Genomic DNA, 144,179 nt, shown 5'->3' on the forward strand with positions numbered 1-144,179 from the left:
AAATCTCCTAAGGGAGAAGAGACATTGACTGCCCAGTGTGGGTATGGACAGGGAGTGAATATCCTGGCTGCTGTACCCATAATGGAAAGGTGCTGCTCCCTCTCTTCAGGCCAGCCCACCCAGCCAGTTCAATTTCCTTCCTTCCTAGCCAATGCACCACACACACTTGCTAACTCTGTCTACTCTTTTTGGTCACAATGACAGAATCTCTGTCATTTCACTGTTAGTATCATGTCATGGGTCAGGCCTCTGGCTGGACCTTTGACAGCCTTGGGTACCTCATTTGACTCAACTCTCTTCCTGTTTTATAGAGCAGTGAGGTCATAATTTAATGACCTTAGACATACCATATATGGAGTAAAATGTTAAATTTGATTACTTAATAACACTTAGAAAATTAACAACTTGTAGATCTATATTTGCATGAATGAAATATGGATGTATATATACATAAGTAGATTATACGGACATAGAGATATACACACATATCAGAGTGTTTGCATGGAAAAGAGATCAATAATGCCTATGTGTCTATTGGATACAAAGTAGCTATAGCCTATGAGGAAGAGACCAAGGGAACAGGAAGGGAAGAGTAAAGTAACCAGAGCCTACAAAGAGTAGAAGCAAAGATGCCCACATACCTTCTACTTTTAATTCAAATACATCACTGTCAGATCCCGCCACTAGAATCCCCATGGTTCTGCCCCTAAAGATGCTGTTCTCTTCTCTAACCCCAAGCCAGGAAGGGCTCCATTCAATCCTCTTTCCTTTGTCAGGTTTGATATTCTTAAGAGGTCTCACTTTGGGGCACCTGGGTGGCTCATTCAGTTAACTGTCTGCCTTCAGCTCAGGTCCTGATCCTGGGGTCCTGGCATGGATCCCCGTGGCCGGGCTCCCTGCTTAGTGGGGATTCTGCTTCTCCCTCTGCCCCTCATCTTGCTCATGCTCTCTCTCTCTCTCTCTCTTTCTCTCTCAAATAAATTTAAAAACCTTGAAAAAAAAAAAAAGAGGCCTCACTTTGACTAACAGGCTGAAGAACTCACATTGGCTTCTCTAAGGATATATACATATATATCTCCTGATCATTTTGGGAGTGTTTAGTTGAAGATAGATGCCCATTATTACAAACATGAGGAGGAGCAATAGTAAGTAGAAGAACTTGGAGCTAGACTATGGGAGTTCACTCAGTTCTCCCGTTTACTCAATATATGACCTCCAGCAAATAGTCTACCCTATACATGCCTCAGCTTCCCTATTTATAAATGAGACTAATGAGAGTACCTATCTTATAGGGGTCTTGGGAGAGATAATTGAGTTCATACACATAAAGCACTTGGAACTGCCCTGACAGTATTTAGACCTCTGTGAATATTAGCCTATATTACTGTTTCCCCTTCAGGAGGAATTACTACAGGTAGTAGCTGCTTATTCCATTCATTCTGTCTAATCCTCCCCCACACCAAACCAGTGTGATGGAATGTTCCACCATACCCGATGTGGTCAGGAAAGGGGGCTGGAGTGAAATTAGTGGAGTGGCTGGCCTCTGGTTTAGGGTGAAGGACCAGGTGTTTCTTCGCTTTCCTCCACCTGTAAGAAGAGCTAGTGTGAACTGACCAAGTCTAGATGTGGTCCAGCCTGTGTCGCTTTCCTTCCCATACTTGACTCATCTTTTATTAGTCTCTGGACAGTAGAAGGTGCTGAGTCATATGGCCACCACTCATGTCTCTTGCTGCACGTCCCAGCTTTATTTGCTAAGGAAAATGCTCAGGTTATTGGCCAGTTGATGAGGAACGTTAGGAAAAATCTTCCCCCAAACATGATTGGAGTAAAATACCATTGGACATTATACCCTCAGAAAGTTCCTCAAAAGTTAAGTGACGTTTTCAACCAAATGAACTTCCCTATCTGATTTCCTGGAAAAGCCAGATATTCAAAGAAATTGCATGGCCATGGTAGCCCAACGAGATCAGTAAATTCTCCCACTGAGTTCCTTCTCAGGTCTGAAAAATTACCTGCTGGTATAGGAACATGTTTGAAACTTGTGGGCAGGGATGCCTCTAAATATTTGCCTCCTGCAAACTGACCTCTTGCCCACTTGCCCTCCCACAACTAGGTCTTGAGTTGCTGCAAAAAATACAAGTTGGTGGCTTTGTAAGTGCCGTTAAGCCAGATGACTTGCCCGTCTCTTTTTCCACAGTATGTGTTATTCTAGTGGGACTTGTGTCTTCAGGTGTATATCCTTTGATCCAGAGATAACCCTTATAGCAAATTTTCCCAAGGAAATAGTCAAACAAGGGCCCAGAGCTCACTGGGTGGGGTCTTTCATGGCACCATTGTTTTGTAATATCAACAATGTGAGAAATAACCTAAGTGGCCATCAATAATGACAGCTCAGATACTAATGTACCTTACAACGAAATACTCATCAGTCTTTACAAAAAATCATGAGATCTATAATTACTGATATGGAAAGATACTTACAATATCTTTGATGAGTGATAAAAGCACTTCAATGAAAAACATCCTAATATAATTACATGTGTTAAAATTACATTCATATATATATATATATATCCAGAGAGCTATAGAAAATTATGTTCACCAAAATATTAGTGGTTATCTCAGGTATGGTTTTTTGATCTTTACTATTTTTAATTAATTAATTAATTAATTTTAAAGATTTTATTTATTTATTTGACAGAGAGAGAGATCACAAGTAAGCAGAGAGGCAGGCAGAGAGAGATGGGTGGAAGCAGGCTCCCCGCCAAGCAGAGAGCCCGATGCGGGGCTCGATCCCAGGACCCCGAGTTCATGACCCGAGCCAAAGGCAGAGGCCTTAACCCACTGAGCCACCCATTGCCCCAATCTTTACTAATTGTTTTTTAAAGATTTATTTATTTATTTGACAGACAGAGATCACAAGTAGGCAGAAAGGCAGGCAGAGAGAGAGGAAGGAAAGCAGGCTCTCCGCTGAGCAAAGCCTGACGTGGGGCTGGATTCCAGGACCCTGAGATCACGACCCTCTGAGCCACCCAGGCGCCCCTCTTTACTAATTTTTAATTTAAAACATATTTTATAATAATACGGGGTGTCATTTTGGAATTAAAAAACAAAGCTTTCTATATTTTAATTCTGAGGGGGAAACATGAGCTAGGTTTTAATCATATTTTTACAAATATGATTTTGGGTTTACCATACCAATCAGGTAATAGCATAAGAATAAATAACATTTATTGAGCACTTACTGTGTGCTAACAGGCCCTGTTCTAAGCACTCTTCATGTATCAAACCATTTAATCTATACAGTATTCGACATTTTAGGTTTATCCTTATTTTATAGATAACGAAACAGGTACCAAGAGAGAAAAATCATTTGTCCAAACCCCCATGGCTGGCACAAGATGAAACCTATTTGGACAGGGTCTCTGATCGTGATTCCTGTGCTGCTCCAAGCCCAGTTCACCTGCCCTTTATCTGCAGCGAGGAGCAGAAGGTGCAGAGATGTGAGAAGGAGAAGGACTCTGTTTTCTTCCCCTGTTGTTCGCAACCCTCTTCAGCCTCTCCCTGTTCACCTGTTCGCTTAACTCCTGTGGACTTCAGTTTCCTCTTTTGTAAAACAAGACTTCTTAGACCTCCCAGCTTAAAATGACTGAGGCCCCTGTATACTATACATGGACTAGTAGCTACTCCTATTGTAGCACTTACCCCCTGCCCCCACTGTTACCACCAACACCGTATCTCAGGATGAGAGACAGGCTCCCGTGTCCAGTACATATTGTAATGGCCACTGTTTCCGGTTCTCACCTTCCTTTCCTCCCTTTTACTCACTGTTCTTCATAAGGATGGCAGTGACCAAAGTAACCAACCCGTGATATTCTCTAGTGCTGAGCCATCAGTTCGAGTATGCTGGAGCCATCAAAATCACCTGATCAAAGTTTCCCCCAAAATGCCTATTTCTGCACCCCAACCATGGAGATTTTCAATCAGGAGGTCTGTGGTAGTACCCGTACCCAGGTACCTCTAGGCTTTTAAAGTTCCCCAGGGGATTCTGATGTGCAGCCACGTTTGGGAAAAACTGATCTGGGTCAGAGTCTTCAAACCATGAGTCAGCTGTCTTCTCCTGTCTCTGACTGCGTTTGAAAAGATGAATCATCATTTCACTTTCTTTTCTTTTCTAACGAGTTGAAACCAAGAGTCAATATGAAGACTTCTTATTTCCTTTATCTGGCGTTAACCCCCCTCCTCTTCATCCAAGCACTGCCTCTTCTTTTAAAAATCTTAAGGGCAAAGGACATCGGTCTAGGAATGTGGAGAAGAGCCCCTCCTCCATTCAGTCCTGGGACCGTGTTGTAGCCCTAATGAGCAATGGTTAGGGAGTCCTTGGATGAAAGGGCTATATGATTTCTGATTTCTAAAAGAAATAGATGTTTGGTCGTTGGTCTCTATTTCTGGCACAGGGCTCTGCAGTCCCTTGGAATTTCCTAAGTGACAAGAGCTATGTTTTTGTTACATCAGTGAGTGAATTTCGGATGCACGTAAGTTTGGGCTGGTTGCCAGGAGAGCCAACCATGTGACTGAGGCTTGAAATTTGGAGTCTTAACACCCAGACCTCCTGGCAGGAGAGAGGTGTCAGAAGTTAAATCAATCACCAATGGCCAATGATTTCAACAATCATGGCTATGGAATGAAGCCTCCATAAAAACCCAAAACGAGAGGGTTCAGAGTGCTTCCAGGTTGGGGAATCAGAAGACTTCCACATGCCACTGTGCTGGGCCCAAAGTCTACCAGGACAGGAGGGCCTTTGTTTGGGATCTTACCCTTTGTATCTCTTCATCTGACTGTTGATTAGTATTTTTTTTTTAATGTCCTTTGTAATAAGTCAGCAATCTAGTGAGTAAACAGGTTTCCTGAGCTCTGCAAGCCTCTTCGGGAAATTAACCAAACTCCAAGAGGGGTCATAGGAACCTCCAATCAGTAACTGCTCCATCGGAAGTCCAGGTAGCAGCGTGGACTTGGAACTGGCATATGAAGTGGGGTCAGTCTTGTAGGACTGAGCCCTCAACCTATGGAATCTGATATTTTCTCTGGGTAGTTGGGTCAGAACTGAGTTGAATTGTAAGATTCCCAGCTGGTGTCCAAGAGCTGCTTGATTGGTATAGGAAAAACCCACCCCAACCACTTCAGGTTGGCTTTGGGGAACCTTCCTTCCTGAGTTACTGGGATACTGAGATACTGCTGCATCTTAGAGCGGGCCTCAATGTCTGGGGCCAACAGTCTTGCCTCCCTCTCTCCTCTCAGAGACGAGTCAGGACCAGGAAACAGGAGAAACATTGGGATCCATGTAGATTATTTAGTTCCTTAGTTTTACCTTATCCTTCTCCCCCAAACCACCACAGCTGAGGCCAGGCCTAGGTCAGCATATAGCAGTGAGGGAATCTCAGCTTCCTCTGCCTCTCTGTGTAATTACAAGTGTCTGATATAACACTTGTGCAGAAATTCAAAATGTTTTGGAATTTCAAATTTCCAAAACTAATTCCAAACCTAATGGTTTTGAAATTCCAGCAAAATTCTAGCAAACCTAATGCTGAAACCACGGGCCAGACAGCAGAAGGAACTAGAACAAGGACCAGAATTCCAGTCAGGGCTATCTCTCTCTCTTCTCTGCTGCCTTCTTCCATTCCTCTCTGACGAGCTTCTGTGAGCTACGTGGCTGAAGCGGCCTCTACCTCCCGCCCATCCTCCCGCCCCCCTGCCTGTTGGGTGGAGAGTGAGCTTCATCGTATCTCAGTCCAGTTTCATAATTTGCAGCTCACTTATGACTCAGTTCAGTTCCAGTTCTCTTAACAAGTTTTTGAGATATAATTCACTTACCATACAATTCACCCATTTAAAGTGTACCATTCAGGGGCGCCTGGGTGGCTCAGTGGGTTAAGCCTCTGCCTTCGGCTCTGGTCATGATCTCGGTCCTGGGATCGAGCCCTGCATCGGGCTCTCTGCTCAGCGGGGCGCCTGCTTCCCTTCCTCTCTCTCTGCCTGCCTCTCTGCCTGCTTGTGATCTCTCTCTGTCAAATAAATAAATAAATAAATAAATAAATAAATAAATAAATAAATAAAATCTTTAAAAAATAAATAAATAAAGTGTACCATTCAGTAGCTTTTTTTATATGGACAGAGTTGTGCAGCAAACACTACAATCAATTTTAAAACATTCTTATCAACCCAAAATGAAGCCCCATACTCTTTAGTAGTCCTGCCTCCACATCCCCTCCTATTCCCAGTCCTAGGGCACCCCTAACTATATTCTGTCTCTAGAGATTGTCTATTATAGACATTTCATATCCGTGCAATTATACAGTATGTGATTTTTTTTTAAAAGATTTTTACTTATTTATTTGACAGAGAGAGACACAGCGAAAGAGGGAACACAAGCAGGGGGAGAGGAAGAGGGAGAAACAGAGTAGGGAGCTCAATGCGGGGCTCGATCCCAGGACTCTGGGATCATGAGCTGAGCCGAAGGCAGACGCTTTGCGCCTGAGCCACCCAGACGCCCCGGTATGTGATCTTTTGAGATTGCCTTCTTTCTCTGAGCATGACATTGTCGAGGTTCATCCACACTCTAGACTGAATCAGTACTTCATCCACTTTTGAGGCTGACTGCTATTCCCCTGGGTGGGTACACCAGCGTGGACTTATGCATTCACCGGCTGCTGGACAGTCGAGTTTGCTCTACTTGCGGCTGCTATGACTAATGCTGCTACAAACGTTGGGGCACACATGTTTATATGGACATGTATTTCATTTTCTCTTGGTTATATTCCTTTCTAGGAGGGAGTGCTTGGTCATATGGTAACTCTAGGTTTAACATTTAGGGAACTGCCAGAGCCCAGTCCCACTTGAAATTCCCATCTCATATCCCTTTCAGTCTTCCCCTTACTCCCAGGACAGGGTAAACATTGGTTCAGCTGTCTTGCTGGGGGAGAGACAAATACCCCAGGCTGGGTCTGGTTCAGGCCAGTAACTGTGGCCCCTGGTACGGGCCTAGGACCCCGATGCCTGTGGCTTAGTTCCCGTCTGTGCCCCCTGAGGACGCAGAAGCCATGGAGTCTTTGATGGTCACTGAGGGCTCCATGGAGTCTTTGATGGTCACTGAGGGCTCCATGGAGTCTTTGATGGTCACTGAGGGCTCCAGGGCCTGAGATGTGGGGTGTCCCTATTTTCTTCATCCCTGAAAATACCCCCACAGCCTTTCCCCTCCCCGGGCATGGTGTGCTTCAGGGAGACTTCCCCGCCCCTTCAGAAACTCCAAGCAAGAAGCAGGTGTCACATTTTCTTAAGAGCACTCTCAAACCTCAGGATATCCAGCATCCCTTTCTTTCCCCCAAAGATGAGAGGGGAAAAGTCCACCTCCCCTTCAGGTCCCCAGAATGTCCTCCATGTCTCTGGAATCCGTATCTTGTATTACACATCAGAGAGGCTAGTGGACCAGGTCCGCCTCCGCCACTCTTCCGCTCTCGGCCCTTGTTTCCTGGCCCTGGACCTCAGAGACTTCCCTTACTGAATCCAACCTTTGTGACTGCAGTAACTTCTCCACGAGAAGCTGTCTCTCAGGTGTTTCTCCCTGTGCAGTCGCCTGGGAGGAGGTGGGCAGGAAGCGTTCTTGGTCGGTAACTCTCGTCAACCGATTCAACCTAGAATAAACCTCCCTTTTCTCTGAGTTGCTTTCAGGAAGGAACCAAACCTTGACCTTCTTGCTTCTGAAAACAAACATCCATCTCTGGTGTTCTGGCCAGAACACCCTTCCCATCTGCAATCTCCCTTTCCTCAGGGAAAGGCTATGCCTTCCTTCACAGACAGGGGCCAAGTGGGATCCAAGCCCCGTGGGTGACGTCCGTAGGATCTCCAGAGGCTGAACTCCAGTCCCTGGGCTGAACATGGGTGGAGGAGGGGCGGTTTTCAGGATGGCCCCCAGGTGGTCTCCTCTCCCCTCTCCGCCTCCAGCTACCCATGACTTTCTCCATTTTCAAGAGAGGGGGCTAGCCATCATTGCTAGTCATCACCTTCCAGATAAACCTGTAGAATTTGGGTTCTCTGGGAGCAGAGAGGGAGCTGTCCTGCTGCTGTCCTTGGGGAGGGTGCTGAGACTGGTTCCAGATAAGCTGCTCCTTCCTTGAAGTTCTCACCCCCTCTTGATCTTGGCTCATTTCCCCAAAACCCTGGCTGCGCTTCTCTCTCACCCTTAGGCTGTGTTCTCTTATTTAATTTATTTATTTTTCTCTATAATGTGAAGCAGGGTGGGAAGGAGTGAACTTGTTTTTTGACTCTGTACTAGCTAACGCTGATTTAGCTCCTGCTGTTTGACAAGGACTCTTCCAGGGGCTTTCCATGAACACTTACATCACATCACATTACATTACATACACAGCATTTGGAGGAAAAATATCTGGGGAAGAAAGGATAGAAGTGACTTCTGCCCTGCATTCACAAGGTGACCCTGGTGAAGCTGTGCCATCTCTCTTTGCATCAGTTTTCCCTTCTACAGAACAGTTGGGTGGGGCCTTGTAGGCTGGTGGTATACCCTATGACGTTATTGCTGTGCTGCTCATACTGCATTATTTATGACCTGGATCCTGATATTCTATTACCAAGCATCAGTGCAACACGTAGTGGTCTGTATCCTACCCACCCCTGCACGTGCACATGCACCCACACACACAATTCAGCTATGCCTCCCCAGGATCTTTTATTATAAGGGGAACAACACTGAATTAAATAAATTGGGAACAGACATATGCTCTTGGCCAAATTCTTAAAATGTTTTCTTGTTGCTCTTGTTTAGGAGTTGAACTGTCCTGTCCGTTACTGATTCTAAAGGATTATTTTTCTTTGTCTTTACAGAAGTCCTTTGTGTCCATGGCAAGTTACTTGGGAAGTAAAGGTAAAAGAAGGCACCTTTAAAAAAAAAAAAATCACCTGCAAATACTGCACCCAGAAACACCACTCTTAACACTTTGGCGTCTATCCTGCTGGTGTTTTGTTGAAGCGTATGGATTTAGGAGGCAAGCAGATGTGCTGAGATTCCAGTTTGAGGTGCTTTGGGGAGCTGTTGTCAAAACACCCCAGGCTTCCCCCATCTGAGGTGAGTCTGTTTTCCTAAACCTCAGTTGTGCAGAGAAGAGCTGGGAGTGAAGAAGTAGGCAGAGAGGGAGGTGCTTAGACCAGACAGAGGAAGGCATACCCTGGGAGTGCGGCTCTCTCTTCAAGACAAGCAGGAGCGCCAGCGGGGGGTGTGGGGATCCCGAAGACACTAAACTTGAGAGCCACACAGGGGACACAGCCCACTCCTCAGACCATCAGGTAGCTGGGGAAGAAGGTCAGGGAAGAGCAGACCTCTGCCCTGCCACTGCCTACCTGGAGCTGAGGGTGGAGAAGCAGGTCCCCAGGGGGAGGCTGGCTTCCCGCAGACACAGCCCCATCCTTGGGGTCTAGGCAGCCAGTCCCATCTGTAGCCAATACAAGTTTCGGTCCCTCTTGTTTGAGGGATACATTTAAAAGAACAGGAGGAAAGGAGAACCCCACTTTTTCAGAAGAAAACCAATGAAGGGGAAGGCATGGAGAGAGGACGAGAAAACATTAAAGAAATATGGTTAAAAAAACAGGTCCTATCCGCGCTTCAGAGCCCTGTCCCTGCGCACCCCATCCTTATGAGCCCGAATGGACGGGGCGGAGACACGGGGTTGGTCATCCAGACTTGCGTCCGAGTTGGCCTTCTCTCGCACCTGCTTTGAGTCTTACTAGTGAAAAGCCTCACAATGTAGTGGGATCACAGCGGCCTAAGTTCAAATGCAACCATGCAACCTCGACTCTTGCTTCATGTGTAAAATGGGCTTAATGGTGTCTAGACCACACATCGCTCCGAGAAAGAAATGGAGTACTATAGTGGGTTAGTGTTCCCCAAATATTCATGAGGCCCTGGAGCCTCAGAATATGACCTTATTTGAAGTAGGGTATTTGCAGGTGTAATTAATTAAGAGGAGGTCATCCTGGATTAGGGTGGGCAATAATCCAATGGCTGGTGTCCTTCTAAGAAGAGGAAAGGGGGCCGCCTGGGTGGCTCAGTGGGTTAAAGCCTCTGCCTTTGGCTCGGGTCATGATCCCACGGGGTCCTGGGATCGAGCCCCGCATCGGGCTCTCTGCTCAGCGGGGAGCCTGCTTCCTCCTCTCTCTTTCTCTGCCTGCCTCTCTGCCTACCTGTGATCTCTGTCTGTCAAATAAATAAAATCTTAAAAAAAAAAAAAAAAGAGAAAAGGAAAGGACATTTGAAGAACTAAGGTCATGTGAAGATGGAGACAGAGATTAGAGTGGTCAGCTACAATCCCAGAATGCCAAGGCTTGCCAGAATCTGCCAGAAGCTAGGAAGAGGCTAAGGAGCATTCTTCCCTGAAGCCTTCACAGGGCGTGTGGCCTGTTTTCACATGTCTGTCGCCTCCAGAAATGTGAGAGCACTGGGAGCACAGTGTCTGTTGTTTGAAGCCACACCATCTTGTGGTAACTCCTGACGACATCCCTGGGAAGCTCACACTGGAACCTCAACCTGTTCACACAGGCGCAGAGTGAGAACATGCTGGCGTTCTTTCGCAACCCCTCCTGCCACGATGCTTGCGATGCTTGTGCCTGCTTCCCCAGGGACATGGTTCAAGGAGTACCTGAGGGCCAAGAAGCCATGCTTAAAAGCAAAACCAAAACTTCTCAGGAGGCTGGGCTTCGGTCAGTTCCTCACAGCCAGTTTTGGTTTGAATTACCCTCCTGTTACAAGGAAGCCTGAGCTGGATGGAGAGGATATCTTCTCCTCCCTTGCCTCAAGGACTTTAAGTGACGGTTTTTCTTGACCCATCCGTGTAGGTCCCTCTGCCAGCCAGAAGGAGTCCTGCCTTGGAGCTACTGCCTGTTGTAGTGCTCAAGGCATACCCTACATTTGTTTTGTTTTGTTTTGTTTGGGCTGTTTGTTGGCTTCCAGGAGGGGATCTGATGCAAGGGCAACTATTGTTGTATTTTCCTTTGCGTCTTTCCCTGAGGAGAGGTACCAAGTTCTGCTGCTGCGAGTAGCTAAGAGGCTGAGACTCTCTCCTATCTTGAGCCAGTGTTGCAGATGGTGATGAGGCCGCCACGGTTGGGTAAGTGCAGGCAGACTTTCACTCCACACCACTGGGGGCAGGAGGAAATCTGCCTTGGCAGTTGTGCTCACAGACACCAACAAGCTCATTTCTGGCTGTCTCCAAAAGAGTGGGATTTCTCCTCCTTGCTCGTCTACTTATTACTCGTGTTGGAAAGTTTTAGGAGATGAGGGTTTGTTTGTTTGTTTCTGCATGTAATAAATGCTCAGGGAAAAAGAAACGAACTGTCTTGAGATTGCCTCTCAGCTTACCATTTGGGGAGGATCATTGGAACTTAAAAATTTGTGTCTTTTTTTACAATAGACATCTTTTGTGGTTATCCCTTTGGCAGGCAATCACCAGTCCAGGTGAGCCAGTGTTTACAAGCTATGCTCTAAGGATAAGCTGTTGAAAACACAGAAGTGCAACAACAAAAATGGACCTACAATTAAATTAACTTCTAATACAGGCAACCGTTAGTTAAAAAAGCAACATGATTTGATTAGAGCAAGTTTAGCTAAATGAGAGAAACCTGCGGCCTCCGTTCTTATTGCTCTGCCGGGGTGTAGATAGTAGAAAAGAGGTGACTATGGGTTCTCATGGGAGAGGTCAAAAGGAGCGGCTTGAGTGAAATTCCCTACAGATAAGGCCTTCTAACGCTGAACTCTCATGGTTCTGTGGAATGGAATCACAGAGAGCCGTTGACAGAATGCACAGCAAGAATACTCAGTGTCAACAATAATCAGACACGGTCTCGGGAGTCAAATGCCAATTCCTTGGATATTCTCCAAGCTCCCTTCCAAGCCTGAGAGTCGAGGAGAGGATGAACCACATTGCTCCGAGAGCAGAAGCGGTCTGCGCATGTTCACCGCTTGAACTCTCACTACCAGCAGCTCTTCCTTACCTGCAGCTTCCAGGTGTCTTCTCCATATTTCGCTTGTGTGGGAGCCTTTCCCTTCAGCCAGAGCTCTTCCTGGACAAGGACTGCGCCTTTCAGGTTCTCTCAATCCCAAGTGCCTGGCACAGTGCATAGGTGACATGAGGGAATCTCAAAGTTTAGCCAGCCCCAGTCAGCTCAATGCCTTCCAGCCCTCTCTACCCTCTCTAAGGGCTTGTTCCACTTCTAATTTTCCAGACCTCTGTTATCAACCCCCTCTGCTTCTTAGAGTTTTCCTCCCTGGGCCCTGAGAAGCTATGGTGGGGAAGCTTCTCATACTCTTAGGACCATTTCTTCTTTGCCTTCTTCTCTTGTCTCCTATGCCCGCTCTCCTAATTTGGGGGCATTCGTCAGACTTCAGACCTTTTTCTCTAACCTGTGTTTTTAAGAAAGTTGATTCATTCCCCAATGTCAATTAATATTTGCATATTGGAATAACTTTTTAATCTTTATCTCTTTCACTGAATTGTGTCCCAAACTTTAGGCTTTCATTTTTCTTATATTGTTTCAATTCCTTCATGACTCAAACCCAATTCATTTCATAGAACTCAGCTCGAAAACCTGGCTCCTGGTCTAGTATTTCCTTCGTCTCACCGTTCTGCTGTGGCGTCAGTATGGTCTGAATTGTCAGGTCTCAAAACCACAGTCCACTTGTTGCCTCTCCTTCTTTCCTGAATGGATGATCACTTGTAAGTTGCTTTGTCAATTGTTTTGTGAATTGCCTTGTAGTCAGTTTCTCCTTCCTCTGCCTTTCTTCCCTTTTCTGACCCTGAATCGGGGACTTGACCAAATATTTGGATTAATACCATGACCCTCTAATTGAGTGACTAGCATTCCATTTCACTCCCTCAGTTCTATACGGATTAAAAAAAAAAAAAAATTAAAAAGAAAAGAACAAAAAATCCCAGCAGCTTTCATCTATTTTAAATACTCCTTTTAGTAACTGTCACTCTCTCTTCCTGGCAGCTCTACCTGGCATTAAGCCCTTGACATTTTTGGCTCAACCTGCATTTCCAGTGTAGATATGGTACTCCCAGTACCCCTCAACAAGCTCTGTGTGTGTGAACCTCTGAGATTATCTCTAACATTTCTTCAGGGCCTCAAGAGTAGCTCCAACTCTCCAAAGCCCACTCATCTTAGAAGTATCCTTCCACCCGTCAGCTTCCATGGTTTGGGCATTTCCATGCAACACCTTTCACATCACTTCTTGCCATTTTTCGTGTGTACAGAATTTTGGCTTTCTGACTATGATACCATGTCTTCAAGGGCAGGAACCCTTTCTTACTTGAACCTTTTTCTTGATTCCGCACTTTGATTTGAATTGATTCCCTAACTTGAAGACTTGCAAAACAGTGGCAGCATAGTGTTTGTTGGCTAAAGAGTTGAGATGCAATTTGAATTTAAGTTAAACTTGAACTGAGGTTAAATAGACTATTGTCTCCTAATGCCTAGCTCAAAGACCACACAGTCAAAAGAAACAGCTTCCCTAGTGACCTGGCGGAGAGCAAAGGCAGGGCAGCAATCTGAGCAGGACTTTTCACCAATCTAAAAAGAGTATCTTTTGCTTCCTCTCTCTCTCTCTCAAGCCTGAGAACTTGTGAGTGAGAGTCCCTTCATGACTCTTCGTAGAGGCGCCAGAAAATGTTCTTGAATCTTTTTTTCCTATGCTGTTCTGTTCTGTTTTATACCACGATGACATCTCAACTGCTAGGGTGTGTTCATGGGCTGCATTGTTAAGAATTACCCAGAAATTAATTAAGAATTATCTGGAAATAAAGAAATTCTGCTAAACTGATTAAATGATTGAAAACTGATTTTTTTCTGCTCATGCTCTTATGTACCCCTTTGAGGGTAGCTTGCCTGAGAACAGATAGCTACAATGAGCATCTGTCTGAGGAAAGCTCCAGCCCAAACAGCTCATACGTAAGGAATATACAATTAAGATAAAAATGAAAAGCCGTGCAGCCCTAGACAGTAAGATACTTAACATCCAGACCAAGGTGAATTTTAAAAGGCGAGACTGAAGAGGAGGTATGGTTGTTTGAACACGTTCATTTCATCTCATGGTGAAGAGTCATCTCTATGCTCTTTTGGCCAAAGGAGAGCCTTACATATGGATGCTTTATAAATTATCATTGAGTTATTTAATTTTGGTAATGTACTCTATAAGTTCTCCAAATAAACTCTTTCAGGCTTTGCCAGCATGAATAGAAAAGAATTCATACTTTCCTAATATTGAAGGTTTCCAGAATCTGCTCTTTCAGAAAATGTCATTTTCCTAAAGCACCCAGAGGGCAAAGATCTCATTGAGGTAGACTGGCCTTTTGAGAGAGTTTGGTGAGGGGCTTGGGGTACCTATGCAAATATTCTTTGGGGAGACAACCTTGTAAATAATCCTACTAAAGAGATATTCTTTTAATCTCCCATCTCTTGTGGAAGCACTTCCTTCCACATGCACCTTCGCTCAAGCAATTTTAAGGGGGCGGGTGATGTCCCCACCCCGTTAGCAGCCCATTCCACTGTCAGTGACTTAAACTGATGAAAATTTCTTTCTTATTTGGGGCCAAAATTATTAGCCAAATTAAGTTTTCTGTTTCTCCAATAGACAACGGAGTCAACTTGGGGGCCAGTACTCTCAGAGTATGATGCTAAATTGCCATGCATGCACTCATTCATCTGTCCATTCAGGGAACAGTCGTAATTGGTTATAAATAGTTATGAACACTCATGAAACACACACACACACACACATACACGCAAACACACACAAAGAAAAAGAAAATTATTATAAGGACCTAACACAGTTCAAAGAACTCTTGTTCTAGCACAGAAGACTGATGTGTATGTAACCAGTTACTATACCAGCGTGGAGGTAGGTGCTATTAACACTAGTTAATAGCAGATAACAATTAAGGCAAGAGGAACAGCTGAGAGCAGTTAGGAAAGGCTTATCTCCTTGTGTTGAAGGCAGAAGAACGTAAGGCCACTTAAGGAAATATTTTTGACCCAGGACAGTTTCTTTGAGCTCAAGTAGAAATTGAGATAGAGAGAAAATAAGATTAGACAAGATAAAGTAAGATCAGAAATGAGAGATTAGACTCTCAGAGCCCCTGTGAGGACCTAGTCATGGAGAGCACATGTATTATTTCTGTGACTGAGGCAGGAGGGACCAGATCACAAAGGGTTATATAGTCCACGCTAAGGCCTTATAAATGGTGGGAGCTTTGAAGTCTTTCCAGCAGGAGTGTCATGATCACATTTGGTAATTCCTTGTTCAAGAGATTCTTCTGTACAGGTGAAGGGCTCATTCCTTCAGCCAGTATTATCGGACTGCCAACGGCCCACCGGCCACGGCTCTAGAGACTGAAGGAAAGTAGTACGCGATGTCAGTCATTTTAGTGATATTCTTACGTACCATAGCAGCTGATGATCTAATATAAATGAATACATTATATGGTATGTTAGGTGGGATTGAGTGCCCTGGAAAAGAGGAAAGTTGGGCATGCTGGAGAGAGAGGCGCTGCTCCCGCAATCTGCACGAGGCAGTCTCACCAGAGAGCAAGGGAAGTCTCTGGATATGGGGAGGCGCACCCTGGCAGCAAGGTCAGTGCTTGGGCAGTGGATCTGAGAAAGAAGCCCACAGGCCTGGGAGCAGGCTTAGGGCCGTTTAAAGATTTCCAGAGTCCCAGGATCCCAGACTGCAATGGGTGGTGGGGTCAAGAGCTCCAGAGGACACTGTCAGCTTTGCAAATGCTTCAAACTGCAGGGAGAGGCATGGCCACTCTTGGGTCTTCTAAAGTATGGGGCGCAAGACAAATGTCTCTCTTGCCTGGGCTACTAGACAGCCTTAGGATTTTATTCTCAGTGAAATGTTGAGTCATCAAAGGATTTTGAGCAGGAAGCTCTGCTTCAGTATAAGGAGGAATGACAAGATTTAAGGTGATAGCAGTGGGGTTGTAAAAAGAAAAGGCATCATCCAGAAATATCCCAACACAGAATTAACAGGACTGGGGGATGGACTGGATTTTCAAGATGAGAGATGTGTGAGTTTAAGATGACACACGCAAGATTCTGGCTTGAGGTGGCTGTTATTATTATTATTGGCATTATAGGAAAAGGGGGCACAAAGAGTTTTAATAAAGCGTCCAGGGTCTTAAAGGCTCATAATTTCTAGACCCAGGATTTGAGCTCAAATGTGTCTGACTTTAGAGGTTGAGATCTTATCCATTGCACAGAAGATAGTACTCCTAGAAGGTTGGAAAGTACCTTCCTAACAGTGTCTATCTCTCTCTTGGCCAAAGAAGACATTGTACAAGGAAAGTCCCCGCAGATGGGCAAAGAGAGGGAAGTTACAGCCGGCGGGGGAGGGGGGGGGGGTGAGCCAGACATCCTTTCTGTTGCCAGAGCATGTTACATGCTCTTGTTTTGAGCTCCAGAAATGCTGATGCTGGGCAAGTGCAGCATTAGGATGATACCTTGTCTGGGTACATTTGCATTTCAATAAGGAGCAGGGTCTTCAAGTCCAGCTAAGGTCCAGCATTTCCCTATGGAAAGCACTTGATGGGGCTCCCAGTTGATACCACCTGATGTGTCCCTCCCTAAAATGAGAACAAGACTACAGCCCACTGTGGACCTCACAGTCTCTTCTAGCTACGGCCTCATTGCTCGCTCCCATTATAACACTCTTCTCTGAAATGCTGCCTGTATTCTCCTGTCTCTGCACCCTTACCCTTATTTTCTCTCCACTTTACACCGACTCTCATCTGCACAAATCCCCCCCCCCCGCCCCGATGTCCTGCTTGGCAGGCTCACTCATGACCTCCACGCTGCTAATGGCAGCTCTCAGCAGCATTTAGCTCAATGGAGCACTCCCTCCTTATAGCACTGCCTTTTAAGCTCTTTCATTATAATTGAGGTATGGGGAGGCCAACAGATCAGGAGATAACTGCTAGTGGAAAAAAAAAAGTTTGTTGTTCTCAGACCCAGAGAGAAGGAGGCATGCCACACTTTAGGGGCCACACAGGGAGGCATCAGGGTCAGACAGGAGGCAGAGCAGAAGGGGAAATGTGGCTAGAAGTCTTTATTGTGGTTTCCACAAGAAGGAGTGGGCAAGGCAGGGTAGGCAGGCTTCAATTGTCTAGTTTGAAATAGCTCATCAGGATTTGGAACAGAGGGGCTCTCCCTTGTTGTGTGGTACCTGGCCCTGGGGAGGTTAGGGCCATAAAGGAGAAGATTGAAGTTAGGGGTTCTCAGTTGTTTCATTTGCACTTGAAAGGCCTCCCCTGCGTGAGTTGTTTACTATCTCTAGGAACTGGCTAATCCTGGGAGGGACAACCTTGCAGGATCAGCAGGCATCAAAATACAGAAAATAAAAGACTTGATTAATTTCCATCTTTGCCCTTTCCCTGGATCTTCTTTGCTAGTGCCATCCCTCCCAGAGATCCCTGCATGTTGGAATCCCCCACATCTCAATCCTTGGATGCTTCTTTTCTCCTGTGTCTTTTGTGGTGATGTCATGCAGCTCCCTGGCATTAGGTAACAAGTAGCCATTGAGGACTCCCAAATTTCTCTCTACCCCAAACTCTAGACTGTTATCCAATTGCTTACTAAACATCTTCATGTGAATGACTAGAGTCTCAAACCCTGTACTGATTTCTGCTCCTTAATCTGTTTTTTTCCATCTTCTCCAGTTTAAAGTTAGCCCTTTGCTTTTCCTAGAGCTTCAGCCTGAAGGGTAACCCTACGGTCTTGCACACATTTAGTGGCCCACGGAGCTGCTCTCAAGGAACATAGGCTGTGGATGCCATCTTGGTGCTCTCCCTCTGCCCTGCTTCCACTCAGCAGTGGAAAGCAGTGATCCAGAAGAAAGATGATATGGTCATCTGGAGCCCAGATTTTTGTGACCAACTCTAGAGAACACCTCCAGATTGCCTGGCCTTGGTGGCCAATAGGACTTACAGTTCCAGCCCACAGGACTGTATTATTTGCATATATCACTAGTTGCTGCCTAAGGATCTGACTTTCAACCAACCTGAATCTAGGTGCTAAGATCCTCCTCTTTGGGCTACTGACAGGTCTTGGCATATCCTCCACTGCTGGAAGCTATTAAAAAGAAAATCGATGGCTTAGACAAGCACAAAGGTTTGCAGGACAACCAAGAACTGAGGCACGGTTAGAGATCAAGTTTCATTTCCTACATAAGATCAGTTTTTCAAGACTGGGAGAGGGAGTTGTTTCATCTACTGTGTAGAAACACAGAGAGTCAGGCAAAATGAAGTAACTAAGGAATATATTCCAAAGTCTTCAATAAATAACATCGGAAATATTGGACAGCCATACACAATAGAATTAAACTGGACCACTCTTCTACACCATGCACAGAAATTAATTCAAAATGGATTAAAGACTTGAATCTAAGACCTGAAACCAAAAACGTCCTAGAAGAAAACATAGGTGATGAGCTCCTTGACATTGGAGTTGGTGATAATTTTTTAATCTGACACCAACCAAAACCAAAAACAACAAAAGCAAAAATTAAACTTAAAAAGTATCAAACTAAAAAGCTTCTGCACAGCAAAGGAAACCATCAATAAATTTAAGTCAACCTGCTGAATGGGAGAAATATTTGCAAATCATGTATCTGATAAAGGGTTAATATTAGTCCAAAATACCTAAAGAACTCACACAACTCAGTAGTAACGCGCGCACACACACACAGAGTAAAAATAAAAATGGGTAGAGGATCTGATAAGATATTTTTCAAAAAAAGACAAATAACCAACAGGTTCATGAAAAGATGCTCAACATCAGTAATCACCAAGGAAATGCAAATCAAAACCACCATGAGTTATCACCTCACACTTGTTAGAATGGCTAGTATCAAAAAGATAAGAGATAACAAGTGTTGGTGAGGATGTGGAGAAATGGAAATCCCTATGCACACTGGATTCTAAGTTGGTACAGCCACTGTGGAAAACAGTGTGGAGGTTCCTAAAAAAATGATAAATAAAAAATAAAACTACCATATGATTCAACTACCATATGATTCCACTTCTGGGTGTTTATCTGAAGAAAATGAAAATGCTAACACAAAAAGATATATGTACTCCATGTTTGTTGCAGTATTATTTTCAATAGCCAAGACATGAATCAACCTGCTTTCCTGTGTGTACGTGTGTGCATGTAATGGAATATTACTCAGCCAAGAAAAGAATGAAACTTTGCTATTTGCATCAACATGGATGGACCTCAAGAGTATTATTACACTAAGTGAATTAAGTCAGAGAAAGATGAATGCTGTATGGTTTCACTTATGTGTGGAATCTAAAACAAATAAACAAACCAAGCTCATAGATACAGAGAACAGATTGGTGGTTGCCAGAGGTAGGGGTTAAGGGGGTGGGAGAAATGGGTAAACTGGTTTTTTTTTTCCTAGTTTTTTAAAAAATTGGAAGAAAAAATAGGACATAGTAGAGAAAGGTTAATTGCATGCTTGGGCAGCAGAGACATGAAATCAGCTTAAGGCAACTTGTGCAGAAAGCAAACAAGCTTCCCAAGATTAATAGGAATGTGTGAAAAGCAAACAGAGGCTACCTTGAAGGAACTTCTAGTGGCTAAAATTACAGTGATTAAGACTATAAAAGAACAATTATTGGGGCACCTGGGTGGCTCAGTTGATTAAATGGCTGCCTTCTGCTTAGGTCATGATCCCAGGGTGCTGGGGTTGAGCCCCGCTTCAGGTTTCTCACTCAGCAGGGAGCCTGTTTCTCCCCCTCTCTCTGCCTGGTACTCTGCTTGTGCTCTCTCTCTGTCTATGTCAAATAAATAAACAAACTCCTTTAAAAAAAAAAAGAACAATTATTATTATTTTTAAAAGCCCTCAAAATGGATCAGGGACCTAAATATAAGAACTAAAACTATAAAATACTCAGAAGAAAATATAGATGTAAGTCTTTGTAACCTTGGATTTGGTGATGGTTTCTTAGATATGCCACCTAAAGCATAACCAATAAAAGAAAAAATAGATAAATTGGGCTTCATCAGAATTAAATTAATTTGTGCTTTAAACTTAAATTAAAATATTTGTGCTTCAAAGAACGCTATCAAGGAACTGAAAAGACAATTTGCAGAATGAGAGAACGTATTGGCACATTATGTATTTGATACTTTGGCAGTTTCTCAAAAAGTTAAACAAAGAATTACCATTTAGCCAAGCAATTCCACTCCTACATATCCAAGAGAATTGAAAACATGTCTACACGGAAGTTTGTACGTGAATGTCCATAGCAGCATTATTCTAAAAGCCAACAACTAGAAACAGCCCAAATGTCCATCAACTGATGAATGGATAAACAAGATGTATATTCATACAATGAAATAGTATTCAATCATGAAAAGGAATGAGGTATCGATACATGCTACAACATAAATGAATCTTGAAAATATTAAGCTCAGTGAAAACAGCTAGATTCGAAAGGCCACATAGTATATGATTCCATTTTTATGAAATATCCAGAATGAGCAAAACAACAGAGACAGAAAGTATGTTGGTGGTTGCTAGAGATTGGAAGGACAGGAGAGGGGAATTGGGAAATTACCATCAATGGGTAGTGGGTTCCTTTTTAGGGTGATGAAAATAATCCAAAATTAGATAGTGGTGTGGATTTCACAATTCTGTGAATATACTGAAAACCACTGAATTGTACCACTAAATTGTCTGTATTTTAAGTATATATGAATATATGCATACACACACACTCTTTTATTGTATGTCAATTATACTTCAAGAAGGCTGTTGGAAAAAATAAGTTTAAAGAACAAATATATATTTGTATATAATATATTCCTCTCTACAGACCACTTCTCACCTCCACCAGCACCACCATTCAAACCAAACTATCATCTCTGTGAAAACATTCCTCACTGATCCTCCTGCTTCTAATCTTGTCCAACCCACTGTCCTTCCCAAGTCTCTATTGTCTATGCCAAAGCTGAGTCCTCTTTTGAAAATGTAATGAGATCATGTTGTTCACCTGATCCCAGATCCTCTGCTGGCTTTCCATCACACTCAGAGAAGCATCTGACTTAGACGTATGGCTCCAACCAATTTCCCTTGGAAAAATGGTTCCATGGCCAGTAAAATTTGGAAAGTCTCTTTGAAGACAGACTAGTTCACAGTGATATATCCTGTCCCTTTTGCCTCAACCACAAAAAGTCCTTGGATTTGAGAAAGCCTGAGAACAAAGGTAGAAGTGTAGGAGGGCTAGCAGGACCAAAGTCAGGCACCCACTCAGTGTAGCCAGTTCTGTGCTCTTCCTGTCTAAACTTCTTAGTAACATGTAGTTCAAATAATCGGCAAACTTGATCACAACACTCAAAAGAGCCTGACACTCTCCTGCTCAGGCAAATATCAAGTGTTTATTGAGAATCTCTCTCTGCTCTACTGAGCCCTGTCCTTGAGTATCTGACTCCCAGAGTTCAAGGCCACCTGAAGAAGTTGGTGTGCACTATTCATTTGACAGTCATTTGGTTTTCAAGGACCCACTACTGTAAAAACTATGGGAGGTTTTGTGGAGGAGACAAAGAGGCTCAGATAATTACCAGTGTGGGTGACTCATGAGAACAGGTTCGTAGTCAGGAAAGGAAGAAGAGCTTCTGATTTGGATTGATGAAGAACACCTTGCTTCCTCTTACCTCGTCTCCCATCTCCTCCAGGCAACAACTTTGAACTTCTCTTCCTGGGGGTCCACCATGATTCTGCTGCCTCCAAGATGACCAGAAGGCAGTAGGCTCCAGTACAACGGAGCCCCTGGGAGAGAAGCTAAAACTTCTCTTCTAGGGGCTTGTTTATGTGTCATTTTCCTGTTTTCAGGAATGAGCAAGTCACCCAATCACGAGACCCAGCAAAACTGTAGGAAGCGCTGAGACATTCAATTGTCTGTTTCAGATCGGATACAGACCATGTTCCTCCTTCCGCTAATTTTGAGCCTGGGAATGCAGCTTCATCAGACAGCAGGTAAGAACGGGCAAAAGGAGGGGGTCTGAGGAAGAGGAGTAAGCAGTTGCCCCCAGCTGAAGCCGATGATGAGAATGGGGTCCTCATGCTGAAGTCGTTCTCTGACAGGAAGTGGGATTACTCTGTTACGTGCACAGTAAAAAGAATGGTGCCTAGGTGGCCTGTGCTTGCCCATGTCCCTGTCTTACAGAAACAATAACCATTGGGCAGATGAGGAAACTGGAATTCAGAGAAGTTATTTAATTTACCCAAGATTATGTAGTTAATAGACGCCACAGACAAGCTTTCTACACAACTAATGTCCTTTCTGCAAGGACATCAGCTAGGTGATGTTGATAAACAAGCATGGCAGGCAGCTCCTAATCTTCCCCCTTTGGAAGGGGATTTTGGAATTAAGTTTGACTATAGACATATATTCAGTGTTGATACTTGGATATTCACAAAACCAAAAAGTATGATTGATGGATTATGTTGAAGAATTAACCAAAAGATGAGGTGCCCGAGCGGCTCAGTTGTTAAGTATCCGCCTTCAGCTCAGGTCATGATCCCAGGGTCCTGAGATCGAGCTGTCTCTCCCTCTCTGTCAAATAAATAAATGATATCTTTTTTAAAAGAGAGAATTAACCAAAAGGAAAGTATAAACAAGTTGTATCTTGCTTTCTCCTCAAGTTTAAAATTCTTCTCTGCTTTCCACTATACATTATGCAGATGATATCAGTTCAAACAAATATTAATTACCTGCCTAAATTGGACTGCTTTCTCCTCAGAGGTCTTTTTGTTTTTTGTTAAGTCTGATCATTTCCCATCTCCCTAATTAAGGAGTTTTAACTTCAAAGGTTTCTCATAGAGGCTACCTGAGCGGCAAAATGTAACAAAAGGGTCTGAGGATGGAAAAAAACGTTTATTTCTGGGGAGGGGAAGCAGTCCAGGATGAGGATTAAGAAGGACAATCTTTTTTTTTTTTTTTAAAGATTTTATTTATTTATTAGAGAGAGAGAGAGCGCAAGAGAGGAACACAAGCAGGGGGAGAGGGAGAAGCAGGCTTCCCACTGAGCAGGGAGCTCCACATGGGGCTCGATCCCAGGACCCTGGGATCATGACCTGAGCCGAAGGAGATGCTTAATGGCTGAGCCACTCAGGCGCCCCAGGAAGGACAATGTTAACTAGTATGTTTCCCAGGTGTTTTTTTTTTTTTAACAAGAAATATGCATTTATTTGTGTATTAAAAGAAGTATTATGCCCTTACTTGTCTATTAAAAGAAATATAAAAAAATTACACTTGTATGATAAAAATATAAATTTTAAGATATAAGAATTATTTTCAAAAGAATGCTTTCAAAAGCACTTGAAGGCATCAGATTATAGCATCAGGTGCCTGAGGACAGCCGCAGCTCTCAGGGCGGCCACCCTGCTGGCCTCCTCCCCCTCACTGTGCTTGTTCACCCCTAAACTTTCTCACCCCTAAACTTCCTCTCTTTGAGAAAGAAAAAAAGATAATGTGGACTGAATCAATATAATTCTTTATTACCTTCTCTATGTAAATTTATATTTTTAAATTTTAAAAAGAATGCTCATACCAGCATTGTTAATCCTTCCAGAAAAGAAGCCCAAAACAACCAAATCCACATTAATCAACAGGATAATGCATAAATTGTGGTATATGAACAGAATGGAAAAACATACAGCATTCAAATAAATTAATTGCAAAAATATGCAACTACATTTAAGAGTCTTAGTAACATAATATTGATTAAAAAATACAAAAAGATCAAACACGGAATACAACATATAGTACAATGGCCTTTTTATAAACAATATATACCTATAGCTATATATATTGCAATATACCTATATATGTATAATATATGCATATAATGCATGTGATATGCATATCATAATGATATGATATAAGCAGTATATATATGTGTATGTGTGTGTGTATATATGTATGTATGTGTGTGTGTGTGTGTGTGTCTGCTACATACCTAGAGATGTGTGTGTGTATATGATAGAGCTAGAAAATAAGCCAGAGATTAATAAACACAATATTCAGGATGCTGATTACCTTTGGTGGAGATGTATGTCATTAGTAATGTTCTGGTTCTTGGGGTAGGTAATGGATTCGCAGGAGTTCATTTTCTTTGATTTGATATCCTTTAAAAATTTTTTGTAATTTAAACTTCTTTGTTGTAAAAGATGCCACAGGCAGAGAAAACCACATGAAACAAGTGTAAACCATCATGTTGCTGTAAGATGAATGCTTGTAACCAGTCACCCATGTCAAGTGGTAGACCTGTACCAGCCTTCCCTGAAAACATTCCCCTGCCCCAGTCCTACATAACCTCCCCCCAATAACACTCTACTATCTACCCTTTTCTCCATTAAAAAATTTTCCTAAATATCATTAAAAGAAATATTAGTAAGCACTCAGCAAAATATGTTCTTTATAGTTTCTGAATCAGCAAATACAGATATCGCTCATTTTAAAGTGAATCTATATGTTTCATTGGATATGCTGTAATTTATTTAACCAGTCCTTTATTGAGAGAAATTACAGTTATTTAAAAAGCAATCGTTTCTTGCTAGATTAATGCTTGAAAAAATGTGTTTCCTAAAGACTGTGATGAAGGCTGACTCTGAGTATGACCCACATAAACCATTGACCATGAACCCTTTCCTTACTTGCCTGTCTGTGGGTGCTCTGTTCTGTAGTCTACCCAACAGCTTAATTGGCAGAATACATTTTCATTTCATTGTTTAAACATTTATTTATTTTAAAATTGACATAAGCAACATTTAGTCTTTTTAATAGAAACATCTACGAGTTTTTGGCAAACATGTGATCATACAAACAACGCCACAATCAAGATCCAGAACAGTTCCACCACTTGCCAAGCAAACAAACACAAGACACTCCCCAACTCTTAAAGCGAGGTACCCACTGATCTATTCTCTGTCCTATAGTTTTAAATTTTCCAGATAATCACATACATGGGATTATCTGCTACATACCTAGAGATGTGCTTTTTTCTGGCTTCTTTCGCTTAGCATAAAGCAGTTGATTTTGTTTATTCATTCATTCATTCATGAGAGAGAGAGAGAGAAAGCACAAGCAGGAAAAGCAGCAGGCAGAGGGTGAGGGAGGAGCTGCTGGCTCCCCAGTGAGCAAGGAACCTGATGTGGGACTCAATCCCAGGACCTGGGATCACGACCTGAGCTGAAGGCAGATACTCCAACTGAGCCACGCAGGCGCCCCATCATAACGCAACTGAGATTTACCCATGCTTTTATAGTATCAGGAACTCATTCCTTTCTGTTGCTGAGTAGTATTCCCTATAGAGACCAAATTTTGCTTATTCATTCCCCAGCTGAGGGACTTTTGGGTTGTTTCCTGTTTTGGGCAATTATGAATCAAGTTACTATAAGTGCTAATGTATAGATTTTTGTTAGAACATACGTTTTCATTTCACCTGGGTAAATACTTGGGAGTAGGATCGCTGGGTCATGTGGTAAGTATATACTTAATTTTATAAGAAACCAGCAAACCTCTCCATAGTAGCTGGATTTCTTTGCTTTCCCAGCAGCAAAGTATAAGCACTCCAGTTGTTGCATTCCTGGGAGCCCTTGGCATTGACATTTTTGTGTTTTATAAAGTCATTTTAATAGGTGTGTTGAAGTATCTCTTTGTGGCTTAATTTGCATTTTCCTAGTATGTCATGATGATAAGCGTATTTTCACATGGCAATTGGACATATCCATATGCCTTCTTTGGTAAAGTTTGTATTCAAACTATTTGACCATTTTTAATTGGTTTATTCATTTTCTTACTTAGTTTTAGAGTTCTTTGTATAATCCAAATGCAAGTCCTTTAACAGATGTGTGATATGCAAGTATTTTCTCTCAGTCTGCGGCTCATCTTTTCATTCTCTTAACAGTGTCTTTTTTACACAGCAAAGATTTTAAGTTTGGTGGAATCCAGCTTATCCTTGTTTCTCACACGGACTATGCTTCTGGCATCATGTCTGAGAACTCTGCCCAGGCCAAGCGCTCAAAGATTCTCTCCTATGTTTTCTTCTAAACACATGATAGTTGTACATTTTACATTTAGGTTTATGATCCATCCTGAGTTAATTGTCATATAAGATATAAAGAATAGGTTGAAGGTAATTCTTTTTCTTTTCCGTGTGTGGATGTCTAGTTTCTTCAGCCTCTTTTGTTGAAAAGACTGTCCTTTCTTTATTGAATTGCCTCTGCACATGTGTCAAACATCAATTGGTCATATTCGTGTGGGTCTATTTCTGGACTCCATTCTGCGTCTGTTCTCTGCGTGTACCCTTTCCCTCATAGCACACTCTTCTGATATCTGTAATATTGTAACTCTTTTTTTCTTGTGTTTTTATTTCAAAACCTAAGGTCGTCTTGTAACCGAGACACGGTTAAGGGGAAATATTCATTTCTGTATTTTCTCATGTCTTGGAGGAAAAGTAGTTCCAATTATTATTCCTTTTATTCATATTTTTCCTTCTTCCTTCATCCTCCAGGGAGGGATAAAAGCCAGGGGGTCACATGACCATGGTGACACTTGAGGTCACTCTGGGGTGGGGACCACACCTTGGGTCACTCCACTTAACCTATCTTCAGGCTCTGAAACTACTTCTTCAGATCCCTGAGGTATACAAAGCAGAACTATCAGGCTGCAGAAAGGATTTCTAAGAGCTGACATGTCCCCATGCAGTATTCCTACAAAGAGGAGTAGATGAGTCAGGAGCCCAGAGCAGGCTTCTATCCTAAACTAACAACTAGAGCTTTCTGAAGGCCGTGGTTGTGTCAAGCAGACCCCACCTTTCAAGTTCATTAAGTACAGAGTCTGAAAAAACTTCAACTTCTGTTATTAAATGGAAAAAAAATGTATAAAATTAGCTTGAAGGGGAAGCTATCTTGGGAGGTAATGCAAATGATTTGTTTTGTGTTTCTGGAGACGTGACAGGTGCTGACTCCTATAGATGCCTGATTGCAAATAAAAGACAGTTTTCCTACGAACTTTCAGAAAGGCTCCAGCATTACTGAAGCCAGCTGCTTTTATTTGCTTAAGGAAAATGCATGTATGAATTTTTCATGCCCTGGCCAAATGTGTTACCCTTTAATTTACTCAGGGAGCCAGAATGAATGGGAAAACCTGCTTTGTTTTGCTTTTGTCTGCTTAATTTTGTAGTTGCAGAAACTTTCCAATGTTCTCCTTTGTCTCATAACTTCAGGAGTTCAATGCTAGGTTGAAGCTTAATATAATAACCTCTAATTTCAAGCTGTATTACAAAAGTATAGTCATCCAAACAATATGGTATTGGCATAAAAACAGACATATAGGTCAATCAAATGGAATAAAGAACCCAGAAATACACACACACACATACGCACACACCCACACAAACCAAATTATATTTTCCTTACCATAAAGTTGAAAAGTATATCTATCTCCTTCATGGATATAATATATACACGCCAGTGGATACATTGTCGTATCTGTAGAGTTGTTAGTATAGGCTTTCGAGACACAGAGATACGAACTGGAATTCCAACTCCATGAGTTACCACTCTTGACCTTGGGCAAGTTGTATCACTTCTGTAAGCCTAAGTTTCACCATCCATGAGATAGGCATGATAACTCCTGCCTTGCAGGGTTTGGGGAATGCCAAAGGAGATGATGACGTAAAGATTAGCCCAGTGTCTGCCTCACTGTGTTGAATAAATGTTGAGGATTACTCTGCTTCCCAGTGAGAGCCCAAGTGCAGGCTCATGTTAAAAGAATGCTTCTCAGACAGTGACGTCCACATGAACTACCTCCGCTTTGTTAAAAGGTGGAGTCTGCTTCTCTAGGTCTGAGGCTGGGCCTGAGATTGGAAATCCCTTGCTTGCTTCCAGGTGAAGCTGAGGCGGGATCATAAAAGATATTTGCCTGTGCGGGTATTTTGTTTATCTAACCTATGCTTCCTAATACTCTGCCCATTAGAAGCTTCCAAGGAAATCTTTAAAAAAATAATGGATGCTGGCCTCACAAAAGGATTAGAATTTATATTTAAAGAATCCAAGGTGGGGTCTGGTATTTTTTTAAAAAGCCTCCCGAGTGATTCCAATAATGGCCACAGTTGAGGCACCCTGCTTAGTGACTGTGATGTGCATCCAGGCTTGAGAAACATGTCTTCATGCAGTTGTTTGCAACTGTAATTTTATTGCCTCTGTAATTTACATCAAGTAAGAATAATTTAGGATCTTAAAAGTATATTGCATTTCCTGAACTCCTCATTTTTATGGGGTAATCAAGCTCTCAGCTTTGCACATCTTAGAAGCTTTAATTGAGAAAAATTACACCAAATAACAATTAGTCCTCTAGTTTTCTGAGCTACTCAGATATTTGATTCGGGTTTGCTAATTACTCTTTCCTCTTACGAACATTAGCTGAAAAATATCACCTGCCTAAGAGGTAACATGCTTTATACCTACAACCCCTACACACACTCTGCACAAAGCAGAGGAGAAAAGAAGCAAGCAGAAAATGGACTTTTGTCAAAGGCCCAGAGTGTAAAGAGGGGAGTTCTGCTGTCTGCTATGGGGAGTTCCAGAGGAAGTTACTTCTCTCTCTCTCATGAGAAGAAAGCCTAAGTGCGGTAGATAAATTTGCTAAATAAATTCAATAGAGGCAACACCCAAGGTCCTCCGACACATATATCAGACTTAGCAACTGAACTTACTTGCAAATCCCATGCTTCCTGCTGTATCATGTGTGGAAAAAAATAAAAAATTCCTGAACCTGGCACACGGAAGACGGTTGCTGATGTACCAGATGGATGAGTAAATATTCCTCTGCAGGCCAGAGTGGATTGGGTAGCAGGTAGCTCTGTCTTGGTTAAAAGAGGACTTAGTAACTCAACGTTTGGCGATGACCCCCATCAGAAAGGGATCTACCCTTAAGAGGTCTCTACCCTTTAGAGACACCCAGAGTGAGAGTTACTACGAGTGGATGTCATGAAATGGAATCATGCAGGAAGTTCGGAAGCACAAATCTCTGTTCACGTGTGTCATCTCACAGTCTTCCCAACCTGTCCAGGCAAATGCGGGTGTGATCAGCAGTGTTTGACCGAGAAGCACTCATGTTCTAGATCTGCCTCAGCCCCGGCCTGCTGGCAGATGTGAATTCTTTCCCGTACTGCAAATCTGTCAGAAAGGCGTGTTAATGTTCTAGTCATGGTGAAAACAGGGCTTGCAAAATGTAAACTTGCCCAGTTGTTCTTGAGAAAGCTCAAGTTTGGGCGTCACTACCAAGTGTGCTGTGTGATGATTAAGAATGCCAGCCAGCTTGTGCCCCAGGGGCAAGTTGCAGTTTGATGAGAGGAAGACAGAAGTGGTCAGGCTCATCCTCTCTTACTTCTCCCTCTTGCTGCCATTTGCCAAACTCTTAAGTGGGAGGAACTATGTGCCAGGCGCTGAAGACACCAAAACAAACAGCCTGGTCACTACCTTCAAAGTCTTGCAGCATTGTAGGAGGAGAAACTCAGGTCAGAAGAGAATTGCAGTGTGAACCATTTAAGCAATAGGAAACCCAAAATTTACTAGTACCTTATTTATTTATTTTAAGGTTTTATTTATTCACTTGACAGACAGAGATCACAACTAGGCAGAGAGGCAGGCAGAGAGAGAAGAGAAAGCAGGCTCCCCGCTGAGCGGAGAACCCGATGTGGGACTCGATCCCAGGACCCTGGGATCATGACCTGAGCCAAAGGCAGAGGCTTTAACCCACTGAGCCACCCAGGAACCCTTTACTAGTACTTTAAAATCTATTGCCCAGTAGGTTCCTGGGTGGCTTAGTCAGTTAAGCATCTGCCTTTGGCTCAGGTCGTGATCCCAGGGTCCTGGGATGGAGCCCTGCAATGTGACGTCTCCCTCTCCTCTGCCCCTCCCCCCCAAACTGTGCTCTTTCAAATAAAATCTTTCAAGAAAAAAATCTATTGCCCAGGATGGTCAGGGAATGGGCTGTCCTGGTTAATAAAATATCACAGTTAATGAAGAATGGCCCTCGGAGCACCTGGATGACTCAGGGGGTTAAGCCTCTGCCTTCAGCTTAAGTCATGATCTCAAGGTCCTGGGATCAAGGCCCACATCAGACTCTCTGCTCAGCAGGGAGCCTGCTTCCCCCTCTCTCTGCCTGCCTCTCTGCCTACTTGCGATCTGTCTCTGTCAAATAAATAAATAAAATCCTTAAAAAAAAAGAATGGCCCTTGTTAGGTCTGTTATTAAACGAAATGAGACTGAGACAAAGTGAAAATTATTTAAAGCTTTATTTTATGATAAGTATTAGAAGTCAGACTGATTGGTCAGGGGAACGAGACTGAGACAAGGTGAAAGTTATACAAAGTTCTATTTTATGTCAAGCATTAGAAGTCAGACTGACCGGCCAGGGCCATCTCTGAAGAGAGCGACCACCCCCAGCTTACAGGCTCAAGAATTGACTAACTGACCGGTCAGGGCCGCCTCCGAAGAGGGTGACCCTCTCCATCTTACAGATTACCTTTTATAGAGCAAAAGTCTGGCCACACATAGGTGGCCAATGAGATTGTAGTCATGGTAGGTCACACTAGGTGGCCAATTGAATTACAGTTTACCCTATAGTAGCTGTTTGACCCAACCTATTACTCTGGTCAGAATGGGTGCTCAAGGTTGGCGCCCAAACTGTGGGGTTTACATTCTTTGGTGGTTAGGGAAAAAGCATGTGTGTTTTTTACTGATTGGATGTCTCCACCCGGCCCGACTCGTCCTTGTATTCTGGGCTCTGTTACCAAGAACTGGCCGACCTGGCCTTGTATTCTGGGCTCTGTTATTAGGACTGGATGACCATATTTTACTGGTTCCCCAGACTTGCTTCTAAGTAAGTTCCTCTGGGGGAAGGGAGCAGGGTTAGTTTAAGTTTTATTGCACAAACAAGAAAATGGCTTTTAACCAAGATGGAGTTGCTCTGGCTAAATAGGTCCTTGCAGCCCTGTGTTACATGTACAGATTACCACTTTCCCAAGAATTTTAACAGGGTACAAAAGACAGGAACCAGTGTTTGCTGACCACCTATCCCCTGCCAAAATAAGGCACTGCATACGTGCCATTTTGTCTAATATTCACCACAGTACTTAGATGCAGATATTAACCTTACACATTTATAGATAAGGAGAGACTCACAGAGCTAAATGACATATTCAAGATCAAAGAGCTCATAATCTCACCCCAGTCGCTCTGTCACTAGACCCCATGCTCTTACTGTACTGCTTTTTGTAATAGTAACATCTTGAATAGCATATGCTTAGAAGCCACAAATATTTGTTGAATGGACGTCTTGACTAATTAAATGAATGAATGAAGCAAGCTGTCCTGAATATAATTTGATCTAGTCTTTTGTCATCGTTCAGAAATTACGTTAAGATCTTGCCACACCTCTGTGTAATGAATATCCATTCACTAATGATGGAGGTGACATAACCTTGTGCAGTTTCCCACAGTGTCTTCATGCACACACTACCTTCATTAGTTTTACTTTGCTTTACCACTCTTCATGCCGTTGTTTTTATAGAATTCCTTTAAATCAACTCAGCTTTTATTCTTTGAGAACAACGGAAAACAAGGACCACTGTTACTGGTAAACAGAGGATATAAGCAAAAATAAATGTGATGAAAGCAGTGTTATTAAATTCTACCCCGATACCTACAGTATCTGCCTGGGAGCTTTCTCTTTTATTAAAGGGAGAAATAGCCGTTATTGGAGGTATGAGAATCTAGTTGCAAATTATATGTTACTTGAAGGGTTGAAACAGGATTAAAGAGGAAATAAATTCCTCTCTGAATAACTCAGTTCCCTTTAGGCCTTAATTCGACCTTAAATATAATTATTTTGCATGCTTCATATTTGCCTCCTATTTTGGGACATACTGTTGCAGTAACTATAGAATTTTAGCGAAACAACTAATTGGCTCCCAATTTTAACTTCACTAACTGTGTGTCCTGGCGTGAACCTCTTTGAGCCAGTTTCCTCAACTGTAAAGCAGTAATAGTAATACATATTTCATGGTTGTATTTTCAGGATTAAATGATGTAGTTATAGAAGCCTAGCACGGTGCCTGGTGCATAGTAGGTCTACACTAAATATTAGTTCTATTCTTCCTTTCTCCTTACTGACAGAAAAGAAGAACCTTGTCCAGTGGACTGATGTGACACGGTGGTTAAGGGCACACCTGGGTCTGATCCAGGCTACTTCCCTGTGCCTCAGTTTCATTTTCTAACAAGACGATGGCTCTACTTTGCTGGCTTTCTGGGAAAACTCAATGAGATTGTGTGTTGGCAGAGGACTAACCCCTAGTAAGAACTCAACAGATGATAACTATGATTACTCCCAGTCACGAGAGGAGGTCGTCTTTGGCAGGGTTGATATAATCTGATCCATACAGAGAAAATGAGCCCGGGTAAGAGGCAAGAAGACAATAATCAGCCACACAGGTGGGGCGTGTTGAGAGGCGAGAAGTAGCTCAAAACAGTGGGTCAAGAGCTCCACTCTTGCCCAGACAGGACAGGGCACTGGAGAGGAAGGAGCCTGAAGGACGGCCCAGTTCGTGACAGGTGTCTCCCGCACCAGGGGGTGGGATGGGCCCCTCAGCTCCCACTCTGTCCAGAACTGAGTTGTGAAGGCAAACAGTGGGAGAACGCCTTGTTTTTTGTTCAGCTTTATTTACAGTGACAGCCCCTAAGGAACTGTACACAGTGGACTATGGGAGCAATGTGACCCTGGAGTGTCACTTTGACACTGGAGGTCCTGTGGAACTCAGAAACTTAAAGGCCAGTTTGCAGAAGATGGAAAACTATACATCCTTGCAGAGTGAAAGAGCCAGCTTGCTGGAAGAGCAGCTGCCCCTGGGGAAGGCCTCCTTCCACATCCCTCGAGTGCAGCTGACGGACGCGGGCCAGTACCGCTGCCTCATCATCTACGGCCTCGCCTGGGACTACAAGTACCTGACTCTGAAAGTCAAAGGTGAGTCGTTTCTAGGGCGGGAATCTGTGGAGGCATCTGCACAAGCAAAAACCAGAAGGATGGTTGCAAAGAGACGGGGCTATCTTAGAGAAAACAGAAGCACCTGCCCAGAAATATTTTCTTAAAATATATCTGAGTATAAGGTAGCTGAGGTGAGGGTACGTCAGGGTAGGAGCTGCAGGAATGATGTGGGTCTAGAGGGAAGGCAGGAAATGGGTCCCTGAAAGCAGGGAGGGTGCCTAAGATAAGCTTTGCCTGCTCACACTTCCCCCAAGGAACAACACTGGCTTGATCATTAAGCTCCTCTTTAAGAGAAACTTACTCCTCTAGTCCAGAGCATTTCGAACGATGGTTTGCTGGCCATTCGTGGAATAAAGCATCGATTTAGTGAGTAGCAACCAGGTGGGTGTCTTTCTTCAAATAAAATGAATAGATCAGAAGGCATCACATAATAGGGCTGAATGTCATTTTGTGAAACTCTTGTTTCAGAGATAAGGGGTGTGTGTGTGTGTGTGTGTGTGTGTGTGTGTGTGTGTGCGTGCGCACATTGGATTGTGATGTGAAATATTTTTTCTCACTGTGGGACACGGTCCCAAAAGTTTGGAGAACGCTGTTCTAGTCCAAGCTTCACGTATTACAAATGAAGCAGCCGAAGTCCAAGAAGTGAAGGGTGGTGGGCTTGGGGAGCCCAGTCAGGTCCAACGCTGTCCCACTTCCTCTAGACTGAGGGCTCTCCTCACCACAACACAAGCCAAGAACCTAAGTCTGAAGAAATCTTCAAGGTCATGTTTGCTTTGGAAAAGGCCATTTTGAGAAAGCCTTCTAACAAAAGAACAGACTCGGCTCTGTTCCTAGCTTGTGTCTTTCAGCCCACACTGACTGATCTGGGTTTTCTCTGTCCTCTCCAGTCTCACCCAGTAAGCCTCAGAGGATCTGTACTGTCTTCTGGGAAGTCCATAGACTTCGGACCCTAAAGCCCATGGAGCTTGGTAGCAATGTTGTGACTTCATGATCTGGGACAAGAAGGATAAAGCGGGAGGATTAGCCATGAGGGTAAATGCTTTCACCTGTGATCCTGGGCAGGTTATTTCACCTTTACAATCACAGATTCTTCTTATTTGTAAAAGGATAGCCATAGTAGCATCTACCACAGAGGATTATTATACAAATTTAAAAAGATACTGAACCTAAGGAAGTAAGCATGGTTCTTGGCATGTGGGGAGTGTCTGGAGAGCTGGTCCAAAGACCTCCTCTGACCTCCGCTTTCAGTAAGTCATGAGGAGAGTCATTAGCCTGGATGTAACTGCCTTCTCTCTTAATTGCATTTCCCGCACCCACAACTGGGATGAACTCCAGAACTTTGAAGTTCGTCTGATCTCAATTAATGGGAGGAAAGCAGGCTCTACATTCTCACGATCCCCTAATGAATTCAGTGTCTGCCCCCCTAGCGCACTGCCTCCGTGTTTGTTAACCTCTGCTTGAATGCTATAATGCATCGTAGGGTCCCTGGGCAACCTGGGGCCAGTCCTTCCACTCCTCTCCAGCTGAGGGCTGCCCCTCCTTCCTGGGATGCCATGCTGCCAGCTTCATCACCTAGAGCAGAGAGGGTCAGCTGCAGACCAGTGTATTCCTTAAATCTTAATTATTTATTCTTTAAATCCTTGTTGCTCTTCGAACGATGGTATATGTGGATCACAGGATTTTCTGAGGGTTCGCAGGGGCCCGGGCAATTTTAGGAAATGAGTTTCTAATTCTTCCTCTTCCCCACGTATTCTTTCCCCAAATTGAGTGTGCCTGAGAATTAGGCTTCCAGGCAAGTCTCTTGGGGTTCCCCTAAAACACTTCCTCTTTTATCATTGGCTTCTTCCATTTCATAAGAAGTGTACCTCTCACCAATGTGGTGTGTTGCCTCTGGGTGTAGAAAAACTCTTCCTTGCTAAACAAAAGACTAATCGGAAATATTGATACCGTATCAAACTGATGACTAACAAATCCTTCTGCAAAACAGGTGATACCAAATTCTGTTTTCAGCAAAGCTGGAGGAGGGCCTAGTACAGTTAAGAGCTGATGCTAAAAAATGAAGTAGGGGTTGTTGTTGTTGTTGTTGTTGTTTTGCCAAATAAATCATAAGGCTATTGAGCATGAAATGATATCTCTATAACAAAACTCCTCCCACACCCACTACTTGTTTATATGAGTAAGTTTCCTTAGTATTTCTTGTCATAAAAATGGAAAAATTGAAATAGAGCTGAGGCTAGTCTTGCCTCATTCCAACAACCATATGCATCCTTGGATACATGAACAAATTGAAAAAGAGAGCCCCACCCGTCCCCTTAAGGGATACATTTCCAGAAAACTTTTTTTTTTTTTTTCAGTATTCCAAGATTCATTGTTTATGCACCACACCATGGAGGACATTAGGAGAAGGACAACTCTTATCTTTTAATCATTATCAATATTCATAATATTTTAAATTTTGATTTTAGGTGTTCTGATAATAGAAATTAGATTTCAGTGCAGAAGGAAACTGAATACTTGAAGCCTTGTGATCACAAGCAAAAAAATTAATCTCAATAGCTATACATATTTTGTTGTTGCACAGAAATATAAGGATCCCCAATACAACATGTTGAGATTGGATAGAATCCTGTAGAAAAAAGTGGAATCGGAGCTGAAGGTCATGGAATGAAACAGTATGAAAAAGATAGTTTAAAGCTCTGACCATTACAGGAGAATTTTTTAAAAGATTTTATTTCTTTATTTGAGAGAGGGAGAGAACACACAGCGAGAGAGAGGGAGAAACAGACTCCCTGCTGAGGGAGCCTAATGTGGGACTCAATCCCAGGTCCCTGAGATCATGACCTGAGCTGAAGCAGATGCCTAACCGACTGAGCCTCCCAGGTGCCCCTACAGGAGAATTTTTTTTATTTTATTTTTTAAATTTATTTGACAGACAGAGATCACAAGTAGGCAGAGAGGCAGGCAGAGAGAGAGGAGGAAGCAGGCTCCCCGCCGAGCAGAGAGCCCGATGTGGGGCTCGATTCCAGGACGCTGGGATCGAGACCTCAGCCAAAGGCAGAGGCCCCAGCCCACTGAACCACCCAGGCCACCTACAGGAGAATTTGTATATGTATTTTCCCAAGGACAGGGAAGTGTATAAAAGATACCTCCTATGATGTCTAGACAGCATTAGGTACATATCTAAGAGGGAAATCATTGTTTTACTTAAAATATATAATGTTTATAAAATGATAAACATTATATATTTTTCCAATACCCACACTTAGAAAAAATTTTAAGAACCTACCTAATAAATATGTGAGACGGTGCATACTGTGTCACAGCCTTTAAGAGGAATGTAAGCAAAAAACAGGGAAAGTTGAAGACCATCACCTGAGAGTATCCTATCGTGATCAGGGGAGACCCAGTGCCTCAGTTAGGATCTGCTTCAATAAAACAGGACAGGAAGAAGTCTGTACTTTTTCCTTAAAATGCCTGATCTATGGCATAAACTTGAAAACAGGTTTATAGCACCTACTTCGATATCTGGGCAGTAGTTGATATTAAATATAGTGAAAAGAGAACTACTTTTTTAAAAGCACAGGAAAAACAGTATTAGGTAGAAGGGCTGGAGAGTCTAAAAGACCCAGGATCACAGGGACCTGACAGGCAGCTGTAGCGAGGAACCTGTCTGAGGGAAGGTAGGGAGCGTGGCTGCAGAGAAGAGGCCGGAGAGCCCAGGGACTGAGCCCACAAGGATCCCAGACAGACCCCGAAGTCCTGGGAACAGAAAGGCCAAACCAGCCCCCAAAGGCCTAGTAGGAAATGAGGAGGGGGATGGGAGAGCGCCAACCCCCAGAGCGGACTGAGGCTCACAGAAGTCTTTCAAATCCACAAAAAGGCCCAGGCTAGATGGGAGTTCGACTTGAGCGAGCAGAGGAAGGAGGCAACAAGGCTTCCATCTTCTCTCCCCTTGGCCTCGACCGGGAGGACGGGAGGACAAAGGACCTGGAGAGGAAACGGCCCAAGGGAAGCAGGGCAGCCTTGAAAGGGTCTGGACCTAGAGAAAGCATTGGCTTAAAGCACTCACTGATGGGGCTAAGTCTCTCCCTTTCCTCCTTTGGGGAACCAGAAAGGCAATAAGGAAAGCTGGAGTTTGACAATGACCTTCTGAATTCCGCAGTGGGCAAAAGCTCCCGGGGAGTACAAGCTGTGTAACCCGAGGGTCCTCCCCAGTCGTCCGACAGAGGAATTGGGAGCAAGCCTAAAAGATTTCCCTCAGCGATTCCTAGAAACTGCCTACATTCTGTAAGACCAAGGCGTGTGCAACTACATTTTTTCACCTTCATTACCATCCTTACGATGATAGAGCAGATAATGCCGCCTGCTGCTTATCTCTATTTCAGAGATGCCAGAGTGTGGCCAGTCGCGTAGGGATCCTTTAGTCAGAGACGACCAGGGAGACAGAGACCATTCAAACCGGCAGAAATTTCAATTTGAAAACAGAAATTCTTTTACTAGAACAGACAGAGTGACTAATCAGGGAACAGGGAGGCAAATCAGCAATAACGAGAAGCTGCTGCCTGCACTGCACTGGAGGGAGAGGAAGAGCGCAGGGCTAATGGAGCTCAGCGACCCGAGTCACGGAGACACTAGAACCACAGCAGGCCCATCCAGCGGCAGCAGGAGGAAGGAAGAGCTGTGCGGGCTGCTGGAGAGGCTCTTGGAGCATAGGGTATTGGGGGGAAACACCGTAACTTCTCCCTCCTGTTTGCCCTCCAGACTTCCCACTGTGCCTCCTGTGGGCTGTCGGGAGCCTGAGAGACACGGCCTGCAGGAGTCAGCCTTCAGGCAGTGCAGAGCAGAGCAGAACACTTGCAGGATGGATTTGAGGACAGACAGGCCCAGGATCCACACAGCACAAATCTTGTGCGTAAATTGGTAAAATGTGAGATGAATGGTGGTGTAATTGACCACAACTGTAGCAGACTCAACAGCTGGGAGGTGTTGACTCAAAGCTGACAAAGGGTGATAGATGCTCTTGGATCAACCAGGAGACAGTCTGCAGGAGCCCACAGAGTTGTTATAGCCAACAAAGCTGTACCTGGATCATTCATTTAATAACATTTATGACTTTAGGCTGCATGAAAACCCCAATGTGGGCCTAAAATGTGCTCAACACATGGAAGTAGTCATCCTGTGCTTCATACTGCTTAGGTAAAATCTGGAATATAGATCATGTTACATTGGAAAACAAAGTGAATCCAAAGACTGGTATGTGGAACTGGGTCTAAAAACTGTCCTGTGAGATATGTTTGAAGAAAGTAGGCATGTTTTACCCAGAAGGGAAAGACTATATGGAATCTTGCCACTTACCTTCAAATACCCAAAGGATCATATTCAGCAGCTAATGATCATTGCTAATATTAATTGAATTTTTACTATGCTCTAGGCACTAGCTCATTCAATCACCCTAACACCTCTGTTAAGGATAGTTATTATCATACCTGGTTATAAAGGAGAAACTTGAGGGCTTTAAAGGTCACATAACCAGCCATTGGCTCAAGCCTAATCTAACCACGTTCTTAACTACTATGTAGCTCATACATTGACTTAGTAAACCAGACAGTTATCAAGGGGTTGAAGCTGCCAAGAGGCAAAGTTTGACTTGGGAGAAGAATGATCTTTCCAGTGAAAGTTTAACTTTCTTATTGTCCAATCATGGTAATGGCTGCTCCTAGCAAGAGGAGTTTCCATTTATAGATGCATTTAGCTAAAAGTTAGTTATCTAGCAGCTAACTGATATCAGAAAAGATAATCTTTTTTAAAAAAGGAAGAAAAAAGAAAAGATAATCTTTATTTTATTTATTGTTTTTTAATTATTTGTTTGTTTATTCCTTTTATCTGTATTAAAGATAAAAAGGGACATTTCATCAGGATAAAGAAGTCAATATGAGAGGGAGATGTAACAGTCCTCAATGTGTCTATGTCTAACAACATAACTTCAGAACATATAACACACACAAAAATTCTCTAAAAGCAGAATTAGATCCATAATCTTTTGGAGATTTCAACTCCTCTCTATTACAACAGGTGAAGTAAACAAAAAAGAAAATAGAAGAATTGTGTAAACATAGGCATCTTGGCCTATTGACACGTGTGAAACTTATACCCAACAAGAGCCGAGTAGGAAGTTGGACTCGTTTGAATTGTAAGATCACTTTTAGCTCTGAAATTCTAAAATTTACTCATCTTTTCCTAAGAGTAGCCCCCTTGATGCAGCTTCCCCATTGTGTGTGGCTGATAGTGATGCCTTTCCCCCACTTCCCGAACTGCACAAGGCTGTGGAGGCGTCTTTAATATTGTATGCATGCCGGTTGTGAGTGCCCATCCCTTTTCCCAACCTTGCTGGTTCTTCTAGTTGAACATCTCTCTCATCTTCTCCATCATTTGTATATCCCAGGTTACAGACTCAGCCTCCCTTCTGATTCTTGACCCTCCTACCGATGAAATCACCTCTCAACATGGCCCCCAAGAGCAACTTCTTGTTCTGAGCTCCCCTGCAGGAATGGGCCAGACCTTCATATGCAACACATTGCATCCATTTGTTCTCCTCCATCCCTCCCCCAAAGACCCCAGCACTTACAGAAATCACCTGCACTGTAATAGGATAAATGATCGTAAGAGGACATCAAGCCAAGTGGAAATAGTATAGATAAATAAAATGAAAGATAAGCGAGTCCTCAAAATTCATGCTTCAGATACTGTTAAATTGCCAGAGGTAGATAAAAATTGGCTTAAAGGAGACTGGTAAGTCTAACCAGTTCAAGTTCTCAGTAGGCTGCTTCAAACCTGATTCTCCTCATGTTCTACTAGTCCCGTGTGCCCCTAAGTCCCCGCCCTTCCTGTGTCTGTTGCTCCATCCCCAAACATTTTGCTATTACATAGACAGTCATCCTCTTATGATGATTCAGAATAATGTAGCCATGAAGGGCATGGGTTCAAGTCCCCCACCCCACCCCAGATTCCAGCTGTTTCCCTGTTTATAAAATAGGACAATGAATTTTACCTAACTCCTCGGGTCCTTACAGTTTAAATGAGGTAATGTATGTTAAAGAGATAGAATCAGATTTCAGAGCCACTCACCTCTGTTCCTCTCTAAGCTATACATACAAGAATCAATAACCAAATGGGAAATGAACTCCATTTTTTAAATTCATAACCGGATAAGCACATGATTTTCTCCTTTCCCCTCTCCCAACTTCAGGGCTTCTTTGGTGGTCTACACTGGAGAACAAAGTGAATCCAAATACTCTTTTTTCTTGCACCCTCATCTTAGCTTAGAGTTCAGGTTTGCAGAAGACCCTGAAGTTACTCATTTATCCAGCATCATGGGTGAGAAAGTTCACCTCACCCACCCAGTTACAAGCAGAAGGTGGAAAACCATGAGTAGGGAAGATACCAGAGGTTTTTGAGCTAGGCCAGCCAGTGCGCCCAGCTGAGTAGCTTTCCCACATGGAGGCAAGAACTTAAGAGAGGGCTGCGGGGGACGCCTGGGTGGCTCAGTTGGTTAAGCAGCTGCCTTCGGCTCAGGTCATGATCCCAGCGTCCTGGGATCGAGTCCCACATCAGGCTCCTTGCTCAGCAGAGAGCCTGCTTCTCCCTCTACCTCTGCCTGCCATTCTGTCTGCCTGTGCTCTCTCTCTTCCCCTCTCTCTCTCTCTGATAAATAAATTAAAAAAAAAAAAAAAAGTAAAAAAAAAAGAGAGAGAGGGCTGCGGGTTGTGAACTGCGCTTCAAGACTCAGTCACCCAGTCCAGAGAACTGTGACCCACTGAGCATCTTTGACCATAACTAATCAAGTTAGCAACTCCTAACACAGGGACACAAAGGGGCAAAAATTGTGAAGAGGGGCCTGAACATTCCTTTCCCCTCTGCAGGATGTAAAATCACAGGGCACAAAGTTGAGCACCTAGAAAACCCTTAGTACCTCACTGTTAACGTGATTTTAAGTTAAAATCACTTTTCACAAAGGGTGTGCTCATTTCTACTCCTCCCAACAATTTAAGAAAAAAAATAGTTTTGTCACCCTTGTGCCATATATGCGATAAAAATTTGCATCAAAATTCTGTTTCTTAAATATTTCCTACCTAATGAAAGCTAGTATGCATTTCTTCTTCCCTTCACTGAAAAATCAACAGGTTACTTCCCGTATTCCTTGGTATTTGCATGTGTTATTAATATTTGTTTTAGGCTATCATCTGAAATAATTGGACAATTTGTCCCTGTGCCTTCAATGTCACTTGTATTCATTTTAGATCTGTTTCCTAGAGGGCAGGGAGCAATGTTTGATTAATTCACTCAGCATGTACCACAAGTGTGTGCGGCTCACTGTGTGTGTGTGTGTGTGTGTGTGTGTGTGTGTGTGTGTGTTTTGGACAGGAGAAGCAAGTAACAGATATAGTCCATTCTTGACTACTTATAGACAGACTCTAGGTCTTTGTTTTTTCTCCTCCTAATCTCACAGAGAAGAAAGGAAAGAGGGAAGTGGGAAGAGAATTTTCTCCTATAGAAGCAGCAACAAATAAACCAAGAATATGGGGGTGATCAAGGGATTTTATTTATCCCCTCTCTTTTCTCCAGTCCTCAGCCGTGAGATAATTTGGAATAATACAGGAAGCCACAGAGTGTGGTGGGATAAAGTACTGTTGAGATGTGCAATCAGACTTCCGGTGTGCAAGCATCGACTCTCCCAGTTATTAGCCCCGTGACTCTGGGAAAAATACTCAATCTCACTTCAGTTACTTCCAGCAAAAATTGGGACTATCAACGATGCCATTTTTGTTATAAGAATTATATCATTCAGTGTAAATGGGGTGCTATTTGAGGCAAAGAAATGTGTAAAATAAGTATCGATACTTAGTATCGATAATGATAATTTTATTCATTTCGCATGTTACCAAGTCCAAAGCCGTCTCGGAACCAGAAAAGAAAGATTATTTCTTTTTCTTCTTTTATTATCCAGCTTCCTACAAGGAAATAAACACCTATTTACTTAGGATCCCGGGGGTAGATGAGGTAGAGCTCACCTGCCAGGCCGAAGGTTATCCGTTGGCAGAAGTATACTGGGAAAACGTCAGCGTTCCTGCCAACACCAGCCACATCAAGACCGCTGATGGCCTCTACCAGGTCACCAGCATTCTGCGCCTCAAGCTGCACCCCGGCAGGAACGTCAGCTGTGTGTTCTGGAACGCTAACATGGACGAACGTACCTCAGCCGTCATTGAATATGGTGAGAGTGATAAGAGTGGCTCCCCCCTTCCTAACTCCCTCGGTCAGGGCTTAGGCAGGAAAGAGATGGCACACTCAGAATGAGTCATTTGAGGACAGAGGGATGAAAGACCTATGTATGAAGGTGCGGCAGGATTTAGAGAAGCTAGTAAGCATATTGCAGGACCCTGGGGCCTCCCCAGTCAGAGAAGCAGTTACCACTGTTGGAGGGATTATCAGAGAAGCAGTTACCACTGTTGGAGGGATTACTGAATCCTGGGAAAGGGAGCTGCAGGGAAAGTGCCCCTTGACCGGAGCAGTGGCCTCCAGTAGAGGGAGGACTCCGCCACCTGTAACAACTCTGCATGGTGGAAGCTGGGCAAAGGAACTCCCCAGCCTCCCCCTCCTCCCACCCGCCAATCTCCTGCTGGCGCCTCCCATTGGCTGAAGCCACTAGAAGTCAGAAAACAAGGGAGTCCACTGATGGGTTCCATCAAGGTCAACCTCTCAGAGCTCAGAGCACAGTGTGGCAGTGTAGAGAATGGATCTGAAGAGGAAACAGAAAATATCCAGCACAAAAGCTAGTCGCTGTGACTCAGGCACAGTGCAAGGAATCAGCAGGATGGATATTACTTTGCTGGCTTTGCTGATAATCAAGTGGTTATGGGGTTTCCAAGGAAAACTGGTCTTTTGTAAAATCAGAGCCTTTGCTGAGTATGCTGAGTCCCACCCTTTAGATCTTCAGACACCAGGACAATTTCAAACGATTTGGGGAGTCAGGCTATTTTTTATTTGCTGAATAAGACCATTTATTTGCTGAGTAAGAGCAACTTATATCTAGTACCAAATTTCTTTCATAAGAGGTCACTTTATCACCAAGCACGTCATAATTTTCCTAGTGCTCCTGTAACAAATTACTGCAAACTTCATGGGCGTAAGACAACATTAATTAACTTACGCTTCTGAGAATCAGAAACCCAAAAGGGGCTGTGCTGGGTTCAAACCAAGGTGTTGATAGGGTGACAGAGCCTCTAAGGGAGAGTTCCTTTTCTCATCTTTCCCAGTTTCTAGAGATCACCGGCCTTCCTTAGCTCATGGTTCCTTCCTCCCCCTGCAGAGCCAAAAGCTACATCCCTGAGACCTCTGCTTCTGTGTCCTCCTCACATCTGTCTTTAATTCTCCTGCCTTGCTCTTCCACCTTATAAAAACCCTTCTGATTTCATTGGATGCCTTCCCGCAACCCAATAATTCAGGTTAACTTTCCCATTTCAGGGTCCTGAATATAATCACATCTGCAAAATCCCTTTTCCCATGTGGGATAACATGTTCACAGGTTTCAGGGATTCAAACATGGACCTCTTTGAGGGGACTCAGTATTCTCCTACCATACCAGCAAAGGACATAATCTCCGAATAAAGGACAGTCCCTAGCACTACTTAATATGACTTTATAGAAAATACACTGTGTTGTCATTGTATTTCACCTTTTGCCCTTCATGTTAGTTAGGCAAAACAGAGCGTGCGATAGGAGCTTGTGTAGCATCTAAGTATTTGGGTGGCGACCTCAGGGAGCAAAAAAGAGAGGTTGGGGAGATTCAGACAGAGCAGAAGGAAAACTAAACATAAGAGTACATTATCAAAGTTGTTGCTGTTGGGAAAACAGAGCCCAGATACCCAAGGACCACCTGAGAAGTGTTCAGATGGCCTCCTCAGATGCTCACTCAGAGCACATCAAGTGGAGGTCATCTGCTCTCACCCCTGCAGATTGACAGTGGTGTCCAGGATTGCACAGTCCATTCCCCCATGAGCTATGCATGCATGTGTGCTGAGTGAGCGCCCCACCCCTGCATCTGCACTGAAAGAAAAGTAGCCATTTGAGGTGGTTGAAATCCATTTAGACTTCTGCTGAGCCATGGCTGAAGTTAGAGGTGAAGTGAGAGGCAGTGGAGTAGGACTACAGCGGTCTGTCCCTTGCATGCTCAAGTTCACCTATGACCCTACATTAAGTCTGCTGTGACTAAGCCTTCAGGCTGGGAGGCAGCCATGATCTCTTCAAAAGATTTCATATGCAAGAATTCAGAGAACAGATTATAGTTCCTGCTGCTACAGTTGATCCCAACTGGTCATTGAGATCTCTCTCATCCACCGGACAGTCTAGGTTTCCCTCACTCAGCACTTCAGATGGCACAGTCTGCTTCTCTTGGGGTAGGAAGAGGACCGGAGACTCTGAGTTTCAGGCCTGAGAGAACTGAGCCTTTAGTTGCCTTGCCCTGAACAGTGGTCGCAATTACCTTTTCATTGTTACTATCGAGCATGCAGGTCACAAAAATCAGAGACTCACGTGGTGAGGAAGGGGAGCTGATGAGCCCAGGAGCCATGTCAGGGGGTGGTTGCATGGCTACAACTCTGGCAAGGATGGGTGAAAGATCTCTAGCTGCACAAAGGTCTCCTTATCTCTTCACCAGCTGCATGTATGAGTGATCTCCCAGAAGATCCTGAGCAGATGTAGACCCACAAGCTGTTGAGTCTGCGGTCAGCTATGCTGGCTTCCATGGAAAGAAGGGCCACCCTACTTCATCTGTAACTTTTCACTAGTTCAAGGTTTCCAAAGGAATGGTCAGTGTGCCCTTTCACTTCTCCACCACAAAGAAAAAAATACTGATGTAATCAGTGACGCAAAGGCTAGATTCTAGTTATTTCTAAATTCATCTTACCCAGGCCCCTATTTCCCTGACCCTTCTGGAAAACCACATTCCATCCAAAGTATTAGCTTGCACTTAACTAGGCAAGAGATTCCACACAGCAAAGGACAGTTAAGCTATTCCAAGAAAAATAAATCCCCCTGTGATTGTTAGCATTTAAATGCCTCTAAAGTTCTAGTATGAATTAGTTACAGCTCAGTTTTCATAAGGCGACAAGTCTGGGGATCGTCACTGTGATAAAAAGAGATAGAAAATTTTGAAAGACCAACTTGCCTAGTTTACCATTTTTACTTGAAGTTGACCCTAAAAATGAGGCTTTTCTTATGACTTCATTTCTACCAAGATACTTAGAGTTATATCCATGCTTCTACCCACTGACATTGTTCCTGGGTTCTAGTCAGCTCCCCTTCCTCACCATGTGCTCTCTGAACTTGTTTGCACATCTCCCACTTTCGTGATTTCTTTGCTCAGGCAGTTTCTCTCCACATAAAATATAATCACCCTCTTCACCAACTTGAAGCCCTCTCTCCAGAGCAGCTTAGATAACTCCGGCACACAAGAGGTTTTTACCGTATCTCTCCTCCTAAAACTGATTACATGTACCATGACTTTGTTTGCCTGTGACTATATATGTCTTTTATTGTTCATTGCTATTTTACTTTCCATGTATTTTAATTGTTCACATGGGTCTTCTTTATACCCAGATGAAAGCAAAAACAGAGCAGTCTCCCTATTCTAAGTATTCAATAAATGACAGATTAGTGGGTTGGAAGATGAGCCTTAATAATCCCAGTCCCATGGGGCGCCTGGGTGGCTCAGTGGGTTAAGCCGCTGCCTTCGGCTCAGGTCATGATCTCAGGGTCCTGGGATCGAGTCCCGCATCGGGCTCTCTGCTCAGCAGGGAGCCTGCTTCCCTTCCTCCCTCTCTGCCTGCCTCTCCATCTGCTTGTGATTTCTCTCTGTCAAATAAATAAATAAAATATTTAAAAAAATAAAAAATAAAAAAATAATCCCAGTCCCATTATCCCAGCTTCCAGACTGTGTGGGCTGCCAGATCTCAGCAGTCAAATGATCTCCTCGTTTGTGGTCCAAATACCAGCAACAAATGACCAAAGTCATACATCCTCCCACGGTTCCTCACATCTAATTCTCAAAGGGATTTTTAAGTTGCCTTATGACTGTCCCCTTTCTACTCATTCTCATCAGTTGTGCTGCTCATTGCTGACTTCTGTGACCTACCACATACTTCTTCAGAAGTCAATGAGAGTGTGGTGATGGGAGGTGCTCCAGTGACTCTAGGATATGACTGAACATCTTAATTTTTAACCAGAAATTTAAGGTCAATGAAACCATTTTCTTTTTGAAACAGGGGTTCTTCTGCTTGGCCAGTTGTTGCATTTTCATGAGGACATGTAACGAAATTGGAGACTGGAAATGACTCTAACAACATTCTTGTGGGGTGGGAAGTGAAGCCTTCCCAAGAGACCTGGAGGGGACTCTCTGACAGTCTTCAAGAGTCTTTAAATCCTCTTTCTGCTGCTGTTAGCTTTGAGAACATGAACATATAACCGAGACATCCTAGAACTTGGTCTCACATTTGTAGAATAAGGGTGAATAATGATAGATGCCTTAGAGCATGATTGTGGGGATTGAATGAAACATGCTTGCAAAGTCCTCAGCGCTCAATGTGGAAATGGGGAAAAAGATAGTGTCTCTAACAAGAGTGCATGGGATTGTGGCAAGGATAAAACATAGTTCTCCATTGCATCATCATATCATTGTTAAGTAACATGTAATTATTGTAAAATAATCTATAAGAATATATATTAGGGTATAGACTAGGCTTCCATAACAGAGAGACCTCAAAATAGGACTCCAACAAGACAGGAACATATTTCTCTCCTGTGTAATATTTAAAGACAGAAGGTGAGTCAGAGCAGGAAAGTATCTACATTCTGTTCCTTCTGGGTTCTTTCCATCTTATTGCTCCCCCATTCTGTAGAATATTGTCTCTTTGGAACTGTCAAAGCTGGATGACTACCACATCCATGTTTCCAAAAGGGAGAAGAATGGTGGAAGACGTATCCATTATCTGAAGGCCAAGACTCAGAAGACCCATGACCTGAACTGAGCTTTCATGGTTGGTCATGCCTAACTGCAGGGGAAGCTCCAAAATATAGTCTTGAGGAGCCGTGTGTCCAGCTAATGCCCTAATAGGGAAGACAGAGTGGATTTAAGGGATAAACATCAGTCTGCCACAAGATAACTAAGGACAGGAAGAATTGGGCCAGGCAGACTAAGTAGACAGATGATTAATTTATCACTCCAAATCCTTATCGACATCTTTCATGTAAATGGTATTTGGGTCTATAGGGGATTCAGAGGTGACTCAGGTGAAGTCTTTGCACTCCAAATCCTTACAGGTTGAGCACACCGATGTTCATTGTTAGAAAGTCTTCAGGGATGGATAGAGCTTATGTATGTGGAAGGGGCTTTGAAGGAACCTGCAAAGGACACAGGTTTGCAGGGTGGTGCTGTGGCAGGGATTTCTCCTGCTGTGAGGACTCTGAAGGTCCCAGGGCTCCTTGACTCATGTAGCCACTGCAGTGGTTCTTAGTAAGCATTTCCTAAAAAGTAAAGAAGCAGTTGTAGTCAGTGTGGGTTATCCAACGTGTAGATGAGCAGAGCTTCTGAATCCTTTCTTCCTTACTGTTTCCCACACTGTTTTCAGTAGAGACAAATACCTGTGGGGCCTGAGCTTTCGATCAAACAGGCTCACAACCCTGACTTTGCCACTTAGTTAGCAGTGATAACCTCAGATAGATTATTGAGTGTCTCTGGGCCTTACTTTCTGAGCTTTAAAATGAGAGGCTCAGATTAAATGATCTTCTCAGCTAAAACAATCAATGATTCTCAGAAGGTATTGAGATGGGAGAGAGGGAAGGCAGTTGGCAGGACCGAGCCCTTCCTCCTCAGCAGTTTTGCCAGGTTTTTCCTGGACTAGGCTCTTGTGTTTATTCTGTATAAATTACTCCACAGGGCAAAATTCAGGCTTTTGGAAAAAAGTACAGCTTACTTTGGGTAGTCTTCTACCTGCTATTATGAAGCCCCCTCCAGTCCTTCCCATTGTCAGTCTGGAGCCCTTATTCTAATCTATAGATACCCACAGCTCTCCTCCACAAGACCTTCCCTGGTCTCCAAAATTGTTCATCTCATCCACCTCTCTACTAAACTCACATTTTCCTCAGTGCCAGAACATTGATTAGCTGAGCCAAGGAAAGAGCTCATTGTAGTAATTCATACTGCGGTATGAATGATTGGATTTTGTATGTTAACACTATTTACAATATTATATTTTCCCAAAAGATCCTGTTAATTCTTGAAATTGAATGATTAATGGCATGGCTTCTGAGCACTGCAAGTGCTTGACAGTGGAGAGAGAAGACATGTTTGGGTTCAGGGACTATCCTACTGGAAACAAAATTGATAATGATAGGTAGATAGATAGATGGATGGAGGTATCAGAACGATGAAAAACACAGAATCTGGAACCAGACAGCCTAGATTATATCTCAGCTCTGTCTCTTACTGTGTAACTTTGGGAAAGTTTCCTAGACTCTCTGCACCTCACTGTCTTTATCAGGAAAATGAGGGTCATTGCAAATCCTGCCACGTAGGGGGTTGTGAGAAGGAAATGAGATAGTACACGCAGCACACACAGATTAGTACCTGGCATGGAATAAATGCTCGCTGCACATTGGCTGTGTTGGTTATAATCTACTCAGAGGGCCAACTTGTTGGTTTGCCTCTAAGCTACCATGTAATGTGATTCTGGTGCTTTTCTTTCATCCAGGTGGCAAAGAACCTGAAACCTCTTCAAACTGGCTGCTTCCTGTTTTCATCCCTTCCTTCATCATTGTTTTGATATTCGTAGCTACAATGATAGGCCTAAGAAAACAGCTCTTCCAAAAGCTTCCTTTTAGAAAAGGTAAGTACCTAAGTTTTATTCAAGGTAACTGAATGGACTGGTGTCTGCAGTGTGGAGCTCTCTCCAGTGGCCTACAGCTTCCCAGTTTCCCACGAATCTCCTCAAAGCCTCACTTTGGGCTCAGAGGGCCCATCCTGATGATTTTTCCCCAGAAGATAATGGCTCTAGTCCTCAGTGAGCTGAAATCCCCACACTGTTTTAAAAGGAATGTTTTGTTCCTGTGCTAAAATAGTTCGCTTTGTTCTTTGAGCTAAGAAGTGTCATTAGCCTCATGAGATCAGTGTTATTTTGGCAATGTGGATGGCTGTGTGTCAGAGGTCGTGGGTAGAAGGCTACCAAGATCGCTTCAGACGATTCCTTCAGTTCTCATCCCTCGATTCCCCCAACTGGGTATAAGGCTGACCTAAGCCTTCCCCCAAGCCCCCAGGAATCTGAATGCCCTGGTTCGTAAGGAAAGGAGAAAAGTGTGTGAGGCCATTTGGGGACAGGAAAAGCGCCTGTTTTGATGGTGCCCTGAAGTCTTTCAGCAGCTCCAGGAGTCCTTCCCTAGCCTGTCCTATTGTCACCCATCCACTCCTGTTGTGCAACATTTGAACCATGGCCACGATATCTGCAGACTGTCTGGTACTTTCCTAAGCTATTCCTTTGTCAGCACCCAGTGAGCTCCTCCCAAAGTCTCCACATGGCCTTGTCTATAGAAAAGAAATGACATGTGGAAATAATTCCTTAGGAATTCAGTGTGGCCACTCTTTGAGAATTGGGGGACTTTTAGGTTATTGTCATGCTACATCTATAGTCTAACTTCTGTGTTCTCTTCTGCCATAAGATATTCTCTCCTCCTGCTCTGATACTCTCTCTCGTGCTCTGTTTGTCCATTGCCCTATGTATGCATCAACTTGTGTGCTAACCACAAAACCGTCTACTATAAAATCTGAGGTATTATTGTCAACAGAAAGGGGGATGAGGGTTGAGGAGGAAGGAAGAAGTGAAGAAGGAAGGGAGGAAAAGAGGAAGGAGAAAAGAAAAAGAAAGAGAAATTATAGAAATGGAGAAGGGCATCTCACCATAAAGGAGGATTTCCAGCATCTGATAGAACTTTAACTAAACGAGATCACTTCTGCAAGTGACCCCAGAGAAGCATGGCAGATGCCCCTCATTAGAATCTTGTCTTCTGCCATCTTCTTTCTCCTCTCCCATGCACACCCCTCAGAAACAGATTTATACCTAGTTCCAGGCCTGGGGCCTGCGAACCCTTCAGTCACCTCAGGAATGAGCAAGAATTTTCTGTCCTGACTCTTTGGAAGAATGAAATGGGTCATACTCAAGATAGAGAAGAAAAACTTCTTCGCCTCATCCTTCATCCCAGTCTCAAGAAGGGGCAAGGATATCTGTAGCTCCAAGCTGGGTGTAAGACTCGGGCACCAACTGTGGTGGGAGACCCTTGTTGCTAACGAGAGTTAAGCGACTAAATCTGCAGATGGTTCCTTTTTTGTTTTGAATGAGCCAGAGTAAAATCATGGCTGCCTATATAATACCCACTCGTCACCCCCACCCCACAACTCGCGTGCACTGAGATCTGTTTTCTCTCATGGGAGACACATGCACATGCGGAAATACATCTGCCATGCGCACAGACTCATGTGTCATGGAAAAAGGTTGAGAATGGCTGGCACTGTTAGTCAAGCTTCAAGCCAGGGTCAGAAGGCTAGGTCTGCACCCAGTGCTGCCATGTATTAGCTCCATGATCTTGTATGAGTCACCTAACTTCTCTGAGATGGCTTTTCTACCTGTAAATGGGTGGTTACATGAGAATGAGCTCTTCGTGGCTTATCAACCCAACCTCACTGTCCCTCTCGGAGTTCACCTGAACTAGAACAGGACCTTCCAAGCTGTCTCCCTCCATCCACTCCTGTCACATCCGATATGGTCTATTTTCACTTTTAGCTGGAACAGGCTTTCAGGGCACTGAATTAGAAGAACATGCAGCCAAGAATACTTTATCCAGCAAGACTGACATTCAAAATGGATGGAGAGATAAAGAGTTTCCAAAACCGGCAAGGCTTAAAAGACTGTGCAACCACCAAGCTGACACTGGAACAGGCTTTTAAATGCCACAAGTCGACCATGTCTCCATGATTGGACCTCCTCCATGGCTTCCTTCAATTCCGAGTTTTCTCGGGCAACATTCTCTCTCCTCTTCCTCTTCCTTCTTCTTCTTCTTTTAAAATTCATCATTATCTTTCATTTTTAGTAATTTTGTTCAACATCAATTTTTATATTAACAACATACAATGTATTATTGGTTTCAGAGGTACAGGTCTGAAATTCATTTTATATAACACCCCGTGCTCATTACATCACGTACCCTCCTTAATGTCCATCCCCCAATTACCCCACCCCCCTTCCCTCGGGCAACCCTCAACATTTGTTCCTCTTAAAGTACTTCTTTCTCCTGTTCACCGAAGTTTGTCATCCTTCAAATCCCAGTGAAGCTGCCACTTCATCAAGCCTCCCCTGATTCTGCCCCCTAGTCACACCCATTACAGCAAATCCCCTTGTGAGATGCTTCCGTAGTACCTACGTCTTCTTTCAATACACTCAGCACACCCTTATATATCTAGGGCCCCTTTTAATACCCTGGGCCCCAAATGCAATTGCCTCCCTTTCAATTTTCCAATTAATTCCTTGAGCACCCACTTGCCTGTCTTAGCCAAAAGTCCAATGTCTCCCTCTTACAGCTTCTACTTCCCCACCTCCCACAGACTGTCAGGAGGCTAAATTCGCCAACAGTGCTCCTGCTTCCGAACAGGCTGGGAGGCTCCTGGGGAACCAGGTCAGTTCCCCAGCGGGCCCTGGTTTTGAGCTGCTGCTATTCCCACTCCTGCCATGTGCATCTCTATTCCCTCTGGGGAGGGAGGTTCTCCATCCCCCAGTCTTGCTCGTCTAGATCCCGACACAGACCAGAATGATCCAACATGACTACTTTCTGGCTCCCCTCACTTGTTCTGCCATTGCTCCCACAGCAAGACCCTCGGGAGCTGATGAGGCTGAAAGGGCTTCCTGCTTTAACTACCACTGCACCCAACCAGCCTCCTCGCCTCAAGGCCTTCACGTTAAGCCTGAGATGTCAGTCTTAACTTCCTTCTCTTGAGCTCCTCTTAGGGCCGGTGCTGTCCTGAACTTCTCAATCTATCTGAGAGAGTCAAGTAAAGGGGTGGAGATCTCAGCCCCGTTTGCCAAGAAGACCCCTTGGCTCCATTTAACCCACCGATGTCTCAGTGCCCAGCTCTGCACACCATGATGCCTGGGGAGGGCAGCCGGGGTTGGTCCATAAAAGGTTCTGCTTTCCGTCTCTACATAAGAGGAGCCCTCAAAGGTTCAGGGCTCCAGGTGACTCACTAGGTTCTGGAGAAGAATCTGGCAACTTCTGTTGTAAAAATTATATCAGGTTCTTCTTCATAAGCGTAAGAGCTGTGTTTCTCTGATTCACTAATACATGTCCACTGTCTGAGACATTTCTTGGCATATGTAGATATTCGATAACGTTTTACACATTGAGCCCACTATATGCAGGTGCCCATGCTAACCTGCTCTTTATAGTACAATAGCCATACATGGTCATTTAAGTTTAAATTAAATAAAAATTTAATTCCTTGGTCACATCTTAAGTGCTTATACCTTGTTAATATTCAATAGTGGCAGTGGGACTAGAGGCCACTGCTTTGGACAGAGAAAATATACAAAACTTTCATCTTTGCAGAAAGTTCTGTTGGACAGCACTGAGCTAGACCCTTTACAAATTCTTGTTACGTTAATTTTGCAAAAACCGTGAGGCAAGGAGTAGTGTGTATATTGCAGATGAAGAAACAGAAATTCAGAAAATATTCCCAACGTCATATAGCTTGTGTGTGAACACATGTCTGTCAGACACTAAAATGTGTGGGCTTTTTTGTTACCAAAGTGCTTAAGAAAAATTGGCTCAACCTGAAGAGTATTATTTTGAGCAATGGAAGGAGAGAGTTTCAACCCAAAAGAATCGAGGGGCTTGATTGTTGGCTGAGCCAATGGCAAAGCCAAGAACAGAATCCACAAAGTGTTGCCTAGATATCCAGAGACCAGATACCTAGGACATGCCTGTGGATCTTACGCACAGTATTTCTCAACCTCTCTAGGGTAAGGAACCATTTAGTCTTATTTTTCTAATGTGCTAGGGTCAATGCTTTTGTAATATATATACTAAAAATGGGATTACTAAAAAATAAAATAAAAAGACATACTAGCCCAGCTTTTACTGGATTCAATAAATATATGACATTTCAATGAACATCCAGGAAAAAACACAGTAAAAGAATTACTATAAAACTTTCTAAAGGTTTATGCTAGATCTCTGTAACTGTCTCATAGTGGGTTGGTAAGCAGTAGGTCACATACCACCACTAACCCATGAGTTCTACACTTTGAATGGCACTGCCCTAAAAGACTGAGCCAGAAGTTTACAGGGATTTAAACCAAAGACCAAATATATTGGCCAAAGGTTGTGTAAGAACCACAGAATGGCAGCGCTAACCCCAAGCCTTAGAGAGCAGTGCCCTGAAACTCCACCGTGTAAGGGCAATTTCTGTGGGTTAACTCCTAGACTCCTTTCAAATGTGAATCCTCTTAGAAGAGATGGCAATGCTGGATGGAGTCCCTCAAAGTCCAGGTCAAGGTCAGTATTGTCATGAGGGAGTTCCTAAAAAGCTGGTGTGCAGAGCAAAAGCAGAATTAGGGATTCCCTGAGTCAGGAACCTAGGCATCAAGCTCAAAGAAAATCAGAGTGAGGGGGGATGTGTGATGTCAGGGGTTGAAAAGAGAAGAAACCAGGGGAACAATGGTGAGCGGCATCCCATTATGTGAACTTGTGCTTCTGCCCCCGAGTTACTTTGGAATATTATCTGTCATGTATACCATAGTGTGAATTAATTGGTCCGACCTCTTGAAGTGAAGAGCAAAGCAGAAAATGGACAGAGAGTTCTGAAGCTGGAAGTTTCCTGGGCTGATTATTCAAATCAGCAGTGCCTCAGCCTCCCAGTGCCTCGGACCAGTGACTGAGAAAGGAACGGAAAGTAGAGGATTGCCTTGTTTGCAGTTTTCACCTAAGGGCACAATTCTCCCCTGTCTGTCCTTCAGCCTGAGGTCTAGAGCCACAGTGCACACTTGGACTTCTGCATGTGATTTATTTGGATTAAACTTTATTTTGCTGTGTTTTCATCTAGAAACAGAATACTTTTCTCGTTACTCGTATTCCATCACTGGGATTTCTCTTTTTCAGACACAACAAAAAAATCTGTTGCCGCCATGAGGAGGGAAGTGGACAGAGCTGTGAGTACTCATGGTTTTTCTTACCTTTTTGTCTCCCAACTTGAATTAAGCAATAGCCCCTGTACTGTGAATGCACGAAGAGCAACGGGAAGCTTTCAGCCTGTACAGAACCTTCCCATTGAATGGCACTCCCGCTAGTTGTAACAACACACCCTTCTTGGGAAGATAAGGGTGTTTGGGTACAGCTGTAGAAAGTTGTAGAGCCTTTAGTCTGTCTCTATTCCTAAGGGCGGCTGCACAGGACATCTGGGCTTAGATACTAAATAACACGGTTAACACTTAACAGCAAGGGAAGATATTCAACAGCAAAGCAATCAACAGGTCATGGTTTTGCAACGATCACTAAGTACACTATTGGCCGCTTGGGGTCAAGAATTTGATGGGGGAGGAGTAGAAGACTCTCTGTGAGGCTGACAAGGCTTAGAGCTGGAATTTGTAGATGTGACATGGAGGTCAGGAGAATTGGGGTTGCTAAAATCACTCAGGCTGGGGAGATGCTGTTTTGGGGACCCACAGGCCTGGGTCATATTGCACAGTGGGTATTTCTAACTTTCTTGGGAAAGCCACCCTTCCTTTTGTAATCTAGCAATCATGTGATGTGACACATGAATTCATGAGTTCACCAGAATTAGAGGCAATTCACAGAAATTTCTAAATAACCTTGTTGTCAGCTACTCAAAATATTCAGAGCTGGTCATTTGAGAATTCGGCTGAATGTATCTATAAAATTCCAGAGACTCCAACCGTAAAACAACTCTAGAAAACTTATAAAACCGGGATCTGTGTCTGGCTAATACAGGACACATGGCAACTCGTGAGCACAGAGTATGACTGGAAGGGATGAAGTTTGGCCAGCCCCCCGCCCCCCGCACCTGCCGCCACCTCCCTGAAAGCCACTCGTGAAATACACCCGTTACCGTAATACCTGTCCCAAGGAGCAAACGCCGCTCAGACCTGGACTCTACTTGAGGTCCGGTTGTGCTGTGTTTCTCTGAATCAGCAGCAAGATTTTCTTGACTCAAAAAAGCTTCAGATTAATGCTGGCCATCCTAATTGAAACACCTGTTTCTTGAGAAAGAACACTCCTGTGTTCCTGTAGATCGCTCCTCTTGATCTACAGGAGCGTTCCCTGGGAGCGGCTTCAGCATCTGAGTTTCATGAGCTCCAGGCTTTGTGTAAGTGTTTCCTTCAGTTGCTGAGTGTGAGGAGGGTAGAGTGAAAGTCCCGAGAGCAGAGGTGGTAAAGTCAGATGCCCACAGGGCCAGGCAGGTGCTGAAGTGAGGAAAAAGGACATTCTTTAACCAGATCGGGAATGGTGATAAAATGGAGGCCTCGTGCTGTCAATTTAGCACTAGCCTAACGCTGTCCGAGAAGATGGAAATCCAAAATTTTATATAAAATGTCCTGGTTATTAAATGCTGCCTGAAAGTGTTTCAAATCCCAAACAAAGCAAATAAAACATGTCCATAGGCTAATTGAGCCTATTAATGACCAGTTGAAGCCTCTGTCCTAGAAAGTATTGTATCTGAGTAACGAAGGCAGAACCATCTGAGGAATGAGGGGTGCTCAAAGGCTTGCAACCATTTCAAATGTCCCATCCTATGGCCCCCACATGGTGTGAATATTGTACTGCTTATAGAGTGATTTCTTTGGATTAACAGGGTACCACAACCATTTTTAACAATACATCTCCTTATAAACAGAGAAGTGTCATACCCTTTTTTAGTGGCATCTGAAATTAAAAATAAAGTGAATATCTTGGCCAAAAGTCAAAGTAAAGAAATTAGACTAATTCTCTTTTCCCCCAACTGATTACATATAGTCACCCTTTGTACCCTCCAACGGGGGGAAGGGAGGGTCAAGGAGGCGAGAGACTGGTGCTCGCCCTCTGTCTTCGTCACCCCTCCCTTGCTCTTGCCTGAGAATACGGGGTGTGCTGTGAAGAGGTCAGGACCACTTAGGTATACACCACAGAGGACTCATATAGGAATAGTCCTGGTACTGTTACTTACAAGAGTAACAAATTAGAAATAATCAGATGTGAATCAACAGGGAGAACAGATGAATAGAGTGTATACATAACTAGAGTGTGTATATATATATATATATAGAGAGAGAGAGAGAGAGAGAGAATATATAATATATAGAGTGTATATATAACTAGAGTGTGTGTGTGTATATATATATATATATATAGAGAGAGAGAGAGTATATATATATAATATAGAGAGTGTATATATAAAATGGAAGTACCAGCACTGGATGTATTTTGGGGATGGATAACTCTGAAAAGTATAATTTTGAGAGGAAAAATAGATTTCAGAAAGATATAGACAGTATACTGGCAATTACAGAGTTTTGAAAGCTGACAAAGAACTTTACATAGTGTTTATGGAAATAGTCATGTGAAGTGAAAGTACAAAAACAGCAAGGAAATCATAAACACCAATTTTAACCTCTTCAGCTGGGTGGTAGGCATACAGACGCAAACAGTATTCCGGGAGTGGGTGTGCAAATCTTGATATTATTCTGGGGGGGGGGGTGTGCAAATGTTGATATTATCCTGGGGGAGGGCATGCAAATCTTGATATCATTCAGGGGGTGGGTACACAAATGTTGATATCATTCTGGGTGCAGATGTTGATGATATTATTCTTATACTTTGTTCTGTGCCTGAAATATTTCTCTTTTGTAAAAAAGAGATCATGATTAAAAATCAAGAGAATTAGATTCAACTTTTTCTGTGAGCTAGCTATACAGTTTTAGGTAAGATCAACCCCCTTTCTGGGCTTCAGTTTTGTAAAACTGAAAACCTAGAAGATTGGACCAAAAGCGGAGGAGGGCAAACAGGCCCCTGTCAGGTTCAGGAGGTGCCTAGGGCAGAGATGAGGAAGGTTTGGGAGACCATTTCTAAGTGCGGAGTGTGGTGATTGATGAACGATGTCTGCTTTGGGTGAGGGGTGGTGGGGGGGAGTCATAGATCTTGGCCATATAATTTGCTAAACTTGGAATAGATGCTCTTATGCAAAAAACAGTTTTGTGTTTGTCTGTCTGTCAGATAAAACACAAAGATACATGATATTTATCTGTCATGTACCCACATATTTTAACACCTGGGTAGTCCTGACACATTATGTTGTGTTTGATGTGTTCCATTTGCATTCAAAGTTATTTGTGGGTTGGTTCAAATATAGAAATTGACAGTGATCAATGGCAGTGGAATATTAAAGGAAAAAATGGCTCATTTTTACTTAGCATAATGTTTTATGATTTTGTCAAGACAAATACCAATGTGTTAGGTTTCAGCAGATTTTTTTTTTTTAAGTTCCTTCCTATAAAGTCGCTCACCAGTTATTAACTCTTTATGGAGAACTAATTTAGCATTTTGGAGACTATCCCCCCAGGAAGAAGAGGGAACAGGACATGGAAATACTGATTTGGGGAATGGAAAGAGGATGGGTCTGGGGCCCCTGTTTGGGTTGCCAAGAAAACCTGATACCTGTTGCTGAGGGAGGGGTACTTGGGGCTTCTCCCGGGGAACAGAACCACAGAACCACTTGGAGACTGGCAAGTGTGAATGAAATCTGTAGGGCAGGCTCGCGGTCCACAAGTTCACTAAGACTTGAAATACGGAATCCAGAATTTGTTGAGTAGGCCAGCACGCTGGGAACTCAGGTGGGATATCTATATTACAGTCTGAGGCAGAATTCCTTCTCTGGGGAACCTTGGTTGCTCTTAAACTGACTCACTGAGACCCACCCACATTCTAGAAGGTAATCTGCTTTATGTAAGGTCACCTGATGGCAATAGTTGAGCTAAACTGACACAGAAAGTTAATCATCACAGCCACCAACACGTGAAGGGAGCAGTCTTGGCTGGAGTAAGTGGATTTGTCAGACTTCCCTGAACCTTAAAAAAATAGAAGCAAGTGACTCTCTGTTATCTGGTCACAGATTTGTCCAAGAGGCTAGGGCTCTGTCTAAAACCCCTTGAGGCATGAACCTGCCACCCCAGATATGCATGCAGACTCACAATTTAGGGTTTTCTGCTTAGCTCACTGCCTCTCTCAGCAACAAAAGGATGTGTGTGGCCTCGGCACCCTGCACCTGATGTGTTTTAGAATCATAAATAGCTGAGTAAATATGGAGGCAGAACAACATTGTCAGCAAAATTCTCTGACAGAACTTAACTGAAGGCTTTGGAAATGATTTGTCTGCCTGACTGTTCCTTTGTCTGTGTTTCTTGTGGTTTCTTCTGCAGTAAATGTAAAAGGTAACTGATTTTGACCAAATTTGTCTCCCTACTGAAAGATAAATCTTGCTTAATTTTAGTTGTTGGGCAGGTCAAAACTTTGAGAACATTTTTCAAATTAGATCATTTTTTTTCAGAACAAAAATGAAAAATAAAAAGGCATAAAGGAAACAAAAATAATTTATAATCCATTGCACACAGATTACCATGGTTAATACTTAATATTACTTTAATTTCTAATATCTTTCTGTATTTAAATTTCATAAAATTAAATTATAATGCATCTATAACTTGGTATAGTCTTTTTAACTTAATTTTATGTCATTAGTATTACCTATGTGCTAAAAGTATAATTAATAGTTTTCATATTTTATTGTATACATGGACTGGGATTTATCTTAACTAATTCCCTCTTGCTGGACATTTCATGTCGACCTCATGTCTTTTATGTTTTTGTCATTTAAGTATCATCACAATAGCCTTATACATAAATTTCTGCGTGCAGCTCTGATTATTACCATGGGTAAACTCTAAGATGCAAAATTACTACAGTAAAACCTATAGATATTTCTAAGACTCTCAAACTGTTTTGCTGAATTGTCCTCTAAAAAGTTGTACCAATTTGTACTAGCAATATATGAAAGAGCTAGTTTAATGATTATACCTGTCCCAATGCTGGATGTTATTATTTTTAAATTTTGCTAATTTAGAAATTAACCGAACATCTTTCTTGCTTACTCTCTCTCTCTCTCTCCTTCTCTCTCTCTCTCTCTTTCTTTCTTTAGAGAGAGTGTGAGCAGGGGTGGGGTAGAAGGGTGGAGGGCGAGAGAATCTAGAGCAGGCTCCATGACCAGCACAGAGCCCAATCTCACAACCCTGCGATCAAGATCTGAGCCAAAATGAAGAGATGGACGCTCAACCGACTGAGCCACCCAGGCAACCCCATCATTATTTTGCATTTTCAAGTTATTAGTGAGATAAAACATCTTCATAAATGTATAGGTTTTATCTTCTTTTGGGAACTGTCTATGCATCTTTTGTCCATCTTTTTACTTATGTCTTCACTTAGAGTTAACAGTAACCCATTTCCTGTGATATATTTTATATATTTCCCCCTGATCTGTCACTTACTATTAAGTTGGTTTTTTTCTTATCCTGAGAAAACAGGCATTGGGTATAGTAAAATTAGGTTCAGAGGACCACATTATAAACATTGATGTCCTATATGTGATATATTATTAAAAGAAAGTAAGTATAGGGGCACCTGGGTGGCTCAGTCGGTTAAGCATCTATCTTTGGCTCAGTCATGACCTCAGTGTCCTGGGATCAAATCCTGCACTGGGCTCCCTGCGGAGGGAGCCTGCTTCTCCCTCTTCCTCTGCTTGTGCTCTCTCTGTCTCTCTCAAATAAATAAAATCTCAAAAAAGGAAAATATATTAATTATAACATTTATGCTATGTAACAGCTTACAGCGAGTAGGATCTGCTGTCCCCAGAGGACTGAGTCACACATTTCTAGAAAGCAGGTGCAGTGTCTTCTTCTTCCTTTCAAAGCCTATCACATCCTAGGATGTGTTGTACTTTCAGTAGCTGCCTTTGAAATGATGGTCGACCAAAGTGAACATTCTGCTTTCCACTGATACGTGTCAGCTCAGAAGGAATGGTGAGCTACAGCCAGGGAGCCAAATCACTTCCTGTTTTTGTAAGCAAAATTTTGTTGAAGCACAGCCATGTTCAATGCTGTCCTCTAGCTTTCCCCCCACCCTTTCCCCTGCATCCGACAGCAGACTTGAGTGACTGTGGCAGAAACCATATAGCCCATAAAGTTGAAATATTTCACAATCAAACCCTACAGAAAGCATGTGCTGACCCCTGACCCACAAGTTCCCCATGGCTCTGTGCCTTCTCTCACACAAATGTACCCGGTCTTGCTCTCAGTGCTCTAACGCTACCCCCAGCTCCAATCTCAGCTCCGTAAAGTCTGCGGACAGAGCCCCACAGGCGTCCAGCCAACTCAGGGCCCTTAGGGCTCTCACCCTCCCACACACATCTCTGCCCTCCCAGCTCTGCCTCACCCCCAAGCCACCTATGTGGGGACAGTGTCAGGTGTTCAGGCGGCATCCTGGCCCCCCTGTTTTTAGTCACATTCACCTACTGCATGGAGTCTTGGGACACACCTGTCTGACGAGACGTCTGCTCAGATAAATAGTCTCCCTTCCCACTTAAGAAGGGAAGAGCTTGGTGGTTTTGCTTCATTGACCAGAGACTGACATAAAACCTGATTCATGTGGGAGTGCCCAGCAGTACTAGCTCAGGTGACAGCTGTGTAGAGCCGGGTTTTCTATTCCATGGTTCCGCCTAGAACTCTCTAGGCAGCTCTGGGAGAGGTGTTGCCTGTTCTTATTCTTGTGCAGATTCAGACTTCTCAGTCTCCCCTGATGAGACTTCAAGGCCTTCACTTTAATGTAATAAAATCAAAAGACTCAGATCTAACTCAGTGTGGCCAAAGAGATAGCTCATTGTCATTTTTCTCCATGGTGAATATGATGATGTTTAGTGCAATTTCACAGAGTTCCTGGATCTCTTGCTTTTCTGTATTTGATAGGATTGGACTTCTCTACAACTAGTCTGTGGTTAGGTGTGGTCATGTGATTTGCTTTGGTCAACCAAACCTAAGCATAAGTGACATGTGTTACTTCTGGGTAGAAGATATAAGGGCTAGCTTATGCTTTGCTTTATTTTCTTTTTCCATCTGGAGTGCTAACCAGCAACATGTGAGGTAGTAATTGCTTCCTCAGCCTGGGTCTCTGAATAACTTCAAATAACAGAGTCCCTTGCCGACCTCAGTGAACATGGAATAAATTTTTGTTTATTATACAGAGTTTTGGTGATTGTTTGTTACTGCAGCATAAACAAGTCTCATCCTGACTGATACAACAGGAGAAAACTGGAACCTCTACTCAATATGGCATATAATCCCATTTACAATTCTGTTTCTGAGGAATGAAAACATTGGGGAAATGCTTTCTAAATAACAAAAAGAAAAGAGGGGTAAGATACAAATACATACTTACCATATCATTAATGCTTTATTTTAAAAAATGTTTTTAATATACCACCACACCCTTTTCTCCCAAAGAAGTGAAGTAAAAATACTTGAATGCCCATAATCATTGTCTTTACATGAAGGAAGCTTGTATTGTTTTCTTCTTTTATAGTTCCTGAATTTTTTTGTACTTGAATACATTATTAAATGTCCCAGTGTATCATTTTTAAGTACTCAGCAGTGCGTGTTAGACAAAGAAGGATCTCTGTCCTCATCTGTCATTCTATGTATCACCTCTTTCATATCCCAGCATATCAAATGCATTGTATAGAACTCTCCACTGGGTCCTCATCAGCTTCAGGGAGTCCTCTTTCAAGGACACATACCAGTGTCTTAGTTGCCTTTCAGAGGTTCCTAACCCAGTGAAGCTAGAAGGACTAGATGCATACTCCAAGGATATAAGAGGTCAGGTCTGGTCCCATGGCTTCTTCTTCTCACACAGACAACCAAGCCGTCAAGCAGTATAACTTCAGCAGTATAACCATCGATACATATCATGGTCCTTTAAAAAAGTTATGCTCGTCATCACCACACGGTTCATTAGCAGTTACAAACCATGTAACCTGACTTCCTCATTTTACAGATGGCAGGATTTGAGCTAAGAGGTGTTAAGTGACTTTCTTGAATGAAATCACGATAGAAAAATGAAAGGTTTTGTGATTCCCAGTAGAGTGCTAGTCATTCTCTCATTCCCTCCGAAACACGTCATGTCTGCTATTTGCATGACTCTCAAGTAGGCTATGTGGGAAGTGTAAGGATGAATGAAGCCCAGAAATAGTACTCCAAGATTCTTACGATCAGGAATTGGAGATAAGGTGTTCAAAATCCTGTTCTCATTGGCGTAATTTGGGCTAGGATTAAAGAAGCCAGATTTCTATAGACCCTCTAGCAATTGATCAGATATCTGGGTTTTTGTTGTTTTCTTCTGTTGCATGAGACTCTTGTCTTCCCCCATAGGAACTTCCACCTGAGGACTGCCCACAACCTCCACACTCATTATGACACCGGTGCCTCGTTCCCCTTTTCTCTTCAGTGAGCGCCAACCTTTTCTTTCTTTTCCCATGATAACCTTTCATAAAGGAAATATTAGATGGAATACTTGTATGCCATGAGTGGGGGAAAGCTCAGTCCTCTTGTGTGTCTCCTTTACTCTCACTACTGCATACACACCTCGGACATGAATGCATGGGGTTTCTTCTCTACCAGGAAATTCTCTGCGACACCCGCTTGGTGTCCTGTGACTTAACTCAGCTCTGACACTATCTACCTGGAAATAGCATGAGATCCCACCCATGAAAGGCTCAGTCCCACAAGACTGCCCTCCCGGACTTCCACTCTCCACTTCAGATGCCAAGGGCGAGTCCAGGTGGTCAACTGTACGTCTGATCAATCAGCTAAAAATCTGAGGTTCCCGCTGTCCCTTCCTTGGGTTCGATGAATTTGCTAGAGTGGGTCACAGAGCTCAGGAAAACGGTTTACTTACTGTGGACCAGTCTATTATAAAAGGTTATGAAGTGATATGACGAACATCCAGATGGAAGAAACACACAGGGCAGGGTATGTGGGGTGCCCATGCTGTATGCACGCCTCACTCTCCTAGCACCAACATGTGCTCACCCGTGCAGAAGCTCTCGGAAGCCCTATTTTAGGGGTTGTTGTGGGGGCTTTATCAGATAGGCATAACCAATCATTAACTCCATCTTCTCTTTTCCTCTCCCTGGAGAGTGGGGATGAGAGTGGGAAATGGGGCTGAAAATCCCAACCTGCTAATCATAGCTTGGTCTTTCTGGTGACCAGCCCGCGTGTAGGAGTTCAGCAAGAGTCACCTCTTTACAACAAAAGACAGTGCTATCATCCAGGAAATTTCAAGGGATTTGGGAACTCCGTCAGGAAGTGAAGGTTGAACATTAGAACAAGAGATGTTCCTGGTGCTCTTATCTCATAGGAAATTACAAGGATTTTAGGAATTCTATGCAGGAACCTGGGGCAGAGACCAGTACATACATTTTCTATGACCTCACAAAAGTAGATTAAAACCATAGCGAGACTAGACTGAGGGATACAAACATCCTACTGTAGGTCCCTGCAAAGGCCTCTAAGGGGCACATGTGCTTTTTGGAACATACTCAGAAAATCACGTAGCTCTCAAACTACCACTTTATCCCAAAGCCCACCTTATTTACATATCCTCACAATCCCCAGAGACACCCACCCCATGTCCAGCTTCCTGCCACGCAGTGCCCAGCTGTTCCCTGGAGGAGGAGACACTAGCAGCCTCATCCACCTGGGCTCATGAGTTTCTAATTGTGCCAGAAGTCAGTGTAGTTTTTTATAGTTTTCTGTGGCTTTACAAGAAGTACAAACACAACATGAGAGTTCAGAGATGGGGAAAAAAAATAGCACTTTAGGGTGGGGATAATCAGGGAAGAGGGAAGTCTTCATGGAGGAGGTGACATTTGAACCAGGCAAGAATGGAAATAGCAGACTATTCTAGATGGAGGAGACCAGGGGGAGGAGACATGGGCATCCATGGGAAAAGGCGTGGGCTCCTAGCCTGGGAAGAGCCAGTGGGGAGATAAGAGGAAAGACCGTCGGGGCCATCGTGGGAGCCAGGAGTTCCAGGCATAGAGGTTAGATTGTACTCATCAGGCTTAGGTCAGGTCTCAGCCGGAAGCAGAGGGCACCCTCAGGAGGGGTGACTGAGGCACGCTTCTAAGTTTTTACTAGTTACAAAGACAGGAGGAAGGTTGAACACCCCGGAACTGGCAAGCACAAGGAAGAGTTGACTACCCCAGGCCTGAAGGGGAACAGGGAAGAAGGAGTTGCCACAAGGCTGGTGAGACACAGTGGGAGAGGGCCACCCACAAGGATAACACCAGTCGGCCACCGGTCTGGAGGCTGCGGAAGCACGCGCGCCCCAGCCTCACGGTGCTGCCCGTTGCCGTCTTCTCTACCTCCAGCCTGCGGGGGAAGCATGGAGTGGAAGCTAGGGAGAGAGCCCAGGGAGCAGTCCGGTGCCTTCCTCCTGGGACCTGAGCCCGGAGAGGAGAATGAGTCTGAAAGAAACGGTGGAAATGTCTGGTGCGATGGAGAACGAGCAAAGGTTTTGAACAGGTGAGCCCATGAACCGAGCTGACTACAAGCCAGAGAATGGGCGGAACAAGGCTCTTGCGTCAGGTCTGGAGAGAGAGGTTGGAGACACGGACCCAGGGCAGTGGTGGAGTGGTAGAGGCAGTGGTAGAGGCAGTGGTGCGGACAAAGGTCAGGAACTATGCTGCTTTCAGATACACGAGCTTTTCTGCTTTGGCAGTCTCTCATTCCAATCCGATTTTTGAGAGCTTATATATTTTCTAACCAGAAAACTGATTTTCCTATTTGTGGACTTCTCTCCCCAGATTTGAACCTGTGGTTTCAGGAGCTGGGGTGACCTGATGGGACATCCTTAAGAAGCTTCTGGACTCTGAACAAGAGAGAGGCAGCACCTAGCTACGTGTGCTCAGAGGAAGCCAGGCACCCACCCCTCCCAGATCCAGGCGCTCACCTCCACAGCCTGTGACTCTAAGCAAAGCACGATAGCACTTTAGGAAATGACCACCCTGGATCATAGACCCCAATGAGTGTTCTGAGGCTCCTTCTTGCTGCCAGGCTGAAAACAAAGGGAATTTCTGCCCCCTGCTTTTCCAGAGTGATTTCCAGAAACAGAGATGAGTGGAAATTTTCAGTTGCAGAAATGGACCCATTGCCAATAGTTATTTTTATCAGCAGTTTCTTCTTGATTCCAGAAAAGCCTATTGAGTCCATGAACTCACAGAACTTTAAACAAAGTCAAGCCATAATTGGCGTATCGTATGGCTTAGTGGAATCTGGAAAGAATCTGAGTCATTTTAATTAACAGAAAGCATTTAAGTACACAGTGGACAACTCTAATTGTGGAGAAAGGCCATTGAGTATTTCTGTGAGATCTAAATCACAGAGCATTTGTTTTAACCTGTAACGGCACCATACTAAATGATTTTTTTTTAAACTCCATCTTCCCTTTTAAAAATGCTGTTTTGTTTTATTTTTTAACCTCAGAAGCCAAGGGCATACATTAAAAAAAACCAAAACGCTAATATGCCGTACATGTAAAGATTTCAGATGGGTACCCATAATGGTCCAAGCCCCAATCGAAGGCTCCTTTCCTGGCCCTCTCTCTGACTCTGAACTCCACCTTTCAGTGTCTCTGTCCCTGTCTGTGACACAGTGACACTCACGAGTCAAGACCTTCGATGGCTGGCACTGTAGAAATGCTGTGGGAGCCCCTTGTATGTGTCGTCGAGGGGGATGACGGTAACCGCATGCTGCGACAACCGGTGAATCCTCTTAAATTTGGTCTGTGTGCTGCAGTCGGGAAGTTCGGAGCACTAGTTGTCCTATGACGTACCCAGATGTGTGCACTGTTGAGCTCAGCAGAGTCCTAGGTTCGCGGCCTATCTCTCTCTCAGTCTGGAGCCATGAGGATTGGGGCGCATGTGATCGCTTCCCCTTAGACAGCGAGCTCCTGCAGGGCAAGGAGGGAGCAGATTTGACTAACGCTGCAGTGAGCTGCCTCAGGCACGACTGACTCTAAGACGCCTCCTAATACGGAAGAGAACGGCTACATGTAACATTCTTACTTTCTGTGACCTTAATATCATTGGCTAAAAAGAAGGTAATGGCAATCCTTGAAAACAGAAGAACTGGAGGAGTTGTGTGTCTTTAAAAAAGAAAAAAGTACCTTTTACAAAAGAAGCAAAAATAACATTTGGGCGAGTTTGAGGAATTGAGAAAGGCCGAGCAAACAGAAATCACCGATGATCTCATCAGCTCAACACAAGTATTTTCGTTTTTGCTGTTGGCGTTTGGTCCTTGTCCAGACATGTATACGATTTCAGCCATAGTTGTGATCGTCTGTCCTTTTTTTTTTTTTTTTTTTCCAAATTTGTCATTGTACCACGGGTTCCCAGCCATGTGGCTGACTAGTCCTCCTAAGTATCATTTTTGATGAATGCGTGAGTCACAGATCATAATGAGTGGGGATTGGGCCACTCTCCTCATCCTCTGACCGCTATAAGCCCATATTTTGACTAGCGGCCTACAGTGACATTTAGGGTTCCTAAGGATTAGTATCATTTCAGAGTAGTGTTTAGGAATCCCTGAAAAGCCTGGGTATTTCCATTTCCCCCAGTGCACAGACACCTTCATAATGACCTCAAATCCCTTTGGGGATGGCTTTGAGGAAGATCTATAGTATGCAGCGTTGTTGCAGGGTCCTTTCTGAGAACTGGGGAAGAAGCTATGACTCTCAGTTGTGAAAACTCAAGTCAGATTTCTATTATATAAATCAAGTGATGCTTTGGTAGGCTGGCCGTCAACTTCATTCTTATTAGGGCCAACCACCACTGAAGATTCCCTGCAAGTAGAGAATTCTGATTACTATTCTGGGATCATATCCTCTCCACTGAAAGCAGGAAGCCCGTCTCAGGGGCAGCATCTCCTCCCAGCACCCTTGGCATGCAGAAAACAGCCACCTGGAAGTGTCCACGTGGCTGGGGCTCCCTCACTAATGCATTTCTCAATGCTTTGGTGAAGAGAATATTCCTTGGGCCCTTTGAAGGTGAGGAAAGATGCACAGGTTACATATGATAAATTACTCCATTATCCCTAACTCCTTAAGCCTTTAGGATCCTTCCTGTACATTATTCCACAGAAATTCTATTAACTCAATGTCACTGTTGAACACAGGTTTCAGCCAAACAACTAAATAAACAGACCACTCCCAGCTGCTGGAACTCCTACATTCATTTCAGCTTGCTTCCACTGTACAACAAACCTTACGACTTATGTTTCTCACTTATGCTTTTATGATTGTGTACATTAGCAATTCAAGCTGGGTTCCGCGGGGGCGACTCATTTCTGCATCAGCTGGGCCCACTCACACATTTGCAATCAGTTGACAGATTGCTTGGAGAATGCTGGTCTTAGGAGGCCTCACTCACTTGTCTTGAAGTTGGTGCTGGCTGTGGGCTGAGCCATTCACCTTCGGGAGGTCTATCCATGCTTTTTTTCAGTATGGAAGCTGATCCAAAACAGCAAAAAAGAGGGCCAATCCCAACGTGCAAGTAGTTTTCAGGTTTCTGTTTGCATCACAGTTGCTAATGTCTCAGTGGCCAAAGCAAGTCAGATAGCTAGGCCAAAATCAATGTGGGAGGGACTTATGTGAGGGCCTGATCTACAAAATGGTATGATCCCCTGGGGGCTATTGCTGGAACAATCTACCCAAGCATTAAGTCCAAAAACCTATGAAGAGCAGATTATATCAGGGTTACCTACATTTAGCCCCAGTCCAATGTTGTATTCTGTTTTCCTTGGTCCGGTACCCTTAGAGTCCATCTCAGTGTAGATTAGTTAGGTTTCTTCTAGTATAAATTTAACAAAATCATGTAATTCTTTTGGAGTAAAGCCTTCTCCTCCAGAACAAGACTCTGCCCTTCTCCCCCTGAATATGCTGGGATCTGACTCTAAATAAAAGCCCAAAGACCATGAGAGCTGAGAGCAGTGGGGTTTGAAAAGGATGGGGATCTCCATGCAAGGGGACTCTCTCATCTGTGCTAATTACAGGTTTCCAAGCAAAGGAAGTCTGGTTTCATCAAATAGAAAATGAGAGGCTTCTTCCAAGGGAAGCTCAGGGATATTGAGGCATTAGGGGCAGTCAAAATTTTCAGCTTCGTCCAAGTCCGCCCAACATTCCTGTTCTCAGTCGTCAGGGTCCCGTTCTTCTAAAGACCTGCCTCAGCTTTCCCATGCGAGACTTGGCCAGTCTGTGACTGTTGGACTTGGGTCTGATTGTTTAGATACATCTGTCCTATAGCTAAAAGGAATAAGAGCTAAAAGGGCAGGCTCAGAAGCCCTCTGATGCGCTGAAAACGATTTGAGCTTTTGAGCTGTAAGCTCTGGGCCATTAGTGTGTCTCCAAAACCCTGTGTCCTGCTGACACTCCACCTAGCTTGGACAGCCCCTAGTGTAATGAATCCCAGAGCCACTGTTTGCTGACTACCTGGTCCCATTTTCTGCTGGTCAAGAGTTCAGCTCTGAGTTTGAAGCAAATCCAGCCCAGCGTCCTGTTTTACAGAGTCTGTTTCCTAGGATTACTCCTGGTATCCAGTCCTGTACCAGCCAGGGTCTGGTCAGGAAAGTGGAGTGGATTTAATATTAGGAATTGGTTATAAAGATATTGGAAGGTAGAAAGAGCAAAACGTAGATAGCCAAGAAACCCAAATATTAGAGCTGCAGACAGCAGCTAACTTTCTGACCTGCTTACCAAAGTGACAAGTGCAGGAACTGGAAACAGGAAGGAATTCTCCGCCTCCCGCATTCCCATGCCCTTGGGCCTCCTATCTATTGAACTTCCCGGGAAGTCAGCTGGCAAGGGAATCTGGTAGATACAGTTTGCTGAATTCCAGCCCCTTCCTGGAAGGAAGGTAGGTTTAGAACTGAGAACAGGAGGTAAAGAACGAACCAGTTCCTGAGCCAAAAGCTATCTAGGTAAATGGAGATATATTCCCTGAGAGAGGAAAGCACAGAAGCAATGGATTCCAGTTACACTGCAGCACAAGGAACGTTCTTAAACTTTGTGGCATTTGCCCATATAACAAGAGCCTAACATATGTTTATTGATTAACTGGACAAGAAGATAGCAATAGGGAACTGCTTTGGCCAAGAACATAGAATAAAATAAATTAATTTTTAAATGCATTTTGTAGAAGAAGTTGTATCAGTTGCATCATTTGGTTGCAAGTGAAAGAAAACCTGATGCAAATGGGCTTATATTAAAAAACAAAAACAAAAACAAAAACAAAAACAGAATGCACTGGCTTATGTCACCAAACAGCCAAAGGTGTGGGCGGGCACCAGGGTCTAACATTAACATCAGGATCCAGTTTCTTTCAACCCTCTCTTCCCTCCGCTTACCTTTTGTCGATCTATTGTCAAACACGACTTTGTATTCTCAACAGCAGGCTCCTCTTAGGGGAAGTAAGCTCCAAATAGCATGTTTTCCTCTCAGTTCTGTTTGTCCTATAAAAATAGAATTCCATGTTAAAACAGAACAGCTACAAGAAGTACCAAGGAAGCAACTAATGCCCAGAATTCCGGGTTGTACAGATTGAACAATGATATAACCAGGCTTAAGAAAAGGTGGTGGGGGGGGGTGGTTAAAAAGAAAAAAGAGAAAAGAAATGTAATCAGACTGCTGGTCAAATCAGGCAACTCCCCAGTGTCTTGATCCCCTTTGCTTTAAAACTCAGCACATGAAATGCTCAACTTACAGGTAATTTAAAGTTTAAATCAAAACAAAATTTAAGGAAGCATTTTCAGTCATAACATTGGCAAATTCTTTTTTTTTTTTTAAGATTTTATTTATTTATCTGACAGAGAGAGACAGTGAGAGAGGGAACACAAGCAGGGGAACTGGGAGAGGGTAGGAGCAGGCCCCCTGCTGAGCAGAGAGCCTGCTTGGGGCTTGATCCCAGGACCCTGGGATCATGACCTGAGCTGAAGGCAGATCCTCAACTGACTGAGCCACCCAGGCAAATCCTTTTTATTGATAACATACACTGCTCCAGAATGTGTTGTTAAATTGGTGGACTCATAAATTGTTAGTGGTCATGTAGATCAGTACAAACCATGCAATTTGTCATACCATTTGTTTAAGTAATTATACTCTATAAATCTGAAATAATCCAAAAAGATATAGAAAGCTAAAGATATAGAGACTTTCATGGCAAATATAAATATGTGGGTTTTTTTTAAAGATTTCATTTATTTACTTGACAGAGAGAGAGAGCGTGCACAAGAAGAGGGAGAGACAGGCAGAGGGAGAGGGAGAAGCAGGTTCTCCACAGAGCAGGAAACCTGATGTGGGACTCCATCCCAGGATCCTGGGATCAAGACCTGAGCCAAAAGCAGATGCTTTACCCACTGGGTTACCCAGGCGCCCCAAAATGTGTGATTTTTTTAGAAAAAAAGCTTTGCCATAACACTGAGTAAGGAAAAAAAAAAAAGCAAAGTATATAACTATGCTCAGTTAAAGTTTTTTTTTAAAAATGAACTAAAAAAAAATATGCTTGGATATGTAGCAAGAACCATGTCTAGGTTTATACTTTTACCCCAAAATACCATTCTAATGATTTTTTGAAAGGAATCCACAGACTGAAGTAAAATGTGTCTTATATGAAAAAATGTACTAATTACTATCTTATCTGAGTGGCCCCAAACTGGAAATAACCCACCAAACAAAATACAAGTGAGTTACTCATAGTAATTTGTATTTGGAATGCATAAAATGACAGTTATAAAGATCATATGGAAATATGGAATAGTTGTTGTGATATAGTTTTCTCTATTTTACAAAAATTTTTGGTATTGTACAGCACTTTTGCAAAGTATTATTTTAAGTGTTCCCTTTGGCAACACCTATACTAAAACTGGAAAGATAGAATGTTAACATGGCCCTGTGCACACAATTCTGCAAAGCATTCCATGTTAAAATATAGATATATATCGTGATATGGAAACCAGAGCTCGCTCTGCTTATTGACCGTTGAAACACGGTGATACTTGGAAATAGCAGTGATACTTCCGGCAGTGTATTATTAGAAATATGAAATATCGGTCATTTCTATCAGAGATTTTGAGAACTACGAGTTTACTTATATGTGGATTCTAAACAAAACAAATGAGCAAACAATAAAAGAGAAAGAGTCTCATAGTTACAGAGAACAAACTGGTGGGGACAAGGGGAGGAGTGAGGGGTGGGCAAAATAGGGGCAGGGGTGGAAGGGGTGTAAGCTTCCGGTTATCAAATAAATAAGTCACAGCATAGGGAATATTGTCAATAGTAGGGTAATAATTCTGTACAGTGGCAGACGGTGACTAGACTTATTGTGATCCTTTCACAAAGTACGTACATGTCGAATCACTATGTTGTATACCTGAAACTAAGGAATTTTATATAGCAACAAAAAAATATGAAGTTCACTTCCACAAAGTCCTGCTTTTAGCACGTTTGGGAAGAAAATCCAAAATCCTATATTCCTTCCTTTTTTTCCTTCCTCCTCTCCTGTGCTGTCTCACCTGTGAAATGAGAATGAGAATGGGAATAACAGTCTCTGTCTCTGTCAGCGTGGTGAGATTATGGCCAATTTTTATTTTCTTTATATTCTTCCTATATTTGGAAGGTTTTAAGAAACACGTTTTACATTTTATTTATTTATTTGTTTGTTTTATGTGCCAGAGAGAGACAGAGAGAACACAAGCAGGGGGAGCAGCAAGCTGAGGGAGAAGCAGGCCCCCCCGCTGAGCAGGGAGCCTGATGTGGGGCTGGACCTCAGGACCCTGGGACCATGGCCTGAGCCAAAGGCAGATGCCTAACACACTGAGCCACCCAGACATCCCAACATTTTATATTTTAAATCTGAAAAAACAATAAAATTAATGTTTTAAATTAAATCATTTCATTTAAATTTAAAAGATTTTTTTTTTTAATATTTTGAAATTTTAGGAGCGCCTGGGTGGCTCAGTCAATTAAGCCTCTGCCTTCAGCTCAGGTCAGGATCCCAGAGTCCTGAGATCCAGCCCCACATCGGGCTCTCTGCTCAGTGAGGAGCCTGCTTCTCCCTCAGCCTCTGCCCTTCTTCCTGCTCGTGCTCTCTTTCTCTCAAATAAATAAATAATTTTAGAGTTTCAGTGTTTATCTCTCAAAAATTAAAAGGTCGCATGAATGGCAAATATTATAGTATTTTTGGCAACAATTTTATGAGCACAGCCCCTATTTTTTCCCTCATGTCAGGTGCACATTTTCACCCATATTTTTAAGAAACACTCAAAAGAAACTAAAAGAAAAGTTGACTAAGTGAAAGTGCGCAGAGGCGCGAAGGTTGCCAGCATCCTGCCCGCTCAGTCAGGTGTGGCGCCGGCCTCTGCACACAGCGCATGACGGGACTGTGACAGACCGTGTGACACACACATGTGATGGGTGAGCGCCTCCCTTCTGCTCCACGTTTCGTGCTCCCCGTTGCGCCCTGGGGACTTGACCTCAGAACACCCTCCTGGGGGCAGGCAGGTCAGAGGTGGGGAGTGAGAGGGGCCTTTCCAAAACACACACATCGTTTGAGTTCTTGTCTAAAAATGAAGAGAAGGGGAGAACCGTGTGTGTTAGGTGCTGGAATGTGACGTTTGGAAGATGTTCCGGGAAATGCCGGTCCCACCATCTCCAGCTCGGTCCCCCTGAGAGGTGAAATGAAAAGTTCGAGCCCGAGTCCAGAGTCTCTCATGATCTTATGTAACCCCAAACTGAGGGTTACAGAGGGAGGTGGGCGGGGGGATGGGGTGACCGAGTGACAGGCATTAAGGAGGGCACGTGTGGTGATGAGCATTGGGTGTTATATATAGGCCACTAATGAAATGCTGAACACTAAAAAAAGAAGAAAAGTTCAAGCCCAGGCTGCCAGACACTGCACTTTTCTGAGTGTTCATCAGTGAGATTAGGGGTTCATTGGACTCCCCAACAACATCTTCTCCCTTTCAGGGCCATCTTGGGGGGAAGGCTGCTGGTCTAGTCCCAGGGACCCATCAGAGTCCATGTTGGGGTCTTAGACCACCCCCCCTCTGCCAAGTCAGCACCATGTGAGATGTGAGGCGCACGTTCTCTAGGAGATAAACCGCGCTTCAGGGATTCTCAAGGGGCTGGAGAGATCCACACGGGAAAAGTTGTAGAAACAGCAAAGCCACCTATTGGCTGGGTGTTATACACAAACAACGAATCACAGAACGCTGCATCAAAAACTAATGATGTGGGGCGCCTGGGTGGCTCAGTGGGTTAAGCCACTGCCTTCGGCTCAGGTCATGATCTCAGGGTCCTGGGATCGAGTCCCGCATCGGGCTCTCTGCTCGGCAGGGAGCCTGCTTCCTTCTCTCTCTCTGCCTCTCAGTGTAGTTGTAATTTCTCTCTGTCAAATAAATAAATAAAAACTTAAAAAACAAAACAAAACTAATGATGTACTGTATAGTGACTAACAACATGATTAGAAAAAAAAAAAAGCAAGGCCACTCACAGTTAAGTGATGAGAGGAAACAGACCATAAGACTCAAGGAATTGGAGTGGGTGGGAGGGAAAAGCACAAGACTAGGGAGGGAATGAGAAATGTACGGGCCTAGAAGATTTTTAGTGACAAGTAAGGAATAGATCAGTAGTGGAGGCAAGGCTGATACTCGCAAACTTCGCGGACCCGCCCAGCAGTGGTGATGGACCACAGGCTGGGGAAGCCTCTGGAGGGTGGTTGTTGAGTGGTGGCCGGGGATATCTGGGGAACCTGGGGAAGCAGCAAGAGGGTCAGGATGGTGGGGGTCACTCAGGGTGCTTGGGACAGTGACTATTTTCTATCTAGATAGTTCTATCTAGTATCTGTATACTAGTTCTATCTAGTATCCAGTATCTGCTGAAAATCAGTCCTGAATGAGGGCAAAATGTATAAGAACGTGTAATATTTGCTTTTGTATCTGGCATTTCATTTGATCTACCTATCTGTGGATCTATTTATCTGTCTTTCTGTCTGTCCACAAGAAACCAAAAACACAGGTGAAGGGGCGGACATGGGTCTGAAGGCAGCCATCACTCATCTTTCATTCAGTCCCTTCACCATGCCTCTCACGAACTCGGGGCCCCAGGGTGTTGGCAGCTGGGCCCGGAGCTGAGGAGTCCATCCAGAGCTGGAATTGTCACCTGGGAACCGGAAGTCATGCCACAAGCCCTGACAGAATCTGAAAACGGCAACAGGAGGAAACAAGTGAATCATCATCTGAGTATGGATCCAAGTGAGGCGTCAGGGGAGGCGGGTCTGACAGGGAGGCAGGAACCCATCAGAAATCCGATCACGGTGTTTTGTCGGGAACTTATAGCTCTCCAGCATTGCAAACAGGTTTGAGAAGGAAACAAATAGAGCCTGAACCAACTGGACTCGAGAATAGTAATATTACCATCATTTCGATTTCCGTGGCTCATTAAGATTTGCAAAGCATTTTCAAATATCTAGTTGAGCCTTCCTGACAAGTGGTAAAGCAAATAGTGCAAAGATTCTCATCTACTGCTAGGGCAAACCAGGTTTGGAGAAGGAGAGTAACTTGCCCATTTCTTTTTAAGTAGGGTTACCAGTTGAATAGCTCAAGGAGAGGCCATAAACACAGAACATCTTCATTTTCATTCCAGCACATACAAAGAGTTGCATTGATATGCATACACATCAATGAATATGGCTGGGGAAAGAGCTCAGACTGACAAAGCATCTATTTTTAAAAATTGTCTTTTTTTCTGTTTACCTCTGTCTTAATTAGCAACCCACATAAGGACAAGAAGGTGAGCCTGTGCTGTCCGAAGACTAAAAAAGCAGAGAGAATAATCAGTCAGGTAAGCAAGAGTTTTCTAATTTGGGGCAACTGGGTGGCTCAGTGGGTTAAAGCCTCTGCCTTCGGCTCAGGTCATTATCCCAGGGTCCTGGGATCGAGTCCCGCATCTGGCTCTTTGCTCCACGGGGAGCCTGCTTCCTCCCCTCTCTCTCTGCCTGCCTCTCTGCCTGCTTGTGATCTTTGTCTGTCAAATAAATGATTAAAATCTTTAAAAAAAAAAAAAAAAAGAGTTTTCTAATTTAAGATCCCAGCCTAAGTCAAGACCAAGGAGATGGAGTATGAAGTCTTTCTTTCAGGTGTGTGGGCACCGAAGGTGGAAGAAGCTTGCTTTGATAGCAGTGAATGTGGAAAAAAATCTCAGGACATAATGAAAAATGATGAGTAACATCATATTCATAAAGTACAAATGTGCCATAACCACAAATGGGGGTTGAATTGAAATCCAACTGCTAAAAAGCTAAGAACTTGAACACATCTGATAGCAGGATACTGTTTAGGATTGTGAACAAATAGTTTTGATGCAACTTCTCAGTCTAGACCAACCTACATCTAGGGTGTTTTGTTCTATTCTCGGCCCTACTTAACTGGGACATTGATTGATGGGAATAGATCTGGAGTGGGACACCCAAAACAGTGACAGGGCTGGAAAACATTGTCGATTAGGAATACATAAGGGAGTTGGGTGTATTTCTCCCTTGATAAGAATTATCAAGGGAAAATATGAAAGCCGAGTTCAAGAGGTATGAGTTAAACTGAAGTAGAGTTTGACCTAGAACTGGCAAGAACTCACTAACAACTAGAGCTACTCACCAAAGTTCATCTCCCAGTTGTTAGAAATATTCACACATCCTGGAACTACGTTCCCGAAGGAGCTATACTCATAAGGTCTCCTTTTTATCCTAAGATCTGTAACTGTTCGAACTAGTCTCTCAACTTCCTTCAGGGTCAGGTGGGAGCTGGGGGAGTGATGGTAGACTGAGATGGATTCCAGCTCTCCCCTGTCTGATGCATTGGTTCTAGGGTAGAGTTTCACTTCTGTTTCACAGTGATACCACAGACTGGGATCTTGCATCAGCAGCATGACTCTCAAGATCTTATCCTCAAATGAACTTTCCTCTACCAAGATATTCTAACCAATCTATCATCAGATGAGCCCAGTTTCCGTACCTCATTGGCATGGTTCCTTGAGAACTAGGTCAACTTGCCACAGTCCTTTTTTTTCTTTTTCTTTTTCTTTTTTTTTTTTTTGGCACAGAAAGGGAGAGGTAGAGAGCACAAGCAGGGGGGAGCTGCAGACAGGGAGAAGGAAAAGCAGGCTTTCTACCAAGCAGGGAGCCCAACGCAGAACTTGACCCCAGGACCCTGGGATCATGACCTGAGCAGAAGGCAGACACTTAATTGACTGAGCCACCCAGGCGCCCAGCCATATTCCTTTCTCAGTATTCTTACCTTTTCCCTCTAAACTCTGTTTGTAAACTCAAACATCCTGTTTTCAACACTCCTTGTGTCTAGGAGCAGAGTGAGGCTAATGACACAATGAAAGACTAATTCAAGGGTGGGAAATACCTGCCTTTTACCTGGAGGATAACATCAGGATTGAGGAAGAGCCGAGGGCTTGGTTTTAAGGCGCTAGGCAGGTGTCCTAATACCTCAGAGACCTGCATTCAGATAGGATCAGTCACTGCAGGCAAAGGAAGTGGTTGTGTCTGGGCGCGTGAAGAAGGATCCCGGGAAGTCCTGGTCCTTCCCACTATACCTACACCACCTGCACGTCTCCATCTTTCTGTCTGAGCACTCACCTTCCGAGATTATTTCCCCTTTAGGCCTCAAAGCCTTTTTAGACTTCAAGAAGCTCCCTAGGAGCTACTGATTAACTCAACCAAGGCAACAAACAAACTAAGACTTGGGAGAAAGGGCCATTTTTAGAAATGTAGGGTCCAGGGCTCTCCTTGGAAGATGTCGTCATGGGAAAACCACACTGTTATCTTTTTCATGTATTTACCACAGATTTGGTGCTAAGCACTATATACTAGGCACAAGGGAGACAGAGATAGTAAGACATCGTTCTTGTCCTCAAGGGACTTGCAGATCATAGAAGTCGTCTTTCTGACCTTTTAAATAGTTGTTTACTATATACAAGGAAAGATGTCATAAGATGACTCAAATGGGGAAAGCAGTTGGGGTATGTGTTGTTGGTTAACCCACGACGGGGCCTTTATCCTGCAGTCATGAAGGCGGTGGAGAGGGGTTGGTTAGAAACCGCTGGTTTGGTCAATGGAGGACAGTACACCCAGGGAGGGAACAGGGATCCTGGAAGAACTGGAGGGATGTCCAACAAAACCTCTCAGTCAGGAGCTGGGGCCATAAATTTTTCTGTAGGGTTTTATGTTTTCAGGCAGTCCTTTAGGAATTAAGGAGCCACCACTGCCCACCCCCCCAACCCCAACCCCTGCTCCCCTGGCAACACCAGTAAGGCTGGGGAGCTAGAATTCCTCAGGACTTTCTTTTGGTGTCTCAGGCAGAGGAAGGCAGATGAGAGACATAGCATGCTGTAAAAGCAGACTTTTCACCGCAAAACACTGGGGGATAATGAAACTCGCCCTCACTAACAGCAGCTAACTTCAGCAGAGATACACCACCTTGGGGAGGCACTGGCAAAAGCTCATGGGGAAAGGGGGAAATGGAGACAGATTTCATAAAGTTTCCTAGTTGGGTTTATATGACCTTTACCAGCTTGCCTTGAGACCTATAGATAAAGGCCTGAGTGAAACTGCTCTGCCACTGATTAGGGACACACCCACAGGCTGGCTGTCTGAGCCTGTTTGAGCCTGTTTCCTCACAGGTCAGATAACCAATCTCCCGCCCCCCAGCATTGTTGAGAGGAGTAAGGATAACATACTTAGTACTCACCCCCATTAGTATGTAACCAAATAGCCAAAGCCATTCCAGTTAGGATCTTGGTTTTACATTTATGTGATTAAACTAATTATTAAGTCTCCCCTGCCCCGAAAGAATCAACCTCAAAGGTAAATTTAAAATGTTCTTTCTAGGGCGCCTGGGTGGCTCAGTGGGTTAAGCCGCTGCCTTCAACTCAGGTCATGATCTCAGGGTCCTGGGATCGAGTCCCTCATCGGGCTCTCTGCTCGGCAGGGAGTCTGCTTCTTCATCTCTCTCTCTGCCTGCCTCTCTGCCTACTTGTGATCTCTCTCTCTCTGTCAAATAAATAAATAAAATCTTTAATAAAAATAAAATGTTCTTTCTGGGGAAAAAAAAAATCTGGCAACTTAGAAATAGCAGCTTCAAAATAAATAAATAAAAGAAAAAGAAAGAAAGAAGAAATAGCAGCTTCTCTCTATTGCCACACCCCAACTTCCTATTTCCAGCAATTAAGATGTCATGAAATATTGGCCCCCAGTTTAAGCTGGGCTGCCTCATTACATAGGGTGGTATTCTGTTAAGAGCTTATTTCCTGATAACCCCAGGCTTTTCACTGCTAGTTGAGCAGACTCTGTTGTCTCACAATGTAGGTTTTGAGACAAATGAGCATCCTAGTGGGAATCATTCACTGAGCTTTGGTTAGTTGGTGCCCAAGTGAAAGTGAAGAAGGAAGGAACCCACAGGGAGGTCCTGCTGTGCTAAGCACTGTGTGGGCTGCTCTGCGTATACCACTAAATTTAACCCCTTCGAACAATTTGGAGAGATAAATAGGATTATCCTCATTTTTCTGTTGAGAAATGGAAGCTGAGGGCCCCATGTCCAAAGTAATGCAACTGTCAACTAGGCAGTAGTCCTGGGGCCCAAATACATTGCTCTCTAACTCCCAAATTTCTTACACAAACCGCAGAGGAAAATGTACTTTGGAGTTCATCTAAGCAAGACATAATTAAGAAGTACAATGAACTGGGAGATACGTTCACTACTTCTACGCACACATAAGTGATTTTCTCTCCATTGGACACTCACTTCCGGTTGTAACTGAAACCAAGCTGCCCGGGTTCAAGTTCAGACACTTCCTCTCCACTCAGCCAACTGCCACAAAGGAAAAAGAAGTGGCGAAAGGCAGTTTCAGGTCCATCATCAGCAAACTCGACTAACCTTCTCTGGTCGCGAGGAGTCAAGGGACCACCACATGTGTCCAGCCAGGACATCCAGCAGTTGCCTGGGAGAGCGACACCAATCCATTGTTTCCCAATACCCGTTGTTCTAGTCGTCTGGCCCCAACAGTCGAAGCTGAAAAACCATCCTGCTTCCCAAGCAAAACCGTGTTTATGTGTAAAGGCACATTTGTGTTCTGCCGTTTGATAATCACTGCCGTCCCTCTGGTCACACTCAGGAAGCACTGGCTACACAGGTCTTTGCAGACCAGGGATCCTTTGGGGGGGGGGGGGGGTCCACACTTGGAGACACAGACCACACTTGGCGAAGAACGGTTACCATCTCACTCTGAATTAGAACAGCTGACCTCAGTTCCTTCCAAGATAAATCCCACCACTTGACCCTCGAGGTGGTCTGCACCTATCAATTAATTGCAGATTACTTTCTTCCTCTTTTTGTCTTTTTTTTTCTTGTTTTATTTCAAGCAACCCAAAGGCCTGCCTAAAGCAATCTTCAATGGCTACAGATGTTCTGAAGGAAATAGAGAGATGAAGAGCTCTAGACCGTATTTTCTTTTCAGCGATTCCTGTATAACTGAGCCCAACTGTTATTTTTTATCTTGAAAATTAAAGCTGCCCCTGGAGGTTCTAGGGTAGGACTTTGCTATTTGCATGTTTCTTCCCCTGCCTTCCCCTTTGGCTACCCCGCACCCACGGGTTTAGAGGAACTGGCTACCTGTGGGAAGGAGGTAGAGAGATCACGTAAGCAAAGCTACCAGCCCAGGGTAAGCACCTGACTTGGCCTTTCTGCAGTCACATTGCACAATTCAATTTAAAAGCCAACGCAAATACCATCCTACCACCAACTACACCTTTCCTTTGTCAACTCTATTTTATGGTAACATGATTTTTCATCACTGAGTGATGAGACTGTGATGACCTTAAGGGATTTCTATGCTGAATTCCCAGAAACAGTTTGGGGGAAGAATATAACTTCTCTTTTGCTTCACCTCTCCAAAGTTCCCTCCTGTGCACCTCAAATTTACTCTTCAACCCACTCTTCTTTTGAGGGAAATGAGTCTATGTTTCCCCACACATCCCACTCTTACCCCTCAGTGGCCAAAACACAGAAAAACCAGAGCCAGTCCCTCAGCCAATTGCAGGAATAACCTCCCACAGGGGCTGAAACCTCATTTGAGCCTGGATTTCCACCCCTCACCCCACCCCCGCCTCAGGATTCCTCTTGGAGAAAAAGAATCAGGGCAGCCCCCATGGAGAGGACTGAGCATAGAACAAAAACCCCAGAGCCTTCCAGCTTCAAGCGGTTCTTTGGCTCCCATGAGCCACCTGCGGCTGGAAGGAGAAAAGTCTAGCACAGGAAAGACAGCAGAAGCTCTGGAGAGGGATTTCTCAGGAGACCTGAACAAGTGTGCAGAGAGCTCTGTAGTGACTAGGAATGCGAAGATATCAGTGCCTGACAAACAGCAGGTGCTCAATATCTACTTATACTAATTGAACGATTGCATGAATGAATGAATGAATGAATGGGGCAAAGAGAAAAGGTGGAAGAGATGAGAGCTGGGTACAGAGGACACTCGCCTGCCTTTCCTCCTAGGATCTTTCGTAGGGTTATTTCCATTTTTTCCACTGGCTCCAGGATGGTGCACAGACATCACCTCCAGGCCGAAGGCTTCTCCATCGGTCCATCCTTAGTGCTGGCAAGACTTAGGTGTCCACTTCCACACCTCCCAGGCAAAGGCTCAAGATAAAGCAACCTGGGTAGTTCGGGCAAAAGGAAAAGGAAAAGGTGAGCCAAGAAGCCTGCATTCTCTTCCTTCTGTTTCAATTTACTGGGGCTTCCGGGAGAGTTAAATTCTTCAGGCCCTGTTATCCATGACTGAACTGTAGCTAATATCACCGAAGCACCCGGATGGGAAATCCACTGACACTAGATTTGTGACATTGTAAAGGGATGGACCATAGACAATATCTAGAGAACATGCCTTCAAAACAAACCCTTAGTTCTTAGCAGCCCTTTCCTAAACCAGTGCTCCTCGAACTTTAATGCACCTTTGAACCTCTGGAGAGCTTTACCATATCATTAATGAAGTATACTGGACATACAATATTACATCACTTTCCGGTGCACAACATGGTGACTTGACATTTGTATATGCAGCAAAATGTTCACCTTCATAAACCAGTTACCATCTGTCACCATATGAAGTTAATAGTTATTTTTTAAATACAATGTTATTAACTACATGCCCCATGTTATACATTACATCCCTAGAACTTGCTTATTTTATAACTGGAAGCTTGTACTTTTTTTAAAAGATTTTATTTATTTATTTGACAGACAGAGATCACAAGTAGGCAGAGAGGGCGGAAGGAAGCAGGCTCCCCGCCAAGCAGAGAGCCCAATGCGGGCTCAATCCCAGAACCCTGGGATCATGACCTGAACCGAAGGCAGAGGTTTAACTCACTTAGCCACCCAAGTGCCCCTGGAATCTTATACCTTTTGATCCCCTTCTCCCATTTTGCCTCACCCTAACCCCCTCCCCTCCAGCAACACTCAACCTGCTCTCTGTATCTGAGTCTGGGTTTGGTTTGATTGGGTTTGTTTAGGTCCTAGCTCAGATTATTTGCCAAAAGTGTCTTGCAGCTTTAATTCTTGAGAAGCCCGCCCCATCCTCGTGCACCTGCTGGACACTCTGGACATCATCGGTGACTTGCAGAGTCCCAGACGTGCCAGGTTCTTCACATCTGGGTGGCTTTGTCCGTCCTCCCTCTGCTCTTCAGCCCCTTCCCTGGATGAGCTCCTTCATAGCTCAGCTCACGTGTAACTTCTCCTGGGGAAGGCTAGATGTGAAATATTCTTCCACTACTTGGTAGAATTCACCGGTGAAGCTGTCCTGTCCTGGACTTTTGTCCATTGGGAGATTTTTGATTACTGATTCAATCTCCTTTCTAGTAATCAGTCCAGATTTTTTTCTTTCTTCCTGATTCAGTCTTGAAAGATTGTATGTTTCTAGGTTGTCTAATGTGTTGACGTAGCCATCACTTACAATCCTTTGTATTTCTGTGATGTCAGGTATAACTGGTCTTTCATTCCTGATTTTATTCGACCCTCTCTCTTCTCGTGGTAAGTCTAGCTAACAGCTTCTGTCAATTTCCAAAGAACCAGCTCTTGGTTTTGCGGATCTTTTCTATGATTTTTTAGCCTCTATTTCATTTATTTCCATTCTGGTCTTTACTATTTCCTTCCTTCTGCTAACTTTGGGTTCCATTTGTTCTTCATTTTCTAGTTCTTTAAGTGTAAGGTTAGGTTGTTTCTTCAAGATTTTTCTTGTTTCTTGAGGCAGACTGGTGTTGCCATGAACTTCCCTCCTAGAAACTCTTGCTGCATCCCATAGATTTTAGTGTGTCATTTTTCTGTTTTCATCTATCTCTGGGTATTTTTTAATTTCTCCTTTTAATTTCTTTGATGGCCCAGTGGTTGCTCAGTAGCACAGTGTTTAATCTCCTCATATTTGTGGATTTCCCAGCTTCCTTCTTCTGATCAATTTCTGGTTTCTCACCATTGTGGTTGGGAAAGATGCTTGACAAAATTTCAGTCTTCTTAAATTTGTTTTGTTTTGCCGAACAGGTGATCTGTCCTGGAGATTGTTCCATGTGTAATTGAGAATGTGAATTCTGCTTTTGGATAGAATGTTCTTTATGTATCTCTGAAGTCCATCCAGTCTAACGCAATGTTTAAAGCTGATGTTTCTTTATTAATATTCTGTCAGTGCATGACCTATCCATTGACGCATGTGGTATCTTCGTGGATATATACATTTCCTTTCTCGCTCCCCCTCCCTCTTCTCCTCAAGGTCTCTGAGGTTTGTTGTTTTTTCTTTTTTGGGGGGGGTTGTTGTTTTTTTCATTTTTTTAAAGTTCTTTTTACTTTTTGCTGCTCTGTCTCAGTGGGTTTCCGTGTCTTGTCCTCCAACTCACTGGTCTGTTCTGTTTCATCCAGTCTGCTGTGCTCAGTTATTGTACTCTCCAGCTCTGTGACTTCTGCTTGTTGTTTTCTTCTCTTTGTTTGGTCTCCCTCTTGAAGTCCTTGCTCTGTTCATCCCTTCTCCTGGGCTCAGCAAGCACTATCATGGCTAGGGCTTGGGATCTTTCTCAGGCAGACCACTTACAGCCCTATCGTTAAGGTCTTTTCCTGAGGTTTTGTCTTTCTCTCTCATTTAGAATGGCTTCTCTGTTTCTTCATTTTGCCTGATGCTGTGTTTCTGCAGAATAGCTGAAACAGCTGCCTCTTTCAGGGTTGAAGGAACAGCCTTGTGGGAGTGATGAATCTTCTTATTCACCCTTGTCCTAGTTCTCAGTTGTCGCTTGAACCTTTATGATTATCTAAACGGCCTGGTTTATTTTTGATAAGTCTCTGCTGTTAACAGTGTTCCAAGGCCTATCAGTGTTCCAAGGGGAGAAATCTCACTCGCAGCCACTTTCAGAATGACTGGAAGTCAGACCCACACAGAGGAGCTTTTGAAGTATGCAGAATGTACAGTCCTGTGAGGCCACGGTCGTTAAGCCCTTCTGGTCTCCAGGTTGGGAGCTCTGGATGTGTCCCTGGGCAATTGTTTCAAAAACCAGGGCTCCAGATAAATGGAGAAGCTCCTTCCTGTGAGGTCTGACCAAGCTATGACAGGGCCACGGGGGTGTGCAAAGATGGTGTCTCCTGAGACGTTTTCTGGGAGCACCTCCACAGCCTCTAGCTGTGTGGCAACCGCGAAGCCTGGCTCTCAGTATGAAGCTCCAGGATAAGAAAACAGGCCTTTCTCACATGAAAACTGGGACTGTGTTTCAGTAAGCTGCCTGTGCAGTGCCCTGGCCACACACCTGGCATTCTGATAGCTCAGGATCCCTGCCCCATCCCCGGCCTTGGCCACCAGGGCCAAGTGAACAAGGGGCAGCAGCCTCTATGTGGTTGGCAGGGGCTGCTGGCTTCTAGCAGGGCAGCTGGAAAGTGCATAGCTGACACCCACTGGCACCTCTGCCTTGGGAGAGACTCGACTATCCCTGACGCCCAACAGATGTCCCCGGACCAGCAGATGAATCTCCTCTAAGTACAGCCTAAAGGAATTTTAAATTTGCGCTTTTGTACTGGATCCTGGGGTGAGTGAGCCCACCCACACTCAAGCCATTTGAAAGGAGACCCTTCGTTTTCTAGAGCACTTTGGGTCCCATTGGTTTGGCGAGCTCTTTTCTCTGGCACAGACCCCAAGAGTTGGGGTGCCTGATGGGAGGCACCAACCTTTGTTCCTCCAGGAAAAACCCCAGATGGGTGAGATCCCCCCACTGGATATCCCCACAATGGGTCAGTGGTTTTTTTAGCCGAGACCGTATCTACGGTCTCTCTATCCATCTTGATGTTGTCCTTTTATCCTTTGTTGTGGGGAGCAGTTCAGTAGGGAATTTTCAGACCAATTTCAGAGGGAAAGAAGGTGGGCTCAGGACCTTCCTGCACAGCCATCTTGAAACCCCCCTCCCCAAAGAGCTGATTAAAATGCAGGTCCTGATTCAGCAGGCGGGGTGGGACCCAGGATTCTACAGTTCTCACAGTGTGTCTGGTGAAGCCGAAGCTGCCCGAAGGAGAGCCAGACTTGGAGTAGCACGGGCCTAGAGTTTGGGTCTTAGCTTAGATCGTTGTTAAAGTGTCTTCCAGATTCGATTTTTGTCAAGTCTCCCCCACTCTCGCGCACCTGCTGCACACTCTGGACATCATCAGTGACTTGCAGAGCCCCAGACGTGCCAGGCTCTTAGACCTGTGTGGCTTTGTCCATCTTCCCTCTGCCCTTCACCCCCCTTCGCTGGATGCGCTCCTTCTCGGCTCAGCTCACCTGTAACCTCTCCCAGGGAACCTTCCCCAGCTCTCCAGCCTACCAGGCAGTCAGGTCCTCTCTCCTCTGTGCTCATCACACTGTACCATAATATACTGTCTACATGTCCTTGTTCATAGTATAGGGTTGCTCAGGTTATGCCCTACACAGGGGTCCTTGGCCAAGGAGGCAAGAAGGGGCTGAAATCCATTCTGTTCCCACTTGTTGTCCCTGAGCCCCGGCACAGAGCTGCTTCCACCAGGAGGAAGGGCTGACTTTTTCCAGATCACACAAAGGAGCTGACGGTCTTTTCTGCCAGATGTGGGGTCTAATTCATCTCTCGGTTTCCATCTCCTCGCACAGTGCCTGTCATGGCTCAGCATTCAGTAACATGTTTGAACGAAGGAATGATGGGAGAAAGAAATGAAGAGCTACAGAGAGGAAGGCTCAGACAATAACTTCATTCAGTCCTCAGGGTAAAGCAGCTGAACCATGAGCAAGAGATCTGGGAATTTGCTAATGTGCTGCTGGAAAGACCAGAGGACCAGGTCCTCCAAGCCCCAACTTACGAAAGGGATTATAACAGGTATTATGAAAAGAGATGGAAAGGCTGCAGTCAGCACCTGTAGAAAACTCATCAGAAAGAGCAAAGAAACAGGCTGCCCGCAAGCACTCCTGACTTGTAATGTCTTTTCGAGTCGAGGGGAAGAGGAGGGAGACTCCGAAGATACTGTTTGCTCAGAAGCTTCTGAAAGCAGCAGTCTCTACAGCAAAAACATCCTGAGGACAAGAAGAGGTGATGACAAAACCATGAATTTGCCTAGAGGGGCTGAAGCCAGAAACAAGAGGTGAAGGTCCCAGCTTGTAAAAGTGAGTCTCCTCTGACCGCAAAGACTCTGGGCTTGGTGGAGAAAGGTCCAGCCCGGACAAAGGAACATCTCCATGCAGTCTTTTCACCAGGGCGGGGGGCGGGGGGCGGGGGGTCCTTTGGTCTGCTTTGTGAGAGTTCCTCCGTTGTGTCCACATGAGCACTGCTCTGACAAGACTGTGAGCTTCCAGAAGTGGGGACTCAGACTCAGGCCTCTTTTATCTTCCTGGGATCACGTGCTGCTCTATGAAATGAAGTCGGTGCTGGACTTGCACAGCGGCCACCGCTGATAAAACAAGGAAGGGTGAAGGTCTAAGAATCCTCAGTCAAATTCCAGAATTTCACTTTGGAATGGTGCAAGAAATTCCTTTGGGAGACAGACTGATACCTTGCAGAAACCCAACCTGGACTTTGCCTCTTACATCACCTTCTTCTTGTTCAGACCGGTTTCTGAAGATACAGGCATAGTTCTGGAGTAAGGGGAACTGAGAATCTTGAGTACGGTAGGCTATCCTGTGACTTCAGGATCACATGTTCAAAACAAAACCTAAATTCAGCATGCGCGCGCGCACACACACACACACACACAGAGAGAGAGAGAGAGAAAGGAATGTGGGGTAAGATCTCTAGATCGACATTTATCTCTTATCAGAATTTAATCCCAGATTTCCTTGCCTCCAGCCAGTGTGGCAAATAATCAGAAAGAGCCAGACAGCTCTTACGGCATATCTTTCCGTCCAAGGGACTCTCTGTTCTTGTTATCTAGGATGAACTTTGTGATCAGATGACATACAATCACTGTCAAGAAGAATAGAGATGAGATCTTTCTAAGAGATCACCACCCTAACACTTAACACTAAAAGCTGCCCAACAGCTGGGGGGCTTCTTGAGGCGAGAACTGAGTACATACAAAGTTTCCTCTTTTTAAGGCAATAAAAAATGCTGAGTTCATATACTTGTTCCCTGTCTCATTTCTAGACGGAAGGCAGGCTAGTTAATTTCTTGTTTTACTTTCCTAAGAAAATAAGCCATGTTGCAACTGTTAATTTAAAAAAAAATTGTTTTCAGGTCTTAAAAAACAATGCTCATTTTAGAAAAATGTGGAAATCGTCAAGGAGTTCAAAAAAGAAAGGTCCCTCTGAATGCCAGCAACTAGCACAAACTTACCCATATATTGCTGTAGCTTTTCAAAAGTCAGAGAGAAAATCAGCATAGGAAAAGCTACCTGCACATATTCACTAGTGGGTCAGATGCAGGCTATGTTCTTACCTTGGGGGAGCAGTGCAATAGTGGAAAAAAACTCATCTGAAAATGTCAGATCCAAAAATTAAGACACCGTGTGACTGCTGATCATGACTTCCCCTGGATAACATGACTTCCTGTTTTAAAACAGTTTGGAGAGGTTTGGACACACTTGTGCGCGGTCTCTACCTTTTGGAGGAAAGCTTCAAGCACCTTCTCAGATACTGGGATATGTCTTATGGTTGGTGTGCACGAGCACACATGCACGCATGCACACACGCGCGCACACACACACACACAAATAAATCCATTTGGGAGAGTTTAGAGAAATCCCAACACATTATTTATCAGGCAATTCCCGGGTATCCTTTTGATAAAAGGTCAACTCTGGCTATTTTATTACTGATAAGACGTTTCTTCTGAGTGTCCACGACATTTTTCCTTCTTACCCAGCTCTTCTTTCTTGAGTTCTTTCCCTGGTTCTCAGAAGACATTGGAAGAGATCTCACTTCCTTGGACACCTCACAGTAGACAGCTGAATGTCTTACTCTGTGATCCTGGCATTGCCTTGAGGCTGATTTCTGAAGCTTCAAACTTTGATTTAAGCACCCAAACTGCTGGAGTCGGTACGTGTGGCATGGCCTTGCGGCAAGGACCATCACCAAGCCCTACCCATGCACCAGGCACTGTTCTTTGTGCCTTACAAATACCAACTCCTAAAATCCTCATCATTAAATCCTTGTAACCTTCCCACGAGCTGGACACTATAATTCCCTATTTCACATATGAGGGACAGAGAGTGGTTTGCCTGAAGTTGCAGGGCTGATAAGTGGCAAAGCCATGATCGAACCAGGCAGCCAAGGTCTGTCCATCAGCAGCCAGAACATTCAAGAACATCCATCTCGGTCTGTTTTCCCAAGTGGAAAATTACATTGATTCCTTCTGTCTACCTCCATCCCTCGACATGTCGCCTTGAGTGACTGAATATGAAGTTCAAAGAGCTGCATCCTTGAACTACTCCTTTCCTTGAGGTCCCTGGGAGAAGCCACCTGCTCGCCCGTGCAGACTTGTGCGCTCCTTGTCCAATGAGGTACAATGGAGGCCAACACTCTGCCTGCATTACTAGGGGCACGGAGGTGAGTTTTCTTGTTCATTTAGCATAAAGAGTCACTCAGGTTGAGGACTGCTGCCCCGTCCCTCCTCGGCTATGACAAGAGAAGGTCTCCTGGGTGTCAGCTTCACATGATCGGCCTCAAACAGAGACAGGTCATGTGCTCCCGAGAGCACAACTTCTTACCTCAGCTTTCCTGCTCACTGCAATTCATCACTGGGAAGAATTTCAAGAAATGAGCATGAGTGATAAAAACTTTGTTGGCTGACGTGCATAAACCCCACCAGCTTTCATTTTGTCAGCAGGGAACATAACTGACATGACTCAGGCAAAACCAGAAACCCTCAAGGTGCCCTATGAACAACGCTGTTCTTGGATGAGACCCCATAAGACCCGGGGATGGCAGAGCTGGAATGGAAATTCAACATCGTCCTGTCCCCCTGCCTTTTACAGAGAAGGAAACTGAGGCCCATGGTCGTGGTAACAAAACTCATTTGTGGCTTTAAAAATATGTCTCTCCTTGTTGGCGTATTTCCTTTTAAAAAAAGAGAAGAACAAGAAGTAACTTGTCTGGCCTTCTAGAAATGGCTCATGGAATCAAGCTCGTGACACAAAGTCAGCACTCTATCACCTTGTACGCAGGAAACTAATGACCACCGCAACCCCAGAATGGGTCATCTCAGACCCTTGGGTTGACGCAGGGCCATGAAAATGGACAAGTGCCTAGACTTGGGTCTCTTAGCTATGGTGCCTCTCACTGCCCATCTCCAGCCCATCCTTTAGCATCTGTTGGTCTCTACTACCCTTGGCAGGCTGCAGATACGCTCCAGCAAAGGTCCTCTCTTGATCACAAGTCCAATACTAGGAGTTCTTTTTTTTTTTTTTAATTTTTGTTTGTTTATTTATTTATTCGAGAGAGAGAGAGAGAGCACAAGCAGGGGGAGCAGCAGAGGGAGAAATGGGCTCCCCGCTGAGCAGGGAGTCCAATGTGGAGCTCGATCCCAGGACCCTGAGATCATGACCTGAGCCAAAGTCAGACGCTTAGCCCCCTGAGACACCCAGGTGTCCCCCACCACTCGGGTTTCTTGCCACTGCTTTTGGGGCCCAGGTGCCAGGGCAGGTCATCATAGGCACCCCTCCTGACTGTCTCTGCACCAGAGGTCTCACCCTGTCTGAGCATTGTACAAAGGGGCAAGCAGACCCCCAACTCTCACAGAACCTCCCCCAAGACCACTCCCTCCAATTCCCTATCCCATTCTTCCTCCTCCTGAGCAGCAGGCTACCTCTTTTCCTCTTTGCCTGGCCACCCCAGTTCTTATCATCCCAGAGACTTTCCAAAGCAAGGGCGATAACGCATCCCCGAGGCTAGAAAGCTCTGACCTCTGAGACACCCCTGACCCTGGGTTTGTACTCTTCCTTCCATTCACAGGGAGGCTAGAAAACCACCTCCCTGTTCTCCTGAACCCATTGTCTGTGTCATGGTGTATTTAATGTCTGACCGTCTCTGGATTATAAATTTCATGAATTAAGGAACAGGGCTAGGTTAAGGTTAGGATGAGTGGTCGATAGAAATAACAAGATTCTCCTTGAAGGTTAGTCTCAGAGACAGAAAGGGGTAGAATAACGTTGAAAACTATTGAGAAGAATACACTTACCGGCTTACGAACAAATTTAGCATGAAAGATGTCAAAGGCAGCAGTCAAGGATGATTCTGAGATTTTTTTAAATTGACCCACCCAAATGTGCCACGGGACAGTGAGGGGAAGATGGGGCTTGGTAAAGGGTGGCAGGCGCTCGAGGGCTTGGGAACAGTGAGTCTGGTTTGAAAACTGGAAGACCCTGAGGGAGGTTGTCCTGCAGCACACAGATTTGCAGGCCTCGTTGTTTTAAGTACCTGTGAGCAACAAAATCCAAATGAAATTGCAAAGTGGGTAAGGTTATCCTTAGAAATTCTGTTCTCTTTTAGGATCCGTGTCAGGTCCCCAGTTCCCTAATATTTTGCTGATCCTCACCCACATCTGATCTTCAGAAGCAGGGGCGCCCGGGTGGCTCAGGGGATCTGAAACCCTTGATTTCAGCTCAGGTCTGGATCTCGGGGTTGTGAGTTCCAGCCCTGCATGGGGCTCCATGCTGGGCAAGGAATCAACTTAAAAAAAAAACAAGGATGATCTGATCACGTCAGGTAATCCCAGTTGAAAAGGTTGACTACTGATGAGACACAATGCGCTAGCTCTCTCGTGTTACACTTGAACGCTAACGTGGAAGCATAGCCTCAACTCAGAGGAATGGTCATAACACCACTCGTCAGAGGGTTTATTCCAGCTCTTTCTATATGCGGGGCACTGCTCCAAGCCGCGATGCTCTTTCCAGCACCATAAGGTAAGAAACATTTTATAAACGGGAAACCTGAGACCCTGGGATGCTAGGTGATGTGTCCAACATCGCACTGCCAGCTCAGATTGAAGCAGGAAGCATTCCCTAGCATGGCAACTCCAGAGTCTGTTCTTGGAACCGCTCTCCTGGGAATGAAAGCATAGGCATAGAAATTTAAGAAGAGTTGAAATGTGTAGGAAACTGTGTGGGTGGCTGAGGAGACACTTGGGAAAATTCCGATGCCATGTGCGGGTGACTCTAGTCTCATCCTGCTGACTGGTGAGGCGATGACATGGGCTCTGCCCAGAGCTAACTCCAGATGAGTGACTTAGTATCTTTCTGTTTCATTTTCCTTATATATAAAAGAAGGAGAATCAACCCATCTACAAGGTTATTTCTTATAGCAACGTTTGTAATAGCAAGTAGCTGGAAACAGCCTAAATGTCTCTTGAGAGGAGACTAGCTAAAAGATGACTGTAAACCCATAAGATAGAATATAATGCTCCCATGAAAAAGCAGTAAGGGAAAGCTCTATATACTGCTAAAGATTGAGTTCTAGAATATTTTTTTATACATACACACACACAAACCATGGTGCAGAACTAGGTATATCATATGTTACAATTTGAATAAATAAATGAAACAAGAATCTGTAGATTCCTTTATATTGTGCGTGCCAACATAGGAAACCAATAGAACTGGCTGCTTCAGGAGAACGGGTGGGTAGGGAACAGAGATAAAAGAGGAGGGAACCTGTCCCTGTCCTGCACCCAATGGATGAGGGTGCCATGCCCACCCTTGTGCTAGCTACAGAGAGGATTCATTACCATGCCTAGGCCCCAAGGAATAAGGGAGTGAGGGGGAGAGAGAGTTGTAGGTACAGAAGGAGCCCCTGGACAGATGCTGGAACCCTTCCTAGATGCACCCACAGCCCAGCAGGGAAGGAGCTGGGGAAATAAATACCCTGACCCTGTTCTCCTCCTGCCCTCAACTCTGTTTTCAGTGCTGTCCCCTGGGAAAACCCTGCAAGAAGCCCAAGGGCAGGGAACATAATCAAGGCATCCTTAGAGGTGAGCATTTTAAAATAAAACAAGAAAAAAAAATTTTTTTTTAAATACATAAAACAAGAGGGCGCCTGGGTGGCTCAGTGGGTTAAAGCCTCTGCCTTTGGCTCAGGTCATGTTCTCAGGGTCCTGGGATCAAGTCCTGTGTCTGAGGTCATGTTCTCAGGGTCCTGGGATCAAGTCCTGTGTCCGGCTCTCTGCTCAGCAGGGGGCCTGCTTCCCCACCCCCACCCCCCGCCTCTGCCTGCCTCTCTGCCTACTTGTGATCTCTTTCTGTGTGTCAAATAAATAAATAAAATATTTTTTAAAAAATAAAATAAAACAAGAAACAAAGGGTTAGAGCAGATGGTTTCTGAACCTCTCCCTCCCTTCGAACTCTACTTCCTTGAAATCATACCCCATAGCTCCATCTAGTGTCCAAATGGTGCCTCACTGTTCTGAGCTCGGTGTCCCCTTAGGGGAATTCTAACGCAAGTCACTCTCTCTGCCCCTAATCACTGACTCGTGGAAGCCGTTTCCACTGTGAATTATACCTATTTGGTAAATGATCGTATCCCCTAAAAGTAAAGCATACTTATTTTGGGACGCAGAATATTTGTTGTTGGTGGTTTTTCTTTTCTTTTAAAAAGATAGTGGAAATTTACTTAAATTCAACTTTGAACTAACTACTTACGATGTTTTCTCAAACTTCAAATTGTTAAATAAACGTAAGCAGCACTTGATCAAGACTGTAAATCTTCTATAAGCCCAGTTTTGAGCTTGTCACTCCCCTCTTTATATGTCCTTAATGCAGCGTATCTCAACCCTGCCTTTGAAATACCCATGGAGGGTATTAGCAAGCACCTACCGATGCCTCCAGCTTTGGTTTTCTTTTTTCAACATCCCTTGCTATTGGGGGTCTTTAATGGTTCCATACAAATTTTAGGAGTGTTTGTTCTAGCTCTGTGAAAAATATTTTGATAGAGATTCCATTGGATGTGTTGATTGTTTTGGGTAACATGGATATTTTAACAATATTTACTCTTCCAGTCCATGAGCATGGACTGTTTTTCCATTTCTTCTCCAATTTGTCTTCCTCCATTTCATTCATAAATGTTCTATAGTTTCCAAACTACAGATCTTTTACCTCTTGGTAAGTTTCATTCCTAGGGATCTTACGGTTTTGGTGCAATTGTAAATGGGGTCGATTCCCTGATTTCTCTTTCTTCTGCCTCATTGTCAGTGTATAGAAATGCAACTGACTTCTGTGCATTGATTTTGTATCCTGCATCTTTGCTGAATTCCTGTATTAGTCCTAGCAATTTTTTCATGGAGTCCTTTGGGTTTTCTACAAAGAGTATCATGTTGTCTGTAAAGAGTGAAAGTTTGACTTCTCTGTCGATTTGGTTTCTTTTATTTCTTTTTGTTGTCTGCTTGCTGGTTCTAGGACCTCCAGTACTATGTAGAACAGCAGCGGTGAAAGTTGACATTCCTGTCATGTTCCTGACCTTAGGGTGAAAGCTCCCAGGTTTTCCCTGTTGAAGATGTCATTGGCTGTGGGTTTTTTGTATATGGCTTTTATGATATTGAAATCTATTCCTTCTATCCTTACATTGCAGAGAGTTTTTATCAAGAAAGGCTGCTGTCTGGGGCGCCTGGGTGGCTCAGTGGGTTAAAGCCACTGCCTTCAGCTCAGGTCATGGTCTCAGGGTCCTGGGATCGAGTCCCATGTCGGGCTCTCTGCTCAGCAGGGAGCCAGCTTCCCTCTCTCTCTCTCTCTCTGCCTGCCTCTCTGCCTACTTGTGATCTCTCTCTGTCAAATAAATAAATAAAATCTTAAAAAAAAAAAAAAAGAAAGGCTGCTGTATTTTGTCAAATGTTTTTTCTGCATCTATTGAGAGGATCATATGATTCTTATTTTTCTTTTATTAATGTGGTGAATCACATTGATCTATTTGTGGATGTTGAACCACACTTGCAGCACAGGAATAAATCCCACTTGGTCGTAGTGAATAATCCTTTTAATGTACTGTTGGATCCTATTAGCTAGTATCTTATTGAGAATTTTCGCATCCGTGTTCATCAGGGATATTGGTCTGAATTCTCCTTTTTGGTGAGGTCTTTGTCTGGTCTTGGGATCAAGATCAATTCTCCTTTTTGGTGAGGTCTTTGTCTGGTCTTGGGTATTTTGGTGAGTTCTCTTTTGTTTGTTTGTTTTAAAGATTTTATTTATTTGAGGGGCGCCTGAGTGGCTCAGTGGATTAAAGCCTCTGCCTTTGGCTCGGGTCATGATCCTAGGGTCCTGGAATCGAGCCCCACATCAGGCTCTCTGCTCGACAGGGAGCCTGCTTCCTCCTCTCTCTCTGCCTGCCTCTCTGCCTACTTGAGATCTCTGTTTGTCAAATAAATAAATAAAATCTTAAAAAAAAAAAAGATTTTATTTATTTTAGAGAGAGAAAGAGATAAGCACACACAATCAGGGGGAGTGGCAGGCAGAGGGAGAAGCAGGCTCCCCGATAAGCAGGGAGCCTGATGCGAGACCCGGTCCCAGGACTCTGAGATCAAGACCTGAGCCAAAGGTAGACACTTCACTGACTGAGCCACTGAGGTGCTCTTTTTTTAGTGTGTTCTTTGTACTGATTTGGTAGCAAGGTAATGCTTGCCTCATAGAATGAGTTTGGCAGTTTGCCTTCTATTTCTGTTTTTTAAAACAGCCTCAGAAGAATGGATTTTAATTCTTCTTTAAATGTTTGGTAGAATTCCGCTGGGAAGCCATCTGCCCTGGACTCATACTTGTCGAGAGGTTTTTGATTACTGCTTTAGTTTCTTTGCTGGTTATGGGTCTGTTCATGTTTTCTGTTTCTCCCTATTTCCATTTTGTTGGTTCGTGTGTTTCTAGGGATTCATCCATTTCTTCCAGATTGCCTAATTTGTTGGTATATGATTGCTCATAATATATTATTAAAATTGTTTGTATTTCTATGGTGTTGGTTGTGTTCTTTCCTCTTTCATTCATAATTTTATTTATTTGGGGCCTTTCTTTTTTCTTTTTGGTAAGTCTGGCTAGGGGTGTATTGATCTTATTAATTTTGTCCAAGACAAGCTTCTAGTTTTGTTGTTTTGTTCTACTGTGTTTTTTTTAATTTCTGTATCATTGATTTCTGTTCTAATCTTTATTATTTCTATTCTTGTGCTGGATTTAGGCTGTATTTGTTGTTCTTTCTCCAGCTCTTTTAGGTGTAAGGTTAGGTTATGTATTTGAGACTTTTCTTGCTTCTTGAGAAAGGCCTGTATTGCTATATACTTCCCTCCTAGGACCACCTTTCCTGCATCCCAAAGATTCTGAACTGTCATGATTTCATTTTCATTTGCTTCCATTTATTTTTTAAATTTTTCTTTAATTTCCTGATTGGCCCATTCATTCTTTAGGAGGATGCTCTTTAACCTCCCTGTATTTGTGTTCCTTCCAATTTTTTTTCTTGTGGTTGACTTCAAGTTTTAAAGCATTGTGGTCCAAAAATATGCAGGGCATAATCTCAATCTTATTGTACCAGTTGAGACCTGATTTGTGACCCAGTATGTGACCTATTCTGGAGAATGTTCCATGTGCCCTTGAGATGAATGTGTATTCTGCTGCTTTAGATGAAATGCTCTGAATATATCTGTGATATCCATCTGGTTCAGTGTGTCATTCAAAGCCCTTGTTTCCATGTTGATTTTTTGCTTCATTGATCTGTCCATTGCTGTGAGTTGGTCGTTAAAGCCCCCTACTGTTATTGTATTATTATCTATGTGTTTCTTTAATTTTGTTATTAATTGGTTTGTATATTTGGCTACTCCCAAGTTAGGGGCATAAATATTTACAATTGTTAGATCTTCTTGTTGGATAGACTCTTTTATTATGATATTGTATCCTTCTTCATCTCTTATTATAGTCTTTGATTTACAGTTTGGTTTGTCTAATATAAGAATGGCTACTCCAGCTCTCTTTTGATGTCCATTGGCATGATAACTGGTTCTCCATACCCTCATTTTCAATCTGGAGGCATCTTTGGGTCTAAAATGAGTCTCTTATAAGCAGCATTTTGATGGGTCATGGGTTTTTGCCCTTAATCCATTTTCATACCTATGTCTTTTGATTGGAGCATTTAATCTACTTATATTCGAAGTAATTATTGAAATATATGGTTTAGTACCATTGCGGTACCTGTACAGTCACTGTTTCTGTCGATGGTCTTTCTTCCTTTCTGGTGTTTGTTACTTTTGGGCTTTCCCTTTGCTCAAGGGAGCTCCTTTACTATTTCTTGCAGGGCTGGTGTAGTGTTCACAAAGTCCTTTAGTTTTGGTTTGTCCTGGAAACTTTATCTCTCCTTCTATTTTGAATGACAGTGTTGTTGGATAAAATATTTTTAGCTGCATATTTTTCCCATTTAGCACATTAAATATATCATGCCAGTCCTTTCTGGCCTGCCAGCCTTATGATTCTATCCTTATAGGTTAAGGACCTCTTATTCTAAGCTGCTTCCAGGATTTTCTCTCTGAAATTTGCAAGCTTCACTATTATATGTCAAAGTATTGACCTACTTATTTATTTATTTTATTTTGAGGGGGTTTCTCTGTGCCACCTGGACTTGAAAGCCTGTTTCCTTCCCTCAGATTAGGGAAGTTCTCAGCTATAATTTGGTCATATAAACACTCTTCCCTTCTCTCCTATTCTTCATCTTTCAGATATTATTTTATTATCCAGATATTATTTTGCCTTATGGAATCTCTGAGTTCTCTAAGTCTCCCTTCATGATCCAGTAGCTGCCTCTCTTTCCTTCTTTTCCACTTCCTTATTTTCCATCATTTTATCTTCCATATCACTGACTTTCTCCTCTACCTCATTTATCCTCACATTCAGTGCCTCCATTTGGGACTGCATCTTGGTAATAGTCCCCAGAGTGGGTTGTCAGGATGTAAGTGGGGTAAGCAAGGGCAAACTGGAACCCACAAGGATAGGCTGGACTCTGCATTAGCATCTCAACACTTCTAAACCTCTAGTACTTTCATCATGGACTTAAACATACGCTCAACCCTAGAGTTGGAGAAGCTGAAGGAGATCCTACAGGAGTCAGAGGAATTATAACAGACGTCCTCAGTGTGAGGAAATATGGCCACTCCTTCACTTCCACTTTCTTTACTGAGCACAAAATGTCTTTTTTCTTTTCACATGAGAAGTCTAAGGGGCTTAGGGAAGTGAAGTGACTTGTAACCTAGAAGCCCATATGTACATATGTATTTAATTCTAGTATAGTTAACATATAATGCTTTATTAGTTTCAGATGTACAGTATAGTAATTCAGCAATTCTGTACATTACTCAGTGCTCATCATGATCAGTGGCTCTTAATCCCCTTCACCTAGTCACTCCCCACCCCCACCCCAGCCTCCCCTTTGGTAACCAACAGTGTGTTCTCTGTAGTTAAGAATCAGGTTTTTTTATTTGTTTCTTTTTTTCTTCATCTTGTTTCAGAAATTCCACATATGAGTGAAACCCTATGGTATTTGTCTTTCTGTGACGACATATCACTTAGCATAATACTCTCTAGATCCATCCATATTATTGTAAATAACAAGATTTCATTCTTTTTTAGGGTTGAGTAATATACCATTGTGTATATATACCACATTCTTTATCCATGTATCTATTGATAGACACTTGAGCTACTTCCATAATTTGGCTATTGTAAATAATGCTGCAAAAAAAAAATAGGGGTGCGTGTATCTTTTTGAATCAGTGTTTTCATATTCTTTGGGTAAATTCCCACAGTAGAATTCCTGGATCATCTGGTAATTCTATTTGTAATTTTTTGAGGAAGCTCCACACTGTTTTCCACAGTGGTTGTGCCTGTTTACATTCCAATCAGCAGTGCAAGAGGGTTCCTTTTTCTCCACATCCTTGCCAACATTTGTTCTTATGTTGTTGATTTTAGCTATTCTGACAGGTGGGAACTGATATCTCATTGTGGTTTTGATTTGCATTTTCCTGATGAAGTGTGTTGTTCAGCATCTTTCCATGTGTCAGTTGGCCATCTGTATGTCTTCCTTGGAGAAATGTCTGTTCATGTCTTCTGCCCATTTTCAAATTGGATTATTTGGTTTTTGGTGTTGAGTTGTATAAGTTCTTTATATATTTTGGAAACTACCTCCTTATTCGACATGTTGTTTGCAAATATCTTCTCCCATTCACGTAGGTTACCTTTCAGTTTTATTGATGGTTTCCTTTGCTGTGCAGAAGTTTTTATTTTGATGAACCCTCAATAGTTAGTTTTTGCTTTTATTTCCCTTGCCTCAGGAGACATACCTAGAAAAATGTTGCTACAGCCAATATCAGAACTTACAGCCTGTGGTCTCTTCTAGCAATTTAATGCTTTAGGTCTCATATATAGGCCTTTAATCTATTCTGGGTTTTAGTTTTGTATATTCTGTAACAAAGTGGCCCAGCTGCATGTAGCTGTCCAATTTTCCCAGCACCATTTGTTGAGGAGACTGTCTTTCCCATTGTGTATTCTTGCCTCTTTTGTCATAGATTAATTGACCGTATAATCATGGGTCTATTCCTGGGCTCTCTGTTCTGTTCCATTGATCCATGTGTCTCTTTTTCTGCCAGCACCATTCTGTTTTGATTGCTACAGCTTTGTAGTATATCTTGAAATCTGGGATTGTGTTATCTCTGGTTCTGTTCTTCATTTTCAAGATTGCTTTGGTTATTTGAGATCTTTTGTGCTTCTGTACAAATTTTAGAATTATTTGTTCTAGTTCTCTGAAAAATGCTATTGATATTTTGGTAGGCATTGCAGTAGATGTGTAGATTGCTTTAAGCAATATGGGCATCTTAACAATATTTGTTCTCTTGGGATGCCTGGGTGGCTCATTTGGTTAAGCCACTGCTTTCGGCTCAGGTCATGATTCCAGGGTCCTGGATCAAGTCCCACATGGGGCCCCTTTCTCAACAGAGAGCCCGCTTCTCCCTCTGCCTGCTCTGACTGCCACTCCCCCTGCTTGTGCTGTCTCTCTCTCTCTCTGAAAAATAAATAAATAAAACCTTTAAAAACAAGCAAACAAACAAACAAACAAACAAACAATGTTTGTTCTCTTAACCCATGAACATGGAATATCTTTCTGTTTGTTTGTGTCACTTTCAATTTCTTTCGTGTTTTGTAGTTTTCAGAGTGCAGGTCTCTCACATCCTGGGTTAAGTTTGTTCCTAGGTATTTTCTTCTTTTTGGTGCAATTAAAATAGGATGGTTTTCTTAATTCCTTTTTCTGCTATGTCATTATTAGTGTATAGAAATGTAACAGATTTCTGTACATTTATTTTGTATTTTGCAACCTTACTGAATTCATTTATCAGTTCTAGTAGTTTTCTAGAAGACTATTTTTAACAATATCTTTACACATCTGAAACGCCTTTCAAAGGAATACATGTCAGCATTTTGGATCTGGGTACATGCTTTTCCTCCTCTCCAAGGGACATTCCTGACCTATGTACTTGTGCCTGTTACCTCTGATGATATCATACATGCAGATTTAGGTAGCTTTGCAATAACAGACGTACCTTTATTATTATTCTCCAAAGGAAACTACTCTTTCCACTGCAAATAGATGTGATTTCAGGACTGATTTCCTCCTGGATCTTGATAATATAAATTTAACTAAATCTGAGCACTGCATCCAAATGTTCATTTCATTTAAATGTGAATTAAGGGCTTTGAGCTAAGGCCAAGTTCTCAATCCTCTATCCAAATCTGGTACCAAGTTATCCATGGTTGCTCTGTGACTGTTGATCTAAGGGGGACAAGAACACTGTTTGGCAGAATAGGAGAGTAAAATTTTTTTTAACATTTTTATTTATTAGAGAAGGAGAGAGTGTGTGCACAAGCAGGGGGAGCAGCAGACAGAGGGAGAAGCAGGCTCCTTGCTGAGCAAGAAGCCCGATGCAGGACTAGATCCCAGGATGCTGAGATCGTGACCTGAGCTGAAGGCAGACATTTAACCGACTGAGCCACCCAGACATCCCTAGGAGGCTAAATTCTTAAACTTCATTTCTCTCTTCTTGACTAATCATCTAGATGGAGTTTAAATCCACTGCCAAAACATAACATTAGAATTCAAATTATTTGGAGCACCTGACTGGCTCAGTTGGAAGAACATATGAGCTTTGATCTCAGGGTTGTGAGTTCAAGGCCCACATTAGGTGTGGAACCTACTTAGAAAAAAAAAAGAATTAAAATTATTTAAGGGAGAGAATGATGTCTTTGTCAATGCATTTATTCTGAGCAATAATAATACAACAAAGTTCCAGTGATGGGTAAAGTTTGGCTAATCTTCTCAAGAATATTACAACAATATATAACTTGAAGTGATTTTTTCTCCCTCTGTATCTAAACTTATTGGACTAAGAGTAATTAATTAGAGTTGAATGCAATTTTATATTAGATGTTTTGCTACGATTTTATATTTTAAATAACAAATACTTTCTTTTATTTTATAATTAATGTAGTTTTAATGATTTAAGCACAGGATTATTCCCCTATGCTTCTACACATATGTTTACAAACACTTGTATTTTAATGAAAGAAACTACAAATAAATACTTTAGTTTAAATCATTTCAGTAAAAGAAAATCTAGTTCCATAAAATAACAAATTGGAAGACGATGATTTAAATTTGCAATTTTTCCTCTGCCAAACTATTTGTCATAGAAACCTTTAAATGGTATGTTCCACTACTAACATTAAAATACCATTTAATTCACCAAAATGTGATTCATAGTCCCCCTTTCTAGGAGTGTATTTTTACAAAGTGAGGTTTTTCAGTACTTCTTTCATTTCTTTTAAGTCATTCTGTTCTTTTTTGCTCATTTATTTTGGCTATTCATAAGATAGCTTACAACAAAATGCCCCCCACAACCCACAGATTTATAAATTTTATACTCCTGGGGTTATATTCTGATATGGTTATTTTTCAGAGACCTTGAAAGACAGACAGGCAAACTTCCTTCTGCAAAGAGGAAAAAGCCACCAATCGACTGAGCAAAGACTGGTCCACAGACAGACGGTAATAAGCTGCTTTGACCTTCGCCTTCTTTAGTTTTTTGTGTCTTGACTTGAGTTAAGGTGTCTGGATATGCGGCCCTGGGCTGTGGGTAACTGCCACAAACTGGATTTTCAGGGAAGCAGACTCAGAGACAGATTAGGGTACAGGGAAGTGCTCTTGGAATTCAACCACTCTATGCCCTGACTTAGGTCAATATTAAAGCAGAAAAACAGCGCCTTCCACCCCAGGCCAAGAGACGGATGAGCCTAGTTGGGTATACGACCCAGCCATCCCTCTCCACATGAAGCTACACCTTCCAGTGCCCATTCTGGAGGACATGTTTATTTTCATGAAGGCAGGAAATACTTTTTCATCCAGGATTTGTAAATACTCATCACTAAACATTTTTTTGGAATTTGTAATTTTAATGATAGTAGTCAATTATATTTTCAATCAATGAGCAATTTAGAGAAATACAACACTGTACTAAAATAAACTTTGTGTTTCAGATGCTATCTTGGGAATTGGAAAATTAGTGTTTTCTGCCTTTTAGAAAATATAAATTTTTTCTTCCAAGTTTGCTTTTGTTGTTGTCTTTACGTGGTCACATAAGGCTCTCTATAACCATCTGTGTCCCTTCCCAAAATCTGTGCTTGCTATCAGTTAGGTAGAGATGTTTAGCAGCAAAGAAAAATCTAGGCAGGACCCACCCAGCTTTTATATCCCGCATGGCTGAATTTTAACAGAAGTTTTAGCTTTTCCAAAAGTCTGGTCTTCGCTGACTGGGGAGGAAAAACAGTTGGAAAAAAAAAATGCTTTGAGCAATGTGAACCATGTAATTTCATTTGAACTGAGGAATTCCAAAAATACTTGCTTATTGAAAGGGCAGTTATGTTTTTGTGTTGGAACTTGTTATGGAGAATAAGAAGTACTAGCCCTTTCCTCCCTACTTTTTCTCATAAACATTGAAAAAAATTAAAGACTGTCTGAGTGGCTGGGTAGGAAAATAGTGTGGAGGGGGTAAAGTGGACCACATAGTGGGCCTGTCCCAGAACCCGTCCCTTGCTTGCTGGCAGGGCGTGTCTATCTACTCTTTGGTGACCTTTTGAGACCAGTTCATCTTGAGACAACCCTCTCCTCGCTCTGATGAGAATTCAGGGCTCTGTCTGGCCATGTCTTCAAGACTACAGTAGTTGGACTGAAACCCAGAAATTCTGTCAGTTCTGCTCACTGATGCCAACATAAATGCCATGGCAGCATCAAGATGGAGACTTCTGGGCAACATGGTCAAGCAGAATATTTTCAGGTCATGTCTGACTTTAGGTGTCTGTGAGGAGACCAGGGGTTAATAAAAATGTTCATAACTAGCATTTTGGGGAAGAGGTACTATGTGCTGATCACAACATTGGGGGCTTTTACATGAATGACACACTTCAATCCCACAACAATCCTCTGTGGAGTTTTGAAAGCTAGAGGGGTTAAGAACCCCGATTTTGAAACCAATCAGTCTGTCCCCAGAGTCTTTGATCTTTTTCCCAGTTCTGTGAGCCCTGGCTTTTGATCATGGGTTTCGGGATACTAGATTAGAATCTCAGACACCAGTGAAGCAGATACTGTTGGTCCCTGACGGGGTCTCCTTGGTGCACCACCTTGCAATGGCTTTTTCTAGTGGCTGGAAGTCCAGTTGTGGGCACGGAAGCTGCGTATGTAGAGATTCAATACCTCCCGGGAGCAGTCCCCCATGAATGACTGATCAGAGTTACTGTATAAATCTGAGCTCCCTCAGTTCTCAGGGAGAGTAACTCAGAGACATGGGTTCTACACTGGCTCCCAGAATTCCTCAGAGGGACTAAGCACCTATTACCCATCGCGCTAACCAGGCTTGAAAACACCCCTTTGTTGGCTGTCTTCCCACCTCGTCTTACTGGCCCTGCAGACACTGCTCACGTCACCCCCAAAATAAACTGTATGTGTGTTCTTGTTTCAGGTCAGCCTCCAGGGGAACCAAGATGAAGCTAAAGAGTAAAGGAGGGTGAGTCTATGAAGGAAGAGAACTCAGTCAGAAGAGATGCTGCATTGCTGGGGGGGTACTGTGGGGAAGTTCCTCACAGGTGGTTCCCTGTTCTCGAAGGTGATGGTGCCTGTGAGACAGGAGAGAAAGGTTTTGGAGGGTTATTGAATCTGGACTCCCTGGTGGTTACTTGACTGCTTGGTTGGGTGGAATTCTTTCAGAAGTTTCCTTTTTCTCTGTCCTTTTTTAACTTAGATTTCTCCAAATTTTCATGAAAAGTAAGAGAACCCAAGAAATGCAATTATTAATAACTGGAATAATAAAACAAGATAGAAATGTCAACATGTTCTCCATGGAACCCTGAGGACGTAATTGTAAGTAAATGGAAGAGGAAAAAGTACAGATATAATTTCAGAGGAGGTATAACTTACAGGTAACATATGGCCTGACTATAATAACGCTATATACTGTTTCATATTAAATTAGGTCTTTTACCAACTTTACTACACTTACAGGATAGTTCCTTTACTTGTGACTCTATGCTTTTTGTTGATAAACTGGACTTCTCGTGGTACTTAAATACATTTTCAGGGACTAACATAAGCATGGGAAACTCTTGCTTTGTTAAGGTTAATGGCAATATCAAGTGTTAACTGTTGTGTTCAAAATTTAATTTTTTTATGTCTTTAATTCTTTGATTGTTTTTGATTTCATATACTCAACTTCACATCTGCATTCATGGAGTTTTGCCTGGAACTGGACAACTTTAAAATTTATTATATGCTGGTGGAATTGTCTGAATAAGCGTGTTTTGAAACTTTTGATTGGGGGTATTGTTATTAATGCTTTCATGATGAAGAAACTTAGAAATGCCCATTATTTTTTTTAAAAGATTTTATTTATTTAGCTATCTGACACAGAGAGAGAGAGATGGCAAGTAGGAAGAGAGGCAGGCAAGCAGGCTCCCTGCGGGGCTGGATCCTGGGACCCTGAGATTATGACCTGAGCCAAAGGCAGAGGCTTAACCCACTGAGCTACCCAGGTGCCCCATGAAATACCCATTATTTTTATAAAATCTGTAGATTAAAGGGATAAAGATGATAGCCAATATTGTAATAACATTGTATGGTAACAGATGGTGATTACACTTATGATAGGGAACATAGTGCAATGTACAGAAATGTTGAATCACTATGTTGTACCCCTGAAACTAATATAACATTGTATATCAACTATACTTCAATAATGGAATTTTTTAAAAATAGAGGATGATAAAACCTTTCATGAGTATTTCTTCTAGTGAGTACTTTAGCCACAAGAGGGAACCGTATGAGCAAAAATAGGGTATTTTGAGGTAATCTTTAGAGAATTTTAGCACCCACTCCCCAGCCCTTGAGTCTTGAAACATCCCAATATGTTTGCCACATTTTAGCCAAATTGTGTTTTCACCAGAGATCTGGGCTACAGAGCTGAGTAACCCCTCATTGCCTTTCAACAGACATTAACAAATAACCTTTTTTTTAAGCTACCATAACATGGGAAGTCATGGCAAAATAAGGACAGACAATGGCCAACTTCCTTTTCAAATCCACATATTAGGCTGGTCTATACCAAGGTGCTTCCCCTTACCTGGTTAAGGTAAAAACATTCTTGCCATTTTTTCTTTGTTATAGAGGAATCGTGAGACAACTTCTGAGAACAATGAGCTTGTTTAGGGCTGGGAAAGTGTAGGTAGAAGGGAGAAATTGGGGCACTGTGTCCCCTTCTCAGAGTCCAGCAGAAGAAGATCCTCTTATGCTGGGAAGCAACAGGAGGTGCAGCTGAAGGCAAGGAAACAGTCAAACCCTAGGGACCTTTGGAAGAAAGTCAGAGCCTGCAGCGTTACCTTGGGTATTTTTAGGAAGTCACTTGGGTAGGGAGAGAGTCTTCCTTTGGTGAATCATATATTGAATGAGGGGGGTGGGTTAATGTTGTTAATACCATCCAATTATTAAAAGGTTAATTCCTGATTAATTTATTGCCCCTGACATCATAATTGGGTAATGTAATTCCTTCTCTCTCTTCCTTGCACTGTTTATTTCCAGGAATTCACATGACCCTTTGGATAAATTATTGTCTTTGTTTTTGCTTAAGCTACAAAAGATGTTATCCTCCAGGTGAATGTGAAAATACTAATCTCATTCATTTTCTTAGCGGAGTAATTTTTTTTTTTTTTTCATGAAGAGCTGGGTAAGAAACAAATATTCTTAGGAATTAAAAAATTTAATCAATAAGTCAGCCCTGACATAAATTATTATGTATATTTAGTTAGTGAGGATATAAACGTTGGGTTTCTGGGCTCAAGTTTGGACTTCACCACTTCCTATGTCTGTGAACCTTCGGCCTATAAACCCCAGTTTCTTCATCTGTAAAGTAGGGATAATATCTGCCACATATGATTATTAAGAGGATAAAAATTAATGCAGAGTGCTTAGAGCAGTCTCTAGCACACAATAAGGGCTGGATGAATGCTAGTTACTACCATCATTTGTGAAAAAGCACCAACCATTAGGAAGGTCTTTGTGTCTAAGGCATGAAGTACTCTGAGCTCTTGGTTTCTAGCACTAAAAAAAAAAAAAAAAAAAAAAAAAAAAAAGTGACAATCTAGGGTGTCTGGCTGTCTCAGTAGGTAAAGCTTGTGACTCTTAACCTCGGGGTTGTAGGTTTGAACCCCACACTGTGTGTCGAGATTACTTAAAAAAATAAAATCCTAAAAAAAAAAAGTGGAATCTGATTAGATAGGTATTATCATCTTCATTCTACGGATGGGGAACAGTTAAGTGGAGCTGCGAGGACCCACAGTGCAGCGTGAAATTCATGGGGTTGCCAGGCAGTCCATTAGTATGATGGGCTTAACTCACCCACAAAAGTTGCTATTGAATGACCTGAGGTCACACGAACCACTTCCGTCTCATCCGGTTCATCAGCGTTTTGCATCCTTCAGATAGCTCTCTCATCAGGAGATCAGGATCATTCAGGTTTGCCAGAGAAGGGATCCCGATCACATTAAGTAGGAATGCAGGGCACCTTCTGACTTGTCTGAGTGCTGATAGGACCACGGAGCAGAGATTCTAGCGCATGCGCAGAGAGTATCAACAGGGGCACTTCCACTATTTTACTCATCAACTCTTTATCAACCTTATTAGTAAGGATGAGAATCACTGGGATGTTTGTTAAAAATGCTAACTCCTGGCTTAGGACCTGGCTAAGGAATCTGCCTTTTAAATGTGTCTTTGGGTAATTTCGATACCGGTGACTTAGCAGACCACACTTGGTGAAAACTCAGCTCCTCAATAACAAATTAGCATACTTAAAAAACAACAACATTGATTTTTTTCTTCCGGTGATAGAAGAAAAACTTTGGGCATGCTAACAATAAAAAAGAAAGTAGAAGCCATTTGTAATTATACTTTCTATAGATGATGATTACCAATATCTTGATGGCTGTCCCTCTAGACCTTCTTTTTAAAACATGCAGCCTAGGGACACCTGGCTGGGGGCTCAGCTAGTTAAGCATCTGGTTTTGGCTCAGGTCATGATCCCCTGGTCCTGGGATGGGGGGGGGGGGGAAGGGGGGCGCCTCCAAGCACGGCTCTGCTGGGAGTCAGCTTCTCCCTTTGCCCCTCCCCCGTGCTCAGGCTCTCACTCATGTGCACGCTCTCTCTCTTTCTCAAATGAATAAAAAATTCTTAAAAAAATATATTCCTGTTGAGTCTAGAAACTGGACTATTTACTATTTAAAACCTATTCGGACTCTGATCTCACCCTCGTAAAAGTTTTGTCATTCTTCCAGCATAAGGATTAACTGCGTTGGGACTGAAATTACATCCTCTGCACCTTGGAAGCTCAAGAACACATCTTTAAGTGCAGACCTGCTGACATGTCATAATGTCAAAGGCAGTAACAACATTTCTTCAAAGATCACATGCAGGTGGCCAGCAAGTATGTGAAAAGTTGTTCAGTATCCCTCACCATCAGAGAAATGCAAATCAAAACCACAACAAGCTGTCATTTCACACCCGCGAAGACGGATGCTCTTATAAAAATGAAAAATATCAAGCGCTGGTGAGGATGTGGAGACGTTGGAAACCTTGTGCACTGTTGGCAGGATGGTGAAACGGCACAGCCTCCATGGAAAACCACATGGAGGTTCTTAAAACATTAAAAATAGAAATGCATGCAGCAATTCCACTTCTGGGTCTATGTTGAAAGCAGCTACTTGAACAAAGTTCACAGCAGATTTTTCACAAGAGACAACATGTAGAAGCAACCCAATTGCCCACCAATGGATAAATGGGTAAACAAAATGTGGTATGTATATACACACACAGACACAAGGGGATATTATTCAGCTTTAAAAGGGAAGGAAATCTTGTCACCGGCTACAACACGGATGCACCTTGAAGACATCACGCTCAGTGAAATAAGTCAGTGATGGAAGGACAAGTACCCTACAATTCCACCTATGTGAGGAATCTGAAGTAGTAAAAAAAAAAAATTTTTTTTCCCACAGAAACAGAAAGTAGAATGGTGTTTGTAAGTGGAAGGGGGAAAAGAGAAGTTATTGTTTAATGAATACAGTTTCAGTTTTGCAAGATAAAAAAGTTCTGGTGACGTGTTTCACAATTATGAATGTATTTAAGATAGTGAACTGATCGCTTAGAAATGGTTAAGGTGGTAGATTTTATGTTAGGTGTTTACCACAATTAAAGAATATAAACCAAACTGAAAATAAAATAAAAAATATTTTTAAGTGAAAAAAAAAGAATATAAACCATACTACAAGATAATTAGGGCAGTGCTGCCCTTTTATAACATTTTGGATTGCTATAAAACAGTGATGTTATACAGTTAATGTTAAGGTTTGGTTTGATAAAACATTTTCATGGAAACTGCTAATCTGTATTCACTTGGGGTTTATAATTCTTGAAGTTGTCAGGTTAAACCTAGTGACAACATAGCAATGGATGAGAATAGGACAGAAGTAAAAATTACTAGATACTGGAATGGGTTTTTTTAAGTGGGTATTAAATTTGACTCAAGCTCACTGATAAACCTGAGATATAAAGGAATAACACAATAAACTGTGAATTTTTGTCCAGACTAGTGAAGACATGTTTGTCTGAATACATAGGGAGGAGGAGGAGAGAGAAAGAGAGGTGTGGGGAGAGATCTAATTAGAATTATGGTGAACTCTCTTATTATGTCATCCTATGGAGTTAAACAATTTCTCTCTCCAACTCCTCCTGCTATTTTAGTAAAACATGCACATAGAAAATTCAGGTACGGCATTTTTTATACTGGAAAACTGGTTGAGACATAGTCAAACAGAATTATTGTTACTGTTGGTGAATTTGAGTGAAATTTAGGTCTGTTTCCAACATTTTTTTAGTTTCTAAGAAGACCAAAGTGAAGGGAAGGAAGAGTAACTCTTTTTCCATTTTGCTTGATCATGAACAATAGGCTTTCTCATCTCCAGCCCAGAATCTTGTTTACAACCACGAAGTTCCATTAATAACCCTATGGTTAATTAAGTGATTCCAAGTCATATTTCATACTGTTGGGAAGATTTGGAACAAGGCAGATTGGTTGGTTATATGTGACTCAAGTTACTGAGATGCTCTTTTTCTTTTTTTAAAGCTATTTATTTATTTTAAATATTTTAAATTTAAATTCAGTTAATTAACATATAGTAGTGTATTATTAGTTTCAGAGGTAGAAACTAACAACTCATTGGTCTTATAAAATACCCGGTGCTCATCACATCATGTGCCCTCCCTGATGTTCATTATCCAGTTACCCCATCCCCCCATGCACCACACCCCCAAAATCTCTCAGTTTGTTTCTTATGATTAAGAGTTTCTCATGGTTTTTCTACCTTTCTGATTTCATCCGGTTTTGTTTTTTCAAACAAATGATCCTTTGTTTTGTTTCTTAAATTCCACATATAAGTGAGGTCATATGATAATTGTCATTCTCTGATTGACTTATTTTGCTTAACATAATACCCTCTAGCTCCATCCACATCCTTACAAATGGCAAGATTTCATTTTTTGATGGCTGAGTAGTACCCCATGTTCTTTAGCCATTCATCTGTCGAGAGACATCTGGCTATTGTGGACACTGCTGCTATAAACATTGGGGTTCAGGTGCTCCTTTGGATCACTACATTTGTATCTTTGGGGTAAATACCTAGTAGATGCTCTTTTTAATTTAAATCTTTATATTTAAATTTCAACCATACAGAAAAGGAGAGCAAGTAACACAGTGAATTCCCAAGTACCCATCACTTACCTTCCAAGATGATCTACTCATGGCCCAACCTTTTTCATAAAGAACTCCTTCTCTTACTCACCCCCCAGGCTCCTTACTCCAAAGCAAGACTCAGACATCAAATCATTTGTGCTCAGATATTCATCACCCATCTTCCAAGCAGGATAAGTGATACTCAAAGAGTCCAGCCCAGAAGCAAATGTAGCAATTGCATATTTTGAGAGTGTAATAAAGATGAATGTTAAAAGTGTATTAAAGAGGCATAAACTGAAGCACATCATCGTCAGTGAATATTTTCATAGTCTCTTACGGAGGTCCCCAGACATCCAGAGTGGTGCATTCGTGACCCAAATCTTGTGCTGGTTTTGTGCCATTGTCAAAAGTCTGTGAATGTGTGAAGTCCACAGAGCCTTTCCTCGTAATCCTCCTCTGACTAGTCTTGGGACCACGCCTGAAACTCCACGTTATGGCATTACTCCCTTTGATCTGCCAGCACTGTGGGCCCCACTGAAAGCCGGACAAGTGGGACTTTATCAATCGTTATCAGTTTAATTCTGTTTCACATAACTTTTTTCCTCATTACAAAAGTAATGTGAGTTCATGATAGACAATGTAGAAAATACAAAAAAGCCCCAAAGAGAACATAAACAGCACCCATATCAGGGGTAAATAATATAGTAGTGCTTGTCTTCCATTTTTTTCCCCTGGGCACACATACACTTTTTTTCCCCCATGAAACGATATTTTACGTTTCGTCTTTAATTTGCTTTCATTACTTAATAATATATTGTAAATATACTTCTCTATGATTAAATATTCTTCTCCAACATAATTTTTTACTTCTATAAAATATTCCATTCTAAGAAAGTGCTATAATTACTGTCCTTTTGGGGACATTTAGATTATTTTCTTTTAGTGACACCTTTGTGGGACACATTCTTTTTTTTTTATTAAGAGAGAACGCAGTTAAGAGAGTGCACAGGTGAGGCTGGGTGGGGGGGAATGAGGGGAAGGGCAGAGAGGGAGAAGGAGAGAAAGAATCTTAAGCAGGCTCCATGCCCAGTGTAGAAATGGATCCAGAGCTCAAACTCACGACTCTGAGATCATGACCTGAGCTGAAATCAAAAGTTGGACACTTAACCAGCTGAACCATCCAGGCACCTCTGTGGGGTACATTCTTAAAGCTGAACTCTACATACCAGTGTTTGTTTCCTTAGAAAATAATCATTGGCTAGAAATAGTTGGAGCCAGGGGTATGTATGCTTAAAGATCTCTCCATTTTAAAATGTAATTCCAACTACACTTTAGAAAAACTGCACCAAATTATACTCCCATCAACAGTTTATAAATGTACTTCTGTTTCTGTGCATCCTTATCAACGTTATTTCTTGTACAAAAGTCTGTTCATTTGAAAACACATACCTGTTAAGTTTTTATTGGCCAACTTAGTCTTAGCTTAGACTAGAGTTCTGTAAAGTTTAGCTAGAGTTATGGTGCTGGAATAGAAGAAGAAGGAAGATCGAGGGCATAGAATTGCTAGTGTATTTTACAAAGTAAGGTTAGACTAGGATATTTGAAAGCTGGAAAAGTCAGTTCATAAGGTTTCTACCACAATAAGGAACTCTTAAGTAAGGGCTTGAGGAGAATCAAATATGGCACTCACCCCGCCCCCTAGCCCCTCACTGCCTCCAGCCGCTAGCAGAGTTCAATTCAATCAAGTCTCAAGACGAGGGGCTCTACAGAAAGGAGCACTTCTTCTCAGGCTCCTCCACTACACTGGTCCTGCTTGCTGAGTGAAATCAGTCAAGCAGAGAGAGTCAATTATCATAGGGTTTCACTGATTTGTGGAGCATAACAAATAGCATGGAGGACAAGGGGAGATGGAGAGGAGAAGGGAGTTGGAAATTGGAAGGGGAGGTGAACCATGAGAGACTATGGACTCTGAAAAACAATCTGAGGGGTTTGAAGCGCGGGGGGTGGTAGTTTGGGGGAACCAGGTGGTGGGTATTAGAGAGGGCACGGATTGCATGGAGCACTGGGTGTGGTGCAAAAACAAAGAATACTGTTATGCTGAAAATAAAAAAAAATGAGAATAAATATCACACGAATACTATCCTCATTGAAGATTTACTGTGGAACGAAATCAAGTCATATATTTGAAAATACTTTGTAAACCTTAAGTGCCACAAGATGTAGCAAGGGAATTAGATTCTAAAGGCAGCAAGTAGGGCCACCTGGGTGGCTCAGTCAGTTAAAAGTCCAGCTCTTGATTTCCGCTCAGGTCATAATTTCAGGGTTGTGAGATGGAGCCACACTTCAGGCTCTGCGCTGGGTGTGGAGCCTGCTTAAGATTCCCCCCCCCAACTAAATAAATAAACAAATAAATAAATAACCTCAGCAAGTAAAATTAAAACTGAGTGCAAAAAAAAAATTACTTGTAAGTTCCTTATATTACACATGTGTGCAGTAAGATGCTCTCAGAAGGCACACGAGCACAAAGTCTCTCTGAAAGGGAGCTGGGACAAATACATTCTCAGTAAAATGGCCAGAGGAATTGCTGCACTGTAACTGATTCACTTTCTCTTTCTGCCAAGAGCACAGCTGGATCTGAGTAAGTCAGATAAAAGTATGATGCAACACTGTTGTTCTACAGTTTTATTTTTTAAGTCAAGAAACCTCCCAGGGTCTCTTTATTTGTCTGATGGTGTACTTCAGCTGGATCAGGGTTTTCCTTCCAATTTTTATTTGACACATATTTTCAGAGTTTACTATTCTAAGTGTGTGCCAGGCTGCTCTGTTGCATGTTGGCGAAAAAAAACCAGGAAGGAGACACAGGCTGACCACAAGAGGCCAGTGAGAGGTGAGGCAGTTTCAGCTTTGATTTGAGGAATCCTGGGTTCTTTGATCACCTTCTGGGGAATGCAGTGAATGTTTAAAAAAATTAAGTTACATTCTTTGTTATGAGTACCAGCTGCAACGCTACATCTGATACGTATTAGGTTACTTTGTTTCTTCCCCTGCTATGTGGCTACTTTTTAATGTAACATTTGCTTTAAACCTAGGTTAATTCAACTATTTTTTAGTTTTAAAAAATGTGGAAAAATGCAAGCTGAATAAAAAGAACGGACAATGAGAAGCAAGCTTTTTATTCTAGGCACCCCCCCCCCCACTCCATCCCCATTCACACCGTCCTCCTATCCAAAGGTAATCGCTGGGTCAATACTTAAACAGTTGTTAAGGTGATCCCTGGGGTCCAGAAGTCAAACAACCAACTACAGAGACTCTAAAGTCCGTTCCAGCTCAGAAATTATGTCCAAGTCTTTTGCAACATATACTCTACTAAGGGTGCAAAAAAGAGAGAGCCTTGCCTTGTCTAACGTTGTGGTTGGCAAAGGCACAGATGACTACAAACTGAATTCAAAAATTACACACTAGATTTGGAAACATGAAGGCAAAGTCTGAGACACGTTCATGGTAGGAGGTTTATTCACGGATTAAATAAAGTCCCCCTCTGGGCTGTAAACTCCATGAGGGCAGGAACTCTATCGCGAGCTTTCACTGCGGATCTCGACACCCAGCGGAGATTCACGGGGCCCAGGACCCACCACCCAGCACCTGGGTGGAGGTGGAGGCGTGGGGCGGAAGGGAAAGTCACGTGACTTGATCCGGGCGCAACCCCCCCACCCCCTGCCCCACGGGCCTCACCAATCCGCGAAAGGAAGTCAGATTTGGCTAGGCCTGGCAGGAGGCGTGCTCCGCGGGCCCAGTCACCCCGCAGCGGCGTCTCGCCCAGTTCGGCCCCCTTTCCTGTGGGTCTCGGGCTGCTGCCCCGCCCACCCGGCCCAAACAAAATATTCCAGATTGTAAGTGGGAGGCTCAAAGGGGCCAGAAGGGGGCAAAAGCGCTTGCGTACTGACGCAGCGTGGCGGCCGCTCTTGAAGATTGGGGCGGAGCTTCCGAAAGCAGAGCGAGGGGGAGGGGAGAAGCCGCCTATGCGCGTGCGCGCGACAGCCCTCCCCGGCCCGACCCACGCGGCGCGGCGTGGTGACGCCCGTGCGGCCCGAGGAAGGGGTGGGGCCGGGCCGGGGCGGGCCTCCGCGCTCCTCCCGCCCCCTCTCCATCCCGACTCTTCCTCCCCCTGCCTCCCCCACAGTGGGCCCCGTCAGCCCGAGGGTTCCTTCGTCGCTCAGCTTCGCGTCGGCCCGGCCCGGCCCGGCCCGCGGGCAGATGCCCCGAGCTGCCGCTGCCGCTGCCGCCGAGTCGGCCGGTGGCGGTGTGGGAGGCGGGCGTCCGGCCCCGGGCCGCTGAGTGTGACGGACGGGGCCGGGGGCCGCCGGGCGCCGCGGCGTCGGCGGCTCCGCGCGGGCCATGTATTTCCTGAGCGGCTGGCCCAAGAGGCTGCTGTGCCCTCTGGGCACCCCGGCCGAGGCGCCCTTCCACGTTCAGTCCGACCCCCAGAGGACTTTCTTCGCCGTGCTGGCCCCGGTCCGCCTCAGCATCTGGTACAGCCGAGTAAGTAGAGCCGCCCGCCGCCTCGCGCCGCTCCCTCCGCGGCGCCCCGGCGCGGTCCCGCCCTTAACTTCCACCCGGAGTCCCGCGCCCCTGCCCCTCGGCGCCGGACCCGCGGCTCCTCGCGGCCGCGTCCCGGTTCGGCCGGGGCTCGCGGGCAGAGGCGGCGGCCGCCGAGCAGCCGTGCGCCTCCCCGCGCCGGAGCGGCGGCCGCGCACCGCGCACTCCCCGCGCGCTCCCTCGGCCGAGCCCGGACTTGCCCTCCGCTCCCTTCCCCCATTCCCCGAGGAGCGAATTTGTTTAAACTTTCCGCAGATAGAGAGCTGGGAGTCCGCAGGCCGTGGTTCGGGAGTTGCGGAGAGCCTGTCGGGCTTCGCGCAGTGCAGACGTCCCAGGCCTGCGAGAACTTACTCCAGCAGCCGCGGCCAGGATCTGCGGTTTGACGAAGGGTCTGCCTGTCCTGCTCCTCGCTTCACCCCCAAACATCTGCCCGCTCTCCGGCTAGTGCCCTTCTCTGCTGCTCTTGCACTCTGCGTCGGAGAATCCCGGGGGGCTTCGGAGGAGCTGGCGTTGAACTCCGATCTGGCCGCGCTGCTCCCGGGTGTTTAACACCTGGAAATCCTCGGACTGGGGAAAAGCATGAAACGGAGTTCTGTGCTGGCTTTCTGCGAGTCCTGCTGTTTCGTTCGTGTATCTAATTACCGAGTAGATCAGGGCGGGGGGAGGCTTCAGAAACCAGTGGTGAATGGGACACTCTCCATTTCCCGTGGACGCGGCTCTAGGTCAGTCTATAAAAGCGACAGAATTAAAGTTCTTTTTTTTTTTTTTCCCCTCCCCGAAGAAGGCGGTACTAACCGACGTCAGAGTGAAGTTTTCCCTTTTGATAGCTAACTTGTCCGCGTGGAAATAGGTTGTGACCTTGGCTTTATTACATCTGTGTGGCACACGGGCTTTACTGGCTTGAGTTAAATTAGTGAAAACCCTCAACTGTCTGTACTGACCATTTGAATCCTTACATAAAGCCCTTGACTGTTCTCACACACAGCCCTGGTAGAAGTGATGAAGGGATTTAGATATTTCTGGTATCTTTTTATGTGGCCGTCATAGGCTGTACATCAAACTGCCATTAAGTTTGGGCCGATTTAATTTTTAAATATGTATCAAGACAAAAGAGGTTGTTACATAACCAGGAGTGTGACCGTTCAGTCTGGTGCTTGATTTCGTTTTTGACTATGCATATTGTATATCATTTGGTTTTTAAATGAGATACTAATTCATTTACGTTGTGTAGCTTATTTACGTAGGGTAGTTTATTTCTTTGGTCATATAGAACTATTATCTTTAAAGTAGCATGCAGAAAAAGTAATTAGAACTTCAGTGTTAAGTTGTATTCTAAATTTAGTATGAATTTATACTCTAATATAACAGCCTGAAATTTAACTATCTCTAAAAAGGTGGACCTAATTTAAGTGTAGGCAGAACTAACTTGGTATGAAGGATGAATAGGCCAGAGGCCTGTAGGTTACTTCATTGTTCTTTAAAAGAAACAAAAATATACCTCAGCTTTCTTAGGGATATTTTATTAAAAATGATTTTTGCTTTTGCAGTTGGATACTATGTAAGTTAGGCAGTCATGGAATTTAAAACAACTACTTTAAGCTTTCATTCTACACCTATAGATACCTACTTTCTACGGAAGTCCTAGGATCATTACCATTAAGACACAATGTGCAGTTAGGTCTAGGGACTCTGGGCTCACAAGTATCAGGTTAAATGAAATGCAGGTATACCTTAGGGGAGGCTGCATGTTACTGTAGACTTTATGGTTAACCTTGATCTCTGGCATCAGCTTCATCACTTTAAAAATGAAGATTGGATCAGATGATTTTAGGGACACCTTGGTGGCTCAGTCAGTTAAGCCGCTGCCTTCAGCTCAGGTCATGATCCCAGGATCCTGGGATTGAGTGCTGCATCAGGCTCCTTGTCCCACATTGGGCTCCTTGCTTAGCGTGGAGCCTGCTTCTCTCTCTGTCTCTGCCTGCCACTCTGCCTGATTGTGTGCTCGCACCTGCTCTCTCTCTCTCTCTGAGAAATAAATAAATAAAATCTTAAAAAAAAAAAGATTGGATCAGATGATTTTAAGGTCCGTGATTATATAGCTGGGGTGATGAGAAACAGGTGACGGATTCCAGCTTTGAACCTCTTCTACTTGAAGAGATTTTTTTTCACTCAGGGTTTTTTGGGGTTCGTTTTGTTTAATTTAAACTAAGGTAAAATCAATTTCAGTTAGGAAACTTCTTTTAAAGATGAAAACAACTCTAGCTAAATAGAGGAGCTATCCGTTGCTGTGCAGTAGAGTGAATTGGTTTAAAATGTTCACCTGGGAAGATGAAAGCTTTGCTTTTGGAGAGAGATTATACATACAGGTAATTTTATAGAATAAAGTGAACATGGAAGATCTAAAGAAGGGTTTTTATGGAGTTGAGGTCTTAAAAACTGCTATGAGGACATTTGGAGACAAGGAGAGACTTGCATGAAGAGGTGAAGATACAATAGGATTTGCTTATTTGAAATTTTGTTGGGTCTTTCAGTAAGTTAAAGTCGCTTGGGGATGAATTTTTAAAAAGAGAAAATGTGCATTTAATAGTCTAATCTGGTTTTTTTTTTCAAATGTCCAAAAGAGTTGTTATGTTTAAAATGTTGATTAGTCATGAGATTATAAAAACATTACAGTAAAATCTCTAAGAAATACTTGTGTACATTTTATGGTCTTTTTAGTGAAAAATTTTTTTTAGGATTTTATTTATTTATTTGACAGAGCGAGAAAGGGAACATAGGCAGGGGGAGTGGGAGAGAGAGAAGCATTTTTAGTGTGAAGGTGTAACTTGTTTTCATTGTAATATGTTGATGTAAATTTGTTTTCTCTAATTTGTGATTCTACTTAGAAGTTCTAAAAATTGCTTAGGAGTTTACAACAGGGATCATCCATATATTCTGGAACCCAAAAAAGGATGCTTAAAAAATGGTTGAGCACATATATGTTAGGTTGGGGTGGTAAAGGTATGACTTAATTGACGGAGCAGTTGACCATTATTTCTGCTAAGCATATTGTGAAAGGACTAATTTCAGCTTTGGGACTGAAGTTGCTGTTTATATCATGTTATGATTTATGACTAACCCATTTATGGGTGTTGTGGGAGATTGTGTTTTGTACATACTAGGGAGCCCAGAATTATTTTTCTAATATACTGTTGAAGTATAAATATTAAAGTCCACGTATGTGAACCACAAAATGATACCTTAGAATGCTGTAATTCTAAATTAATCTTATCTCCATTTTCAGGTCATAATTTCATATATATAAATTACCCTTAGAAGTATTTTTGAACATCTTCTATGGAAGATTGCATAAATAGGCGATGTATGAAAGGAATGAAGGGGCGTGTAAAACGTAACAAAACACTTTATCCAAAGATGTTAGTGTATTGATAACTCACAAAATTCTCATTGATTATCACTGCGAAGGTTGCTAATAAAGAGCTGAAATATGCAAATAATTACTGAGTTTATGAAATTAATTATGTGTCGTTGAGTAAACCTAACTAGTAACTTATGTCCTTGTTGGTGTATGCTAGTAATAGAGAACTATGAAATAGATGTTCAAAGCAGCCACATTGTAGGATTAAGTATATGGTTACCTGTGGACCTCAGGAAGGTCATTCAGTTTGTACCCAGATTTTCCCAGTCTCCCATTTCTTACTTTCTCAGTTCTGTTCTATTGTGGACTGCCTCCAGAGAGCCTTCTGTGTGAACTCACCGCTTGGAAGTCTTTTAGGGTTTATTATTGGTTAAAGAATGAAGTTCAAACTCCTTAGTTTGCTGTCAGACACGCGCTCCCCTCTTGGGATGCTCACTTGCCCCATCTCTGCCTATCAGAATATCAGCCATCCTTTAGCTGCTGTTGAAATCCTGCTTTCTCTGAGTCATTATTTACCATAACCAGAAAAGTTCATTTTTTTGATGAACTAATCTTTGTATTGTAAGTTTTGCACACATGATTTAATTCTCCAGTTAGATTTTAAGTTTCTGGAGGGCAGAAATGATCTTTCATACTACCCATCATAATGCCTTGTACAAAAGCATATGCTTAATAAATATTTTAAAAATAATTTAGGGTATCCTATGCATAGCACAGAATTTTTTAAAAGATTTAATAAATGGAAGGTTTTTAAATGTTGACATGTAATAAAAATAAACATGGTAGTATTAAATTACAAGTTAAAGTCAGAAAAAGTTATTTTAGAGAGGGTTATTTAAATGAAAGTGAATTAAGTATTTTTTATTCAGTTATATTAGAAAAGTATATGTGTATATACAGTTCAGTTATATTAGAAAAGAGTAGTACATGTTATTCACAGTAGCCAAGATAGGGAAACAACCTAAGTGTCAGTGGACGAATAGATAAAGAAGATTTTGGTATATATTCACAATGGAATATTCTTCAGCCACAAGAAATAAGGGTAGCTTTCCAATTGCAGCAACTTGGATGGACCTTGAGGGCATTATGTTAAGTAAAATTAGAGACAGATACTGTATGATGGCACTTGTGGAATATAAAAAAGCCAAATGCATAGACAGACAGACGAGAATGGTGGTTCACCAGAGGCTAGGAGGTGTGGCCAAAAGAGAATTGTTCAAAGGGTACAAACTTCAGCTATAAGGTGATTTCGGGGGATTTAATGTACAGCATAATGAGACTAGTTCCCAATACCGTTTTATATACTTGAAAGTTGCCAAGAGAGTAGATCTTCAGTGTTCTCACTATGGAAAAGAAAGGATAAACAGGGGGTGCAGGAGTCAGCTAACACTCTGGTGGTGATCATTTTGCAAGATACCAGTGCATCAAACAACATGCTGTACATAAACCTATGCAGTGTTGTGTGCCGGTTATAACTCTGTAAGCTAGGGAGGAAAAGTGCTACATGGTAATGGGTCCTCTACCAAAACTTAAACGGTCGTGCAGTTCTATAACCACCGGTTGAACTCCTGGCTCACAGTTTGTGTTTATATTGAAGTGATCTGTGGAAAGGGTGCTCTCCCAGAAAAGCAGCAGTATAAACATTTTAAATAAAGACACTTCACCCATCTTCTTCAGGTGCTTGTGCATCATTGATGTGATCCATATTACAGGTAAACATTCTTTCTGATTTTAATGTGGACTAGGTGCTTTACATCATGGGAAGCAGTGTTTCTTGTATTTAAGTCCTTCTTCGCATGCCTCGTTCATGACTTTTGCCCTGTCCTTACAGTACTTCTCCAGTCCACCTTTTAAACTTGAAATTCTCTTTCAAAGTAATTTTTATCTTTACAGTAAATGGAAAGCTAGCACCCCTTTGATGAATACAGGGTTACTGTATGAGGAAACACTGTAATGAAAATCTAGGTTCCTGCCAAAGGCTCTTGCCCTTTTCTTAAAAGGAGCAGTTAGCAGTTACACGAGAAGTGTTTAGAGGTAAGCTAGCACCACTCACAGATTTCCTCTTTATCTACATCAAAAAGATTGAAGAAGAATTGGAAAAATTATTTTCTCACTATATGACTAAATAGTACAGTGACTGTCCCCTAAAATGGTGGTGTAGGAAATGCTGTGTTAAGGCATTGTATTTATTGCTAAATACACAATTTATCAAATTAGAATAAATTTCCAGTTTAAAAGTATGTAAAAATAGTCTAGAATTCATGTTTGCCACAAAGTGAATTACTTAATTAAAAATATTTTATTGATTACCAAGCATCAGTTGATTGGAATCAAGGTATCTTACCTTTCTTTTAAATTCATTGCAATTGCTTTATTTTGAGTCGCTATCTCAAATCTGTCTCCCCAGGTGATTTGCCTTATATCTATAATAGAGCATACATAAATTTACAAATGGGATTTTGAATATTACTATGGGTATAGAATAGTATAGTAGAATTTGTAGTGGTTTAATTTTCTAACAGCTTTATTATAAATAAAGTATAGCATAAAATGTAAAAGAAGTATATTGTAAATGTACACTGATTTTTAGTGCATTTATGGTGTTGTACAGCCATCATCACAGTCTAGTTTTAGGACATTTATAGCATCCCAAAAAGTATCATGCCCATTTGCATTTAACTTCTGCTCCCAGTCCAGCCCCAGCTACTGTTTTTGTGGTATTCTTTTTCATAGCTGAGTATTAGTCCATTGGTGGCTATACCACATCCTAAAAATACGTTTACCAGTTGATCGATATTTGGTTGTTTCTTTCTTGGGGTCATTATGGGTAATGCCGCTACAAACAACTGTATATATGTCTTTGCAAGAGTATATATCATTTCTTGTGGGGAGATACTGAGGAGTGGAACTATTGGGTCATATAGTAAGTTGATGTTTAACTTTTTAGGAAACCTCCAAACTATTGCACAGTGCTGCTAGAATTTTACAGCCTACCAGCAAAGTACGAAAGTTTCTGTTTCTCCACCTCCTTCTCAACACTTGCTGTGTGGGGTTTTTTCATTAGTCAATTTAGTGGGTTTGTAGTGGTATCTCAGTGTGACTTTAATTTGTACTTTCCTAATGACTGAGGATGTTTAGTATCTTTTTAGGAGCTTATTAGTAATTTGTGTACCTTATTTGATGAAATATGTATTCAGGTCCTCTTCCCCCACCTCCCCTTTTCTGTTTGGAGTGTTTTTGCCTTCATGAATTGTGAGGGTTTTGGATTTTCAGGTTCTTAGTGGTGTCTTTTGGAGAATAGAAGCTTAATTTTGGTTCAGCCTAGGTTTTGGTTTTTGTTTTTTCTTAATGAATCATGCTTTTTATGTGTTAAAAAAAACCTTTGGCCAATGTAAGGACATAGCATCTTATGTTTTATAAGTTTTATAATTTGAGTTCTCATACATAGGTTTGTCATCCATTTTCAGTTGACTTTTTTGTTTGTAAAGATCGAAGTTCAGTTTCTTTGGTTTTTGTTTTTTGTTTTTTAACATATAGATCCAGTTGTCTTAGCACAGTTTGTCGGAAAGATTCTTTCCTACTGAATTGCATTGGCACCTTTGTCAAACAATAAGGGATTATTTCTGAGTTTTCTGTTTTCTTTTATTCATCAGTATGTCTGCTATGCAAGCATCACACTGTAGCTCTATATAACAAGTTCAGAAATTGGGTGGTAAAAGTCATACTTTCAAAATTATTTTGCGTATTCTAGATCCTTTGTATTGCTGTATAAATTTTAGAATAATCTTTTCAATTTCAACCCCCCCAAAAAACAAAAATAAAACAAAAATCAGGATTTTCAGGGGATTGCACTAAAAACATAGATCAGTAGAGAGAATTGGTATCTTAGTGGTATAGAATATTCCAGTCTATGAATGTGCTATGCAGTGTCTTTCCATTTATTTAGATTAAAAAATTTTTTTCTTAGCAGTATTTTGTAGTTTTCAATGCACATGTCTTTTGTTAATTTTTTTCTCAAGTAATTTTATTTCTCTTTTGTTGTGCTTTGGGGATGTAATTGTTAATTTCATTTTCAGATTGTTATACATATATAAGTGCAAAATTGATTTTTGTGTATTGCTGTTTTGCAACCTTGCCAAAAGTTACTATCATAGGTGTCTTTTTTTGTTGTTTGTTTGTTTGTTTGTTTGTTTTTGTTTTTTAGATTTATTTATTTTAGAGGAAGAGAAAGTGTGAGTGTGCATGTGCAACTGGGGGAAAGGGCAGAGGGAGAGGGAAAGAGAATCTCAAGCGGACTCTGTGCTAAGCACAGAACCCTTCATGGGACGGATCTCACAACCCTGAGATCATGGCCTGATTCAAAACCAACAGTTTGATGCTCAACCAGCTGAGCTACCTGCATGCCCCTCAGTTTTTATAGTTAGAACTGATAAACAAATTCAGCAGAATTTCAAGGCACACAATCAACATGCAGAAATCAGCTGCATAGCTATACAATAACAATGAACATTCACAGATGAAGCTAAGAAGACAATTTACAGTAGCATCAAAAAGAATTAAATACTTAGGATTAAACTTAACTTAAAAGGTGAAAGACTTGTATGCTGAAAACTATAAAACCATTGATGAAAGAAAATAGAGATGTAAGTAAATGGAAATAAATCCCATATTCACAGATTATTAAGATCCAGTATTTCCAGAGTGGTTTACAGATTCAGTGGGATCCCAATGGTTTTTTTTTTTTTTTTGTATCTGTCATTGTAATATCATGTAGAATATTTTCCTTGCCCTTGAAATCCCTTGTGTACCAAATATTTGATAAGCACCAATTTTATTTTCAGTTCAGTTTTTAAAAAGGAATCCTTTTTAAAATTTAATCATTTCATTGAATCATCTCATGGGTTCTTTACAAGTATGTGGTTTAATTTCCAAATATTTGAAGATTTCCCAAATTCTTTGTTGTTGATTCCTAACTTAATTCCATTGTTTGGGACTATATTTTGAATGATTTTATTCCTTTAAGATCATTAAGACCTGTTTTATGGATTAGCATATGCTTTGTGTTGGAAAACGTTTGATGTGCACTTGTAAAGAATATTTTGCTATTGACAGAGTGCTCTCTAAATGGTAGATTAAATTGGTTGACATGGTCTTTCAAGTCTTCTGTATCCTTGTTAATGTTCAGTTTAGCTCTGTCAGTTATTGAGAGTAGAGATTGAAATCTCCAATTCTATTGTTAAATTGTTTTCTGTTTCAATTCTCTTGGCTTTTGCTTCATATATTTTTGGGCTGCATAGTTAGGTTTGTATACATTTGTATACATTTATAATGGTTTTATTTGCCTTTTTTTTTTAAAGATTTTATTTGACAGAGATCACAAGTAGGCAGAGAGGCAGGCAGAGAGAGAGGAGGAAGCAGGCTCCCTGCTGAGCAGAGAGCCTGATGCGGGGCTCGATCCCAGGACCCTGGGATCATGATCTGAGCTGAAAGCAGAGGCTTTAACCCACCGAGCCACCCAGGCACCCCTTTATTTGCCTTTTGTATTGACCTTTTTATCAGTATTCGTTCTCTCTCTCCACTAATGTTTCTTTTCGTAAAGTCTGTTTTGTTGTGTATTAATACACAGTTTTCTTATGGTTGCCACTTGTGTGACATACCTTTTCTGCCCTTTTACTTTCACAGACTAATGACATTTTTGAGTCAAAGTATAAGTCTTGTATGAACAAAGTTAATTTAGATCTTGCTTTTATTGTTGTTTCCCACCCCACCCCCCATCCCAGTCTGGTAATCTCTGCCATTTGATTGGAGTGTTTAGTCCGTTCACATGTAATTACTGGTAGGTTGGGTTTATATTAGCTCTTTAGGTGTTTTGTTTTCTGTATTTCTCATGTTCTTTGTTTACTTGTTACTCTTTTAATTACTTTAATTTCTCTTTTTTTCTTTCTTTAAAGATTTTGTTTATTTGCAAGTTTGCCCAGCAGCAGTGGGGTGGGGTAGAGGGAGAAGCAACTCCCCACTGAGCAGGGAACCCAATGTAGGACTCTGTCCCAGGACCCTGGGATCATGACCTGAGCCACCCACACGCCCAGGTGCTTTGATTTCTTAACCATATTTTTCTGATTTATTTTGTTGACAGTTTCTCTGGTGGTTACCATGTGTATATCATTACATACACCTCAGGTTAATACTGAATTCTGGTAAAATACAGCGATTTTTTTCAGCCTCCTTTTTACTCTCATGGCTTTTTAAATTTTTTGAGTGTCCTTGACAGTGTTACATAGTTGCAGGTGTACAGCAAGGTGATTCAACCTCTCTATACATTATGCTGTGCTCACCACAAGTGTAGCTACTTTATAACCTATTACAGTCTTATTGACTATGTTCCTTTTTTTTTTTTAAGATTTATTTATTTATTTATTTGACAGACAGAGATCACAAGTAGGCAGAGAGGCAGGCAGAGAGAGAGAGAGAGAGAGAGAGGAGGAAGCAGGCTCCCCGCCAAGCAGAGAGCCTGATGCAGGACTCCATCCCAGAACTCCAGGATCATGACCCGAGCCGAAGGCAGAGGCCCCAACCCACTGAACCACCCAGGCGCCTCTATTGACTATGTTCCTTATGCAGTACTTATCCCTGTGACTTCTTCATTCCATAACTGGATTTGCTTATTACTATTTTTTTTTTTAAGATTCTATTTATGAGGGATAAAGAGAGGGAGGGAGGGCGGGCTGCAGGCAGAGGAAGAGGGAAAAGCAGGCTCTGGAGGAAGCCTGATATGGGACTTGATCCCAGAACGCTAGGATCACAACCTGAGCTGAAGGCAGATGCTTAACTGACTGAGCCACCCAGGTGTCCCTATTTTTCAGTTTTTTAAAGTGGTGAAATATGCCTAACAAATTTACCTTTATAATAATTTGAAATGTATAATTCTGTGGCTTTAAGTACATTCACACTGTTGTGCAGCCCTTACCATCCATTCCCAAAATGTTTCTCTTCTTCCCAAATTGAAACTCCATGCCCAGTAAACAATAATTCCCTAATTCTCCCTTGTCCTTTTACCGGGCAATCACCATTCTACTTTCTGTCTCTCTGAATTCCACCATTGTGGAAACAGAGTATTTGGCCTTTATTGACAAATTTATTTCATTTGGCATGTTTTCAGGGTTCTTTTATGTTCTAGTATGTACTAACATTTGCTTCCTTTTTAAGGCTGAATAATATTTTATTGTGCGTAAATATTTTGTTTATTCATTCATTCATTGATGGACACTTGGGTTGCTTCCATTTTTTGGGCTCTTATGAGTAATGCTGCTGGAACATTGGTATTCAGGCCCCTGCTTTTGGTTCTTTGGTGAATATATCCCAAAGTGGAATATGTGGGTTGTATGGTAATTCTGCATTTAATTTTTTGAGAAATCGTCATATTATTCTTTATAGTAGCTGCACCATTTTACATTCCCACCAGCAGTTCACAAGGATCCCAGCTTCTCCACATCCTCACCAACACTGGTTCTTTTTTGTCTTTTTGTTGGTAGTCATCCTCATGCGTGCAAAGTGGTATCTCATTGTGGTTTTGATTTCCATTTATGTAATAGCAAGGGATGTTGAGTATCATTGCCTAACTCAATGTCTGAAAGTTTTTATCCTGTGTTTTAAAAGTTTTACAGTTTTATCTCTTATTTCTAGGTCTGTGCTCCTTTTTGAGTCAGTTTTTGGGTCAAATTTTGTTTTTTCATGTGAATGTCAAGTTTTCCCTGTGCTTTCTGTTGAAAAGGCTATTCTTTCCTCTCACTGAATGTTCTTGGCATCCTTATGAAATGTTTTTTTAACAATACATACAAGGCTGTATTCCTGAGTTCTGTGTTTTATTTTGTTCTATATGTCAGTCTTTATGCCTGTATGGTACTGTGTTTTCATTATCATAGTTTTATAGTAAGTTTTGATTCAGAAAGTGTGAGACTTCCAACTTAGTTCTTTTTCTTTTTCCAAGATTGTTTTGAGTGTTTGGGATCCCTTGAGATTCCATATTATTTATTTATTTATTTATTTTAAAAGATTTTTTTTTTTTTTTAAATTTGACAGTGAGAGAGAGATCACAAGTAGGCAGAGAGGCAGGCAGAGAGAGAGGGGGAAGCAGCCTCCCCGTTGAGCAGAGAGCCCGATGCGGGGCTCGATCCCAGGACCCCGAGATCATGATCTGAGCCCAAGGCAGAGGCCTAACCCACTGAGCCACGCAGGCGCCCCAAATTTTTAAGGTGAATTTTCATATTCCTGCCACCCCCCATGCTGTTGAGATTTTGAAAGGGATTACATTGAATCTATAGATTGCCTTGGGTCGGATTGACATATTAACATCATCTTGTAATTCAGGAACAGAGGAGGTCTTTTTCACTTATCTGCATCTTCCATTTATTTCAGCAACATTTTTGTGTTTTTTAATGTACAGGTGTTTCACTTCGTTGGTTAAGCTTAATCCTAAGTATGCTGTGTTCTTTTTGATGCTACTCTAAGTGGATTTGTTTTCCTAATTTCATTTTTGGATGTTCATTATTACATAGAAATGCATCTGACTTTTGTATATGGATACTATATCCTTAAATTGTGCTAAGTTTATCACTTCTAACAATTGTGTGTGGAGTCTGTAGGATTTTCTGCACTTAAGGTCATGTTATTAGAGACCAGAAATAATTTTTCATACTTTTTTCCAATTTGGATGCCTTTTATTTTCCTCACTGACTGCTTTGATCAGGATTTCCAGTCCTTTAAAATGGAGGTAGTAAAAGTGAGCATCTCAGTCTTGTTCCTGACATTAAAGGAAAAGCTTCTCAGTTTTTCACCATTGAATGTAATATTGGCTGTAGGTTTTCAAACGTGGCTTTTGTTATGTTGAGGTGGTTTCCTTTGGTTGGTAGTTTGTTGAATGTTTTGATCATGAAAAGGTGTTGAGTTTTGTCAAATGCTTTTTCTGATTTCACTGAAATGGTCATGTATGTTTCCTCCATTCTATTAATGTGGTGTGTTCCACTGATTGCTTTTCATGTGTTTAATCAACCTTGTATTCAGGAATAAATCACATGGGTCATAGTTTATAATTCTTATGGGATTAAATTTGGTTTGCTAGTGTTTTGTTGAGGGTTTCTGCATCTGTATTCTTTGGGAATATTGACCTGTACGTAGTTTTCTTTTCTGTATCAGCGTAATGTTGCCTCATAGAATAAGTTAGTAAACGTTCCAGCCTCAATTTTTTGGAAGAGTTTGAGTGAAGAATTGGTGGTAATTTTCCTTTAAATGTTAGTAGAATCCACTAGCCATGTGGTCCTGGGCTGCTTTTTGTTGGGAGGTTTTCAGTTACTGATTCAGACTTTTTATTAGTTACAGGTTTATTCAGGGTTCTCCTTTTTTTATGATTAAGTCTTGGTTGGTTGTGTTTTTTGTTTTTTGGTTTTTTTTTTAAGATTTTGTTTATTAGACAGAGATCACAAGTAGGCAGAAAGGCAGGCAGAGAGAGAGGAAGGGAAGCAGGCTCCCTACTGAGCAGAGAGCCCGACTCCACTTGGGGCTTGATCCCAGGACCCTGGGATCGTGACCTGAGCCGAAGGCAGGTGGTTGTGTGTTTTTAAGAATTTGTTCATTTCACCTAGATTATCTAATTTATTAGCATATAGTTCATAGTATCTTCTCTCTCGTTTTTGAGTTTGGTTATTTGAGTCTTTTTTTTTTTTTTTTTTTGTAGTCTAGCTAAGGTTTCATAATTTTGTTGATCTTTGTGAAGAACCAATTCTTGGTTTCTTTGATTTTTCTCTTTCTCTTTAAAAAAAAAAAAATTATTCACTTAGCATGAAAGAGGGAGGGTATGAGCACACAAGCATGGATGGGAGGCAGAGGGAGAAGCAGGCTCCCCACTGAGCTGGGAGACCAATGTGGGGCTCTTTCCCAGGACTCTGGGATCATGAATTGAGCCAAACGCAGAAGCTTAACTGGGTGAGCCACCCAGGTGCCCTGATTTTCTCTTATTTTTTAAATTCATTTTATTTCTCTCTTCTTTCATCTTTATTATTTCCTTATTCTAGCTTTGAGTTAAGTTGTTCTTTTTGTATTCCTATAAGATGTGAGATTGGTTTGAGACCTTTTTTTCCCTTAATATAATAACCATTTACAATAAGACATTTCCCATTTTTCACTGTTTTTGTTGCATCCCATACATTTTGATTTTGTGTTTTAATTTAAGGTATTTTCTGTTTTCCCTTGTGATTTTTTTTCTTTCCCATTGGTTGTTTAAGAATGTGTTTCTTAGGGATGCCTGGCTGTCTCAGTTTGTTAAGCAGCTGCCTTTGGCTTGGGTTATGATCTCCAGGTCCTGGGATCAAGCCCACATTGGGCTCTCTGCTGATGGGGGAGCCTGCTTTTTCCTCTCCTTCTGCTACTCTCCCTGCTTGTGCACTCTCTCTTTGTCAAATAAATAAATAAAATCTTAAAAAAAATTTTTTTTTATTTTGTTGCTTAGTTTCCACAGAATTTGTGAGTTTCCTGGTTTCTTTTTGTTGTTGATCTTTATTTTCATTGTGTTGTGATCAGAAAAAATACTTTTGATTGTTGTTTCAGTCTTCATAAGTTTATTAAGACTTGTTTTGTGGCCTAATTTATGGCCCATCTTGGAGAATATTCCATGTGGACTCAGCAAAAACGTGTGTTTTTCTGTTGTGTGGAGTGATCTGTATGTGTATAAGGTCCATGTAGTTCATAGTGCTCTTCAAGTAATCTGTTCACTTATTTTGTGTCTCATTGTTCATTTTCTGTTACCTTTTTTGAAATATTGTGTAGTATGTTACATCTGTGTATGTTGTAAACATATGGAAATACGGTGTATTATATAATGTCCTTGAACAACACAGGGATTAGGGATACTGACCCTGTGCAGTCATAAGTCCATGTATAACTTTTGATTCCCCCAAACTTGACTACTAATAGCTTACTGTTGACTGGAAACCTTACTGATAACAGTTGGTTAACACATATTTTGTAGGTTGTATTATATATTGTATTCTTATAATAAGATAATTCAGAGAAAAGAATATAAGAAAATTGTAAGGAATAAAAGATGTATTACTGTATTTATTGAAAAAAAGTCTGCATATAAGTGGACTTTCACAGTTCAAACCTGTGTTACTCAAGGTTCAATCATATTTTTAAAAACTATTGTCTCATAAACCCTGATATTTTTTAGCAAAAACTAAAGAAAAAAATAAAAATATGTATTTATATTTATGTGTGTATTTAACATTTTTTTAGCTCTGTGTTTCTTCCTTTGGATTTGAGTTACCATCTGTGTCAGTAGTTCTTCCCACAACCTACCACCTGGTTCAGTGATTTGCTAGGAAGTTTTGTAGTACTCAGCATATAGTCCTACTCATGTCTCTTACTTGTTTCAACACAAGAATACAAAGCAAATTTGCTAAAGGTAAGTCTCATTGGGGATAATCTCTTGGAACCAGGTGTAAGCTTTCAATAGTTCTTTTTCAGTGCAGTCGTGTAAGATGTGCTTATTTCTTCAGCATCAGATTTTTGTGACTGCATATGAGCAGTGTTGACTACCAGGGAAGCTCATTATAGACTCATACCCTAAGGATTTTACTGGGGCCTTTCTACCTATCCCCACCCTGAAGGAAAACAGGGGCTTTAGCATAAGCCATGTGTTTTGTAGAGTTTAGGCACATTTAGCTATTTGTATCAGTTAAACAGTAGTAGGAGCCCTCCCCAAATCCAAGTTCCCAGATGCCAGCTAAGGGTCAACCTTACATGCAGGCCTTTTTTAGTATAGCAGTCTCAGGCTTGTTAACTTTTCTTTGCATGCCATTTGATGTCATTTCTTTTTTTTTCTGAGATATTGCTTAGTATTTTTGTAAGGCAGGTTTGCTAGCAACAAATTCTCAGTCTGTTTATCTGGAAATTTCTTTGCTTCCAGTTTTGAAGAATAATTCTGTTGGATATAGCATTCATGATTGACAGGGGTGTTTTGTTTGTTGTTTTGGCATTTATGTATTTTGTTTCATTGTCTTCTAGCCTCCGTTGTTTCTGGTGAGAAGTTAGCTGTTCATCATATTTTGTTCTTTTGTGTGTATCAGTTATTTTATTTTTGTTCTTCCAACATTTACTTGTTGGCTTTCAATAGTTTGTGGTGTATGTATGTAGATATTTATCCTACTTCAAACATTGTGAATCTGTGGCTTAATGTCTTTTATCAAACTTGGGGCATTCACAGCCATTATTTCTTCAAATTTGTTTTTAATCCTTTGTAACCTTTTAGGTTACTTCACTTGTCCCACAGCATCTGATCCTGTCTTTACTTCAGACTTTTTTCTCTCTGTTTTTTAGATTGGATAATTTTATTGAACTATCTTCATGGTTATATATTTTTAAAAATTTTTTGTTTTCTCAAATATGTTGAGTGTGTATAATGAAGCTTTCATTTCAGTTATTATACTTTTAAATTTCAGAATTTTTAGAATTGGTTCTTTATTGAGATTCCCCACTTTTTGAGGTATTACTATATTTTTCTTTATTTCTTTAATATATTTGTCATGACTATTGTGAAATTTTGTCTAGTATTCTAGGCTCACTCAGAGTTTCTTTTTCCATCAGTCTGGGTTACACTTGACCAGTTTCTTTGTAGGTCTTCAGTTTTTTGCTTATAATTGGACATTCTAGATACTTTGTGTTCTCAGGGTTATTGTTGCTGATTTTGTGTTCTAGTATTGTTTTTTAGTAACGTTTCCAATTTAATTTGTAGAATTAATCTCCCCTACAATGTGCAGTCACTGACTGGCTTCTCTGCTTTATTTTTTCTTATTTTTGGTTTCCTACGGATTCCTATGGGTTGCGTCTATGTTTACCTAAAACATCTTGAGCTAGTAGGTGTCCATTCTTTGTGGATTAATCTGTTTGTGTGTTGGGAAGTGCTTGCAAAGTTCATTGCATTTTTTTGTGTCAGGTCCAGCTTTTACTTCCTGCTGGGCCTTTCTGTGCCTTTCCTGGGCATAGCCTTCCATTGAGCCCGTGATGTGTGGGGGAGCTTGGCCTTCCTTTGCTCTTCTCTGTGCATTTACACAGCCTCTCTGTTAGACAGGGATAAGTGGAGAGTTTGGGTCCTTTGGGTCTTCCTCTTCATAAGAAAGAAATATTGTCTCAGAGTGAACTAGGGATATGTGCTGGGCTTTTCTGTTCCCTCTCTGGCTTTCTCATTTCCAGGATCTCCCTGGAAGATTTTGCCTAAAGCAGATCCGGATCCTTTAGCTAGCAGCACTGTCAACCTTCCAAGAAGTTTGCTATTTTTACTGACAGTGCTAAAGAGTGCAATGCCCTCTGCTCCATGTCAGGGCAGCCCACCCCTAGCCGCAGAGTTGCTGCTGCTTCATGGACAGCGCCATACTGTGGTTCTGCTGCCTTCCAGTAAAGCTTTGGGGAGAGAATAGGAACAGTCAGAAAAGAACATCATCTGTTCCCATCGTTCTTAGCTGAAGTGCAGCAGTTTTCATGAATAAATATTTCTTAAAATTTTATTTGCCTTTCCCAGATATTTGAAGTGGTTGTTTTGACAGTTGTATGGTGGTTTTTTGGGGGGAAGATTTGCCAGCATCTTTGCTCTGCCATAGTTGTAAGTCCTTGTGTTTTAACTTTTGGTAGGCGATTTTGTTTTCTTGACTTAATGGGGTAAAATTGATCAAATTGGCTGTTTGTGTCCATTTTCAGTCATATATTTAGAAAAAATAAAGTACTTTTTTTCTGCAGGAAGATGTAATTGTTGATTTAATTTTGTTGTCTTGCCGTTTGGGAGACTGAGCTGTTTGGTTCCTGTGTGTGCACGCGCGCGCACACCCATGACTCTGAAGAGTCAGAACTTACACGTGGATTTTCAGCTGTGGGGGTTGGCTCTCCTAACTCCGGTGATGTTCAGGGATCAACTGTACCCAAGGTTCATGCATTCCATTGGATTATTATGTCTTTTTAGTTGCTTAGCCTAGAACAGTCTTCTCTCCCGCTCTCATTTTTCGGTACAGAGTTATTTTATTTTTAGTAGATTAGGCCACTTCCCTTGTAGACAACCCCACACTCTGGATTTGTCTAAATTTTAATGTTTTCGTGTATTTTACATATTTCTTGTAAATTGGAAATTATGTTTAAAGGCTTAAGGTTAGATATATCCAGTGTGACTACTTTATGGACACTGTAGTCATGAAATTAATTTTAAAGGTGTTTCCATTTAAGAGCACTTATTAATTGAGGTAATTTTCCATGGGATATAGAATAGTAACAGGGTAGGAGAGAAAACAGCCTGATTTCAGGAGCTTGAAAATGGGCATCATGCATTTCTCAAGTATTACTCATTTCATATAGGAGAGAAAGAACTAGCTGAAGTTTGTTACCTTGGGTACATGCTGTTGCTCATCTGAGTTTAATGCTAAGAGCAGTGGTGTTAAGTTTGAGACACAAGCTGCAGTTATTAGCTCTTACACTGAAGGAAAATAGCATTTTGGAAGTGGAGGAATTTGGAAGCAAGAAATTACTCATCATAACTGACACAGTATCAATAGAAGAAACTGTGCTGAAAACAATACCTAATGGACTGTCAACAACCAAACAAAGCCTTTTTGAAAATCATTTAACATATTAGTAATCTTTCCTGCCTTTGTAAACAGCTCTCACTATACTGAAATGTGGCTTATTTATTTACTTTTGGCCTTTTTTTGTTGTTGTTTAGGTAAAATTTGCGTACAGTGAAACTGACAAGTGTATTTACTTATATAACCACTGTTCCAATCAAGGTTGAGAATATATTTGTCATTCCATAAAGTGCCCTGTGCCCACTTATAGTATGTCTACTGCCCTTCTGTCCCCCTAGGCATTTGGTGGTTTGCCTTGATTTAAACTGTATACTGTCACAGAGTTGGTACTGATCTTGTTGTCATTGCCTAAGCTCTAGTGGGAATATACTGGTATCTTAAGCAGGAATTTTGCATAAATTATCGTAGGGAAATAATTGGGAGTTTTGTTCAGTAGTATTTTTAATGTGATTTTAAAATATTAAATAATGAAATAGCAACAAGTATTTATAGTGCTTACTGAATGCCAGGCACTCTGCCAAATGCTGTATTATCAATCTTCACAGCAGTGAGATCCAAGGAAGTAAGTAGTATGATGTTTATTTTAAAGATGTAGAAACTGAAGCACAGGAGAAGTAGTTTGTCCAAGCTTATAAAGCTAGTAAATGGCAGAGCCAGTATTTGAATCTTGCATTCAGACTTGAGAGTCTGTATTCTTAGCTTCTATATTGTATTCTTTATTAGGATATGTGGGCTAAGTAGACTTTTCTGAGCTGACCAGGGAACCTTATCATGGTGTATAATGAATTTACTATAGAAACACAAGAATTCCAGTTAAACAACTTAAAATTTCAACTGTTGAAGCAGAACCTCTTTAAAAGTTGGTGACCCCAGTGTAAAAAAAAGTAGGCAATGGATTTGAATAATTATTTCTCTAAAGATAATATACAGATGGCCAATAAATACATAAAAGGCTTCTCAACATGGTTTAGTCATTAGGGAAATAGAAATCAAAACCACAGTATATCGGGGCACCTGGGTGGCTCAGTGGGTTAAAGCCTCTGCCTTCAGCTCAGGTCATGATCCCAGGGTCCTGGGATCAAGCCCTACATTGGGCTCTCTGCTCCGCAGGGAGCCTTCTTCCCCCTCACTCTGCCTGCCTCTCTGCCTACTTGTGATTTCTGTCAAATAAATAAATAAAATCTTTAAAAAACCACAGCGTACCACTTCACAGTCATTAGAATGGCTACAGTCAAAAAGACAGTAGGTAACAGGTGTTGATAAGGATGCAGAGATATTAGAGCCTTCATGAACTGCTGATGAGAATACAAAATCCTGGAGGAAAAGTTTGATAGTTCCTCAAAAAGTTAAGCATAGAGTTATCATATGGCCAGACATTTCCATTTCTTTTTTTTTTTTTCTTTTTAAATATTTTATTTATTTGAGAGAGAGATAACATGATTGGCCTTGGGGGGGGGGGGGGGGAGGAGAGGAGAAGCAGGCTCCGTTCCAGGACCCTGGAATCATGACCTGAGCCAAAGACAGACACTTAACTGAGCCACCCAGGTGCCACTCCATTTCTAAGTATATACCCCAAAACAATTGATAACAGGTGTTCAAAGAGAAACTTGTTCCAACAGAAATGAACATAGCAATCCTTACCACAAGAGCTAAAAAGTGGAAACAACCCAGATGTCCCATCAGCAGATGAATGGGTAAACACGACATGCTCTGTGTGTACAAGGGAATATTACTCTGTCATAAAAGGGAGGCAGTACTGGTACCTGGTATAAAATGGATGAACCCTAGCACATTATGCAAAGTGAAAGAAGCCAGACGGTGTGAAGACATGCAGGGAGAAGATGGCCACATGACTGGAGTAATGCATTTACAAGCCAAGGTGTGGTAGGGTGTACCAAGGATTGTAGGCCAAAAAAAAAAAAACAAAAAAAAACATAAGGAAGGAGTTTCTGCTAGATCTGTCATGGCCCAGCTGACTCCTGGATTTAAATTTCTGTTTTAAGGCACCCAAATTTTGGTATTTGTAATAGCTGCCCTAGGAAGCTAATAGAACATCCTAAATTGTTATGTAATCTCTAATGAGCTATTTCTGAAAACAGGATGTCATATAAAATTTAAAAGATCGGTCTTGAGTCTTTTACAGGAAATTACCAAGTACAGCTGTTACCGTAAACCCAACTAAAAATACTAGGAAGCATGTAGACATTATAGATACACTGTTCTATTAAGAATGTACATGTGGCATACTTCCCTTAATTTAATAACAATAGTGACAGTTGTATTTATCAAGTTTTTCAATTTACACAGTTCATTGAATTAGACTTTGTATGGTCAGAGGATCCCCCCTACACCCTAACATTTCTCATTTCGGAATTTCTTTTTAATCAGAAAAAAGTCACATTTCTAAATTCAAATGTTTTTTATCAAGAAGAGGGCAAATAAGTTGTGGTATACTCAGTATAGGAAGTGAATGAATTACAGAAGAGTGAGGATACCACAAAATTGAAGAAAGTGATTATATGTTAGTGAGTTACAGTTGCATATAATCAGGCAAGGGCACTTGGGCTTCAAGTTATTGATAGTGAATCATTTCTGTAGCTGGATGGTGGGTTTGCCAGTATTCATCTTATTCTGTATACTTTTTTTTTATACTTTATTTAGACATAAAAATCAGCTTAAAATCAGCAGTCTGTGGAAACAACTGTTTGAAGTGGTGGATTACTAAGAATTTATAAATGTGGTTATCCTTATGGATATTTAAGGAATATAAAACTTAGGATATTAGTCACTGTAACAGAATTAGTAAAGATCTGTTTTAATAGCATGAAATTTTATACAAAAAGATTCATACATAACCGTGGGACCCTATTTTCTCTATTGTCATGGGCTATAAGAAAATACCTAATAGACGACTTTGGGTATACATGTATTTAGAAACAGAAGCGTGCCATAAGGACCAAACTGCTGCCTAGATTGTCTTTTTGGTAAAGCCAATAATTTGGGGGCCTTTAAACATGTTGGTTTCTGCTACTTACAGTCAAAGTAGTACTTACATTTGTGCACAATGTAAGTCACCAGAGGAGAGGTGAGACTGAAGACCACTTGTTTCTGTTTCATATAAAAACTTAGTTTTACGGGCACCTGGGTGGCTCAGTGGGTTAAGCCTCTGCCTTCAGCTCAGGTCATGATCTCAGGGTCCTGGGATTGAGCCCCACATCAGGCTCTCTGCTCAGCCGGGAGCCTGCTTCCCCTTTCTCTCTGCCTGCCTCTCTGCCTACTTGTGATCTCTCTCTCTCTCTCTCTCTGTCAAATAAATAAATAAATAAATAAATAATCTTAAAAGAATTTAGTTTTATAAGCCCACATTATTCTTTCATTTGATATAGGTGCAAGCAGAGTAAAAATCTCCGACTTGCTATGCTTTCTGACTCCCAAATTAGATACGTTACTTACTTTTAGAAATGAAAAGTTTATAAAATATGTAAGTATTGAAGTGTTAAGAAATGAAAAATTAGTAAATGCTCAAATGTGGTTTTAAGTTAGTGATTAAATATCACTATTCAACGTCTTCTACGTTATTAATTCAGTAGGCAAATTGTCATTACTGATAATTACGAAACCTATTTTAAAATCTGCATTTCTGATTGAGTTGGTTAATGTCTTTGTCACCAGCATTAAAAAATCTTTCACATAAACTGGTAAAAGATATTAAAAATCATGAAAAATAAGTATAGGGGCGCCTGGTGGCTCAGTGGGTTAAAGCCTCTGCCTTTAGCTCCAGTCATGATCTCAGGATCCTAGGATCAAGCCCCACATCAAGCTCTTTGCTCGGCGGGGAGCCTGCCTCCCCCTCTTTCTCTTCCTGCCGCTCCATCTACTTGTGATCTCTGTCTGTCAAATAAATAAATAAAATCTTTTTAAAAAAATGGTATAAAGAAATAGTTTGTTCTAATTTGGATCTTCATGGGTATGTATTTTAGATTCTAAGCAAACTACAACCAGTTTTTGTATTTGCCTTCTTTTTGTCCCTCCTCCCTTCTTTGTAGTTCAGGCTTTTCTTTGAGGCTTTTACGACAGATTGTATGTGCTTTTCTTCTTTTCAATTTTTAAAAGGACCATCCAAGATAACTTGTCTAACTTTTTAAACAACTTTTTGAGGTATAATTGACATGAAATTGCACATTTACAGTGTAAATTTGATTAGATGTGACTTGTATACACTCATCAACCATCACCATAATCCTGACAGTAAACACCCATCATCCCCAGATACTTTGTAGTTGCTTCCCATTGTCCTCCATCTCCAGGCAGTCACTCGTCTCCTTGCTTTCTCTTGCTGCAGACTGGATTGCCTGTTCTAAAGTTTTATGTAAGTAGAATCATCGAGCATGTGCTTGTTTTTGTTCTTGCATATCTTTCATGTGGCACTAATTATAAGGAAGATTTTAACATCAGTACGGTATTATTAACTAAAGTATGGATCTCATTGACAGTTTCCTTAATTTTTCTCCTGATGTTCTCTATGTGTTCTAGACTTCTGTTCTCTATGCCACATTGCGTGTGGTGATTTTTTCTCAGTCTCTTCCATTCTGTAATATTCTTAAGTTTTTCCTTGTCCTTTATGACCTCTTGATCTCTTTGAAGAGTAGTGATTAGTTATTTAGTAGAATATCAGGTTGGGTTTATTTTCTCATGAATGGGATAAGCTTAAGTATTTTTGGAAAAACTACCAGAAAAATATGTCCTCCTTAGTGTATCATGTCACAGAGTTCATGGTGTTCATATATGTGGTTATTGCTGATATGTGACCTTGATCACCTCGTGTCTGTGAGATTTCTTCACTGTAAAGTTACTGTCTTTTGTAGTTAAAAAGTAATTTCTGGGAGATACTGTGCATATCCTGTTTTTTTCCGAAACTTGTGCTTTCTGATTTTATCTTCCATCACTGGATCTTGTCTGCAGCTGTTACTATGTGGTGTTCACCTAAGGATAAATCTCTATGTCTTTTAATTTTAACTTACATATTTAATAATTGGAATTCTGATGTAAGGAGAAGCTCGCCCTTTACTCTGATTTATTCAGTTATTTATATCAGTATGGCTTCGAAGGTACGGATGTGAAAATGTTGGAGTTTGGGGGTGCCTGGGTGGCACAGTCCGTTAAACGTCTCCCGTCGGCTCAGGTCATGATCCCGCAGTCCTGGGATTCAGCAGGGAGTCTGCTTCCTCTTTCTCTTCTCCTCCCCATCACATCCACATATCCGTGCTCGCGCACTCACACACACACTCTCTCTCTCTTAGATAAATAAATCTTTTAAAAAGTTGGAGTTTGAAGTGAACAGTCAAAGAATTCTTGAGGCATCTTTGGTGCAAAAAGGGTGGTTTTATTAATGTATGGGGACAGGACCTGTGGGCAGAAAGGGCTGCACGGGGGTCGTGAGGAGTGGTTGATTATATACTTTCAAGTTGGGAGGGGGTTAGGGAGAGCGAAGTTTCTAAGGAGTTTGCAAGCCAGGTTTCTAGGACCTTGAGGGCTAGATGTTCAAAAGAGATCGTTTGCTACTGTCCAGTAAAACCTTAGTCATGAGACCCTTCTGATGTGTATCAGTGGGCCATCTGCTTGGAGGGTGATTACTAACCTATATTTTGGGGAGTAGAGATAAAGGAAGTTTCCAAAGGAACTTTTATATGTTAAAGGAGACATACAGGACCCTGGAGGTTGGGCTAATGTTAAGCTAAATTATTAACATTGAGGTAGTTTCCTAGAGGAAGTTCACTCTGCCTCTCTCGAGGACTTTTTGTCTTTTGCCTTTCTTCTCCACATCAATACTTGCGTGTTAAAATTCAATATGGTAATTATTTTGCTTAAATTTTTTGCCTCCTTTAAAAAACTGGTTATTTACTTACTGAATTCTAAAAATTGTCTTTATATGGGGTGCCTGGGTGGCTCAGTTGGTTAAGAGGCTGGCTCTTGATTTCAGCTCAGGTCATGATGTTTGAGTCCTGGGACTGAGTACGGAGTCGGGCTCCTTGCTCAGTGGGGTGTCTGCTTGAGGATTCTCTCTCTTCCTCTGCCCTTTTCCCAGTACGCACGTATACGTGCATGTGTGCTTGTGTAAATAAAATCTTTGAAAAACCTTGTGTACTGGGTACTAGTCATTGATGCAGAAATGTAATTTGCAGATATTTTTTTCTAGTCTGTGGTGTGTTTTCTTTTTTAGCAATGTCTTTTGAAGAGAGACATTTAATTTTTGTAAGGACTTGTTAATTTTAATTTTTTTCTTTCATGAATCATACTTTTTATGTCTTATCTAAGAAATTTTTGCCTTAGCCCAAGGCCAGAGATGATTTTCTATAATAACTTGTGAACTAATATATTTATATGGTGCAAAGTATGGACTACAGCTCTTTCTATTCATAGGCTATCTTATTGTCACAGTGCCATTTGTTGAAATGATCCTCCCTACATTGAACTGACTTTGTACCTTCCATTTGACTTCTCTGTTTCTAGATTGTTGCAGTGATTCTCTTTCATTGATCCGTTTTGATGCTAATAGTATACTGACTTGGTTATTATGACTTTATAATAGTTCTTAAGTTCAGGTAGCATAAATTCTCCGTGTTCTTTTTAGAAATTGGTTTGCTGTTCACATTTAGAACAAATTTAGTTCCCTTTGAAACTAAGGTTTCACTTCTGGATTGTTAAAATGAATTCTGTATAGTCTTCCTAAGTACATTTCTTCTCTTTATCCATTGTAAATACTGTCCAAAGTACTTTTGGTTTTGGTTTTGAAACAGAGTATAAAAACTTTATTGATAAGGATTCAGATTCCACACTACAATTTTTTAAGGAACTATGCTTTGTCAAGTTCTGGTGTAGTATCAAAGAATATTTACAGTTATTTAAGAAGTCTCAACTATAAATCTGTGTAAAATTGGATTTTTTTTAATACTTCAGTTAAAATAACATGTCACAATAGACTCTGGAAGTAGATAAGAGAATCTAGCCATAGTCTATTATATTAGGCTTTAAAAGCGTGGTAAAATAGTTCCACTGCCTATCTTTTTGATGTAGAAATAAAGTTATTAAAAACTATTATTTATGTTAACATACAAATTTTATTGCAATGCAAGTGCATAACAAGATATTCTCTTAAAGATTTTTGAGGGTATAATATATCATTAGCTATGGGTATGTGTTGTACAGCAGATCTCTAGAACTTAACCTTGCTTAACTGAAACTTTGTCATTGATTGGCAGCTCCCCATTCTCCTCTCTCCCCAACTCCTGGCGACCACCATTTCACTTTGACACTATGAATTTAACTATTTAGATAAGTGGAATCAGACATTCTTTCATAGTTTCAGGTGGTAACTTTAAGTCTTAACCCATTTTGAATTGATTTTTGTGTATGGTATTAGATAAAAGTCCAGTTTTATTCTTTTGCATGTGGTTGTCCAATCTTTCCAGCACCATTTGTTAATGAGACTATACTTTTTCCATTGTATATACTTAGAACACTGTTGAAGATCAGTCGACCTGCTCTTGTGGATTTATTTCTGGGCTCTCTGTTACATCGGCTTGAGCCTGTCTTTATGCCATAACCATACTGTTTGAATTACTGTGGTTTTGTAGTATATTTAGAAATCAAGAAGTGGTGATGCCTCTACCTTTGTTCTTGGTCATGATTGACTTGACTGTTTGGAGTCTTTTGTGCTTCCGTATGAATTTAAGAATTTTTTTTCTACTTCTGTGAAAAGTACCATTGTGATTTTGATGGACATAGCTTTGGATTTGTAGATTGCTTTGGGTAGTATGGAGATTTTAACAATAGTAAGTCTTCCAATTCATTAACATGGGATGTCTTCCCATTTTAAAAATTTCTTTTATCAGTATTTTGTAGTTTTTAGTGTACAAAGTTTTCACCACTGTAGTTCTTTAATCCTAAGATTTTATTATTTTTGGTGTTATTAAGATTGTTTCCTAATTTCCTTTTCAGATAGCTAATTTTTTAAAAGATTTAATTTATTTATTTGATAGAGTGAGACACAGCGAGAGAGGAAATACAAGCAGTGGGAGAGGGAGAAGCAGGCTTCCTGCCAAGCAGGAAGCCCGATGCGGGGCTCGATCCCAGGACCCCGGGATCATGACCTGAGCGGAAGGCAGACGCTTAATGACTGAGCCACCCAGGCGCCTCCAGATTGCTCATTGTTAAGTGATGAGAAATGCAGTTGATTTTTGTATGTCAATTTTGTATTCTAACACTTGACCTAATTCCTTTATTTGTTATTAGTTTCTTTTAAATGGAATCTTTAGTGTTTTCATTATATAATATCATATTGTTGGCAAACAGAGACAGTTTTATTTCTTCCTTTCTGACTTGGATGCTTTTTATTTCTTTCTCTTCACTAATTGGTCTGGCTAGGACATCCAGTACTATGTTGAATGGAGGTGGTGTTAGGCATCCTGGACTTGTTCCTGATCTTAGAGGAGAATCTTTCAATTTTCCCTGTTGGGTATGATTTAAGCTATAGGTCTTAAATGGCCTTCTTTACACTGAAGTACTTTATTTTCATTTATAGTTTAAAAGTTTTTCTTCTGAAAGGGTGTTGAATTTCATCACATACTTTTTCATCTATTGAGATGATTATGTGAATTTTATGCTTTATTCTGGTAACATGGTGTATCATATTAATTGACTTATATATTGACCCACACTTGCATCTCAAGAATATAAGTCAAATTTGGTTGTGGTGCATTTTTTTTTTTTTTTTATGTGCTGTTGAATTCACTTTTCTACTCATTCTTTGAGGATTTTTGCATCTGTAGTCAGAAATAGTAACCTATGATTTTCTTTACCAGTAGTGCCTTTATCTGGCTTTGTATCTGTGTATTGCAATCCTCATAAAATGAATTTGAAAGTGTTCCTCCTGCTTCAGTATTTTGATAGAGTTTGAGAAGGACTGGCATTAATTCTTCATTAAATGTTTGGTAGAATTTATCAGTGAAGCCATCTGGTCCTGCGCTTTTCTTTGTTGGGAGGTTTTTGATTAACAGATTTAATCTGCATACTGGTTATGGGTCTTTTCAGATTTTCTGTTTCTTCATGATTCAGTCTTGATAGGTTCTATATTCTAGGAATTTTCTTATTTCTTCAGTGTTGTCCAGTTTGCTGACATAGAGTTGTTTATAGTTATCTTTGTGATCCTTTGTATTTTTCTGGTATCAGTTGTCATGTCTTATTTTATATTTCTTTGAGTGTGTGTGTGTGTTTTTTTTTTTAGTAAGTCTAGCTGGAGTTTTGTCAGTATTATCTTTTCAAAAAACTTTTTTTTTCCTATTTACTATCCTTTATTTCACTTATTTCTGCTCTTATCTTTATAATTGTCTTCCTTTCTATTGATTTTGGACTTAGTTTCTTCTTTTCGTTTCTTGAGGTATATAAAATTAGTTTAATTCTAGATCTTCTGTTTTAATGTAGAGATTTATTGCTTTTAAACTCCCTTCTTTGTACTGCTTTTGCTATATCCCATGGTTTGGTATGTTGTATTTTAGGTTTTATCTGTTTCAAGGTATTTTCTAATTTCCTTTCTGGTTTCTTCTTTGACTCTCATTATTGTTCAAGGACGTGTTTAATTTCCACATATTTGTGAGTTTTCTTTCTTACTCTTTCTCTTTCCTTCCTTCCCTCCCTCCCATCCTTCCTTTTTCTTCTTCTTTCCTTCTTCTCTCCCTTCCTTCCTCCTTCCCTTGACTCCCCCCCCCCCTCTTTCTTTCCCCCCCCCCCCCCCCCCGCTTTTTTCCTGTTGATTTTTAATTCCATTCCATTGTGATCAAAAAAGATAGTTGATTTGATTTCAGTCTTAAATTTAAGACTTGTGATCTAACACGAGGTCTGTCCTGGTGAATGTTACATATACACTGAAGAAGAATTGTGTGTTCTGCTGTTTGCAGAAAGTTCTGCATAGACATGTTAGCTTCATTTGATCTGTAGTGTTGTTCTGGTCTTCAGTATCTTCGTAGATTTTTGTGTCCATGTTCTGTCCATTACTGGAAGTGGGATATTGAAATGCCCTACTATTGTACTGCTGTTTACTACTTTATTCAGTTCTGCACATATTTGCTTTGTTTATTTAGATGCTCTGATGTTACACATAATATACTAGTGTGTCTATTATTTATAATTGTTAGGTCTTCCTGGTGAATTTACCTTTTTATCATATAAGATCTTTTATCTTTTTTGACACTTTTTGACTTAAAGTCAGTTTTGGCTGATATAACCTTCTGTCTTCTCCTTTGGTTACTGTTTGCATGGAGTAACTTTTTCATCTTGTCGCTTTCAGCCTATGTATGGTTTCTGGTAAGCAAGTCTAGTGGTAATGAACTCTCTCAGCTTTTGTTTGTTTAGGAAAGACTATCTTGCCTTCATTTTTGAAGGACACTATTACTGGATATACTCTTCTTAGTTGGCAGCTTTTTTTCTTTCAGCTCTTTATCCCACACCCTTCTGGCTTGTAAGGTTTCTGCTGAGAAACCCACTTCTTGTATTATGAGGTTCCTTTTTACATGACAAGTTGCCTTTTCCTTGTGCTTTCAAAATACTCACTGCTTTTACTTTTGACAGTTTGATTATAATTTTTCTCAGTGTGTATTTCTTTGAATTTCTCTTTTTCAGGTTTTTCTGGGCTTCTTGGATCTGTATGTCCTTTTCCTCCCCCAGATTTGGGAATTTTTCAGACATTATTTTTTTGAATAAGGGTTCAGGTCATTACTCTTTATCTTTTCCTGCTGCGCATACATTGGTCTGCTTTTTTGGTGTCTGTCCCATAGGTTCCTTAAGCTTTCTGTATTCTTTTTCATTTTTTTCTTACTGGTCTTGTGATTGAATGATTTCCAGTGATGTTTCTTAGAGTTCCCTGATCCTTTCTTCTGCTTGATCTAGTCTGCTGTTGAACTTCTCTATTAAATTTCTTACTAAAGTTATATTCTTCAGCTTTATGATTTCTGTTTGTTATTATTGTATACTTTCTGTCTTTTTGTTGAAATTCTCACTTTGTTCATCCATTGTTCTTTCAACTGCAGCATTTTTATGATGGTTATTTTGAATTATCTTTCTGGTAAATCTTATAGCTGTGTTTCATTTGGGTCTGTTTTTGGAGATTAATCTTCTTTCCTTGGTTTGGAACACATTGTCCTATTTCTTCAACCTCCTTGACTGACTTTTGGTGTCTGTGCATTAGACAGAACAGTTACAGCCCCACTCTTCATGGACTGGTCTAATATTTTAGAAGACACCTCCCTGCCCCGCTGTCAGTCTGGCCAGAGATTCTGGTGACCACTCAAACCCTTCATGCTAGTCCAACACTCCTCCTCCTCCTCCTCTTCTTCTTTTTTTTCCTGTGTCTCTCAAGTGTCTAAGGTATGCTGAATCCCCTCAATGCACTGTAACAAGTGAACTAAAGCCATTCCTGAGGTGTCCTTCAGAAAAGGTGGATTGTTCTATGCTCCATCCAGTCTCTCCCTGTGGAGAAGGTGGCAGCTGTTCTCCCCACCCCCATCCACTAGCTCTGTGCTGAGTCAGGGGAGGGGCTATGGGAATTGCTACCCAAATTCTATTTCTGCTGTCACAATCTCCCTGGTGGCTAGATTAGCCAGGTCTTATCAATGTCTCATGAAAGGCAGGAGACCCTCTTCCCTCCCTTTGGGCAGCCCCCAGAAAATTGGGGCATTGGATTTGCGGGTTTTTCTCCTTCCCAAGTAGAAGCTGGAGGTGGAGAGTTTTATCCTGTGTTGGGGGTGGGGCTTCTGGCAGAAGGGTGTCCCATATCTCCCTAGCAGGTTTGGTGAGTCTGATTTTGTGTTCATCCAGCCTTCAGGTACCTGTCAGATATTAGATTCTGGATTTCTCACCAAAGGGAGTTTTTCTGTGAATTGTTCCTGAATTGATGTATTTGTTGGCGGGGAGAAGAGACCAGAGCTTCCTACTCTCCCATCTTGCTGATGTCACTCCTGCCAAGATACTGATTTTTAATTTTTAGTTGATATTTGAGGTACAAACAACTGATTTCTAGCAATCTTAATGTATTGGGGTTATTGCTAGCTTCTTAGAAACTTTTGAATTTTGCTTTTAGAGATTAAAGAAAGGTTTTAAGGGAATGATCTATGTAACACTTTACAAATGCTAATGTAAAAGAGGGTAGCGTAAAAACTGTATTCTAGTTGGTAAATGTGTCTGCTATAGGAATATACTTAGCAGTT

General features: G+C 42.1%; 2 protein-coding genes across 7 annotated transcripts in view; both read left to right on the plus strand.

Annotated features, from left to right (window-relative positions):
- The first annotated feature begins 10,784 nt into the window (after positions 1-10,784).
- Positions 10,785-71,333, plus strand: PDCD1LG2 (programmed cell death 1 ligand 2). Of its 3 annotated transcripts, XR_009406340.1 has the most exons (8): positions 10,785-11,171; positions 22,034-22,102; positions 32,853-33,158; positions 42,184-42,450; positions 48,983-49,117; positions 54,429-54,478; positions 64,795-64,948; positions 65,230-71,332. XR_009406340.1 is itself a non-coding variant. In XM_059411996.1 (7 exons), the coding sequence occupies exons 1-7, from the start codon at positions 11,147-11,149 to the stop codon at positions 65,233-65,235; spliced, it is 858 nt and encodes a 285-aa protein (XP_059267979.1). In that variant the 5' UTR covers positions 10,785-11,146; the 3' UTR covers positions 65,236-71,332. The 3 variants fall into 3 exon arrangements, 1 of the variants encoding a protein (XP_059267979.1); XM_059411996.1 differs by lacking the exon at positions 64,795-64,948; XR_009406341.1 differs by lacking the exons at positions 10,785-11,171; positions 22,034-22,102 and adding an exon at positions 32,383-32,491 and having other exon boundaries at positions 65,230-71,333.
- A 42,273-nt stretch (positions 71,334-113,606) lies between these two features.
- The window catches only part of RIC1 (RIC1 homolog, RAB6A GEF complex partner 1), a 142,499-nt gene continuing 111,926 nt past the window's right edge, over positions 113,607-144,179 (plus strand). For all 4 annotated transcript variants that reach the window (XM_059411998.1, XM_059412000.1, XM_059411999.1 and 1 more), the window contains exon 1: positions 113,607-113,832. In XM_059411998.1, the coding sequence (XP_059267981.1) occupies positions 113,689-113,832 (144 nt within the window). In that variant the 5' untranslated portion in view covers positions 113,607-113,688. The remainder of the gene's footprint in view (positions 113,833-144,179) is intronic.

This window comes from Mustela nigripes, chromosome 9 (genome assembly GCF_022355385.1).
Source record: "Mustela nigripes isolate SB6536 chromosome 9, MUSNIG.SB6536, whole genome shotgun sequence".
Lineage (NCBI taxonomy): Eukaryota > Metazoa > Chordata > Mammalia > Carnivora > Mustelidae > Mustela > Mustela nigripes.

Bases quoted from the DNA above. Each gene is read 5' to 3' on its own strand.
- PDCD1LG2 (XM_059411996.1), top strand. From the start codon at position 11,147: ATGGTGATGAGGCCGCCACGGTTGG. The intron at 11,172-22,033 runs GTAAGTGCAGGC...TGTCTGTTTCAG, and splicing joins GATGAGGCCGCCACGGTTGG to ATCGGATACAGACCATGTTC. The intron at 22,103-32,852 runs GTAAGAACGGGC...TTTTTTGTTCAG, and splicing joins GCAGCTTCATCAGACAGCAG to CTTTATTTACAGTGACAGCC.